We start from the raw sequence: 144,179 nt of genomic DNA on the forward strand, positions 1-144,179 counted from the left end.
ACATCTACATGGACCCTCTGCAAATCACATTTAAGTGTCTGGAAGAGGGTTCATCGAACCACCTGCACAATTCTCTTTTATTCGAATCTCGTATAGCGTGCGGAAAAAATGAACACCTGTATCTTTCCGTACGAGATCTGATTTCCTTTATTTTATCGTGGTGATCGTTCCGCCCTATGTAGGTCGGTGTCAACAAACGCATTCGGAGGGGAAAGTTGGTGATTGTAATTTCGTGAGAAGATTCCGTCGCAACGAAAAACGCCTTTCTTTTTAACGATTTCCAGCCCAAATCTTCTATCATTCCTCTGACCCCCCCCCCCCCCCCATATTTCGCGATACTACAAAACGTGCTGCCTTTCTTTGAAATTTTTCGATGTACTCCGTCAGTCCTATCTGGTAAGGAGCCCACACCGCGCAGCAGTATTCTAAAAGAGGACGGACAAGCGTAGTGTACGCTGTCTACGATCTGGCTTCCGTAGAATACTGCACCAGCGATGCTGCATCTGCAACTATCAACTACTGAGTTGGTAATTGACGGCTGCAGGCACAACATCGCTGTTACAGTACTCCAAGGAAGCCAATTCATAGACTCTGGCCACTCCCTCAGCGTCAATTAAGGTCTGAATATGGTCTACTGAGACATCGAAACTGGCTGCAATATAATAAAATAACATCCAAAGGACGGCTGCAGGTGTTTCATTTTATTACATAAGTGAATGGCAGACGTTCCGCAGACCATCAGTCAGAAACATGGAAAAAAAAGTTCTGCTCTTCTTAGTCCTTAGGTTGGTCAACAGCAATTCTCCGTCTCTATTTGTCCCTACTTTATGTGATTCTCTATAGTTTTGACAAAGAAGTTCAAATGGTTCAAATGGCTCTGAGCACTATGGGACTTAACATCTATGGTCATCAGTCCCTAGAACTTAGAACTACTTAAACCTAACTAACCTAAGGATATCACACAACACCCAGTCATCATGAGGAAGAGAAAATCCCTGACCCCGCCCGGAATCAAACCCGGGAACCCGGGCGTGGGAAGCGAGAACGCTACCGCACGACCACGAGCTGCGGACGACAAAGAAGTATTTGGTTCGAACGAAAATGTCTGTACAAATTTTGGTTACAGGATCATTACGTACTTAAGACGTTTTCCAACACATGGCAGAGATAGCACAGCAACCAGAGATATATGACGAAGAAACAGCCAGTCTTGATTGCAGGGTCGCATATATTACGTGTTTACCAATGACGCGTTTCGCTTGATTCAGGCAGCTCCAAATTGGCCTACACAAGAAATATACATTTCGTTACAAGTGGCATAACCAATTTTGGCACACTGAAGTAACTAGCAAGTTATTGTAACACTACTTACTGATCATTGGGTTGCGTCAGGAGAAGACGTCGAGCATACAGAATATACCAGCAAATAACTGCCCTCGTCAAATATGGAAACATTACGTGGTGCCCTATAAATAAACACAACTGAATATAGCCGAAAAAATCAGATCCGGTGATCATTTATGTGATAAGTAGATTGTTTTACACCATGAAATAGGAAGACAGATTATCTGGATGAGCATGCGACGTAGTCCAATGAATGCAAAACAGGATCAGGCCTACACAGATCAGTCACCATGCAGAGATGACCGTCGTATGATTCCTGATGTCCGGGCATGTCTGGGAACGGGAACAAGCTGAGGTGTGCGGCAAGTGTCCGCATCTCACAGCAGATGGCGTTCGTGATCAGGAAGCTACGGACTACCCTTCGACTGCCAATCATAGGCAATGGTTATATTGCCTGTGTTTGGCAGTTAAACAATAGACCGTAAGTCACAGCTCGCAAACGCCATCTGCTGTGAGATGCGAGCACTTGGCGCACAGTTGAGATTGTTCCTAAGCCCAACACTATGTTCATGGCCCAAATATGAGCAACTACACCTCCGATATCTTATGGATGGTGACAGATGTAAGTAGGCCTGATTCTGTTTTGCATTCGTTGGACTGCGTCACATGCCTCAACGAGGTAATCCGCTGTCTTCTCTTATCCTTCTCCTGTTTCATGCTGCGTAAAATAATCCTATACAAGTTTCTTTGGCACTTCGGTGCATAAATCTAATGAAAGGTACTAGGATGGAGCATCTCACACATAGATGTAAAATTTGAGCATAATATCTTCACTTTCGTCCATCTTAAACCTACGTCCTCGGTTCAAAACACCCGGTGCAGCTAGAACTAAGGTTATCTGTTCTGCAATTATCAAGTCAATATCAAGCACTTGCGGCCAAACAGACTTCATTCCTTGTTCCTGGAGATATTTGACTATATATGTTATACATGGATCATTGTCTGAAACGCAAGATTGCAATTTGAGCAATATATGACTGACATTTGTTTCTCTCAGTTGTAGGCACATTAACAATTACAGATAAGCCCTTGTCTGTGTACCGGTGGCTAATATTTATATTTCTTAATCACACACTTGGCGTCAACACTGTGTCAGTAATGTTGCAGTAACAATGGCCAGTGGTCAAAGTAGCTCTGAAAGGGAGAAATCTTTCACATAGCCTCAGAAATCGTAGTATACTGGTAATCGTAATATACCTGTGAACAAAAAACGAATCAGTGGTCTGTTTTAAGAATGAGTCAAGTAACATACATGAATAATTGAAAACACTGATGACTTTGCAGTTAAATGCTGGATTTTTCACAAACCGATTTTAAAACTTTTCGTACACAATTAGAAGTCGCAACAGGTTCACCAACTGGTGTGAAAAAAAACCGCGCTACATGGCGCCATCTGGAGTATATTGATGGAACTTTACCACTAAACAGTATATACTAAACACGCAACTGAGAGCCAGCACACAGCTGTAGAACTTTTGGTGTATGAGTGGTCAAAGTAACCACGGCGGTCAAAGTATACCCGGTTAACGGTACCTGAAGAAATATACGTTCAGAGGTTGTGCATATTTTAGAGTTTAGGTGGAGTGATTTTTAAAACTACATCGTTTCCTCCAGAGGCTTACCGTAGTACTTTTTCATCAGTACGTCCAGACCAGGAGTTAAAAAGTGCTAGTGACTAAGACGGCAAATGTGGATTCAAGTTTGACAGCAGATGTTCTTTCGTCATATTCCCGCTCACACTTGCTTCGATGATGTTTGGATGCACTGTCTTTTCTATTTCCAGTGACATACGGAATCCAAATTTTCGATTTCGTTCCGTCTGCCAATTGACCGTCACTGATAAAGCAAAATCGAGTCTGTAGCCGTGTATTGCACTGTTAAGTGACTTCCCCTTTCATGGGTAGCGTTCTGTCACAACCATTTACAGTAAAGATGTTCGTCATTATCATCAGGAGCATAATAGTTATGTGTTGGTGTTACAACAGCATCCATTTCTAACCAGTGATAGTATTTTTGTACTATGATAGATACCAGAATCATATGAATGACTGGTCTTCTATGCCAATACCATCTTCACGAAGAAGAGTTGGTCGTAATTTGATCTCAATCAGACGCAATAAATTTGGGGGTTGATGTGGTGGTGGTGGTTAGTGTTTAACGTACCGTCTTGGGAGTTGAGTACAAATCGCCGACCCATCCGACGCTACACTACACAGATATTTTCACAAAATGCAGCATTAGATACACACTGCATAGTCTCTTCTGGTCTCGACTCGCGTAGCGGAAGGGAAAGGTCGAATTCGGCGTGGCATACGCAGCGTGCTCTAATGGACGATTGCAGAGGTCTGCAGATAAACGAATATCATCTGTGTAATAAGGGAACTTTAAACGATTTCTTGCGGGAATGTGGTGTAAACGTGACTGTTCGAGTGCAAAAACTTTCCTTGTGAGTATGTTGTCGAATTCAGGCAGATTTGACTGAGAAAATTTCGGCAGTCGTGCAGCCACTGCATCAGAGAGATATCCTTCAGCGTGGCTAAAATTAGGGGAGAAAAGCCTTGTGTGCTTGAATTTTGGCAGCAAGCAGCACGCCGGCCGAAGTGGCCGAGTGGTTCTAGGCGCTACAGTCTGGAACCGCGCGCCCATTACGGTCGCAGGTTCGAATCCTGCCTCGGGCATGGATGTGTGAGCTGTCCTTAGGTTAGTTAGGTTTAAGTAGGTCTAAGTTCCAGGGGACTGATGACCTCAGAAGCTAAGTCCCATAGTGCTCAGAGCCATTTGAACCATTTTTTGAGGCAAGCAGCACAGTCATAAACTACCGATAATGACTCCCGCCTGGAACTGCTCGAACGATCTTTGCCCCAGCCGTCTATTCTTTGGACTGGATACCCTGGAATTGCCTGGGAGGTTTGCAGAGGCGAGAAATGACAGTGATGGTTGACTTCACCACGTTGTGATATCAAGAGATAGGGTGAAGACAACGAGAAAAGCAATTGTCAATGGCTTTTCTTCTTCCTAAACTTCCACTTACCAATTTTTCTGTAGTTCTTTTCCACGGAGGTGCTCCCCGTGGTAGGTGTTGTTTTGTGAACGCCGATCGTTAGTCAGTAATGAAAATTGTTAACGTGATGGATATTAATCTATTAATTAATTGGGATATAGCAGTGGTTTTTGCTAGAGAGCACTGCTCGCCCACTTCCTCGCAGTTAGGAACATCTACTGACTCCTTAAGGGGGCTCACTAAGAGGCGGGGATTTTATAATAAACGCTAGGGACATTGTAAATTTTTTTACACAAGAACACTGCATGTCTTTAATCAGACTAGAACTGTTCACGACAGCAGGATGAAAAGTAATGCCTCCGAATTTTTTGTATGGAAACTCTTAAATGTTATTATCATTCCGCCTCTGTTGCTACGGAGCCCCGAATTGCAGCGTGTAACGTGGCGGTGTGCAACGTAACCATCTCGGTGCGTGAGGAACACAGTTCTGAAATCGAGTTTCGACACAGAGCACCCTCTTCTTCAGCAAGACAATGTCAGACCACACACGAGCGGTGCGACATCCACAACAGTCCGACTGTCATCGATCATCCTCCATATAGTCCCGATGTGCCCCTGTCAGAATTTCATCATCTCGAAAAGTTAAAGAACAACTCCTAGAACTTCACTTTGATGGCGATGAAGCGGTGCAAGCCAAGATGAGCTTGTGCCTCCGTCAACAAAGGTAAACATTCTACAGTGATGTTGTCAACAAATTGGTCTCTCGTTGGTAGAAATGTGTTCGTCACCAAGGTGACTGTTGGGAAATAAACAGAACTTTTTTCTATTTAATATGCTTTAAGGGTTTTCACATAAAAAATTCGGAGGCATAACTTTTCCCCGCGGACTCAATCTCATCCAGCAGCCATAGCGGACGTAATCTAATGTGCAAAACATAACGACGAAACTAGCTTGATGTATCACTGCCAAGTAACATATCTATGTGAAACTTGGACCATCGTATTGTATTGCATAGAACTGGCGACCTAGAAATGACGGAGATGCTTCGTCCCAGCCGTAGCCCTCAGTGGTTCACAACCCCACAAAAGGCTACAGCAGTCCATTCACCCCACCGCTGCCGCTTGCGGTTCGGCCCCCAGTGCCCCCTCCCCACCCCCCACCCCCCCCACCCCCCCATCCCCCGGGAACGTCTTACACCGGACGAGTGTAACCCCAATGTTTGCGTGGTACAGTAATTATGGTTTACACGTACGTGGAGAAAGTGTTTGCGCAGCAATCGCCGACACATTGTAACTGAGGCGGAATAAGGGGAACCAGCCCGCATTCGCCGAGGCAGGTGGAACACCGCCTTAAAAACCATTCACACACTGGCCGGCACATCGGACCTCGACACTAATCAGCCGGGCGGATTCGTGCCGGGGACCGGCACGCCTTCCCGCCCGAAAAGCAGTGCGTTAGATCGCACGGCTAACCGGGCGGGGTTAACTTGGCATACATTATAATACAAATTTAACTGAAAGAGCCGTGCGGAGTGCCCGCGCGGTTAGAGGTGCTATGTCACGGATTGTGCGGCCCTCCCGCCGGAGGTTCGAGTTCTTCCTCGGGCATGGTTGTTTGTGTTGTTCGTAGCGTAAGTTAGTTTAAATAGCGTGTAAGTCTAGGGACCCATGACCTCAGCCGTTTGGTCCCTTAAGAATTCACACACGTTTGAACATTTTAACTGAAAGCATTACTCTGAAGTCACCGCGATTCATGATGGACCCTTCGACATTACAAAAGGCGGCGCATGGTTCTTAATAGGATGTGTGATCACGTTGGACGACAGTTCCAAAGATTGCTCTGAGCACTATGGGACTTAACTTCTGAGGTCATCAGTCCCCTAGAACTTAGAACTGCTTAAACCTAACCAACCTGAGGACATCACACACATCCATGCCCAAGGCAAGATTCGAACCTACGACCGTAGCGGTCGCGCGGTTCTGTAACGCCTAGAACCACTCGGCCGGCGGACGGCAGTTCATGGTCCGCCACGTGGCCTCATGCTGTCCACAAGGTTGGTAAGAAGATGTGGTAGGACGTTCCATTCCTCTGCCAGTGCTTTTCACAACTGCTGGATGGTCATTCGGTGCGTGCAGACGTGCTGCAATAAGTCTGTCCAACGCATCGCACACTTTCTCTGAATGATTGAAGTCCATAGAACAGGTAGGTCAGTCCATTCGCTGAATATCCTCTTGTTTCAAGAGCTCCCACAACTGCGCTCTTTGATTCGCTCGCTCATTGTCATCCATAAAAATGAAGTCTTGGTGGTGGTGGTAAGTTCCTATGGGACCAAACTGGTGAGGTCATCGGTCCCTAGGCTTACACACTGCTTAATCTACTTAAACTAACTTACGCTAAGGACAACACACACCCATGCCCGAGGGAGGACTCGAACCTCGGACGGGCGAGCCGTGAGAACCGTGGCAAGGCGCCTCGACTGCAAGGCTACGCCGCGTGGTTTGAAGTCTTGGCAGAGTGTACCCCATAAAAGAGGCACGTGGTGAAGGAGTACAGTGTCACAGTAGTGCTGCCTGTGAGTGCATTGTGTTTAAAGATCTGGAGGTCAGTACGCCTATGTAACCATATGGCTCCCCATACCACAACATCGGGGAAACCAAAAACATCATTTTCGACAATGCTGGACGTATCGTTTTATTCAGAGAGGTGGCAATACGCAGTGCATCCAAGAACATTGTCGAACCCGATAGTTTTTGTCATCTAAGTTCTATGGCGAGAGGAGCCATAATGCTGAATTGGCGTTTCGGACCTCCAAATATTTGAGCACGGTACACTCATTGGTTATCGTTATTCTGACACTGCACTCCTGTCCCATATGCGTCTTTTCAGGGGCGCATTCGGCCACGAGTTCATTTGTATGGAAGGCAACACACAAAGCATAGAACAGAGCATTTGGAGGAGCTCTTGGAACGAGAGGATATTGGGCGAATGGAGTGACCTTTCCGCTCCCCCAACTTAAATTCCATTGTAGGATGCGGTGGGGACACGTAGTGCATTACCTCCATCAGTTATCAACGGCGTCGGTGGAGAAACTCCTTCCCAACCTCGTGGCCAACATGCCAACATGTAGTAGAGCATGGATTGCCGTCGGTAATGATCACACTCTATTAATAACCACGTCCCGCCTTTTGTAATAAATCACGATGACTTCAATGTAGTTTTTGTTGTCGTTGTTCTGGTCTTCAGTCCTGAGACTGGTTTGATGCAGCTCTCCATGCTACTTGCTACTCTATCCTGTGCAAGCTTCTTCATCTCCCAGTACCTACTGCAGCCTACATCCTTCTGAATCTGCTTAGTGTATTCATCCCTCTACGATTTTTACCCTCCACGTTGCCCTCCATTACTAAATTGGTGCTCCCTTGATGCCTCAGAAAACGTCCTACCAACCGGCCCCTTCTTCTTGTCAAGTTGTGCCACAAACTCCTCTTCTCTCCAATTCTGTTCAATATCTCCTCATCAGTTATGTGATCTACCCATCTAATCTTCAGCATTCTTCTGTAGCACCACATTTCGAAAGCTTCTATTCTCTTCTTGTCTAAACTATTTATCGACCATGTTTCACTTCCATACATGGCGACACTCCATACAAATACTTTAAGAAACGAGTTCCTGACAAATCTATACTCGATGTTAACAAATTTCTCTTCTTCAGAAACGCTTTCTTTGCCATTGCAAGTCTACACTTTATATCCTCTCTATTTCGACCATCATCAGTTATTTTGCTCCCCAAATAGCAAAACTCATTTACTACTTTAAGTGTCTCATTTCCTATTCTAATACCCTCAGCATCACCCGACTTAATTCGACTACAATCCATTATCCTCGTTTTGCTTTTGTTGATGATCATCTTGTACCCTCCTTTCAAGACACTGTCCATTCCGTTCAACTGCTCTTGCAAGTCCGTTGCTGTCTCTGACAGAATTACAATGTCATCGGCGAACCTCAAAGTTTTTATTTCTTCTTCATGGATTTTAATGCCTTGTTACTGTCTTCAAATAAAACAGTCATCCTGTCTGTTTCATTGCGTATTTCTTTCAGTTATCTTCTGTGCTATACATTAGTAGTTATTTCTACGTTTGCTCCAAGTTTCGTTGAGCTACATTACTTCTCGTCCGCCGTTCGTGGTCTCGCTGTAGCGTTCTCGCTTCCCGAGCACGGGGTCCCAGGTTCGATTCCCGGTAGGGTCAGGGATTTTCACCTCCCCCAGTATGATTGGGCGTTTTTGTGTCGTCTTCATCATGATTATTCATCCTCATTAGGCAAAGCGCCTCCATTAGGACCTTGCCTAGTACGGCGGTGCGGGTCTCCCGCGTCGTTCTGTTACGCTCTGTCAATTTCCATTTCCATATTACTTGGCAGTGACACATCATGCGAAAACTACTTTGCACCAGCGTAATATCGAGGGGATGCCACACGAAACCTTTCCAATGCTCTCTTGGTAGTACTTCCATTTCCTAAATCGCAGTACTGATGGAGTGCACTGGTTCCACAGCAGTCACTCTCCTGCCTCACGTGTCGCCTCTCTCTTCAAAGCTCACGACGTTACCGGATAATAACGAGTAGGTCAACAGTTTAACAGATAGTGCCGACAAGCAGCTGATATCTTTCGCGGGCCATGTTATCAGCCAACGGACTCTTCTGTTTACTTGTAAAACTGGTGTGAACCGCACGGTTTGTTTGTTATGTACGTCTACCGTCCTTTGCTAGAGATCACACGCTGCCTTAACGTGACGCGACACCAACACATCCGAAACTGAATTCTGGCACGGTTTTATTATCGCCTCTCCTTCAACACAACACATCACCTTTGCTATACTATTCTCCACGGAATTCAATAGCGCTGATAACGAAAATGCTTCAGCAGACTCCTTTGCTTTTAACCCACTGTACGTTACACCACTCCACGGTCTTAACGTAGGGGTTGAAATACGTGTGTGAAGATACGCTGATGGAAAAAAAAATGCAATACGAGGAAGGAATTGTGCGACATAAACGGAAGGTGTTAGTCTACATCTGAAAAATGACGTCTAAAAATGGTTCAAATGGCGCTGAGCACTATAGGATTTAACTTCCGAGGTCATCAGTCCCCTAGAACTTAGAACTACTTAAACCTAACTAACCTAAGGACATCACACACATCCATGCCCGAAGCAGGATTCGAACCTGCACGGGCCTGCGAACAGCGAGCACTGTATCTCCTCCATCGACTCAGGGGATAAGTGTGGGGAGCCGTGTGAAGAAGTGTAGCGCCTAGAACTGCTCGGGCACACCGGCCGGCGGTAATGCCTATTCAGATTTCTCGCCCGTCACATAAAAGCGGCGTTAGTAGCGCGCCACTATGAGGATTCAGATCCATTCGTTACCTTTCAGATTGGACGTGGTGAACTGATGTTAGTCAATAATGCCTTAAAGGTAGCAAAGACGCAAGACGCCATTATCAACACTTCACTGAGTTTGAACGAGGGCTATGAGAAGCTGTAAGTTCCTTCTGCGATATTGCAGAAACACTTGGCAGGAATGTAGCCACTGTACGTGATTGCTGGCAGCGGTGGTCACGAGAATGTAAGGTGGAAGAAGATCAGGCTCCAGACGATCACGGGACACTATCGAGAACAAAGACCATCGCATTCGTCATATGCATCGTACTGCTCCTGAATCGGTTACTTCAAGGTTACTTCAAGAACAGCTCCAAGCCAGATGCCCTGTAGCGTGAATTCCACTATACCCACACCTCCACCATTTGCGAGTTCAGTTGTGTCAAGCGAGAAGTTACTGGAGGTCAGGGTAAAGTTGAGTTTTCTGATGAAAGCTGGTTCTGCTTTGGTGACAGTGGTGTCCGTGTGTTGGTTCGGAGGCCGGTTGAGGGCCTGCAACCAACCCGCCTGCATGCTGACATATTGGACCTACACCTAGAGTTATCGTCTGGGGTGTGATTTCGTATGACAACAGGATCTTTCTCGAGTTTACCTCACGCAGCGTGACTGCAATTTTGTACGTCAGTCTGGTGATTCGACCTGTTGCGCTGCCATACATGAACAACGTTCGATGGGGTGTTTTTCAACAGCATGACTGTCGCCCACACAGCTCTGTTGTAACCAAAGATGCTCTACAAAGCATCGACGTGTTGCGTTGGCCTGCTGGATCACCAGATCTGTCTGCAATCGAGCACATATGGAACATCATCGGACGATAACTCGGGGGTTATCCATGAACAGTATTAGCCCCCCCCTGTACTGACTGACCAAGTGCAACAGGCATGAAACTCCAGCCCACAAACTGACATCCGGCAGTTGTACAACTCAGCACATGGACGTTTGCGTTCTTGTGCTCAACATTCTGGCTGTTGCGCCGGTTATTAATGTACCACATTTAACATTTGCTATCGCTTATCTAGTACTTACATTAACTTTGAACTTGCAATGTTAATCACTTAAATATGTTAGCTAGACAAACGCATTCCCGAAATTTCATTACTCTATGTTAATTGTGTTTGGTGTCGCGACTTTTTTTCTAATTAGTGTACATTCATTACGCTAGGAACATGAATTACGACAAGTGATACAGTTTGGTGTTATTACAGTTACTGAAGAGGTGTATGTTCTGATCAAAGGGAGAAAGCGTAATACCATAAAACAATATTAGTACGTTGAAAGTAGGTTACTTCTGACCCGTAGCTGGTAACTGTAAGGTACCTTGGCATTTAAGATGAGACATTACATCCGAGAAAGATATAAGCAGGTCTTACAGTGAATAATATTAAGAGTATAACATGAACTATAGAAATGGGATTCTTTAGTGAAAGAATAAAGACGATTCATCTAGCAATTACATCAGGTCTTCGTAACGATTATTTTTACCATCCGTTGCTAGCTACAGGTTCAATAACCAGAAAACCAGCTTCACAATGTCATCTTAGATTACCGTTGACTGAATCAATAACTATATCAAATTTCAAGTACAAATGTCTTCGCTGAGACTGTTAGAAACACATAATTCAAGATTACATCTAGTAGCTTTCATTATTAATTAAAACAAGAGCTTACAACAACTAAGCAAGTACTTAATCATTTCATATTAACTTTACCTGTCGTAATACAACAGAAAACGCACAATTTGTTTAAATTTCCTATTCTCTGTTGTCCTTAAGGAATATACGAAATGTTGCGACTTTTATAATTGTAACTAATGGTAAATGAACAAGATTTTATTTCAGCCATAAACTATTACGGAATTAGAATAATGTATTAATACCTTCAGCTGCTGACGGGCGTTGATTTATAGCAACGGGGACAGATGGAAATGTGTGCAACAACCGGGACTCCAACTCGGGATATCCTGCTTACATGGCAGACGCTCTATCCATCTCAGCCACCGAAGGCGCAGAGGATAGTGCTACTGCAGGGACTATCTCGCGCAAGCCTCCCGCGCGACCCACATTCTCACCTTATATGTCCACAACCTACATTCGTAGTGTCCCTACCCAACATACTCCTTTCTCGTGGAAGACATTCTTACACATATTACCCGAACTCTTACGGGACTTGGTAAGTATGTCTTCCACGAGTAATGACTATGTTGGGTAGGGACACTACAAACGCAGTGTGTGGACATGTAAGGTGAGAATGTGGGTCTCGCGGGATGCGAGGGCGAGATAGTGCCTGCAGTCGCACTATCCTCTGTGCCCTCAGTGGCTCAGATGAATAGAGCGTCTGCTTTGTGAGCAGCCCCGGGTTCGAGTCCCGATCGGGGCACACACTTTCACCTGTCCCCGTTGACATATATCAATGGCCTTCAGCAGCTGAATGTTAATTCTAAATAATTCTAGTTGGCTGCAGGTCACCAATGGTGTCTGTTCTTTCGGACATTTGCGAAAGAACAGACACCATATCCATATAAGTATGTAAACTACTACTGTCTAAACTGAAACGACAAGTTTTGGCGGCAGGCCTTTGCTTCTAGTCAGAGAAGCTGGACTAACTACAGGGCGAAAGTCGTCAGCAAGTAGACGATCGACAATCCCAGACATGGTCAGTGTGAGACAAATTTGAATATTCAGCTCAGATAAGGAGCAGAAAGAGAATAATTCTTGATCATTCCCTACAAATCGCTGACGAGCGTAGCCGCTTATTTTTATAAGGTTTACAATGTGAATATGTAAAGGTTTTTTAAATTACCGCTATCAGTCACAAACTTTGTCAAATATAGTATTACTTTTTTATTTAGCGACACGCTTCGAGGGTTAAACCTCATCTTCAGGCTAAATGGCATTACAAAAACAACTTTACAATAAGGTCATACTGATATTACATAGACTTTTCCTAAATGCTGTGGTCATCCTGTGGAAGAAGAGAAAACTTAGTAAGAGGCAATGTCACTAGATTTTCTCTTCTTCCATAGGTTGACTACAGCATTTACGAAAAGACTATGTAATATCAGTATGACCTTATTGTAAAGTTGTTTTTGTAATGCCATTTAGCCTGAAGATGAGGTTTAACCCTCGAAACATGTCGCTAAATAAACAAGTAATACAATAGTTGACAAAGTTTGTGACTGGTAGCGGTAATTTAGAAAAACCCGTACACATTTCTTGAGACAGTCACAGTCGAAAAATAGTCAAAATGGCTTCAAATTCTCTTAACAATGCGAAACTCCTACGATCACTTCTTGATACCTGATGTCTTCTTCCGTACACCCGCGGGCTCCTCCTGAATGAGACGAACAATGCACTTCTAGACACGGTATTGATCTCTACAGCGACTCAAGTTCAAATGTTCAAACCTAAATTATCCTAAGAACAAACACACACACTCCATGCCCGAGAGAGGACTCGAACCTCCGCCGGGACCAGCTGCACAGTCCACGACTGCAGCGCCTGAGACCGCTCGGCTAATCCCGCGCCGTGCGACTCGAGTGAGCCCGACCATAACTTCTTGGACAATCGATGCACAGTTCACCAAGAAAGACAATTTGCTTCCATCAACGAACCACTGTTTTACTAAGGCGCCTACTGGAGTCCGACGTGTCCTTGGTATTCCACAAAGTCCAAAACATTCCCGCCAAACACTTAACTCAAGCACTAGGCCTCAAATCTTTTTTTCCTGGTTTTTATCACGCATCTTCACGTGGTCGGCATGGTAATTTGGATTTGGAAATGTCAGTAGTATAAGGTGACCACATGCCCTTCAAGTAACCACCCCTTTTCCCTACTTGACGACGTGACAGTCATTTCCAACAAACCAGGAATTTTCGGAATCGTCGCGCCAGTCATTTTTTCGACGATGTGAAAATCGTAGCGATGTTCGTGGCGTTTACTTTTTCGCTCCTGTTTTAATCCATACTTACTAATCTACTGCACTTCCCTTTTTCTTCTTTTTGTTTTACCTTTATCCCATATCTACATGGGGTCTGCATGTTTATTATAGGATTTGGCATCGTAATGTTAGAGGGTGGCCGAGTGGCTCCTCTGTCGCCACCCTTCATGCCCAGGGACGGAATTTGTGTACCGTGACTATCTGCATATAGCGTTATCTATGAGGAAGTATGTGAACGTTTTCTAAATGTCTGTGAATCGTGTAACTCGGGCAGGAAATGGGTACCAGCCCAGTGTTCACCAAGTAGGATGTGGGAAACCACCTAAAATTTTTTGCAAGCTGGCCGACACTCCGGCCTGCGTCATTAAATCGCCGCGCGGGTCCGATGCCGGAAGCGGCGTGCTAACACGCTCTTAGTAGGATAAAAGATAAGTCATGCTCTCTGTACATTAGCAAAAATTAAAACATGTGGGCTTAGATTTCATTATTAATAACATTTTACTCTATTTTCTTCTTGTGGGGCATCACCGTCGCATATTGGCTAAAGGACATTTTTAAGTAATGTACCTTGTCTGTTTTTTCACAAGTATTCAGTTCATTATATCTTGCAAGACTGGCCCTTTTCGGCCATACAGGCCATTTACAAAGCATAGTAGGTGCAGATGTGTCGCACTGTAACACTTATATCGATTAGAAGCAGGTTTACGTTATGTAACTGTGTATCTGCAAATATGGAGTGTGTATTGTTTGTTATTTAAAGTCCTTGATTTGTGACAGGAAAATAAGAGTTTTGTAATGTATATATGAAATCAGAATCACAGCTGAATCACAGCTGAATTGCGTTCCAGAGGTGAACCAACACGCTTTTAAGTAGGTGGTCATAATATTTTCGCTCATCATTGTAGTGTCTTATACCGCGAATAAATTGCTTAAACTGTTTCTCACATGGACAGAAGTGACAACTGGTTTTTGACAACAAAAGCGAGTATACATAGTGTCCTATAAAGTGACATGAGTTACAAATACGACTACTCACTGTACGCAACTACAGCTGTATGCAGTAATCTTTCTGGTGTTAATTCTAGCGCTTGCACGTTATGTGCCCGCTTTCAGTTCGGCTACATCGCTTTTATTAAAAGGTTAGTTGTACACTACATCGACATCTACTGTTCTTGAAACTGGCCAAATGGGCTAATTCTGCTTGATTTAATAAACCGTGAGAGGATGTGGACTACTTCAAAATGTCCTTCAACATTCTACTTTATGGTGCCACACGTCGATTATCTTATGCATGGCTGCTTGTGAGGCACAGCCTATTATCGCAACAAATTAATGGCATTACAGTAATTATAGCGTAGTCGATTTAATAGTCAGGCCTTAAGGTAAAGCTATCATCATCCCAAAGGTCGGTCTGAGCACCGCAGTTCTTTTGCTGTAGGCATGTTCCGGTCCTATTAGAGGTGGTACACCATTTTCCTTCCGCCGACCTTTGAAGCTGCTTACTCAGCCAGTTATAGGCGGACCTTCACTGATCACCAGAATATTAAAACTGACTACCTAATAGCCGATATGTCCACCTGTGGCACAGGAAACAGCAGGGCCGCGTAGTGGCCTTGGTAGGTCGCTGGAGGGAGTTGGCATCACATCTGCACACACAAGTCACCTGATTCCCGTAAATGAGCTCTGGCTCCAAGTTCAGTCACATCTCAGATGTGTTTGATTCGTTTCAAATCTGGCGAGTTGGAAGGCAGCGCATCCACTGGAACTCGCCACTGTGTTCCTTGAACTACTCTATCACACTCCTGTCCTTTTGAGTTCACGTGTTATCTTGCTGAAAAATGCCACTGCCTTCGGAAAACAAGACCGTCATGAATGGGTATACGTGGTCTGCAACCAGTGTATGATATTCCTTGGCCGTCATGGCTTCTTGCACGAGCTCTACTGGACCTATGGATGCCCAAGTAAATTTTCGCCATAGCATAAATGGAGCCACCACCAGCTTGTCTCCGTTCCGCAGTACAGGTGTCAAGCTGTTCCCTTGGAAGACGACGGATTTGCGCCCTCGTATAGGCATGAAGAAGACGATATCGGGATTCATCAGAGCCTGTAACGATCTGCCACTGTGCCAACGTACAGTGCTGATGGTCACTTGCTCATTTCAGTCGTAGTTGCCGATGTCGTGTTGTTAACTTTGGCATATGCGTGGGCCGTCGGCTGCGGAGGCCCATCGTGCGCTGTACACTGTGTGTTCAGAAACGCTTGTACTCTGTCCAGCATTAAAGTCTGATATTAGCTCCGCCACAGTTCGCGACATGTCCAGTTTTACCACACTGCCCAGCCCACGACGTCCGACGCGAGGGATGGCATTTCTGTCATTAACAAATATTACCAGAAATAACAACCTGTACTCTTTTGGGGCCGCTGCGTTGTAAAATATGTTTTTTGAGGGCTTTATGTAATTGCGATTCCAAAACCAGTTCTAAGTCATATCGTTTTATACGTTACAGTAGGTCTATTTCGGCAAACAGACGTAGTTGGGTTATCTGTAAGTTAAATGTTACATTACTGTGTTAGAATATCTCCAATATCACAGGTAACGATTAATTAGAAAAAAATATTATAAAATTTATTACATACGCCAGATTGGTTTGACAACCATACGTTATCGTGGTTCTGTTACTGTGTCTTTGTCTTAACTGCACTTCATTAATGTTCCTACAGTAATAACGGTTGGTTATCTGATATAATTTTCAAATTATCTTCCTTTGCTTTACATCATTAATTACGAGAGAGTTTATTAGACAAATGTACAGGCAATAATAAGTTTTGTTTATCATGCTGTAATCTGGGTAATTTTTGCTAGTGTTACCTTTGGCTGTCTTGTGCAATCTGTGGTTGTTTCGTAATACTTTATCTCTCTATCAGTTTCCTTGATTAATAAAGTTTCCTAAGTATTTTTTGTGTTTTAGGTCGATTTGTTCAAAGTATTTTTAGTGGGTAGTTGTCTGCATCAAATAGATTTCCATCTTTTCCAGAATGTTCATTTGGATAGTTTGCTCTAAATTATCTGCTTTGTGTTGTTCGGTTTGTAAGTGGTGGAAAAAAGTAAACGGATTGTTGTCGCTGTATCTAATGTGTTAGTGGTAACTCGTTGGTTGGTTGATTTGGGGGAAGGGACGAAACAGCGAGGTCATCGTCCCATCGGATTAGGAAAGGATCGGGAAGGAGGTAGGCCGGGCCGTTACAAAGGAACCACCCCGACATTTGCCGTAAATGATTTAGGGAAATCACGGAAAACCTACATCAGAATGGCTGAACATAGGTTGTAACCGTCGTCCTTACGAAAGCGAGTCCATGTGCTAACCATTGCACTACCTCGTTCGGTTCGTGGCAGTTAATACCGAAGTTTCTACCCGTCTGACCTGTATAGAAGTTTGCATGCAATTTTATGTATGCCTGAGGTCAAGGAAATTGGTAATTTCGTTTTACCCGATTCAGTTTGTGAACTAAGACTATGTCGTGTTTGGTAACCTTTTCTTACACCTGCATGTTTTAGATTTTTTCCTGGATATGTATTTGGAATGTATGTAAGTTTCTCTTTGACTGGTGTTTCTCTTGCAAGTGTTATTTCTTTTCGAATAGTAGGTTTGATTGGCTTGATATGTTTGTTGTACTGTTGACTGACTACTGTGGATTACTATCATTTTGCTGTTCCGCTTATTGGGGAATTTTAATTTCTTTTTGTATAGAGCAGTTTTCAATGGTACATTTTTTATTCTATTTATCATGGCGTGAAATTATCATTTGCTTACAGATAACCTGACGATGGCTGTCTGCTGAAATGGGCCTATAGCAACGAATAAAATGACCTGTTTCTGGAAGCATTTAACACGGCCATAGGAGATTACCCAGTAAAATTATCGTATAACGCAACGAGCCCTGGACAGGAATTAAGTGTAACTAGTTTTGACTGTTCAATTGAGCCCACTATCTACAGCTAATTCATTTGGTAATTGCGCCCTTTATCATAACGGTTTTAGGTGGGGCAAGTTAGTGTAAATGCACACAGTTTCACGCTCTTCTCTCTGATTGGATGTCGTTTTATGGACATACCTCCCCAACGGCTCTTTTCCCACCTGTGGCCATCTGGGAAATTTCGCTCGATCGAACGTCCCCTCCGCTGCTCTTACATTACTGCCGGGCTGTTTTTCTCCACGCTGCACACAGGGAGTCAATTTATGTGAGCTGGGTGAGGCGTGCTTCCGCGACCTAGCAAAAGGAGGGCACTTAAAGCGTGTAGCGGTCGCAGCGGGTCAGGGTGGCACCTATCGATCTTACGTAAATCACAGCCGCGCGCCATGCCGTGCTGAGATCGCGTCGACACACTTTTAGACTTCATAAACAGTGACGTAGTTTCTAAGCCAGAAAGATGCTGCGGGGTGAAACGTCCGCCAGAAACCGGCGAGAGAGTACCAGTAACTTCTTGCGTACTGTACGCCCCTGGCCTCCTACGCTCAGGTGTGGCGCAATGGCTGCCTTCACACCGCAGAAGCTGCAGTTTGCATCCCAAGGTGGCCATCGTCATTTGACTGTCTTGGAGACAGTCTAAAATATATGCGAATCTAGGCTTTTTCAGAAAACCCCGCTAACGAACTCCTCTCAGCAAATCAACCTAATATGTTCTTTTCGAAGTGAGGTTTCGCCATGTTTCTTATTTGTCATTTCGACAAAAAACATCCTTTTTTCAGTTGAATGCAGAAAACAACCAGAGTTGCGAAACTCAGTTTGTTCAACTGATGATTAGTTTCGAGCATCAGAACCCATTCTAAAATCATTCAAACAGAAAAAATGGTGTACTTCGTGATAGCACGCGAGCCATGTTAATGACGTACATACTTGTGTATAAGTCGAGTTTTTCAGTGATCATTGACAGGACAAACATAGCACGCTGGAAATCCAAGAACAACTTCTGTCGAAGATAGCAAGTAATAAAGCTAGCGAAACGTCGCTCCCAAACTTGGATAAGGCTTCGATTATGTGAGCCATGAGGTCCCATTACAAAAGTCAAAGTATGAGGGCGTCCTGAAAAGTAATGCTTCCGAATTTTTTATGTGGAAAACTCTTGAAGCTTTTTAAATAAAACGAAATTTATTAAAATTCTGTATCTTTATCCTTCAAGTCTGTACATTTATTTCTCAACATAGTCACCCTGGAGACGAACATATTTTTCCCTGAGAGAGACCAATTTGTTGATACCTTCACTGTAGATTGACTTTATTGACAGAGCCACAGTCTCATCCCTGCCTGCACAGCTTCATCGCTATCAAAGTGAAGTCCTCGACGGCGTTCTGTAAGCTCTTAAAACAGACGTAAACCGAATGAGGACAAGTTGGGCTGTGTGGAGGATGTTGCCGGGTGTCGCAGGGCACGTGTGGCATTGTTATGCTTAAGGAGAGGGTGCTCCATATGTGAACGAGCGATTCGAATTCGAAACTCAATTGCTGCACGTTGTTTCTAATCCACCGAATATTACACACCACCAAGTTACACGTTGCAATTCAGATTCCTCTAGAGGCAGCAGCTTGCATATATGTAGACATGAAGAATAAAGATGTAGACTGGTAATAACGTTTGTTTTATTTAGAAAGCTTTAAGAAGCATATTAGAGTTTTGAAATAAGTTCCAGTGTTTGCAGAAAATAACAATGAACTTTTTGCAAGTCTACATATTGTTTTATTTTTAATTTGTGTACTTGCAAAAAGCCGGACCCATCCTTAATTCATTATTAAGCTTTAAGATGTTTCACACAAAAAATTCGGAAGCATTACTTTCCAGCACGCCCTCCTATTGCGAAGAAGTAAGCACAGATGGTTCATAGTTTCTGTCTTATCTGAATGGCAGAAAGCAGAGTGCCATGTGAAGCATGTAAAGATAGTCACTCAGAATTTGAAGCAGTTACACACAGTGTACCACAAGGTTCGTTTTGGAGTCTTCTGTTGTTTTGATATTTATACATGATGTTCCACTTAAAGTTTCAGAAGATGCAAATTTGTTTTTGTGCAGACGACACAAGTATAGGGAATGAAAAATAGTATGTCTCCCCACTGAAAAGGCATCTAATGAAGTATTCGAAAACTTCAACGGGTGGTTCACGGAAAATGAATTATCATTAAGTTTTGATAATTTATTTTTCAAACTACATATAGACCACAAACTCAAACGGGCTCCCTAGAATGAATAAAGCTCCTTTGTGGAAGCATGTTTGCAGAATGCATGATTACTGCTATAGCCATTAAATATTAAGCAAATAATTTACCCTGCATATTTCCATACAATAGTGAGCTATGGATTCATTTTCTGCGCAAATTCAAGTTACAGCGACAATATTCTTAAATTACAGAAGCGTGTTATAAGAATTACATCTGGTATTAACTCCAGAACAACCTACACAGGTTTCTTGGAATAATTGTGTGTTCTGATATGTCATGCAGGTCCCAGCAGTGGAGTTCCAGACTGAGTTACATAACTTTCAGTTAGGCAAATCCTACTACATTAAGGGTACCTTCACAGAAACTCATAAATTTTATTTTCAGGTTAACATACAATTATGATTAGCTCTGTATTACAGTGCTGTTATGTCATTTTACTGTTTCACACTAAAATTAAATAAAATGTATGTCCCTGGCGTTTTTCCACATCCTAGAGATAACCCTCCGAGGGATTCACAGAATACGACTAATACAATCCATCGTAAACGAGCATATAACTTGGATGACTTCCCTAGAAGACTTTAAGATAGATAAATAAAACTCTCAACACTTTCTTTGTATTCAAAAGGACAAAGCTTCATAGTTTAACGCCTATGGTTCAAATGGCTCTGAGCACTATGGGACTTAACTGCTGAGGTCATCAGTCTCCTAGAACTTAGAACTACTTAAACCTAACTAGCCTAAGGACATCACACACATCCATGCCCGAGGCAGGGTTCGAACCTGCGACCGTAGCGGTCGCGCAGTTCCAGACTGAAGCGCTTAGAACCCCTCGGGCACACTGGCTGGCTAACGCCTATGATTCAGGTCGGTACACAAAATTAAAAAGCTATTTTCTTTCGTGTAATGAAGACGATGAAATGTGTTATCGCTAGCTGAGCTCCATCTGCTTTCAGGAGCAGACAGTATACTGTTTTTCAGGAGCAAACAGTATAGTGTTCAAATGGCTCTGTGCACTATGGGAGTTAACATCTATGGTCATCAGTCCCCTAGAATTTAGAACTACTTAAACATAACTAACCTACGGACATGACACAACACCCAGACATCACGAGGCAGAGAAAATCCCTGACCCCGAAGGGAATCGAACACGGGAACCCGGGCGTGCGAAGCGAGAACGCTACCGCACGACCACGAGATGCGAGCAAACAGTATAGTGTTTTCGTCTATTTATGTTCATTTGATTCGCTTATGCTGAGATGAAGGTGTAAGTGTTTGGAACAAAACTTGATTACTTTGGACGATTACCTAATGTTCATTAATACTCATTTTGAGGAAACATTCCTTTTGCTACAATACTCAAGATGCATTTTGCCTCTTACATGGTGACAATTATTGAACTACATGGAAACCACGGCGTGCACACACGTCATTCAACATGTAACGTCACTACAGAGATTCAGATTTAGGTTATGACACGTTCGATATGCCTGCCATCATTGGCGATCATGTGGCGCAGACAAATAGCGAAATTCTGCATGACCCGCTGAAGTATCGGAACATCGATGCTGTCGATGACCTCCTGATCGGCTGTTTCCAGCTCTGCAATGTTTTTGGGGCTATTGCTGTACACCTTGTCTTCAGTATAGACCCATAAAAAGGAGTCGCATGAGTGCATATCCAGAGAATAGGCGGCCAATCGAGGCCAATGCTAGTGGCCTCTGGGTACCCCTGAGCGAGAATGCGGTCCCCAAAGTGCTCCTCCAGGACATCAAACACTCTTCTGCTCCGATGGGATCGTGCTCCGTCTTGCATGAACCACATCTTGTAGAAATCAGGGTCACTTTGGGTAATGGGGAAGAAAACATCTTCCATAACCTTCAGGTGCCGTTCAGTAGTCACCGCACGATCAAGGGATATCGCACAGGTTATTCCGTGACTGCGCATTGCACGCCACACAGTCACCCGTTAAGGGTGAAGAGACTTCTCGAGCGCTAAATTCGTATTCTGAAATCCCCAAATGCGCCAATTTTGCTTGTTGACAGACCCATCCAAATGAAAGTGAGCTTTGTCGCTAAACCAAACCATACAGTGCGCAAATAATTCCCACCATGCTCCGCGGCAAACCGTGCAGTCTGAACGTCCTAACGAAAACCGTTCAGAAGTTATGTCGGTTTTATTTAGTGTAGTTCAATAATTGTCACCCTTTGTATAAAGTCATTTTCATATTTATAACACTTCGTAGTCAAATTTTATATAAAATTGCAAGGATACTTACCGTTAATTTCAAATGCTCCGACGGCTTTCGAGATTCATCTCCATGCTACAAGAAGTAGAAAGTCGCTCTTAAACTTCATTTGCGGACATTTCCGACATATTCGCTTCGTCAACAATCTTATTTTCTTTTCCGTTTGTTTGCGTGTACTGATTTCAATGAACTTCCTGATGATGCCTTGTATTCAACGCCATTGTCTACGTGCACCTCAGCTGAATATCGTGGCCAATGAAGAAAACACCTTGGAAATTCTTTGCTAAACGGTAATGACCGTTATACTGTTGAAGTACAGCGACAGTTATCTGTTAGAAGGGACGTAACAAATTTTGGAGCTACGTTGCACAGGTCACTCTTAAAATGTTTGTGTAGCGCGCACGTGAGGGGGGACGTGGGTATCAGTTGGGCATTCACCTAGTCGGGTGTGAGATACCGCCTAAAATTAACAACCCGGTTGGCTGGCACACCGGCTCTCGTCGTTAATCCATCAGGAGAATTTGAATGGGGGCTGGCGGGCATCCCCGTCCTCGAAGCGGGCTCTTTAACGCGCACGGCTGTCCATACCAGGCTGGTTTGATTTAACTCGTAGAACGCAGGATCGTTCGCGAGATATCCTGAACCATCGCGCCAAGATTTTATAAGGGGTCATGAAGGAAAATGATTATACTCTGGAAGATTGTGCTCTCTATACTCGTAATGTAGAGAGTAGCGCGTGACGAGGTAGCACAGCACCGGAGACTGAAGCAAAAGTCACATGAAATGATGTCGCTAATCGACACTACGCTGTGTTGACGGTATCACTGTATCGTGAGAACTCACTGGCTTCGTGTCGAGCGTATCATGGAAAACGGAATCTGGCGAGCAGTTAGTGCCGACTAACTTTTAACCCTCTCATGCTATCAGCTCTGAAGAAACGTATTATATGTATGGGGTGTTCTTAGATCCCATAGTAATTCTAGCGACTGACTATATGATGATAAAATGTAACATATTTCCAAAAAAAAAATAATAACGGCCTATTGTAGGCCCTTTTGGTAGCGGGGAGCAGGCGTGGTAATTACGGCGATAAATAATCACTCGCATTCCCGTCACTTACTACGAATACACTCTCGCAGCTTATACACAATGTTTGTAGCACAGAGCGCGTAATGCAGAGAACTGATCTGGTAAAGATACAGTTGCTCCTGCTGCGGTAGGGCAGCGATATTATTGGGGAATAGAGACAGTGGTTTTCTGTTCCCACAGACCCACGCAAATGGTTGAAATTACAACTCCAATGTCGTATGCCATAATTAAGTTGCAAAGTTTTAAGAAGTTTAACAGTGGTTAATGTTCCTACTATTTCCTCTGAAAGTGATCGACTAAATCACGCACCACTCGCTTCCGTTGATTTATTTCCCGTTCCTCAGCAGATTTCCTCGTATAGAATTGTGCATTCACGAGATAATTCGTCTCACAATCTACGGTAGTCCACACTTTTATCTAGTAATTTCCAGGGTTTGAAGGTTTTGAATGGACACCGTGCCCTGAAAGTACACAGGTACTTCAAAATCAAATGGCTCTGAGCACTATGGGTCATCAGTCCCCTGGAACTTAGAACTACTTAAACCTAACTAACCTAAGGACATCACACAAATCGATGCCCGAGGTAGGATTCGAACCTCCGACCGTAGCGGTCGCGCGGTTCCAGACTGCAGCGCCTAGAACCGCTCGGTCGCCCCAGCCGGCACACAGGCACTCATCAACTGTAGTATAAGGCCCAGGGACATATTCGTCTAATGAAATTCATGCATTAACGAAAACTTCAAACACAGCTCGTAAAGATTCAGCTTTCTGTCCACAAACTGCTTTTCTTTCCTGTCTTGTAAGTTTGTCATCGAATCAGAATATTACGAAATCTTAAAATGTTCATTGTGGCTCGAAAACAGGTAAGCCACACTCTTCTGACCAAAATTCTCTCGAAGATTTCCCACGTGCCATGTGTAAATTAGTAGACCAAAGAAGGCCTTTAATTCGTTCGAGTCAAGTTCAATCCAGCGTTTAAGGTACGGTGTAGAATTTTACTGTTTTCTGGGCGATTATTGGAATGCGTTACTATTACACTCTAGATAAGATTCGTGGTAAAAAGTCTGAGACAATCCGACCTTGCCTGTAATTATGGTCTAAGGTCACGTGGTGCTTGCGCACATCACGTGGTACTATCTCACTCTAGGTACAAGAGTAAACGCACTAGTTTCCTGAACACCATTATCATCACCTTCATTTTCATTCACATCCACCCCATCTGAGACCTGTGCATCTTCCTCTATCACATCTACATCAACATCACTCTCATCCGCATTTCCAGAAATTAAGTCATTGTCTCCATTACTCTTGTGTATATCTGCTAAAGCTTGCTCGAGATTGTAGCCCCTTCCCAAGCGTATATAACTCACTATGATTAAAATATAGTACCGCGCCTTGCTTCAACAAACCGCAGTTACTAACTGTGAATTTGCCCCAACAATGGACATGTATGTATCTACTACGAATTCGTTACAGCAATGGACATGTAAATGTATGCCTTACCATCCTTCGATACACAGTCAGAGTCACCCCGAAGTTTAATTACCTACAGGTTCTCGTAGAGTCTGAATCACGATGCAGATTCACATTTTTCACATTAAAAGCACTGCCAGATGACAAATAGGTGATACAGGTCAAAGAATTTACTTTTTTTATCCTTCCGTCCTGTTCTCTCTCATTACAATTTTCTTATTTCAGTATAGGATTTTGTACTTCTTTATGTCCTTAAGAAATTTGCATAATCTTTTTCTTCTTTGCTAATTTGTGATAGTCCGTCGTAAGATCTATCCATCGGTATATCTCAATTTTTTTCTTCACTTATGAAACCCCCGTGTTGAGAAAAATAATCTGTGTCGGAATTAACTGTGAGATAGATCGCCGGCTGGTGTGGCCGAACGTTTCTAGGCGCTTCAGTTTGGAACCGAGCTGCTGATACGGTCGCAGGTTCGAATCTTGCCTCGGGCATGGATGTGTGTGATGTCCTTAGGTTAGTTAGGTTTAAGTAGTTCTACGTTTTAGGGAACTGATGACCTCAGATGTTAAGTCTCATAGTGCTCAGAGCCATTTGAACCATTTTTTTGAGATAGATCCACCTCAAGAACTAAAGCTCGACTAAATGTGCACAGCAGATTAAATTGATCCTGTAGAAGATTGCGGCGTTGGCAGTGAAACCTAAGTTGGAGTATTCATAATTTTTCAAACATTTATCACGATAAAGGATTTGCTAACTACTTTAATAAAACCAAGATCTGCGTGAAATTTGAATTTACTACGAAAGTAGGAATGCACAAAAAATGAAGAAAAAAAACGTGTAACACGAAATTATTTGATGCAGACTTAAACACGGATCACGATGAAACTGATTCTTCTATTAACGATTTGGCAAAGTTAATTGCTGGGAAGTTGGAATTTGCTAAAGATAATCTTCCTTACCTAATGATTTTACCACAATCTGCCTGAGCATCAGTAACAGTGTATTGTGGGCTTGAAAGAGAAACTGATCCAAGCAACTGTGGGTGTACTGTCAGACTTGGGAAGGCTAAACGGGAAACGATGTCAAATCCCACCCTGCGCCCTGCTGTGTCGTTGCTGCAAGTTACTCTCCCCACACTCGTTGATGCAATGTGAGCAGACTGATGATGGCTGGCTGGCTGCCTTCAATTGAGACCCTGGAAGCGCTCTGCTCCGAAGTCCAACGTTGGACCCGCCAGTCTCTGCTGCAGAGGAGACCTCCTTTCGAAGTCTGTCATCCTGGTCGAGCGTGAAGCCAAGTCCCTACCGCCTCGTGCCTCCTTCGCAGCCCGAGTTCCGTCTCTACGAGAAATGAGCCTGTGTTTCGCTCCTAGAAAATTTCAGCTACCAAGCATCAATGAGTTACATTTTCACCGTTAATCGGTGAATAATTGGTACAGTAATTCTATTCTTAGTTATAGCAACTGCACTTCTAGGATACGTTTTACCTTGAAGTCAAATATCATTCTGAGGTGCAACAGTAATTACTAATTTATTATCAGCAATTCCGTACTTAAGAACAGATTTAGAGTTTTGTTATTAAAAAGCTCACAGCAGAGGCTGGCAAAGTGGTCAAACCCAATGAGCTCGCTTTCCACTCCTATATTCTCGAAAAAATCGACTTAAACGCTACGTAGGGCTGCATGCTCATATATGCGGTCCTTTTTTACCTGCTAGCGTTGTTTCCTCTAGCCATGAGAACAGAATTAAGAGTAAAATAAGAGTAAAAAAAGTAACTTCGTTCTTCGGCGACAGACTGCCGACCACCAGGAAAGATACATTTTTTTAAAGAGTCCTGTTTCCGTGTATTTTAGGTTGCCTAAGGGATATCTACCTTGCAGAACGTTCCATTGACACAGACCCGACTGCACCCCTTGCTTCGGCGAATTCCTCGCTGCAAAACTCAGTGCGTACGACCCCAGCCGCTTCTACCTGTGACGGCTAGCTGGTGCAATTCTCAGAATATCTCTTCTCTGCAGGGGTTCCGTTTAGTTTGCATCTCACTGTGAATGTAGTGCCTCACGAACTGCAGCACGTCGCACCTTAAAAGTTCAGCCAAAGAAATAATTTTAACCGTATGCACTATGTTACTGAACTACAATAAAGAAAAGGAAATGAAATCGCCCTAACAGTTTCTATTATAGATTTATCTAACACTAATAATCTGTTTGCACGACCTTCACAAATTGAATGAAGCTAAATCGAATCTAAATACCGTAATGAATGAAAAGTTACCAGTTGAAACGGCCGAAACTGCACTTTTCTTGGTGTGAGGGTATAATATTTCGTCTAGGTTTAGGATATCACATCGGTATACAGGGCTTGCAGTTCTTTCTGGAAATATTCCAAGTATATCCCACCGTTTCCACACGTGTCTGTGTTCCTCACTAAGGTTTAAAATGCAAGTGATTAAGATCTTCGTGAACCTATTAATTTATCCAGTTGGTTTTAGAATTTGTATGTATTTTTCTTTTCACTGCTATGTCGATTATGAACATTTTTTCTACGTTGCTCGCCAGTAGTTATAAGTCCATTTTAGGTCAACATCATTCATGTTACTGCTTATCATTAATTTTCCGTACACTTCTTTGGAGTTGGTCGTTTCTTTATCCGGAATTCTGAGCTGAATGTAACTACATTCAATAAGGAAATGTTTCAGTTTGACGTTTCATTACGTGTGTGCTGGACACTTACTGGACAATGAAAACACCTGGAATTATTTCACTTAACAAGTGTGACGTTGGCCTAAACGATGTCATTTACCATTGTCATATATACGCAAACGTATATAGCTTAGGAAATTTTGTAATATCAGTAAGGTTTAATCCTCCTTGGCAGTGCCAAGCGTTGGTGTGTCATATTTCGTTTTGAATATGTGATCTGGTATCACGAAGTATTCTGTCGCAGAATGATTTCTTTCGCCGTTGTTAGGCGTAGCTGCAGACCTTGTGACACGTAATTAATTTTGGGAATTTCATAGATATTGATGGCGATTGATATCTGGAACTTGTGCAGTTTCTATCTCTTCGTCCTTGTACAGACGCTCTTACATGTGTTAGTAGTTTTTGTTTGTGGTGATTGTGCGCCTTATGTTACTTCCAAATTCGATGCCAAGGCATTTGTTTCAAAGTTTGTTTAAGAGTCTCTTATTGCACAAATGCAGAAGGATACAGCGGGGTATTAACAAAGTAACATCCTATTTTAAAGACTGACTACCATCATCTAATGTAGAGAAATGTGATGTCGTGCACTTCATGAAACGTGAAAACGTAGTAAGATTTAACTGCAGTATTAATGAATTACTAATATAGTAAATTATGTCGTGCAAATGACAGCTAACAATAGCGCACAAGGATATCGAATGGAATGACTCAGACGCAAATTCAGGTAAGAAAACTGCATTTAATTATTTTTTATTTTTTTTATTACATGTATACGGCCCATAGTGATATTCTGTCCAAAAGTGTGACTTAAATATTAGGTCGGATTGAGAAAGAAACATATAAAGAAGGGCAGTGTGGAGAGTCATAGGCCTATTTATCTTGTGGGAACATGTAACAAAGGCGATGGGAAATCTCGAATGGCGTAGATTGGCTGTAGGGAGCCTCAGATCTCTCGAAAACCTGTCAAGAAAGCTTCATAATATATTTTTAGAATGCAGTGAGCAAATATTCTTCAGTCCACTATGTAACAGCCCTCTATAGATCATGCACATAAAATTAGACTAATAACAACACGACACATGGATAGAAGCCGTGTTTCTTCACAAGCTTCATGGGACATACAGAATTTCTAACTACCACCCTCTGTCATGCAGTTTGTAGTTATACACACAGTATAGATGTAGAGACAAACGTCCCTTTCGGACGTCATCAAGTCTATGTCAATAGAGTTGTGCTCGTTCATGCCTTATCTTAGGTCGGTGTATTTTATTCTTGAATGGTACATCGATTGTCTCTTTCGATTGGATTACTAAAACGAATGTCCTTCTATGGTCGTATCCTCTGAAGAGCCACTACACTTTAACCTTTTACGTACTATAGGTGTAGATGAAGACGAAATGGGATATACAGTACTGCGTGAAGAGTTTGACAGAGCACTGAAGGACCTGAGTCGAAACAAGGCCCCAGGAATAGACAACATTCCATTAGAACTACTGACGGCCTTCCAAAGAAAGCAGGTGTTGACAGATGTAAAAATTACAGAACAATCAGTTTAATAAGCCACAGCTGCAAAATACTAACAAGAATTCTGTACAGACGAATGGAAAAACTAGCAGAAGCCAACCTTGGGGTAAATCAGTTTGGATTGCGTAGAAATATTGGAACACGTGAGGCAATACTGACCTTACGACTTATCTTAGAAGAAAGATTAAGGAAAGACAAACCTACGTTTCTAGCATTTGTAGACTTAGAGAAAGCTTTTGACAATGTTCACTGGAATACTCTCTTTCAAATTCTAAAGGTGGCAGGGATAAAATACAGGGAGGAAAGGCTCTTTGCAATTTGTACAGAAACCAGATGGCAGTTATAAGAGTCGAGGGACATGAAAGGGAAACAGCAGTTGGAAAGGGACTGAAACAGGGTTGTAGCCTCTCCCCGATGTTATTCAATCTGTATATTGAGCAAGCAGTAAAGGAAACGAAAGAAAAATTGGGAGTAGGTATTAAAATCCATGGAGAAGAAATAAAAACTTTGAGGTTCGCCGATGACATTGTAATTCTGTCAGAGACAGCAAAGGACTTGCAAGAGCCGTTGAACTGAATGGACAGTGTCTTTGAAGGAGGACATAAGATCAACATCAACAAAAGCAAAACGAGGATAATGGAATGTGATGCTGAGGGAATTAGATTATGAAATGAGACACTTAGAGTAGTAAAGGGGTTTTGCTATTTGGGGAGCAAAATAACTGATGATGGTCGAAGTAGAGAGGATATAAAATGTAGAGTGGCAATGGCAAGAAAAGCGTTTCTGAACAAGAGAAAATTGTTAACATCGAGTATAGATTTAAGTGTCAGGAAGTCGTTTCTGAAAGTATTTGTACGGAGTGTAGCCAAGTATGGAAGTGAAACGTGGACGATAAATAGTTTAGACAAGAAGAGAATAGAGGCTTTCGAAATGTGGTGCTACAGAAGAATGCTGAAGATTAGATGGGTAGATCACATAACTAATTAGGAGGTACTGAATAGGATTGGGGAGAAGAGGAGTTTTCTGCACAACTTGACGAGAAGAAGGGATCGGTTGTTAGGACATGTTCTGAGGCATCAAGGGATCATAAATTTAGCATTGGAGGGCAGTGTGAAGGGTAAAAATCATGGAGAGAGACCAAGAGATGAATACACTAAGCAGATTCAGAAGGACGTAGGTTGTGGTAAGTACTGAGAGATGAAGAAGCTTGCACAGGATAGAGTAGCATGGAAAGCTGCATCAAACCAGTCTCAGGACTGAAAACAACAACAACAACAACATAAGGTCCATTTGCTCCATAAACATGCTCGTAGAGGACATCTCATAAATCTGCGTCAAACTTAATTCAAACCGCAAGACCTATTTAAATGTGTTATGACTTGTACAGCTGACAACGACCCTTAGCAGTAGAGCCCAAGGTAAGGGAAAGCGTTGTTGCGTTGACTAGTCAGAAATTTTAATGATATTAGAGAAGATTCAGCCTTTTATGGGTACGCAAAAGTAAATTTAATAACTGCCGCTTAGTAGAGTACGACAGTTCGTGATCGGTTTGTATGCCTTATGACTTTCTGTACACATGTTAGTAACACTATCACAAAGTATTAACTTTTAGACTACATCATCCTCTCAATAAGTTTTCTTACCGGGTTTATTACAGTTTCAATCAGACTCAGAAGAAGTAATTATGAGTTGCAGTTATTGGTTCCGCCACTAAGGCACAAAAAATATTTTATGCGAAATATACCAATGAGCTGTAAAAGTGAGTGGTTAATATTGCATATTCCCGCTGTGAATTCTATGCGCTTGTTGTATATTAATGTCGGACGGAGATATTTATAGCCTTGTTCTCAGCGTGTTGGTCTAACAGACTTTTAAAATTAGTACAGAATCCGTGAATGTCCTGTGGTGCTGGAGAACCTGCGTCCTTGAACAACTTATCAGTCATAAGTTAATGACGAATTCTTCGTCGTTTCTAATTTATTTTCTTTCTTTGTCAGCAGTTGGCAATTAAAACAGATTGCTCCAATGACGTTTTAAAAGTTGTTAACACATCTCCACAATGGGACACGACGTAGGTAAGAACTGCAGCAATGCGTACTCAAATTGACCATTGTGTCACAATATTTAATATTGAGAAATTGCGTAACTCTTCACTGACACGTGTACGAATTATCTGTACGCTTCGTGGTCATATGATACATTTTCGTACATCCTCCTTGTGAATCGATTTCCACACATTCTCGGCCAGCTCCAAGTAATAACCTCACTTGCCGTACTTGTGTCACGATAACAGTTTGTTTGCACAAGCAGCTACCATTAGAGAGTTTTTTATTTATTCATTTTTCTATTTTCGGTCATCAGTTTTTCAACTAGTAAGACTTGTTTTGAAAATGAAGACGTGGCCCAAGTAGGCTGTATTCTGTTTATTATCCGTGCAATTGGCCATTGGTTTATACATAATCTTTTGCAGTTCGGTTTTTGTATTATAATTTCTAATATTACACGTGGCATGACGTATGACCATTTTTCACGTATAAAGTTTCCTTAAAATGTAAGTAGGCTGTTTAGGTTTTCTTATTGGTAACGCCGCTTAGCGCTCGGTATGAAAAATCACTGGCTGTGCTGTGCACAGTGTGTGTTTAGTTTGCATTGTTGTCTGCCATTGTAGTGTTGAGCAGAGGCAGCTGGATGCTAACAGCGCGTAGCGTTGCGCAGTTGGAGGTGAGCCGCCAGCAGCGGTGGACGTGGGGAGAGAGATGGCGGGGTTTTGAAATTTGTAAGAATTGGTGTCATGAACTGATATACATATATATTATGACTATAAAGGTAAATACATTGTTTGTTCCCTATTAAAATCTTTCATTTGCTAACTGTGCCTATCAGTAGTTAGTGACTTTCGGAGTTTGAATCTTTTAGTTAGCTGGCAGTAGTGGCGCTTGCTGTATTGCAGTAGTTCGAGTAACGAAGATTTTTGTGAGGTAAGTGATTTGTGAAACGTATAGGTTAATGCTAGTCAGGGCCATTCTTTCGTAGGGATTTTTGGAAGTCAGATTGCGTTGCGCTAAAAACTATTGTGTGTCAGTTTAAGCACAGTCGTGTAAAATTTTTCTAAGGGGACGTTACAAAAATAACTTACAGTTGAAACTGACAATAAACAAAATACAGCCTACTTGAACGACGTTTTCATTCTCAAAACACCATGAGGCTGTGGATACCATAAAAATAAATTTTTTAGTGGTACGACCTAGCAGTCGATTCCTTTGTATCTGCAGCAACCCTTTTTTCTTTGAATACCTCTTGCACCCACCAGTCACTCTCTGCATCAAACCAGTCTCAGGACTGAAAACAACAACAACAACAACATAAGGTCCATTTGCTCCATAAACATGCTCGTAGAGGACATCTCATAAATCTGCGTCAAACTTAATTCAAACCGCAAGACCTATTTAAATGTGTTATGACTTGTACAGGTGACAACGACCCTTAGCAGTAGAGCCCAAGGTAAGGGAAAGCGTTGTTGCGTTGACTAGTCAGAAATTTTAATGATATTAGAGAAGATTCAGCCTTTTATGGGTACGCAAAAGTAAATTTAATAACTGCCGCTTAGTAGAGTACGACAGTTCGTGATCGGTTTGTATGCCTTACCACTTTCTGTACACATGTTAGTAACACTATCACAAAGTATTAACTTTTAGACTACATCATCCTCTCAGTAAGTTTTCTTACCGGGTTTATTACAGTTTCAATCAGACTCAGAAGAAGTAATTATTAGCAGTAGAGCCCAAGGTAAGGGAAAGCGTTGTTGCGTTGACTAGTCAGTCACTGTGATTTCTGTCGTTCTCAACAAATTTTGGTGTTATTGTTCCCCAACCACCCAGATTAAATGGTATTAAATGTCTCGGCACATGTTCCATCATCCTCTCCCTCCCGATAATTTTATTAAGTTCTTTTGTTTGCTCATTCTGTCACCCGCCAGGCTAACTGAGAGCGCTAATGCGCTGCTTCCTGGACTCGGGTAGGCGCGCAAGTCCCTGATCAAATCAAATGGTTCAAATGGCTCTGAGCACTATGGGACTTGACGTCTTAGGTCATCAGTCCCCTAGAACTTACAACTACTTAAACCTAACCAACCTAAGGACATCACACACATCCATGCCCGAGGCAGGATTCGAACCTGCGACCATAGCGGTCGCGCGGTTCCAAACTGAAGCGCCTAGAACCGCTCGACCACAGCGGCCGGCCAGGATCGGATTCGCACGGCGGAATAACAGCCTGGATGTGGTTTTTAGGCAGTTTTCCACATCCCCTAGGAGAATACCAGGCTGGTCCCCACGTCTCGCCTCAGTTCCACGCCTCGCAGACATCTGACGGCAGAAGGGCCACCCCTTAACATTAACCTTGCCAAATCCGATCCTAACCATGCCGACCCTGCGACACCACGGGATAAAGGCACAAGCAAAAGCAAGTTTTGTTTGCTTATTCTGTGTAATAACTCATCATTCATTCCTTAAATTGCTATTTTTTTTTTTTTTTTTTTTTTTTTTTTTTTACTGATCGCTCTGTGTAATGAGTAGAATGGCTATGAATCCAAATATTGGTTTACACATCAAGCTTCTTAATTGAGTCGTGCTGGCAGAAGTATATATCTTGCCTTCCTTCCACCGTTGAACTCACGTAACCTGGCTCTTACTGGGAGAATTTAATGTGGAATCTAGATCATGTGTATATGTCAGTCGGCTGTGTGGAGCTAGTGCAGTAAGATGGGTCAATGTAGAGAAAAGATGGAATGGCAGAAAGGAGCTGTACAGGCTGGGCGCACCCATCACTAAAGTTATCCGATCTCTTGGTATTCCGAGGCGACTGTTCAGCCTTTGTATATGGAACACTGTACAAATTGGAGCCACGTAGCACAGTACGAGAAGAATGCTCGTAAAAATGTACTGATTGCCAGTTCACACTCGTGTGTTCCAAAATTGTAAATGTGGAAACTGGGCCCTGTGTCTGACATATGTGAATTAATCGTCCTCCAAAATATTGTCTTAGGAATTAAACGAATGCTAAATGAAATAAGATACACAATTAATTCGGTTTATTCCGCTAAAGGAAACACTTGACAAACAATGATAAAATTATTCTAGTAAAACCTTGGCACATATGATAAAATGGTCCAAGGTAAGATCTTAATAATCGTGCGAATGAAACAACTGCAATCTGGAAATTGTACCGTAATTGTCATGATGTCAGTAGGTAAGACAGTATCGATGAAGGGAAATCGTGGAACCTGTAGTCAAAGTGGAAAGCAAGCTGGTTGATGAACTGAATGGAAGTCTTCAAAGTGAAGCCTTAAGTTATGAAATTCTGTAAAATGGTTTTAACAACCCTACGCAGCGTCGCACAGTTGCAGCTCGATCTCATCAAAGTAAGATGGAGGCTGAAGTGGCTACAAATCAGTAGTTGGTGGCACACCAACGACCCTCGCTAACAGCTAAGTCCGTATCGGGCCGAAATCTAAGTCCATCTGTACATATTCTCTGGTGATGGAACCTGGCGGTCAAGACTCCCGGATGTGAACCGACGACGGCTCTCTAGAAAGAAATAGTTTTCTACAGAATGTTCGCTAAAATGAAAAGCCATATTTCGGCGTTTTCGCTTTTTACTCTATTCGGTTTGGCTGGGCTATAGATCATCCGAGCACCGGCCGACAAAATGTTCATTTGAAAATGCTGTCCCCTTCCCCGGGCTATTCTTTGGGAGGTGAAAAAGTAGTGCATGAGCTACTATTTAACACTGAAAACAGGCATCTCACTCTCTTTTCATCTCTTTCTGTGTCCAGTGGCGTGGATCCTCACCGGCTTTGTCTCACAACTCCAAAGTGTCCCAGAACTGAGGACTCCCACAGCGTTTTCAAGAGAGCATCCATGGTAGCCGGCACATTCCACAAAAAACACAGCTTTCTACGTTCTGTGTGCAGTAGTGCCTTCTTGGGCTTCGCTAAAACAGTGTTCCTTCTGATTCCACTTCTAGGTCGTATAAACAGTCGCGGCTGGGGATCTTACGCCACAGGAGATCTTATCTGTGGGTCAGACGGCAGCACTACGAAAGGCTGTTCCGTGGCCTGCCAGCCTTTGATATGCATCCCTCCTGCTGCTAATGACAGTCACTAGTAATGTTATGTATCACATTTCTCACTGTCGGTTAATCATTTCAGTCAAAAGGATCTGATTATGATTTTACATATGCTACGGGACAACTTCAGAAAAAAAACCGTTGTGTAACATAATCCACAGGGACCGGAGATGACAATCTGTTCCAAATCCAAAAGGAATTGCTGCTGTCAGCAAACGCACGTCCGAAACTTCCTGGCAGATTAAAACTGTATGCCGGACCGAGACTCGAACGCGGCACCTTTGCCTTTCAGTTGCAAGTGCTCTACCATCTGAGCTACCCAAGCAAGACTCATGCCCCGTCCTCACAGCTTTACTTCCGCCAGTACCTAATGCAGGAGAGCTTCTGTGAAGTTTGGAAAATATGAGATGAGGTAGTGGCGAAGTAAAGCTGTGAGAACGGGGCGTGAGTCGTGCTTGGGTAGTTCAGATGGTAGAGCACTTGCCCTCGAAAGGCAAAGGTCCCGAAATCGAGTCTCGATCCGGCATACAGTTTTAATCTGCCAGGAAGTTTCATATCAGCGCACACTCTGCTGCAGAGTGAAAATTTCATTCAAGAAAAGCTCGTCCGTATCAACCAGTTACTGAGCGAACTCTGCAAAGGGAATTAATTGAATGCACTGCACATTTGGGGAAAAATACCAGAAGGCCTTTGCTCGCAGTGAGGAATAAATCAGCATGTCTTCCATGAATCAAACATCATATGAACCTGAGTGTGGCTGAGCGGGCTTCTGCCTCTTTTTTACATGATGTCTGGTGTCGAGTACAGCGACGGCCCAGCGAGGCGGTTAACGAGCATTCTGTGGAGGACGTGGTTCAGGCCGGAGATGCTTCTGCAATGATCTGAGGGCGTTTTGGTACCATGACTTTGGCCCACTAACTTAGGTTACCGTGAACATAGAATGGTGTCCGTTGATTCAGCCACCCTTCATTTCGATAACGTATTTTTGCATATCAGTTATGGGAGAGTTCAGTGGTATATTTTCCGACCGCTCGCTGGTCGATTTCGATATCCTTCGGTTACAGAGGAAATATTTAGATTTCACTGGCGCTCTCTGGAGTGAGTACATCAGACAATGAACGCCTAGGGCACAATAGTGCCACGTGAGCGCGTTTTATTTGAAGGAAAAGAGGCAGGTGAATATAGAATTTCTAAAGACTCTTTTTTCTGGAGAGGAGGGGGGTGGGGCACCTGTGGTTTAGGTGTAGCCTCTTTGTTAATCAAAACGTCTCAGTCCCAGATTCGAATCCCCCACAACTTATAAATAAATTTTAATAAAAATATTCAGCAATGGGGCCGAAGACTTCCGGCATAAGAAGTCACCCTCATTCTCCGAACGGTCTCGTCAAAGAAGGCGGAGGAGCGGACAGCAGTTCAGGGCATTCCATTGCCCTTGGTGTGGGAATCTGCCCCTAAAGGTGGAAGAATCAGCAATGATCAACGACATGAGGATGAAGAAGATAATGGAAATCACTGCGTTAAAGACACATAATGTGTTTCCACAGGATGTGTGGTCTGTATCTGAAATGTGTCTTGATGATCTCTCCAATAGCAGAAGATTCCAGACTAGTGCCACATTCGGATTTCCGAGAGGGACTTAGAAGTGGGAGATGACCATGAGAAAAAGGCTGAATAACCAACGGAAGGATAACGTTCTACGATTCAGGCCCTGTAATGTTTGAACGATGGATGCTAGGAAATTTGATAACGGAAATGCTAAGACTCTATCTAGACATAGTGAGAGTCAGGGAAGTGCAATGGAAAGAAGATAAGGATTTCGAGTCAGATGAGTATAAGGTAATATTAACAGCAGCTGAAGATGGTATAACGGGAGTAGGAGTCGTTATGAATAGTAAGGTAGGGCAGAGAGTGTGTTCCTATGTGAAGTTCAGTGATAGGGTTGTTCTCTTCAGAATCGACCAACACCGACAACGATGGCCGAACTTCGCAAGGCGAAGATGAAGAGAGAGAAAGTACATTATAATACGGAACAGTTAAGTCAGTACGTCAAGGGAAATGAAAATCTAATAGTCATGGGGAACTGAAATGCTTTGTAGGGGAAGGAGTAGAAGAAAGGGTTACGGGAGAAAATGGTGTTGGTTCTAGGAAAGAGAGAGGAAAAAGACTGAGTTCTGTAATTACTTTCAGCTAATTATAGCGAATACTTTGTCCAACAATCACAAAAAGAAGAGATATACTTGGAAAAGGCCAGAAGGTATGGGAATGTTTCATGTAGACTACATCACGGTCAGACAAAGTTTCCGAATTCAGATACTGAGCTGTAAGGCGTAGCAGGAGCAGATATAAATTCAGATCACAGTATGGTAGTGATGAAGAATTGGCTGAAGTCCAATAGACTAGTCAGGAAGAATCAATGAGCAGAGAAATAGGATACGGAATAAAGAGATACGCTTGAGTTTATCCGAAGCTGTAGATACTGCTCTAAGGAATAGCTCAGTAGGCCAGTAGGCAGTTGGGTTAAAGAGGTATGGACATATCTAAAAACGGCAGTCCAAGAAGTTAGAGAGAAAAACATAGGTACCTGCAAGTTAATGGCAAAGAAACCATGGGGAACAAAGGGAATTCTTCAGCTGACGACGAAAGAAGGAAATACAAAAATGTTCCGGGAAATTCGGGAATACAGACATACAAGTCACTTAGTAACAAAACAAATAGGAAGTGCAGGGAAGCAGAGGCGAAACGGCTGCATAAGAAACCTGAAGAAATCGAAAAAGAAATGATTATCGGAGGACAGGTTCAGAATACAGAAAAGTTAAGACAACCTTCGGTGAAATTAAAAGCAACAGTGGTAACATTAAGAGTACAAAGAGAACGCCAATTTTAAATGCAGAGGAGAGAGCAGACAGGTGGAAAAAGTACATTGAAAGGCGAAGACTTGTCTGATGACGTGACACAAGAAGGATTAGAGTCGATGGAGAAAAGATAGGGGATCCTTTATTAGATTAAGAATTTAGAAGAGTTCTGGAAGACGTAAGATCGAATAAGGCAGCTGGGATAGGAAATATTCCATTAGAGTTTCTAAAATCACTGGGAGAGGTATCAACAAAACAACTGTTCACGTTGGTGTATAGAATGTATGTCTCACGGCTATTTATGGATGTATGTATGGCTATGTACCATCTGAGTTTCGGAAAACCATCATCCACACAATTTAGAAGATTGCAAGAGCCGACAAGTGCGAGAACCTTCGCACAATCAGCTTAACAGCTCAGGCATCCAAGTTGCTGACAATGATAATACTCAGAAAATGAAAAAGAAAACAGGATGTGTTAGATCATGATCAGTTTCGCTTTAGGAAAGCGAAAGGCACCAGGAAGACAATTCTGGCATTTAGCTTAATTATGGAAGTAAGACTGAAGACAAATCAAGACACGTCCAAAGGATCTGTCGACCTAGAAAAAGCGTTCGACAATGTAAAATGATGCAATATGTTCGATATTCTGAGAACAGTAGGGGTAAGCTATAGGGATTGACGGGTAATATGCAATATCTCCAAGAACTAAGAGAGAACAAGCGTGGAAGACCAAGAACGAAGGCTCGGATTACAAACGGTGTCAGACAGGGATACAGTATTTCGTCCGAATTGTTTAATCTACACATCGAAGAAGTAGTGACGAAAGTAAAAGAAAGCTTCAAGAGTGGAATTAAAATATAAGGTGAAAGAATATCACAAGATTAGCTGGTAACACTGCTATCCTCAATGAAAGTGAAGAACGATTGCAGGATTTGCTATATGGAATGTACAGTCTAATGAGTATAGAATATGGATTGAGAGTAAATCGAAGAAAGACGAAAGTAATGAGAAGTAGCAGGAATTAGAACAGAGAGAAACTTAACATCAGGATTAGTGATTACGAGGTAGATGTAATTCAGGAATTTTGCTACTTAGGCAGCAAAGCCCCCCCATGAACCATGGACCTTGCCGTTGGTGGGGAGGCTTGCGTGCCTCAGCGATACAGATGACCGTACCGTAGGTGCAACCACAACGGAGGGGTATCTGTTGAGAGGCCAGACAAACGTGTGGTTCCTGAAGAGGGGCAGCAGCCTTTTCAGTAGTTGCACGGGCAGCAGTCTGGATGATTGACTGATCTGGCATTGCAACATTAACCAAAACGGCCTTGCTGTGCTGGTACTGCGAACGGCTGAAAGCAAGGGGAAACTACAGCCGTAATTTTTCCCGAGGACATGCAGCTTTACTGTATGATTAAAGGATGATGGCATCCTCTTGGGTAAAATATTCCGGAGGTAAAATAGTCCCCCATTCGGATCTCCGGGCGGGGACTACTCAGGAGGATGTCGTTATCAGGAGAAAGAAAACTGGCATTCTACGGATCGGAGCGTGGAATGTCAGATCCCTTAATCGGGCAGGTAGGTTAGAAAATTTAAAAATGGAAATGGATAGGTTAAAGTTAGATATAGTGGGAATTAGTGAAGTTCGGTGGCAGGAGGGACAAGACTTCTGGTCAGGTGACTACAGGGTTATAAACACAAAATCAAATAGGGGTAATGCAGGAGTAGGTTTAATAATGAATAGGAAAATAGGAATGCGGGTAAGCTACTACAAACAGCATAGTGAACGCATTATTGTGGCCACACCTACTACAGTAGTACAAGTTTATATGCCAACTAGCTCTGCAGATGATGAAGAAATTGAAGAAATGTACGATGAAATAAAAGAAATTGTTCAGATAGTGAAGGGAGACGAAAATTTAATAGTAATGGGTGACTGGAATTCGGCAGTAGGAAAAGGGAGAGAAGGAAACATAGTAGGTGAATATGGATTGGGGCTAAGAAATGAAAGAGGAAGCCGCCTAGTAGAATTTTGCACAGAGCACAACTTAATCATAGCTAACACTTGGTTTAAGAATCATGAAAGAAGGTTGTATACGTGGAAGAACCCTGGAGATACTAAAAGGTATCAAATAGATTATATAATGGTAAGACAGAGATTTAGGAACCAGGTTTTAAGTTGTAAGACATTTCCAGGGGCAGATGTGGACTCGAACCACAATCTATTGGTTATGACCTGTAGATTAAAACTGAAGAAACTGCAAAAATGTGGGAAATTAAGGAGATGGGACCTGGATAAACTGAAAGAACCAGAGGTTGTATAGAGTTTCAGGGAGAGCATAAGGGGACAATTGACAGGAATAGGGGAAAGAAATACAGTAGAAGAAGAATGGGTAGCTCTGAGGGATGAAGTAGTGAAGGCAGCAGAGGATAAAGTAGGTAAAAAGATGAGGGCTGCTAGAAATCCTTGGGTAACAGAAGAAATATTGAATTTAATTGATGAAAGGAGAACATATAAAAATGCAGTAAATGAAGCAGGCAAAAAGGAATACAGACGTCTCAAAAATGAGATCGACAGGAAGTGCAAAATGGCTAAACAGGGATGGCTAGAGGACAAATTTAAGGTTGTAGAAGCTTATCTCACTAGGGGTAAGATAGATACTGCCTACAGGAAAATTTAAGAGACCTTTGGAGAGAAGAGAACCACGTGTATGAATATCAAGAGCTCAGATGGCAACCCAGTTTTAAGCAAAGAAGGAAAGGCAGAAAGGTGGAAGGAGTATATAGAAGGTTTATACAAGGGTGATGTACTTGAGGACAATATTATGGAAATGGAAGAGGATGTAGATGAAGACGAAATGGGAGATGTGATACTGCGTGAAGAGTTTGACAGAGCACTGAAAGACCTGAGTCGAAACAAGGCCCCCGGAGTAGACAACATTCCATTAGAACTACTGACGGCCTTGGGAGAGCCAGTCATGACAAAACTCTACCAGCTGGTGAGCAAGATGTATGAGACAGGCGAAATACCCTCAGACTTCAAGAAGAATATAATAATTCCAATCCCAAAGAAAGCAGGTGCTGACAGATGTGAAAATTACCGAACTATCAGTTTAATAAGTCACAGCTGCAAAATACTAACGCGAATTCTTTACAGACGAATGGAAAAACTGGTAGATGCGGACCTCGGGGAGGATCAGTTTGGATTCCGTCGAAATGTTGGAAAACGCGAGGCAATACTGACCTTACGACTTATCTTAGAAGAAAGATTAAGAAAAGGCAAACCTACGTTTCTAGCATTTGTAGACTTAGAGAAAGCTTTTGACAATGTTGACTGGAATACTCTTTTTCAAATTCTAAAGGTGGCGGGGGTAAAATACAGGGAGCGAAAGGCTATTTACAAATTGTACAGAAACCAGATGGCAGTCATAAAAGTCGAGGGGCATGAAAGGGAAGCAGTGGTTGGGAAAGGAGTGAGACAGGGTTGTAGCCTCTCCCCGATGTTATTCAATCTGTATATTGAGCAAGCAGTAACGGAAACAAAAGAAAAATTCGGAGTAGGAATTAAAATCCACGGAGAAGAAATAACTACTTTGAGGTTCGACGATGACATTGAAATTCTGTCAGAGACAGCAAAGGACTTGGAAGAGCAGTTGAACGGAATGGACAGTGTTTTGAAAGGAGGATATAAGATAAACATTAACAAAAGCAAAACGAGGATAATGGAATGTAGTAGAATTAAGCCTGGTGATGCTGAGGGAATTAGATTAGGAAATGAGACACTTAAAGTAGTACTAGAGTTTTGCTATTTGGGGAGCAAAATAACTGATGATGGTCGAAGTAGAGAGGATATAAAATGTAGACTGGCGATGGCAAGGAAAGCGTTTCTGAAGAAGAGAAATTTGTTAACATCGAATATAGATTTATGTATCAGGAAGTCGTTTCTGAAAGTATTTGTTTGGAGTGTAGCCATGTATGGAAGTGAAACATGGACGATTACTAGTTTGGACAAGAAGAGTATAGAAGCTTTCGAAATGTGGTGCTACAGAAGAATACTGAAGATAAGGTGGATAGATCACGTACCTAATGAGGAGGTATTGAATAGGATTGGGGAGAAGAGAAGTTTGTGGCACAACTTGACTAGAAGAAGGGATCGGTTGGTAGGACATGTTTTGAGGCATCAAGGGATCACAAATTTAGCGTTGGAGGGCAGCGTGGAGGGTAAAAATCGTAGAGGGAGACAGAGAGATGAGTACACTAAGCAAATTCAAAAGGATGTAGGTTTCAGTAGGTACTGGGAGATGAAGCAGCTTGCACAGGATAGAGTAGCATGGAGAGCTGCATCAAACCAGTCTCAGGACTGAAGAGGACAACAACAACAGGCAGCAAAATAACCAATGACGGATGGAAACGGCGGGATATAAAAAGTAGACTGGCACTGGCAAACAGAGCATTCCTGGCCAAGAGAACTCTACTCGTATCAAACATTGGCTTAGTTTGAGGAAGAAATTTCTGAGAATTTGCGTTTGGAGCACAGAATTGTATGATAGTGAAACATGGACTGTGGGAAAACCGGAACAGAAGAGAATCGAAGCATTTGAGATGTGGTACTATAGATGAATGTTGAAAATTAGGTGGACTGATAAGGTATGGAACGAGGAGGTTCTGCGCAGATCGGAGAGGAAAGGAATATGCGGAAAGCACTAACAAGGAGAAGGGACGGATGTTACGACATACAGATATCAGAGAATGACTTCCACGTCTCTAGACGGAGCTGTAGAGGGCAAAAACTGCAGAGGCATACAGAGACTGGAATACATTCAGCGAGTAATTAAGGACGCAGATTGCAAGTGCTATCCTGAGATGAAGAGGTTGGCACAGGAGAGGAATCTGTGGTGGGCCACTTCAAAACAGTCAGGAGACTAATGACTCAAAAGAAAAGTCATTTCTATGGAAGCAGTTGTACTGAGACAGTCGCCTATTGTCAGTTCTACGCAGTTGTGAGTGGGCTTGCCGTGCAGTGCAGTGCATGTTATGAGTTTGTTGGCGCTGAGTAGTTTTGTGCGTGAACGGCATGTTTTAGTGAGTTGGTGCGAGCAAGCAGTGCTGAGCCGGAAGAGGCAGGTTGGAAGCTGTTTTAATTGGCGTTGCGGCACCTTCGACAACGTTTGGTGGCCTCGTTTGTTTGCGGGACTCCATGAACTTCAGATACCCGCAACACTGTCAATAGTCTCCTCGACTATTGTAAAAACGGCGTCGCACATGGGCAGCTTCGCCCCTACGCAGCAACGAAAGGGATTACAAAGGGACACCCCCAAGGCGCGATTTGCGGTTCCGTCTTCTGGGATGTCACATCGGAACCCCTGCTACACCTAATAGATGGGGATGAACTCGAAATCGTAGGCTTTAATGACGACCTGCTGGTACTGCTACCAGTAGAACAAACAAGCCAGTGGTACCCTTATTACAATACAACATTGGTGCAATACAAACAAATTAACAATTGCAACACACAAAACAGTTTATATACTAATGAAAGACGCACTGGGCACCCAGTGTTAAAAAATAAACAACTCAAACATCAAATGATAAAATGTGTGTGAAATCTTTTGGGACGTAACTTCTAAGGTCATCAGTCCCTAAGCTTATACACTACTTAACCTGAATTGTCCTAAGGACAAACACACACACTCATGCCCGAGGGAGGACTCGAACCTCCGCCGGGACCAGCCGCACAGTCCATGACTGCAGCGCCTCAGACCGCTCGGCTAATCCCGCGCTGCCAACTCAAACATCAAAAGAGAGAGAATCAGACGATACTTGAATGTACATGTTGATGACAAACATAACTTCAACCAGCACGCCAAATTAATTACAAATAAAACCGAAAATTTTTTACAGAAATTAGCACGTTTAAATGTCACACAATACACGCACACCGGAGCATACCACATGCTCTCTACGAGTCACTACTACGTTTCGCGTCCATGTGTGTGGACACGTAAACTCGTCCCTGTGTTGAACAGGAAAACACTGGTGCAAAAATGTGATTGTCATGGGCATTGAGCATCACTTCAACAGAAGCACTGTGTGTACTGTTGGGTGTTTCTCCAATATAAGTAACCATCAAATATCGACCTACATCCTCCTGGATGAAAAATAACCATCAAACATCGACCGGCATCCTTCTGGATGAAAAATAACCATTAAACATCGACCTACATCCTTCTGGCTGAAGAAGGCAAAAACTGATAAGGTCAGAAAAATTACAGGAGCAAATATGGAGCAGAAACGGCAATTATATTCCTGGCAGGTTGTCGTCTGGCAATGAGAGTGATAGAGTGATAAAGGTCGTAGGCCGTACACCTTTTTTCTCACAGCGTCAGGGAGCGGTTACGAGTGAAACATGCCAGTCTGAGCCGTGACATAGTTCACTTCCTAAATGGGTACAGCCCTTATTCATTGTATTTACAGCGCGTTTTGCTTGCTGACACTGGCTATTGCCAATGTGGGGAATATGTATCTCTGGAACATTTAGATTTGAATTGTGAGCGGATTCCTCTGACATTAACATCAACGCCGAGATGAATGAACAATGACATGTACGTGACACATACGCGACGTTAAATGATGAAACGGTAATACGCAAATTATACTGAGGTGACAAAAGTCATGGGATAGCGATGTGCATATACACAGATGGCGGTAATTCACGTGCACAACGTGTAAAAGGGCAGTGCATTGGCAGGGCTGTAATTTGTACTCAGTTGGTTAATGTGAAAATGTTACCGCCGTGATTATGACCGCACGACGGGAATTAAGACTTTGAACGCGAAACAGTAGTTGGAGATAGAAGTAATAGACAAATCATTTCTGTAATAGGTAGGAAATTCCATGTTCCGAGATCTACAGGCTCAAGAATGTGCCGAGAATATCAAACGCAGTGGCCGACGCCCCTCACTTAACGACTGAGAACAGCGGCATTTGCGTAGAATTTTCAGTCTTATAGATAGGAAACACTGCCTGAAATAACCACAGAAATCTATGCGGGATATACGACGAACGTATTCGTTACGACAGTCTTCGCCAACAGCGCAACATCGTCTGCGGCGCCTTTCGGGGCTCGTAACGGTATCGGTTTGACCCTAGACAACTGGAAAACCGTGCCCTGTCCAGATTAGCCTCGATTTAACTTGATAACAGTAAATGGCAGGGTTTGAGTGTGGTGCAGACCCAACGAAGCCATAGACCCAAGCTGTCAACAAGGCACTGTGCAAGCTTGTTGCGGCTCTACAACGGTGTGGGCTGCATTTACATGGAATGGACTGAGTCGTCTGAAGTATCCGAATCGATCGTTGACTGGAAATGGATATGTTCGGTTCCCTGGAGACCATTTCCAGCCATTCGTGGACTTCATGTTCTCAAACAACGATGGATTTTTTATGGATGATATTGCGCCATGTCATCGCCCCGCAATTGGTTTGAATAACGTTCTGGACAATTCGAGCGAAAGAACTGGCCACCCAGATCGTCCAACACGAATGTCATTGAACATTCATGACACGTAATCGAGAGGTCAGCTCGTGCACAAAATCCTGCACGGGTAACACTTTTGCAATAGTGGACGGCTATGAGAAAGCATGGCCCAGTATTTCTGCAGGGCACTTCAAACGACTTGAGTCCATGTCGCGTCGAGCTGCGGCACTACGCCGGGCAAGAGGAGGTCCGACACGATATTAGAAGGTATGCCAGCCACCTCAGTTTAGATCAGAAACCTGTTAATCTAGTAAAGGCGTGCCGGTATCCGGCACGAATCCGCCCGGTGGATTAGTGTCGAGGTCTGGTGTGCCGGCCAGTCTGTGGATGGTTTTTAAGGCGGTTTTCCATCTGCCTCGGCGAATGCGTGCTGGTTTCCCTATTTGCACCTCAGTTACACTATGTCGGCGATTGCTGCGCAAACACTTTCTCCACGTACGCGTACACCATAATGACTCCACTGGGGGCCGAACCGCACAATATCCGTGGGTACGATGTGGGGCGGCGGTGGGGTGGGTGGACTGCTGTGGGCTGTTAAAAGGTTGTGAACCACGGGGGGCTACGGCGAGACGAAGCCTCTCCATCGTTTCTAGTCCCTCAGTTCAATACACAATCCGACAACAGTTATGCGAGAGATGAATCGACTCGTGACATCCGAGACGAGATTCGTCTCATGTAATAAATTAGTAGGGCGCGCTGCCCAGGGATGTCGGGCGTGGGGACTCATTCCAACTCCCTGAGCAGCACCGGTGAAGGGACAATTATCTCCAACATTAATCGTTCCTATCTACTTATTTTGTCTTCTTAAAAATTACTACTTCATAATTTTCAGTCTTCAATTTAATGTATAATGTCAAGAAGTAATCACAGCTCTGTCTTAAACCAAAAAGGGCAAAATATCTCCACGCCACCCCATCTTCTAACAATAAGCGTATGTAGGCTTTATAATCATTAGTCTATACTGACCTGTTTCGTACTTTCTGTGCCTTCATTTCATCCTAATGACTACTAAACGTCACTGACGCCACTGTAAGACTCATTAAATATCCTTACAAGGCACGTACCGACCTTCTAAATATCAAAAACGTTTCCAACCAATGCACGAACAACGTTTACTCGTGCTGTGCCTCTGTACGTTTAGGAGAATTACTATTTATTATCTGTTCTGCGTAAAACTTGAGTCCAAATTCAAAACGAAAAACAACCGCCATCCCAAAGGAGGTAATAAGCATCAGCGCCTTATCAGTGACGCTGCCAACCATGCGGGACCGCCATGTAGCAGACCTTACAGAGTGCTAAAACATTAACAGCACATGATGAGAGACCTGCAGGATCGCAACCTCTGGAAGGTTTGAATGCTATCAGCGGTAGGCTCACGTGACGTTACGGTCATGCGCACAACTGCCTATGGGTGCTTCTTCACCGCTCCCATATCCACTCATACCAATATTCCAGACGGTAACAGAAAGCATTCACTCACGTGAAGAAGCTCACGTCCGTTTGCTAAATTCCGATTATTGGTGGTCTGCACTAAACAGCATGGTCGCAATGTAATTTATAAAAAGTGAAGAGACAATAGTATTGGTTAAAACTAGAAACTAGAAACAAAGTCCTAGAAACAAACATTTGTTGAGATAACGAGGTGGTGCTGATAAGTCTTTGGCTTCCCGTAGTTAAAATACTAAAGTTTGGGCATTAAACCTTGTTCTTTACGTGGTATGTGATAGTAACTGCGTAGAAGTAACATTGGTTTTTATCTTTTTGTGCAGGTTTGAAATCAACAATATTCAGGGTAAAAGAGGGTCATGCTACGATTAAGTAACTGCTTTGGAAAAGGGACACGGAGAAACAAATTTATGATGCTGTGTCTGGTACTTTGTGTGGTAACTACGCTTCCTACTCCACTATAAAAAATAGGGCATTTCAGCACTAAAGATAGAGAGGGTCCCGAAAGACCAACCCAAGTCACAGTTCCGGAAACCGTGTTCATTTCATAGTCATGTATGATTGGAGGATAACTGCTAAAAGGATAGTACAGACCCTGGGCATATCTCGAGAACGTATGGGTCATATTACTCATAAGATTTTGGACATGAGAAAGCTCTCACCCAAAAGGGTTCTCAAATAACTTAAAGCAAACCAAAAGCGTGAACTAGTGATTGTTTGACAGTCTTTTTTGGTCCAATTTCGACGGGATCCTGCGCAGTCTTTGGATCGTCCCATCACCATGGATGACACGTGGATGTACACTTACGACCCTGAGATCAAAAAAGGAGACACAATGGTTCTTCACATCCAAAGAAGTTCAAAACATAAATATTGAGAGACAAGTTAGTCGCATCAGACTTTTGTGGTGAAGATGGAGTCCTATATGCTGATTACTTACAACGTGGTAAAACCATCACGACAAAGTACTATACTGAACTTGAAAAACTTAAGCAACAGTTGGTCTCCAAACGTCGATGAAAGCTGACAAAAGATATATTGTTTCTGCAAGACAATCCCCCCTTACTTCGATATTCTCAAACATCCACCATATTCAACTGACTTAGCCTCCTCAGACCATTATCTGTTCCAGAACCTCAAGAAACATCTCAAGGGAAGGCGATTTCTGAATGCTGAGGAAGCCGGAAAAGCTGCAGATGAATGGTTTGCAGCACAATTGAAATTATTTTGGATGTGTTAAAGCAGCTAGAACAAAGTTGTTATAAATATGTTGGGCTCAAGGGCAAATATAGTGAGTAAATATTTTGTTTTCAAACCCTTAACTGCATTTTTTTTTCTTTGTAGTGCCAAGGACTTATCATCACCCGCTCGTATGGAGCAAACTGTCGTATCTGTCGGCACTACAGCAGAATCTTCATTTCCATACATACTCCAGCACTTTCTATCTAAGGACCACAAAGCAGTGCGACACACGCCTGGCTGCCTTCGTATTTGTTCAAATGCACGGAACACATGCGTCCTTAATGTGTGGGTATTGTCGATGGGTGTGGATTACATTAATATCTGTAAATGTTCCCTTTCGACCAGTTCATCGTTCGTTAAAAGCTTGTGTTAGGCACTGCCATACGAAGGGTACAAAATGGGGCGGTGCCCTGTCCTGCGTAAGTCACATCCATTATCCTTCTGCCAGGGCAACGCTCTCCAAAACTGCGGGTAAATTTTCGTGCAGAAATTGATGATAAACAGCATTTCATGATTTAACTGATGGTCCTATTGATTCTGACGAAGTTCCCCTGTAAGGATAAGAGAGGAAGTATGTAGGTAGCTTAAAAGGTGCTTCGGATTAGCTGAGAAAGGTTAACGTGATGTATTGGAACCAACAATGGGGGCAAGGAGACGCATTGTCCCTTTGGAATCTTGGGTATCTTGCATTCATGTCCTAATTCTGATGCACTTCTAGAAATGATTTTCCGTGGTTGTACGAAGCCACGGGTTTAGTACTGCCGATGGCGAGGGGATATACTGTGGATTTAACCGTCACTACACAACCTAAGTTTATTTGGTACTGATGCTGTTCGCGGGTAACATGCAATTTCCCTGGATTTCCGACCCAGCCGGATAGCCGTGCGCGTTAAAGCTCCTGCTTCCGGGACGGGAGAAGCGCCGGCGCCGGATCGAATCTGCCCGTCAGAGTAACGACGTATGTTGGTGAGCCGGCCAGCCTGGCTGCGGTTTTTAGGCGGTTTCCACAGCTCACGAGGTGAACAGCGGACTTGTACCCATTTTCCGCTTCGTTACGAGTACATTTCGAACAATTTCTCACACTTGCAAAAAACATTTACTCTGGACGCAGACAGATGGTGTACACTGACTCCGTCCTGGAGAGTGAATAGCAGACTTACGATCTTAAATGTTTAGTCTCCTTAAATCCAGAATCAGCAGCAGCGGTTTCGGCTCTGTCTTACAGAAAAAAAGAAAACGAACTTTATTAGAGCATTGCCGAAATAGTGCACTTCTGTCTGCAGCCTCCTCACACAGCCCTTACGTAGCTGAAAACGGCACCATCCTCCTCCTGTTACTAGGACACTCCATATCGTTCTCACCAATGACACGTAATACGGCTGTAATACGCCTGGCCGATTTCCATCCCAAAAATCTTCCCCCCTCCCCCTCCAATCACAAGTAAGACCCTTGACGGCTTACTGGCACCCTATTAAATTTTATACGTCAGAGAAATCATAGCAAAACCTGAGAAAAGATTTCGTATTACAATGCAGATCTGTTCATCAATGCTTCATCTGTGGGCACAATGAACAAAGTAACAGTCTCGAAGAGAAAATTCTATTTCCTGCAATAGAAAATAGAAACAACGCGTAAAATTTGCAGGTCAAAAAAATGTCCTCTGCAGAACTTGGCACCTTCTCAGTCTCTACAGAGTGCAACACAAGGATCATCTATATTACTGAACTACAAACCAGGGGGCGGTCGCATTTGCAGTTTATCTAACGGCTTCTAGGAGCAGCAAAAATTTTATTTTCAATGTTTCGTGTAATTATTAAACAGATTTAAAAATTTAACGATTCATTAAGAGAGACAATCGCATATTAAATATTTGACACGGTAAGGCAAGTATTACAGCTAGAAACTTATTTTGTATTGAGGCAGAGTAATTCATTGCACGCAAATTACGTAGACTATATTCATTCAGTGTTTGAGAAAAAGAGGACTTAGCGACATCCAAAAGTCTTTACGTCAAACCTTTTCGAAATTTTTCCTCGCTAACACCTCCCACAAAATAGTGAAAGGAAAAAAGTTTATCGTTTGATATATGTGCTGTTTACACAGCTTAACGTCAGCGTGAAGCTCTAATTTTACTTTTTCGCTACTAAAGTTATTTGCAGCGTATTTTGCAGACAGTGTCCACATATACCACTGAATGTATCTGCAAAATTGTGTCATTTTGTGACACATACTTAAGGAAATATGACGCCATTAACTGTGTCCGGAAGGCCATTATCTTGCTGAAATGTAAGCCCAGGATGGCTTGCCACGAAGGGCAATGAAGTGGGGAGTGGAATATCCTCGATGTATCGCTGTGCAGTGCGAGAGTCGCGAATGATGAGCAAAGCGGTCCTTCAATGAAATAAAATGGCATCTCAAAGCATTATTTCTAGTTGTCGGGCAGTTTGGTGGATGGTATCCCGTCCGGGACATCTACAAATACGACTTCGCTAGTCATCGAGGCTCAGTTCGATGCGACACTCGTCACTGAAGACAATACTACTCCAGTCGTTGAGATTCCACTGTATCGAAGATTTATAGCGCATAAGGGTAAAGCGGAAAAACATCATACGCTAAGTCACAGCGCGGACGAAAGTGCTTGTTAAGTGAATGTAACAGACGGTCACTGAAGAGGATTGCGACGAAAAATAAGAGAAGTACAGCAGCAAAAGTCATTGCAGAACTGAATGTCACTCTCGCGAACCCTGTCAGCACCAAAACAACACGAAGGGAGCTCCAGAAGCTGGGAATAACAGAGCGAGTTAGAATGCGAAAACCACTCATCAGTGATGCCAATGCCCATAATAGGAAAATCTGAACTATGGAGCAATGGAAGAATGTCATTTGGTCGGACTAGTTTTGTTTCACGCAGTTTCCACCTTCTGGCTGAGTTTACGTTCCAAGCGTAAGACATGGCTGGGGTCCGGTGATGAACTGATTAGAATATTGTGGTATTCCATGGGGCCCATGTTACTTTTCAGGGTCGAATTATTGCCAAGGATTATGTGATAACGATTGTGTGATTATGGTACGTTATTTGTCCCCTACTGCTGATGCAGTTTTCCAAGACGACCGGACACCCATTCACACATCTCACGTCTTATTGGACTCGTTTTGTGAGAAAGAGAATGAATTGCCGCTACTCCGTGGCCACCACAGTCACCAGACCGCATCATTACTGAGACTTTGTGGACTACTTTGAAGAAAAGATGCGTGATAGCTCCACCTCCATAATCGTTACCTGAGCTTTGTTATGTAGGAAGACTGGTGTATGATTCACTTCAAAACCATATAGGGACAGTACTTACCCACTCCCGAGGCGACTGGAAGCTATTTAAATATCAACGGTTTTCCTACTCCATATTACGCTTGATAATGTGTTTCCAAATTTTTGTCCATCCCCAGTACTTTTATGTATGTCTGCTAATATGAATACGAACGTGTCTCAAGCGTATAATGCCTTGGTATCTTAATTTCTTCCTGGTTTGAATTGTACACAAAGAAGCTCATTTCATTTTTTTCAATTTTCATTGATTATTTGTTTTCATTTAACATTAATTAATCGATTAATAGTGTCGGTTCAGTATGTGTTTTGTCCGCAGCTCGTGGTCGTGCGGTAGCGTTCTCGCTTCCCGTGCCCCGGTTCCCGGTTTAGATTCCCGGCGGGGTTAGGGATTTTCTCAGCCTCGTGATGACTGGGTGTTGTGTGATGTCCTTAGGTTAGTTAGGTTTAAATAGTTCTAAGTTCTAGGGGACTGGTGACCACAGATGTAAAGTCCCATAGTGCTCAGAGCCATTTGAACCATTTTTCAATATGTGTTTCTCACGAAATATTGTCAGTAACGTACGCAAACATACATCTGGAGAGTGGGCGGTAGAAATTCAAAAAATGGTTCAAATGGCTCTGAGCACTATGGGACTCAACTGCTGTGGTCAGTAGTCCCCTAGAACTTAGAACTACTTAAACCTAACTAACTTAAGGACATCACACACATCCATGCCCGAGGCAGGATTCGAACCTGCGACCGTAGCAGTCGCACGGTTCCGGACTGCGCGACTAGAACAGCGAGACCACCGCGGCCGGCGGTAGAAATTCATTTTGGAATATTTCAAAACTAAATTTCCCTCAATCTTCAGGCATAATGGCCCACGTATTTATGGAAAGACCAATACCAAGTTTGGGACGAGCAGCGAGCAGTGAGTTTTAAAAAAATTACAGTTTAGTCTTTTCCGTCAAATGCTCCAGTTTGAGGGTAAAAAAGAGTACATGGGATGATACGAATCCGTGAAATTAGAATAGAAGTACAGTCACGCTTCAAAGCTGCAGTGACTTATGTTCAGATAGTCACTTTGGTCAAGAAGCCGTAAAGGGCTCTAAAATGCCGACGCCTCCTGTTTAAATACAGGGAATAGTTAGCTCTAGAAAGAACAATTACCTGTGAGAAGTAACTGTAGACGGTAACAGAGTGAGTTCATGGCTTTCACGACAGATTTTGTGGCCAGAGCAAAAGTACACAACTGTGGAACAGTGAATCTCAGATGTTATAATCGTCAGCGACATGGATGCCAATGAGGAAGATGTGGTCTGCCTACTTACACAGTGAATGATGCAACTAGCGTGAAGCTATGCGCAGAACCAGCGCTGCCAAACTGCGTATACTTTCCAGGCCACCAGGTCATATCACGTGCCGTGACCCCACACACAGGCATACACTTTGCCGTCCGAAAACTGACCACATACGGTAAGCCCGAACCTAAAAACGCAGACAGCATGAGGTCGGCGAGTCCCTGTATACCACAGAAGACGACTGGCGCTGGCAGCTACTGCAGCAGGGAAGCTCCTGACACGTAAGTTATAGACAGAACCTGCTCAAAAATCCACTGCTAGCGGCCTGTTTTATAACGTAATTGACCCCGTTGATGAAGATTTTGGCACGTTATACGACCGACACCATTGCAGTTGGTTCAGGAGATGATTTCCAGCAAAAATTATATTCTTCCAATTTGCATCCATGCATCAGTTGTCGCTGCTGGCAGACGTATGCCCAAGATCACAGACTAGCAACATATGAATGCACTGTGTCCAGCAGAACATTTTGCGATGATTACCATGAAAGTGCCGGCATGTGGGAGTTTCCACTTTCAATTTCGAAAATGGAGTTAGTTTGCCTATGGGAAGTACATAGGCTGACTTTCGTGTTGCTCTGGATCTTGTCTATTGGACCAGACGTGGTTATGTTTTCAGATCTGTAACGGTTTGTGAGCTTAGTCTTCAAAATGTTCAAATGTGTGTGAGTTCTTAAGGGGCCCTACTGCACAGGACATCGGTCCCTAGACTTACACACTACTTAAACTAACTTAAACAAACTTATGCTAAGAACAACACACACGCCCATGCCCGAGGGCGGACTCGAACCTCCGGTGGGAGGGGCCGCGCAGTCCGTGACATGGCGCCTCTAACCGTGCGGCCACTCGGCGGCTGAGCTTAGTGCAAATAAATTTTGTTGTAGCAACAACACAGTAGATATGTGAACACAAAATAAGCAGTCTTGCATATGCGGATGACTTAGTTGTGATGGCAGATTCGATTGAAAGTTTGCAAAATAATATTTCAGAGCCAGATCAGAAATGTAAGGACTATGGTATGAAGATTTGCATCTCCAAAACGAAAGTAATGTCAGTGGGAAAGAAATATAAACGGAGTGAGTGCCAAATAGGAGGAATAAAGCTAGAACAGGTGGACGGACAAGCACTTAGGATGCATATTCTCACAGGATGGCAACATAGTGAAAGAACTGGAAGCGAGGTGTAGCAAAACTAATGCAGTGAGCGCTTAGCTACGATGTACTCTCTTCTGCAAGAAGGAAGTCAGTACCAAGACTAAGTTATCTGTGCACCGTTCAATTTTTCGACCAACTTTGTTGTATGGGAGCGTAAGCTGGGTGGATTCAGGTTACCTTATCAACAAGGTTGAGGTTACGGATATGAAAGTAGCTAGGATGATTGCAGGTACTAGTAGATGGGAACAATGGCAGGAGGGTGTCCACAATGAGGAAATCAAAGAAAAACTGGGAATGAACTGTATAGATGTAGCAGTCAGGGCGAACAGGCTTAGATGGTGGGGTCATGTTACACGCATGGGAGAAGCAAGGTTACTCAAGAGACATGGGTTCAGCAGTAGAGGGTAGGAGGAGTCGGGGCAGACCAAGGAGAAGGTACCTGGATTCGGTTAAGAATGATTTTGAAGTAACAGGTTTAACATCAGAAGAGGCACCAATGTTAGCACTGAATAGGGGATCGTGGAGGAATTTTATAAGGGGGCTATGCTCCAGACTGAAAGCTGAAAGGTATAATCAGTCTTAAATGATGATGATGATGATGAACAACACAATAGGATAGCTTCTATGAGAGTTTAGTAGGTTTAAAGGCTAAATGTGAGCAAAACTAGAGATGCAGTCGTGGCTTTTTGTCAAGGAGATGAACACTGCAGCTGTTTCCAGGTGATGGTGTGTGCCAAGATATGAACTAGCGCTTGCACAAGAACCAGCACTCCGTTATCAATGGGATGTCCAGGATTCCGTCTTCCAAGTTATCCCTTTCCGTGACAAATCACCAACTAATATTAGGCACCAGCAGTGGTGTCATGCCAGAAGTACAAACGGCGAAATAGACTTAAATCTCCAGAATGAGATTTTTACTCTGCAGCGGAGTGTGCGCTGATATGAAACTTTCTGGCAGATTAAAACTGTGTACCGAACCGAGACTCGAACTCGGGAGCTTTGCCTTTCGCGGGCAAGTGCTCTACCATTTGAGCTAATCGAGCACGACTCACGCCCCGTCCTCACAGCCTTACTTCTACCAGTACCTCGTCTCCTACCTTCCACACTTTACAGAAGCTCTCCTGCGTGTTGGTAGAGCACTTGCCCGCGAAAGGCAAAGCTCCTGAGTTCGACTCTGGGTCCGGCACACAGTTTTAATCTGCCAGGAAGTTTCATACGTAAATCTGTTTATTTTAAATGTATTCATGTTGTAAGAAGTGCATGATTAAGGAATTTGTTGTTAGCGCATTCGAGCAGACGTAATTTCGATGAAACTTCCTGGCAGATTAAAACTGTGTGCCCGACCGAGACTCGAACTCGGGACCTTTGCCTTTCGCGGGCAAGTGCTCTACCAACTGAGCTACCGAAGCACGACTCACGACCGGTACTCACAGCTTTACTTCTGCCAGTATCCGCCTCCTACCTTCCAAACTTTACAGAAGCTCTTCTGCGAACCATGCAGAACTAGCACTTCTGAAAGAAAGGATATTGCGGAGACATGGCTTAGCCACAGCCTAGGGGATGTTTCCAGAATGAGATTTCCACTCTGCAGCGGAGTTTCATATCAGCGCACACTCCGCTGCAGAGTGGAAATGTCATTCTGGTAATTTCGATGGATTGCTCACGCGCTTCCTGCATTATGTTAGCTATAAGAGAATCTCAGACCAAAGAGCAGTGTTGTATGCAGTAGGAACTGTGTAGTAGAAGTAGCTAGCAGTCGTGTGTGTCGAGTTGGCTGGGCCGGTCGTGGAGCGATGGCAGAGCCTGAGCGTTGTAGGATAAGGTAAAAGCAGCCTCGCGCATATGTAGTATTGTTATATCAAGTCCCATGTAAATGTTTAAAAAATCTCTTAATAAACTTTCTCATAAAAAGTAACTTCTGACAATCATTCATTTCAGTTTAAAGAATTTACTAATTTCTCCAGTCCATGGTCATCCCGATTATTGTAAAGAAAAATTCGGTTGTTCTTTTTATACATGAGAAATCTATCGGGTAGCATTGCACTGAGCTGCGCCAGAAAAAAATTATTATAGGAGCAGATATATACGCGTTATCCGGCGACCTAATTGAGGTAAGATTTTTCAATTTATTCAGAATGAATTTTCAGGGCCATGACGCAGCACTGCTGACGTCCAAAATTTACCTGTTTAAATTCACAGTCAATTTTTGAAAGGTTATAAGTGAGCGACAATTTTGTTATTGAGAGATTAGTCACATTTTATTACTGATAGGTTACGCAATTTTTCTGTTGGTAGGTTATACTGAATGTGAACGACATAATTATATTTTTTACTGTTAGCAGGTTTAGGAATTTTTCTGTTGAAAGGTTACACTAAAAGTGAATATTATTCATATTATTTTATATTGTGGGGAGGTTACAATATACTACAGAATAATAGTTCAGTCTACAATTCCTAGTGGCTATCCCTCCATACTTTTCAATAATTTTTATATCAATTTATTTGTAGCGCACTGTCGTTTGTCAACATTTGCTGTTATGATGATAAGATTTCGCAATGGTATAGTGCTTGCTACGTTAAATATACAAAGGAAAGCTGCTACTCACAATATAGCGGGGATGCTGAGTCACAGACAGTCACAACAAAAAGACTGTCACAATATAAGCTTTTGGCCAATAAGGCCTTTTTCGAAAATAGAACACAGACATACTCACACACACACGACAACGCAACTCACACACACATGAGTGCAATCACTGGCAGCTTCACCTGTGTAAGGAGTGGTCAGGATTGTTTGAAAAAAGGTGAACGATATTTAATATACCGTTGGCGTCGCGTATAATATTTTGCACGCTCGTAAATGCAGCTTACATATACGCCGACGATAATCAAAGTTACCACGCAGGCAAAAATATTAGTAAAAATTTGCACAGTTTTGCTTGCAATAGTTTAATTGCGCTATCCAAACTCGCAGCTAGCTAAAAAATAATCAGAAGTAACACGAAACTATTACCGTTATTGCCTGATAAATTACTTGTTGCGAAGTGAGAGGCGATATGACCACCTACGTATTTGTACTCACGGCAAATAACTTCATTTATATCATATTACCTTCTGTTTGGTTAAGCATTTAATTGACAGAAATAAATTTAACTGCAAACTGAAAGCTATCGTGAAGCAAACCTAAACCTTGTTATCTACAGTATGTAAATTTATCTATGTAATTCCTAAAAATTTTGATAAAATGAACTTTGCAAATATTAATGCTTAAAAATTATTATCAATATTCGAAGTATTCATGACGTTGACTTAAGGGTGAAGTCAGATATTTAATATTTTAATTAAATTCCATGTAATGGCCGCCTCTGCGTTATTATGACAAAAGAAAGCCAGATGGGTAATCTTCTACAAAATTCACTTTAAATAATTATTTTTACTTAAATATTTCCACAGGGAAGGAGAGATTCTGAACAAGAACACGAGAAATTCACTTTTTACCATATACTGTAATAGAAAATACGTACATTTAATACTTAGTCCGTCAGAACAGTTAAAGACTTAATTCTTCAACAGCAGACACAAAAATAGCATTAGATATTTGAACCAAGTCTTTTTCACATTAATGATATAGGATTTCCTTGGTTACAAAGAATTTTTTTACAATGTATAGTTTTTCTCTGACACTAAAATACGTATTTTATTAACGTTTGTAACACAAGAAATATCATACTAACGAGTTCTAGGTTTTATAATTACCTGTCGTATTAGCTACGCTTTTTATCGACAGAAATGAACTCAGTTTTTTACCGTCTTTGTACTTCAGATTTATGTCTTGTATAAATTTAGGTTAATTTTTATAGGGATTTCCAGGAGACTTCACAAACTAGAAAAAATTTCCGAATCTGAGACTATTAAGTAAGTGACTTCAGTCAATTGACGCCTCATTTGTATGTCTGTAGTTCCTTATATCCAGACTTCTTCGCAGTTTTCGTCGTGCTCAGATAAACATCTTTGGCACTTTGGCACCGTAACGGCAGATAGTGGACTTGCTTGCCATTCTCGCCCACGAGGCTGTTCATGCATATTAGCTTGGATACCAGTTTAACTGGAGATGCTTCCCCGTGGCGCTTGAGAAACAAATTTTTTTTTCAGCGGGGCTCAATAACTCTGCTGTATCTTCCGTCTGGCACAGTTTCTCTGGGGACCTGTAGGTTTAGTATTTAGTTTCTCTGGTTCTACCTAATTTGTGAAATGTCATATATACACGCGTGTGTGTGTGTGTGTGTGTGTGTGTGTGTGTGTGTGTGTGTGTGTGTGTGTGTGTGTGTGTGTGAAATGTTGCACTACAGTCGCCAAGTTACAATACTTTCATTGTCGTGATTAGTTTACAGTATCGCGACCTCACTCTAGAGTCAGCCTTCTGCTTGGGATCTAATGCGTAACCAATGAGACAATGCAGTAATACTAAAACAATCCTAGATACCCCATTGTGGCTGGTTATTGTGCCCCCACTGAAGAATTGTGGCCCTCATTCACCAACATCTCCAACCAAGTGCCCGTAAAGATGATGATGATGTTGATGATGATGATGATGATGATGTCCCACATTCCGAGGAGCGTAGGAGACGATGCGGGAGACCCTCACCGCCGTACTAGGCAAGGTGCTAGCGGAGGTGGTTTGCCATTGCTTTCCTCCAACCGTAATGAGGATGAATGATGATGACTCAGTCAAGATGGTATACTCAGTGATAAAACATAGCAGTAGGATTTTACTAGAAATATTGACCCGTCTAATAGTGTATTTTAAATACGACAGCATGCTATCTGAGGCACTGTATAACATTAAAACACTTGATAATGGCATTTTAAGCCGAAATCATGATCGTGTAAATGTAACACTGCAAATAAATTTAAAAACCAAACAGTCTAATGGCGGTACTGACTTTAAAGAAATATATTATGACTGTGGCCCTACATTATGAAAAAAATATATTTTTATGGTAGCTCGCAGATTCCTCAAGGCAATACAGTACATCTCTGTATTGATTGTGGTGTTGTGAGGCAGACAGTGAACGAGTAACACCCCCTGACACAGAGCTTCGCAGCAGCGTGCTCCGTGAGCAGGTGGTGAACGCAGGCCTGCGAACAAATTGGTTCAAATGGCTCTGAGCACTATGGGACTTAACATCTGAGGTCATCAGTCTCCTAGAACTTAGAACTACTTAAATCTAACGAACCTAAGGATATCACACACATCCATGCCTGAGGCAGGGTTCGAACCTGCGACCGTAGCGGTCGTACGGGCCTGCGAACAGCGAGCACTGTATCCCCTCCATCGACTCAGGGGATAAGTGTGGGGAGCCGTGTGAAGAAGTGTAAACGGGAAAATGCATGCAGAAATCTAGGTTGTCTTTATATTGCCTGTCACATTACTGATCAGGTTACTTCAACTTGCCGATCGTTCGAATTGGGTACTGGAAGGTTTTCTATTTTCCATTCAGCTGCGATACGAATCCTGACATTTTCCTAACATGAATGGTGCTCCGTCTGCAGGCACATTACCCAATAAATTCCACTACAAAACTACGTTTTCTGCACTTCCTCTAACGCTGCAAAGAATGTGGCATTCAGCTCTGTGCCTGCGATATCTGCATTTACGTAGAACGCTAAAGAATGTGCAACAAACTCTTTACAAAGCTGGCTCTTAGTGTCTTCTGTTACCTGTGAGGGACACATGATTGCCATATTCGATAAAAGCACCACGCGAAACTGTTCTACCTAACGTGGATACGAATATTCAACTGTTGCTACCAACTACTTGTCTCCTAAATCACCATCACTGAATGGGCGCAAGGACTTTGATAAAAATAGTGCACTTTATAGCTCATCCGAACAACACATTCACTTGATTTTTCTTGTTCTTGTTCTTCCTCTTCTTCTTCTTCTTCTTCTTCCTCCTCCTCCTCCTCCTCTTTCGCCGGCCGGTGTGGCCGTGCGGTTCTAGGCGCTTTAGTCTACGGTCGCAGGTTCGAATCCTTCCGCGGACATGGATGTTTGTGATGTCCTTAGGTTAGTTAGGTTTAAGTAGTTCTAAGTTCTAGGGGACTGATGACCTCAGCAGTCCCATAGTGCTCAGAGACATCTGAACCATTTGTTTGCTCTACTCTTGAGCAAGAGCGTCTCCTGGCGCGGTTCCTCATGCTCAAAATCACTGAGATGTTACGCCCTGCCCTGACAGTCCCGAAATTTGTTTCCGTAGCTTTTCTTAAGGAATGTGTGACCTTTGCCTTGTTTGGGGCACTTTCGCCAGGTTTGTCCCGCACCGTACTCTGACGTTTTATCTCAGAGGTCGAATGATGGACCCAGGTCTCATGCTAATTTAAATGCTCACACAGCCATCCTGATAGAGTGACTGCCGATGAGTATTGACAGCAGATAATAGTTTTGGTTCGAAAAAAGGACTGGCATAGTGCAACTCACAAGCGGACACACTTTGTATTGGTAACTGCATGCTAGCTGGCAGCGTACTGGCAACATAATTCGGCTTGCATCGGAAGCCGGTGTGAGCGTTGTCAACAGGTGTCCGTCGAACACGCCAGCCCCCACATGTCATGGACACAGTTTACTTTGCAGAGGAATAAAGTAGGGAAATTTACTTATTGGACGATCCTTTTTTTTTTTTTTTGGCTGGTGCTGCGACTCCCCCCACCCCCACCCCAACCCTCCTCCACACACACATATGCTCCCACCCCCACCCATCCCCCTCACATCTCCTCCCTCTTGGATAATGAAACTTTCAAAATAAATAGAATTTATTTTTACTTGATAAGTGCTTCTGTTCTATAGACGAATTTCTGAGTAAGCGTGTACCGTATTGAAGAAAACGGTTTTGGATAGTGTCTTGCCCGTTCGGCTGTTATGTGAGATTGCAGAAGCTTGTGCGGGGCTGAGGCTGCGGCGGCGCCACGTCACGTCACGTGACTTGGCCGGCTGCGCCAGTAACACAGTAACCTTCGGCGAGCGGCCTTGGGCGGCGTGTCGAGGGCGCCTGGCTGCACAGTCGGCATTGTTTCTCAGCAGAGCCACGCGGCCGGTGGCGGGTGGCGTCGGCCATATCGGCGCTTCTGCCGCGCGCAGCCCGGAAATGGACGCAGCTGGTTGGCGCCGAGCGACACATGACCCGGTGGCCGGCACAAAAGGCTGCTATTTAAAGAAATCTCTATACACTAAATCAGACAAATGCGGAAATGCACCCAGGTGCCTAGGCAAGTAAAAAGAATGATGAGGTGAGGAGCAGCGAAACAGTCCTTCCATTCGCTCCCTTCTGACCCACAGCTGTGTTAGTGGCTGTCGGAAGCTACTGCATTTTACAAGACTCGATTGTCAGCCTTGTTGTCCGTTGTTGTTATGGCCTTCAGTCCAATGAATCGTTCGATGCAGCTTTCCAAGCTACTGTAAGAGATGTTCAATAATCAATGCAATAATTTTTTTCTGAAAGCAGGTTGGCCTTATTAAGGATTCCAAAACACCATATTATTTCCCGCTCTTCTGGCTACAAAACCCTATTTTTCAACATAATCTCCGCTCAAACTGACGGCGTCATGTCATCTTAATGGGAGTGTCTGTATGCCCGGATGGTAACACACTATTGGTGACGTAGGAGCCAGTGTTGCAGCAGTAATCACCCAACATCCACATACTGCTTCCCGCAGAGTGCATCCTTCATTGTGGCAAACAGATGGAAGTCGGAAGGTGCAAGATGCTGGATGTTGAGTGAAGGAGGAAGAACAGTTGCGATATTGTCACACGCCTCCCCCAACGACTCACCGTTCTTTTGTTCACTGTCAAGTCTCCGCAGACAATTTGTAAGCACCTATGAATATATAAGACGCTCAGGTTTTTCGCCAGAAGTAATTCAATAACACCTCTTTGCTTGGAAAGCACGTCTGTTACAGATGCCATTTTAAAAGCTACGTATAACGCCGCCACCTATCGGAACTACATGAAACTATAGGGGCTGAAGCGTGAATATTCCACGATGTCCCCCAACAAATTCTGCATTTTTTCGACCGAAACTGGCTGCTAAAAAAAAGTATTACATTACTTATTCAAGGCCGCTCGTATGTTACGTGCAAGTCTTCTCATCTGCTAATAACCACTGCAGTCCGCATTCATTTGAACCTAGTTACAGCACTCATCCCCTGATCTGCCTCTACAGTTTTTATGTCCACACCTCCCTCTTAGCAAGTTAACTATTCCTTTAAGCCTCAGAACGTGTTCTACAGCCGTTCCTTTCTCGTAATCAAGTTGTGCCATAGATTTATTTTTGTACCAGTCCGATTCCGTACCTCCTTATTAGTGACTCTATAACCCATTCAGTCTTGAGCATTTCTCTGTAACACCACATTTCAAAAGCTTATGTTCTCGCTCTGTCAGAACTGCATATCGTCCACGTTTAATTTCCATACAAGAGTAAACCGCAACAAAACACCTTCGGAAAATTTATTTATTATCAAAGACAGTCTTGATCACAGTTTATTTATTACGGTGACCGGTGTTGACCACTGCTGTGGTCATCTTCAGACCTACAAGTCGTATACAAAGCTTTAATTAGAGGACTACATACATTAAAGAAAATATGTAAAGCTATAAAGCTATATCTAGTAAGGTCATCCGAAGACCAGTATCAGCTGCAAAGCGATTTAGAAAAGATTGCTGTATGGTGTGTCAGGTGGCAGTTGACGCTGAATAACGAAAAGTGTGAGATGATCCACATGAGTTCCAAAAGAAATCCGTTGGAATTCGATTACTCGATAAATAGTACAATTATCAAGGCTGTCAATTCAACTAAGTACCTGGGTGTTAAAATTACGAACAACTTCAGTTGGAAGGACCACATAGATAATATTGTCGGGAAGGCGAGCCAAAGGTTGCGTTTCATTGGCAGGACACTTAGCAGATGCAACAAGTCCACTAAAGAGACTGCTTACACTACACTCGTTCGTCCTCTGTTAGAATATTGCTGCGCGGTGTGGGATCCTTACCAGGTGGGATTGACGGAGGACATCGAAAGGGTGCAAAAAAGGGCAGCTCGTTTTGTATTATCGCGTTATAGGGGAGAGAGTGTGGCAGATATGATACACGAGTTGGGATGGAAGTCATTACAGCATAGACGTTTTTCGTCGCGGCGAGACCTTTTTACGAAATTTCAGTCACCAACTTTCTCTTCCGAATGCGAAAATATTTTGTTGAGCCCAACCTACATAGGTAAGAATGATCATCAAAATAAAATAAGAGAAATCAGAGCTCGAACAGAAAGGTTTAGGTGTTCGTTCTTCCCGCTCGCTGTTCGGGAGTGGAATAGTAGAGAGATAGTATGATTGTGGTTCGATAAACCCTCTGCCAAGCACTTAAATGTGAATTGCAGAGTAGTCATGTAGATGTAGATGTATAAAACGATGAATTACCAATGTGTATGTACCTCGTTCTGCTGGAGAATCACTACTGGAGAAACCAAAGCTCGTCTTACTTTATATAATGAAGGCTCCGCCCACTTCTGACGGAATGATGTCATTACTAACCAATGGGTTATAGGTCGAATAACAAAGTAAAATTTCATAGTTAAAAGAACAGTGTCAAGAAAAGAAAATAAACACACACTAAACTTAGCTTATTTAACAGCTATTGTCAATTAAGAAGCGTTAAAAATACATAAACATGTAGGATAAATGAACTTCGTTTTGACACTACATGGAATGCCCTCTCAAGGCAAGGAATGAAAGAGGAAGCCGTCTGGTAGAATTTTGCACAGAGCATAACTTAATCATAGCTAACACTTGGTTTAAGAATCATGACAGAAAGTTGTATACGTGGAAGAGGCCTGCAGACACTGGAAGATTTCAGATAGATTATACACTGGTTAGACAGAGATTTAGGATCCTAGTTTAAAATTGTAAGACATATCCAGGGGCAGATGTGGACTCTGACCACAATTTATTGGTTATGAACTGTAGATTAAAACTTAAGAAACTGTAAGGAAGTGGCATTTTAAGGAGACTGGACGCGGATGAACTGAACTAATCAGAGGTTGTAGAGAATTTCAAAGAAAGCGTTAAGGAACGATTGACAAGAAATACAGTAGACGAGAAGTGTGTAGCTTTGAGAGATGAAATAGTGAAGGAAGCAGAGGATCAAGTAGGTAAAAAGACGAGAGCTAGTAGAAATCCTTGGGTAGCAGAAGAGATATTGAATTTAATTGATGAGATAAGAAAATATAAAAATGCAGTAAATGAAGCAGGCGGGAAGGGATACAAACGTCTCTACAATGAAATCGATAGGAAGTGCTAAATGACTAAGCAAGGATAGCTAGAGGCATGGCTTGCACGTCAACACGTATGGTAAGGAGAGGCTGGAAAAGTTTATAGGTGACATTGTAGTGGGTGGTGATGGGATCACTCAAGGAAAAATTCCTGCAGTAGTTGGTGTTAGAGCTGCACCTATTTCAGATTGAAATCAGCTCATACCAATACCTCTTTAAAGGAAGTCCCTCTAACTAATGGCTCACCTTCAGAGGATGTCATGTTTCCAAGTGGAGAAGGAATTAGCACATTTCATCAAAATACAATAGGTATTAGCGATAAAGTTAGTGAACTGCTTATACATGTTGCCTCTGAAATTATCGGTACGTCGGAGCACCACTTGAATAATTTGCAATTAGGAGGCTTCCTTTACCAGAATACAAATTAGCTGCCTGTTTTCCAAGTATTTCCTTGCGGGGTGGGGGAGTGGCTTTGTATGTAAAAAACAGAATTCCATTTGAGTCCATAGACGTATTACGGCACTGCACTGAATAGATGTTTGAATGTTGTGAAGGGGCAGTTTAATTCAGTGAAACTAAACTTCTAATTGTCGTTGTTTATAGGTCCCCTAACTCTGACTTCAAAGCATTTCTGCTCAAGCTGGAGAGGATTCTTGATTCACTTTGTAGGATGTACCAAAAATTAGTTATATGTGGTGACCTCAGTATAAATTTTGTATATGATAGAGCAAGGAAAAGGATGTTGGTAGATCTCCTAAATTAATATGACCTGATGCAGACTGTTTTTTTTTTTTTTTTTTTTTTTTTCCTTCAACGAGGGTGCAGGGGAACAGTAGCACAGCCATAAACAATATTTTTATTCGTTCTTCATTACTGTTAGCACAAGGGTGAATGGCCTTTCAGGCCATAATGCAGAAATTTTAACACCAAAAGGCTTTTATACTCAAAAAAATGTCACATATAATTCAAAGCTATGTAGGAAAGTTAATCCAGCAGTAATAGAGGATCTTTTAAAACTTGTCAAGGAACAAAAGTGGCAGGATGTTTATAGTGCCGATAACATAGATGGCAAATACAATGCTGTCCTTAACACATTTATCATGCTCTTTGAGAGATGTTTTCCATTAGAACATTCTAAACGGGGGACTAGCAGTAAAAGGCACCTCGGGTGGCTCACTAGTGAGATAAGGATATCATGTAGAACAAAGCGGGAATTACATCAAAATTTTAGAAGTAGTCACAATCAAGCTGCAGTAGCCCATTACAAACAGTATTGTAAGGTGCTTAAAAATGTTATTAGGAAGGCAAAATGTATGTGGTATGCAAACAGAATAGCTAATTCACAGGCTACAGTTAAAATCACATGCGCAGTTGTGGAGGGAGTGTCTGGTAAGCAGCACAAGGTCGACGATATAAAGTCAGTTCGTAGTAAAAATATTTCTCTTACTGATAAATCAGACATACGTACAGTCTTTCACAATCGTCTTCTGAGCATTGAATTAAATAAAAATTTAGTTTATACAGGGAATCATATAACTTTATTGGCAAATGCCTTTCCTAGATTGATGTCTGAAATACTCCTCTGTGATAAAGACAGGGGGGAGTGAGTATAATTAAATTACTGAATATTAAAGTACTGTGCTGCACATGTCAACACTCTATTTAGCGATATTTGACAATTTCCTTTAGGAATGGTCAGTTTCCCTGAACGATTAAAGCCGCTTTATAAAACGGGAGAAAGGCATAATGTAGACAATATTAGAGCTATTCCTATGACATCAGTGTTTGCTTAAGTTGTTGAAAAGGCTGTATAGTAAGGATAATTCATCATTTTATATCACAACCATTTGCTGTCAAATGTACAGTTAGTTAGGCTTTAGAGGTGTTTTAACAACTGAAAATGCTATATTCTCTTTTCTTTGTGAGGTACTCGATGGATTAAACATAAGGTTTCGGCCGCAAGGCATATTTTTTGAATTAACTAAGGCGTTTGATTGTATTTATTGATCACAAAATATTGCTCCAGAAGTTCGACCATTACGGAATGCGGGTAGCAGCTCACAATTGGTTCACCTCTTACTTTAGCAACAGACAGCAAAAGGACATTATTCACAGTGCTGAGAACGGCTGTGATGTGGGGTCTGAGTGGGGTTCGGTCAAGTGGGGGGTGCCCCAGGGATCAGTGTCGAGGCCATTCCTCTCCCTTATTTATCTACATGATATGCCCTTTAGTATTAGGAGTAACTTTAAATATTTCTGTTTGCGGACGACACTAGCTGGGTAGTAAAGGATGTTGTGTGCAACATTGGCGCGGTTTCAAATAGTGCAGTTCATGACCTACGTTCATTGGTTCAAAAAAATGGTTCAAATGGCTCTGAGCACTATGGGACTTAACTGCTGTGGTTATCAGTCCCCTAGAACTTAGAACTACTTAAACCTAACTAACCTAAGGACAGCACACACATCCATGCCCGAGGCAGGATTCGAACCTGCGACCGTAGCAGTCCCGCGGTTCCGGACTGCGCGCCTAGAACCACTAGACCACCGCGGCCGGCGTTCATTGGTCAGATGGATAGTAAACTGTCGTGGAAAGCCCAAGTTCAGGATCTTGTTCAATGACTTAATGCTGCCATTTTTACTATTCGAACGGTATCTGAAGTGAGTGATCGTTCGACACGAAAATTAGTCTACTTTACTTATTTTCATTCGCGCATGTCATATGATATTATACTATACTCTTCGCATTCTAAAACTGTATTGTTGGCTTAGAAACGGGAGGTTCGGGCAATATGCGATGTGAGCTCATGAACCTCTTGTCGACCCCTGTTCACGGGCCTGGGTATTTTGACATTGGCCATTCCTTGCTGTCATTTCTTGTTAACAATAATAGCTTATTCCCCAGAATAAGCAGAGTTCACTCAGTTAATACTCGGAAGAAATCGAACCTGCATTTGGATCGGACTTCCTTAATTCTTGTGCAGAAAGGTGTGCAGTATACTGCTGCATCCATTTTCAATATGCTACCACTCGAATTCAAATATCTTAGCAGCAATCCAGGCGTTTTCAAATCGAAACTGAACACTTTTCTCATGGGTCACTCCTTCTATTCTGTCGAGGAGTTCCTTGAAACATTAAGCTTATTCTTGCTGTATTGTTGTTTGCGTTTACTTAAACTAATGAACTGCCTGTTTTAGATTCATAAAACATTTTATTTTTACCTGTTATTACTTTTATGTTTTAATTTCATGACTTTGGAGATTTGTTCCTCGATTTAGTCCTATGGAACTTAACATGTAAATAAATAAATAAATAAATAAAAATTAATACACAGATATAAGGATGTAGAGGCATATATCACTAGGGGTAATATAGATACAGCCTACAGGAAAATTAAAGAGACCTTTGGAGAAAGAGAACTAAATGTATGAATATCAAGATCTCATTTGGAAAACCGGTTCTAAGCAATAAAGGGAAATCAGAAAGGTGGAAGGAGTATATAGAGGGTCTATTCAAGGGCGATGCACTTGGGGGTAATATTATGGAAATCGAAACGCGGCCGTGGGGATAGACAACATTCCATTAAAACTACTGATAGCCTTGGGAGAGCCAGCCATGACAAAATTCTACCATCTGGAGAGTAAGATGTGTGACACAGGCGAAATACCCTCAGACTTCAATAAGAATATAGTAATTCCAATCCCAAAGAAAGCAGGTGTTGGCCGGCCGGAGTGGCCGTGCGGTTCTACGCACTACAGTCTGGACCCGAGCGGCCGCTACGGTCACAGGTTCGAATCCTGCCTCCGGCATGGATGTGTGTGATGTCCTTAGGTTAGTTAGGTTTAATTAGTTCTAAGTTCTAGGCGACTGATGACCTCAGAAGATAAGTCGCAAAGTGCTCAGAGCCATTTGAACCATTTTTTGAAAGCAGGTGTTGACCGGTGTGAAAATTACCAAACTATCAGTTTAATGAGCCACGGCTGCAAAATACTTACACGAATTCTGTACAGACGAATGGAAAAACTGGTAGGAGCCGATCTCGGGGAAGATTAGTTTGGATTCCGTCGAAATGTTGGAAAACGCGAGGCAATACTGACCCTACGACTTATCTTAGAAGAAAGATTAAGGAAAGGCAAACCTACTTTTCTAGCATTTGTATACTTAGAGAAAACTTTTGACAATGTTGATGGAAATACTCTCTTTCAAATTCTGATGGTGGCAGGGGTAAAATACAGGGAGCGAAAGGCTATTTACAATTTATACAGAAACCAGATGTCAGTTATAAGAGTCGAGGGACATGAAAGGGAAGCAGTGGTTGGGAAGGAAGTGAGACATGGGGTTGTAGCCTCTCCCCGTTGCTATTCAATCAGTATATTGAGCAAGCAGTAAAGGAAACAAAAGAAAAGTACGGAATAGGAGAAAAAATCTATGAAGAAGAAATAAAAACTTTGAAGTTTGCCTTTGACATTGTCATTCTGTCAGAGACAGCAAAGGACCTGGAAGAGCAGTTGAACGGAATGGAAAGTGTCTTGAAAGGAGGATATAAGATGAACATCTACAAAAACAAAACGAGGATAATGGAGTGTAGACGCATTAAATCTGGTGATGGGGAGGGAATTAGATCAGGATATGAGACACTTAAAGTAGTAGATGAGTTTTGCTATTTGGGAAGCAAAATAACTGATGATGCTCAAAGTAGAGAAGATATAAAATGTAGACTGGCAATGACAAGGAAAGCGTTTCTGAAGAAGAGAAATTTGTTAACATCGAGTATAGATTTATGTGTCAGGAAGTCCTTTCTGGAAGTATTTGTATGGAGTGTAGCCGTGGAAGTGAAACAAGGACCATAAATTGTTTAGACATGAAGAGAATAGAAGCTACACAAGAATTCTGATAGGTAGATAACGTAACTAATGAGGAGGCGCTGAAGGGAACTGGAGAGTAGAGGAATTTATGGCACAACTTGACTAGAAGAAAGGGTCGGTTGGTAGCACACGTTCTGAGGCATCAAGGGATCACCAGTTTAGTACTGGAGGGAAGCGTGGAGGGTAAAAATCGCAGAGAAAGACCCAGGGATGAACACACTAAGCCGACTCAGAAGGATATAGGTTGCAGTAGTTACTCATAAATGAAGGATAGGATAGAGTAGCATGGAGAGCTGCATCAAACCAGTCTCTCGACTGAAAACCATAACAACAACTACTACTACATACTTTTCTAGCGCTTTAATCTGTTGCAGTTGTAACACTTGATAATGCCTAAGGCCGAAATCTAGATTGTTGAATGAAACCTGTTGTACAGTCAAAAGGCTGTTATATCTTCCAACCTATATTTCTTGTTTCATAAATCACCTGTAAGAACACACAAGTTTTTTGTTGTTACATAATTAACTGCGTATTATTTCAATTAAGAACAGTTATTTTATTCAGCGTAAGGTTAGTTAAATGCTGAACATTCAGGGGTAGTGGTGTTAGAAATTTTGGAAACTACTTAGACGAATGACTGCAAGGACGCATGCAATTGCTTCCGCTTCTGTTGTCTAGAAAAGACGAACGCCTGCGGCTGCAATGGATACAAGAAGGCGATCGTCGATGTATGGACTGGAGAAAATGACGCATTTTTAGAAAATCGTACTTGAACTTGTCCTTCTACGATGATCAAGTAGCACACGCGTGAGCAGAGAAACGCCGTGAAGACTTGGGGCCAAAATGGATTCATCGCACGATACTAAGAACAAAATATGGTCTCACAATAAGCATGGCAAAAATCGTATATGTGAAGATTGGAGGCAGTACCATAGATAATCTGAAGGTTGGAACCAGTAAGATAAGGGGATGTAAATCCCGTAAGTTTCGGGTGTTTATGATGTCAAGAAATAGAAAAAGTGAAGATGACATTAATAATAAACTACGGCAGGGCAAGACAACTGAATTCGGTTCTTCGGAATAACAAAATACCAAAACGAATGAAATAGTTGATTTATCATTCAGCTGTTGAATGTATCACTACGAATGGAGCAGAAACGTGGGTAATATACAAAAGTCAGAGGAATAAATCGTTTGTACTAGACATGGCCTTTTGGAGACGACGTTGTGATAAGTCCAAGGTGGCCCGTGTACCAAATACCAACATAAGAGCGGCTATGAGTGTCGGTAAATCAACAGTAGATACCATAAAGATGAAACGTCTAAAACGGTATATACATCTATAAAGGACGGACGATAGCCGATGTCCAAAGAAAATGTGGCAATCTACCAAAGCAGAAAGAAGGAAGCATGGACGATCTAGAGGGAGCGGGAACCGATATTTTCGGGATGCGATGGATGCCAGAGGACTGTAAGAAGGAGATTAGCAGGATCGGATGAAGTGGAAAATGGGAAGCGAGGAACGGCACCAGCCAAAGAATATGAAGGTAGGTTTTAGAACTCTCGTTTAGAAAGCCCGATATAACAAAGTTAACAGGGCAATACTCGGTGACATAGGCCGAGGAATGTGCGTGCCTTCTTCGATGGACTGAACCGCTCTTTCCTACACTTTGACCGAAAATGTGCCCACCTTTCAACCCATACATGAATGTAATAGTCTGTGAGGATACGAAATGGAACGACCATATAGAAACGTAGCTAAAGCAGGAGCAGACTTCGTTTCATTGGTAGGGTATTGGTAAAATGTGAGCAGTCTGCGGAAGAGATTGCTTACAAAACTCTAGTGCAGCACAAGTATGTGGAGCTAACAAGGGATACGGAATACATACAAAGAGATTTGTTTGACTCACCGCAAAGCGTCACAAAAATACTGGAAAACGTGAACCGGTAAACACTTAAAGATAGATGCCAACCGTACTGTGAAAGTGATTTTACGAAGTTTCAAGAACCAGCATTAAGGGAGGAATCTAGGAATAAAACTCCGCTCCTGTAAGGACCACAAATACAAAATTAGACTAATTAAGGTGCGCAAAGAGACATTAAGCAATCGTTTTTCCAGAGTTCCAAGAGCAATGGAATCCTAACATGTGGTACAATGGGAAGTACCCTCTGTCATGCTCTTAGCAGTGGATTGCGGAGTACTGATGTAGATGTAGACATCTGCGATATGGTTAGTGGAACAACCTGGCCGTCTCGATCTTCTGGTAAGAACTGTCAATATTTTATGAAAAACATAGAAACAGTGCATACTGTTACGGTAATTTATACCTGTGTAGCTAGAATGCTCAAATAAAGTTGCTTTAAACCGTATTTAAAATCTAGGAGTTGAATTTTTAAGAAACTGTATTCTGAATTTTATGGAACGAAACTTTTAGGTACAGTCAATCAGTAGGCACAAAACGACTGCACGGATAAGCTTAACCGACATTTACTGGGGTAAAACTAAAATACAGTGCTGCTGGAGTACGGCATGTATTATATGAAACCTGTAAAATTTACAAGCTGCGAAACATCGTGTTACATCATGAATAAATATATTTTCCGCGAACTATTAAGAAACATGCAGAGGAAAAACATATAACCAGATGACCTAACGAAATTCTTCATTTTAGTTTTAAATCTAGACCACGATCTCATGTAGGATCGATAGCCAATATCAGGAAATAGGAAGGGCGCAACTGGATACGTAAAGCTGAAGATTGTAGTACATAGAGAGATGACATATTTTGCGCAGGGGATGCTCCACAAGTTGTCATTACTTGAGAAAATAAGCCATGACCGTATAAGTGTCCACGTCGTGTTCTGCCGACTCCACTGTAGCTCAACGTTCCTTTGTTGAACAGCGCGTCGTCAAAATAAGTATGAAATGCTAATGTCTTTGCAATACATAATGTCGACTATTGTGTTAAAGTTCGTACCTATTTTGCCATTTTATAAAAGAGAAACTTTAAGGGCTTCTGCTTCTATAGTCTCAGTATCAAATGTTCACTAATTTCAATTTACTTCCTACCTCAGTTCAGCATTTAACACAAATTATATATCAATGTCATTTCAGAGATATTACGTCGGTTCCACACTAACGGAATAACACGTAATTGTCATCTAAAATCACTTTTATTAATAATCCTTTTCCTTATGACATAAATGTTAATGAATGATCACTATCTAGGAGGAAAGAGGGATTGATCCTAATCATGAGATAATAGCTTTTAATTAGCCCGCAAACGTTAATTAAATAAAAAGTCACGTTCGAGGATGATATGCGAACAACTTTCGTTACACGTATCTGTCAAAACTAATCCTGTCACCCACAATTCAAATTAACACTGACGTTAACCCATTTTGTCGGAACATCTAATCATAACTATTATGTGAAAGTTTATTCTAGTCCCCGAATTAATTCCTTTCAGATACGCGCACGACCGAACAGCAGAACGGTACACAAACGACTTGTTTTAACAACCGAACAACGCAATGACGTTACATTACGACAATGTCCGCCCAATGAACATCTCTTTGACTTTATCTTCTCTACTCTGCTTAATTAATTATTCCTAATTACAATTTATTCAGCTATTTTACGAAAACATCTAACAAAAAAAATAAAATAAATTTGTCCCAACATAAAAGATCCGTTATAAATGGTTCAAATGGCTCTGAGCACTATGGGACTTAACATCTGTGGTCATCAGTCCCCTAGAACGTAGACTTACTTAAACCTAACTAACCTAACGACATCACACACATCCATGCCCGAGGCAGGATTCGAACCTGCGACAGTAGGAGTCGCGCGGTTGCGGACTGAGCGCCTAGAACCGTGAGACTACCGCGGCCGGCAGATCCGTTATAACCGCCAAGAAGCAGCAATATGACCTTTTATTCGACAACTCGTTTTGACAGTATTATCAGCTTCCAGTCCATGTAATTAACTCATACTGGCTTACAAGGTCGAGGTTTGTAATGACAACGACTCGCCTTCGCAAGCCACTAAGATCTAATTACGTTCCAACGATCAGAGTTAAGAATAATTTAGTGACCTCTCACCGATTTCCTACATACAGTGATATGCAATATGATTTGTCTGTGTCTTCTAAGGGCAGTGGAAGATGTGCTAGACGTGTAAACAAGCAGTTATTATTACTATATCCATCTTGATGATGATCGGGTGACACATGTTACTTATCTTTATGTAGAATTGATGACACTATCAGCTTACTTATAGATCTTATTTCATGTGTAATCTATTTTGGTGTTACTTTGCACCCACTGCATCAGCTTCAGGCACCTCTGTGATAGTAGATGTTCATGTGGACACTGGCATCTAATCTAGTTGATGTGTTGCCGTCTTTCATACTTAAGGGGGGAAGAAGATCCAGCATAGCGAACATCGATTTTTATTAACCTCTGTGGGTTGCACAGTATGTCCCACTGAAACTTCACTAATTTCAAGGACCCAGGAGAGAAAAACCACAGTAGATACGACAATGAAAAAATGCACCACATTGCAGAGCATCTCAAAGACTATATTCCCGCATCAGAAGTGCCAAGTAACGTCGCCAGAGTGCAGCATGGTCGCATGAAGTAAAAATGGCGACTCCACAGCAGTGTGTGCAAGCAGTAGTGTGGTTTGCAGAAACAAAATCGCCGATTACTGTGCAGAGAAATTACCGTCGTGTGTACATATACCCTACCGCGAATCGTTTCAGTGATACAACACATTTTACACTACTGGCCGTCAAAATTGTTACACCACGAAGATGACGTGCTACAGACGCGAAATTTAACCGACAGGAAGAATATGCTGTGGTATGCAAATGATTAGCTTTTCAAAGCATCCACACAAGGTTGGCGCCGGTGCCGACACCTACAACGTGCTGACATGAGAAAAGTTTGGAACCGGTTTCTCATACAAAAAACAGCAGTTGACCGGCGTTGCCTGGTGAAACGTTGTTGTGATGCCTCGTGTAAGGAGGCGAAATGAGTTCCATCACGTTTCCGACTTTGATAGAGGTCGGATTGTAACCTATCGCGATTGCGGTTTATCGCATCGCGACATTGCTGCTCGCCTTGTTCGAGCTCCAATGACTGTTAGCAGAATATGGAATCGGTGGGTTCAGGAGGGTAATACGGAACGCCGTGGTGGATCCCAACGGCCTTGTATCACTGGCTGTCGAGATGACAGACATCTCACCCTCATGGCTGTAACGGATCGTGCAGCCACATCTAAAAAAAAAAAAAAAAAAAGGTTCAAATGGCTCTGAGCACTATTGGATTTAACATCTTAGGTCATCAGTCCCCTAGAACTTAGAACTACTTAAACCTAACTAACCTAAGGACATCACACACTTCCATGCCCGCGGCAGAATTCGAACCTGCGACCTTAGCAATCCCGCGGTTTCGGACTGTAGCGCCTAGAACCGCAAGACCACCGCGGCCGGCAGCCACATCCTGATCCCTGAGTCAACAGATAAGGGACGTTTGCAAGACAACAACCATCTGCACGAACAGTTCGACGACGCTTGTAGCAGCATGGACTATCAGCTCGGGGACCATGGTTGCGGTTACCCTCGACGCTGCATCACAGACAAGAGCGCCTGCGATGGTGTACTCAACGACGAACCTGGGTGCACGAATGGCAAAACCTCATTTTTTTTTTATGAATCCAGGTTCTGTTTACAGCATCATGATGGTCGCATCCGAGTTTGGCGACATCGCGGTGAGCGCACATTGGAAGCGTGTATTCGTCATCGTCATACTGGAGTAACACCTGACGTGATAGTATGGGGTGCCATTGGTTACTCGTCTCGGTCACCTCTTGTTCACATTGACGGCACTTGGAACAGTCACCGTTACATTTCAGATGTGTTACGACCCGTGGCTCTACCCTTCATTCGATCCCTGCGAAACACTACAGTTCAGCAGGATAATGCACGACCGCATGTTGCAGGTCCTGTACGGGCCTTTCTGGGTACAGAAAATGTTCGACTGCTGCCCTGGCCAGCACATTCCCCAGATCTCTCACCAACTGAAAACGTCTGGTCAATGGTGGCCGAGCAACTGGCTCGTCACAATATGTCAGTCACTACTCTTGATGAACTGTGGTATCGTGTTCAAGTTGCATGGGCAGCTGTACTTGTACACGCCATCCAATCTCTGTTTTGACTCAATTCCCAGGCGTATCACGGCCGTTATTACGGCCAAAGGTGGTTGTTCTGGGCTCTCAGGATCTATGCACCCAAATTGCGTGAAAATGTAATCACATGTCAGTTCTTGTATAACATACTTGTCCTATGAATACCGGTTCATCATCGTCATTTCTTATTGGACGCTGTTGCCCGCAGAGGCACTACGGTAAGCAACACAAAGCAAGATTGAACGTGTGCAGTGCAGTGAACGGTTAGATATTCGAACATTTATTGTGAACTGTACTATAGGTGTTATGCGCCATGTATGATAATGCTTATTGGTGAATGTACTAAAAATATGTAGTATTCAATTGATACTTTGTAAAACGCATGTTTTAATATTTACAAACTGATTTACATGTGTACGTGAGTAAATGTGACAATGTGTTGAATAATACATAAAACAATAAAATGAAAAATATATTGAGAAATACTTAAAATAAATAGCAATGTACATAAAGTGTTTTATCACGGAAAACATTCTTAATATAGGATATTTCCGTATAAGGTTTTTTGCTTCAAATGATCGTTCATGCCATAACCCTGAATACTGGCCATTACTCTTGGGACAACCAGCATAAAAGTTAATTGACCCACTTGTGGCAGAAAAAATCTTTTTGTTAGTTCGTATTCCGCTTCAAGACATAGGTCCCTCTCATAACTTAAAATCCCTGTGATATCTGTGATGCAGGCAAGAACTGTCAGGATAAAGCTGCGAAAAGGTACATACCTACAGCTCTAGAATTAAGGCGGGAAGATACGGCTGCAATAGTACCAACTAAAATTGTTCGAGGTGAATAACTGCTATCGAGTGCTAAGCTGTCTACGAAAAGAGGTTGGTGGTGGACATATGTTAACAGCCCAGTCATGGTCAGTTTTATACTTCGACGTTCGTCACGAAACACTTAACTGTCTCTTGCACGGCTGTAACGTATAGACTGTGTGTGCGTTTCCTGTGATACACTGCGCGCTGAACACGACTCACGGTTTTAATATGCGCGGGCTTTCCATTGTGTAAAGTGTTAGTCACTGACTTTTTCAAAGCTATCCACCACTTTAGAGCATCATGCTCTGCTTGTCTACTCTGTTTTTAAAGCATACGAATACAGTGTGACAAGTGCGGATATATTTCTTGCATTTAGACTTAGTTCGACCAGATTGAATATTCTACTACCCAATTTACACGGAGGACATTTTAGCCCAGATTTCTGATTATTGCTCCAGTGTTGTTAACGAATACTAGCATTTGTCCTCGGTTTCGCTGAGCCTTGCTGCTGCATTTTATCCCGATCTTGAAGAGTTCTGGTGCTAGAAGAAGTTTAAAACTTTTCATCATCAGTATTTGCCTGTAGTTGAAGCTACGGTAGGATTAACTTCATGTTTGCCTTACCGAAGACTATGGGATAACGTCTTCCAGTAAATTCGAAATTCCACGCTGGGCTATGCGACGTTACGAATGGTGCATCGTCCGTCAGGTATGAACATCACGACACAGATAAACAGTTAACGCATTACAGTGAGGAAACAGTAACTTACTCTTTCAGTGAGTCCCTTCGATACCCCTGTAAATGGATCACCAGTGCTGGGTTCTAGTTAACAAGTAGGTAACATTTAAGAATTTCGAAGCAAAAATTGTGATCTACATACTAAAAACTTATTATCTCTGTGTATAGCAAGTATTCTCTCTCTCTCTCTCTCTCTCTCTCTCTCTCTCTCTCTCTCTCCCTCCCTCCCCCATTTTCTTCAACCGGCTTCCTCATTCTGAATGTTTCTGCTATTTCAGTATGTTTATTAACTTCATTAGGTCCTCTGTTGAATATGCTGCATCACTTCTGATTCTGATGTCCTCCTTCCATCCTTCCACTGCTTCTGCCTGTCGTGCAGATGAGTATATCACTTACGGCATATTTCAAGACACAAAGGAATTTAAGACATTATCAACGGGGCCAGTTGAAAATTTGTGTCGGACCAGGATACGAAACCGCGTCTTCTGGAAAGTCCGAATCCCTGTCCCGCACAAATTTTCAACCTGTCCCATTGATCTAAATCAATGATCACTGGCAGGTACTGTCTTTAATTCGTTCAAATGGCTCTGAGCACTATGGGACTTAACTGCTGAGGTTATCAGTCCCCTAGAACTTAGTACTACTTAAACCTATCTAACCTAAGGACATCACACGCATCCATGCCCGAGGCAGGATTCGAACCTGCGACCGTAGCGGTCGCGCGGTTCCACACTGTAGCGCCTAGAACCGCTCGGCCACTCCGGCCGGCTGTCTTTAATTCCTTTGTGTCTTGATTCGTCGTGGCTGCAGGATCAGAATTATGTCTGCGCTTACGAACACGTCTGAAGGAATAAACACCAAATATAAACGTGACACATTTATTTTTTATATCACAGTTAAGGAGTATGAATAATGTGAATTATTATCTCATGTGAAAGCAACATTTTTCGAATATTCGGTTTCTGGCATTAAAACTCACGTCCAAGAAGCAGGCAGATGGTTTTGGATGGAAGATTTGCTCCATTCATACAATTCCGGAGCAATATAGCAGCTCCGTTCTAATTTATGGTACTACAGCCGGGATCGTGCGGAATTGTTCGAATGCTGCGCAGTGGATCATTGACTCGAGACTCGAGACTCTGTTCGTACTGACTCTATATCCTGCACCACTTGCTCGCTTTAGAAGCATCTCACGTTTTGTGTGAAACTTCAAAGAAACATTAGTATGAAGCAATGAAGACTAATATGTCTGAATTAAATAATCATCTTCCATCATAGATCACAGCTACTACAGCAATGAACATAGTAGGATCACAATTTGGTTCTTCTTATCGAACTGGAGATGATGTTGCGTAGATCTGAGCACATATAAAGTTATTGTTAAGTCCTTTAATTCTATGTATTAGATCTGATAAGCTGTAATTTTTTGTGACAGCTAGTCCTTGCCTGTGACGGACTGACAGACGACACAATAATAGTGGAATAAATTTATTTTATTTTAACACACGTCACATTGGAACTAGTCGCTGAAATTCTCTTATTATATCGCCATTCTATCGATGGTATTTGTTTCTTCTACACAAGAATGCTTTGATATTTTGTTGGGTTTGCTAATCGGTAACTTCAGATTAATAGTAAAACTTTATTCTGCACACAGCACGAGCGAAAAATGCTTTGGCGAATCTAAACAGAACTGTTACACATACTAATAATCACATAATCCGTAGATCATTTACGTGTCTCATTTCAGAATGAAAACAGTCTTGGTTGCGAAATTATTTAATATCAATGACGCGTTTCGCCCTTTTGGGGCATCATCAGATGGTGAAAAAGTCGCCAGATATGTAACCCATCCGTCATAAAGGCATATAAAATGGAAAATGGACGCAAAAGTAACTCGATGTGTAATCCATACGTCATTTGCATGTCTTGATCGTAGTTACGGATCAGTTTAGAGGCTAATAATATACGACTTATTTGCGGGTGTGGCTATACTCTGGTAAATTTACGAGTTCCTAAATAACATCCAGTCTCTAATTTAAGAAGAATGAACTTCTTAGTGTTTGATACTACTCATGTAATAAGTAAAACCATTAATAATTATTTTTTCTGCAACGCGTACTATCAGATTTGAATAAATATTTCCCTACGGAACAATGAAACCTTATTTGTTAAGAGTTCTGACGTGGGAATGTACAGGGTGGACCTTAAGTCAGTTTCCAAAAATGCGTTCGTTTGCAATAACACTAAACAAATGAAAATACAAATTTATTATAAACACAAATATATATGTCGAATTCAATGAATATACCATTTCATAAATTACTGTAATTCCCCGGAACTTGCAGTGAGAATAATTGTACATGTGATCGGTGTGTTTAGCCTATATCTGAAATATCGTTATACATAAAAACGGAAACATTCTGAGTAAAACAGCAGCTGTACAAGATGATTTTATACGTGGCTCTCCTGCCCTATTTTGCGAGACTTTTACCGAAGGACCCTAATATTATTTGAAGAATTTGGATGAATAGTTCTGAAAAAACCGCTGTAAATCTTACAGGTCGGTGGCATATCACTCAAAGGGTAAAAAAACGTAAAACCATATTTCAAAGTCCAATTAATATTATAAACGGTGTGGTGTATTAGGTGGGTTGCCGTTCAATTTAAAGCCATACTGGCTGTTACTCTACCGAGACTGTTCGCCAAAATGTACCAACGTTGGTCAGAGAGAGCTGTGATGATAGTGTACCTCCAAACACTTGGCAAGATTAAATAAATCAAGCAAATTAACAAAAAATTATGATTTATAGCGGTCCCTGAAAACCTGTGTTTAAAGCATTAATGTTCGTGCATAGCTCTCGCAAATCACGATATACTCGTATCTAGAATTCCGGAAAGCATTTGACAAGGCGCTCCACTACAGACTATTAACAAAGGTACGAGCATATCGAATAAGTTCATGTGAATTGATGGAAGACTTCTTAAGTAATATAACTCAGTATGTTGTCCCTGACGGCGAATTTTCTTCAGAGACGAGGGTATCGTCAGGAGTGCCCTGGGGAAGCATGATGGAAACACTGTTGTTCTCTATATACATAAATGATTTGGCGGACAGGTTGGACAGCGATCTGCGGTTGTTTGCTAATGATGCTGTGGCGTACGGTAAGGGGTCGTTTGAGTGACTGTAGGAGGATACAAGATGACTTAAGCATATTTCTAGTTGGTGTGATGAACGGCAACTAGTTTTAAATGTGGAAAAATGTAAGTTAATGCGGATGAAGAGGTAGAACAAACCTGTAATCTTCGGTTACAGTATTACTAGTCGTTTAAATATCTGGGTTAACGTTGCAAAGCGATATGAAACGGAACGGTCGTGCGAGAGCTGTGGTAGGGAAGGCGAATGGTCGGTTTATTGGGAGAACTTTAGGAAGAGTGATTCACCTGTAAGGGAGATCGAATATGGGACGCTGGTGCGACTTATTCTCGAGCAATGCTCGAGTGTTTGGGATCCATACCAGGTCGGATTGAAGGAAGGCATCGAAGTAATTCAGAGACGGCCTGCTAGATTTGTTGCCGGTAGGTTCGAACAACACGCGAGAGTTACAGGGACACTTCGGGAACTAAAATGGGGATCCTTGGAGAGAAGTCGACTGTCTTTTCGAGAAACACTATTGAGAAAATTTGGAGAACCGACATTTGGAGTTGACAGTCCAACGATTTTACTGCCGCCAACATACATGGCGCTTAACGACCATGAAGATAAGATTCGAGAAATTATGGATTATACGAAGGCATACAGACGGTCGTTTTTCCCTCACTCTACTTTAGAGTGAAGCGGGAAAGGAAATGACTAGCAATGGCAAGAAGTTGACTTGCAGAGTATCTATGTAGATGTAGAATGTAGAGGGGAAACTTCAATCTCGTTCCCACGATCTGGTTAAGTTGGTTGATCTCGGGTGTCAGTGTGGGTCAGTATGTGCAGCTATACAACCACAGTTGCTTTTGATGTGCCATTGATAATTCTCATCGTGTTGTTCAACTGTGCGTCGAGCGTTTATTTGTGTGCACTATTGAGTCGTACAGGAGTACGATATTCCGCAGCAGACATGTCCATGGTGCACAGAGCTTCAGCAGCGGAGCTCCACGCTGTTCGGCACAGGTTATGTAGAATGCTGTTGCTATTTCGTGTCGTCGCAGCGTTGTTTTCCAGATGCTTCCTGATGGAGAGCGTCCGCTCCAATGTAGCCACTAGCCATTAAGTGTGAATGAGACTCCTTGCCAGTAAAAAGAGCTAGCGGATATAATAGTATACAAATTAGATAGACAGGAGCCAGGCAGAATGCAGAGTTGTTGTCACTCAATTCAGTTTTCTGTTGTAGCAATAAATCATCATTTTGGTACCTCTTCCATCAAATATACAAGGGTTGGAACTTCAATAGTGGAAACTATTTATTTACAGCTCGTACAAAACGTGTTTCAAAGTTTTACTGCCCTTCAAAGTAGTCACCAGCATTGTGTATCACCCGTTGGCAGCGATTTGAAAGTCGTAGTATATTCTTAGCGGTGCCATTTGTGTTGGCCGGCCGTGGTGGCCGAGCGGTTCTAAGCGCTACAGTCTGGCCCCGCGCGACCGCTACGGACGCAGGTTCGAATCCTGCCTCGGGCATGGATGTGTGTGGTGTCCTTAGGTTAGTTAGGTTTAAGTAGTTCTAAGTTCTAGGGGACTGATGACCTAAGATGTTAAGTCCCATAGTGCTCAGAGCCATTTTTTTAACTCATGAGGGTTAAGTCAGGGGAGTGCAGTAGGTGGTGTAGCACTTAGCAGCCCCATCAGTCACACAAATCAGTAACAGCTTGCTCTGTAAGTGCTTGAACATTGTCCTCCAAAATGATGGTCAGGTCCTGCAGGAAGTGTGATCACTTCTGACTCTAAGCTGGTCGTAGGCTGTGTTCCAAAAATGAACAGCATAGGGAAGCAAGTGGTGACACTTTCTGCAGGAGCTGAACATCATTTTACAGGACAGTGTGTGATTTGTTTGACTGATGGGGCTGCCAAGTGCTATACCGCCTGCTGCACTCACCTGAAATAAGCCCTCGTGAGTTCAACTCGATTTCTAAACTGAAGAAAACACTTCACGGCAAACGCTTCAGAACTGCTACAAATTCGTCGGCAACAGACCGCGCATCTCGAACTGTCAACACAATTGACACTGCTAACAGCATCCTTCGACTTCCACATCCCTGTCAACGGGTTATCCACAATGCTGGCGATTACTTTTAAGGTCAATAAAACTTTGAAACACGTATCTATTTTGTACGAGCTGTAAATAAATAGTTGCCACTATTGAAGATCCAACCTTCGTAAATATAATATTCCTCTTTACTTAAACAAATGAAACGGTTAAGCCAAGATAGATACGAAGCCCACACCTGCTACAGTAGTACAAGTTTATATGCCAACTAGCTCTGCAGATGATGAAGAAATTGAAGAAATGTACGATGAAATAAATGAAATTATTCAGATAGTGAAGGGAGACGAAAATTTAATAGTAATGGGTGACTGGAATTCGGCAGTAGGAAAAGGGAGAGAAGGAAACATAGTAGGTGAATATGGATTGGGGCTAAGAAATGAAAGAGGAAGCCGCCTAGTAGAATTTTGCACAGAGCACAACTTAATCATAGCTAACACTTGGTTTAAGAATCATGAAAGAAGGTTGTATACGTGGAAGAACCCTGGAGATACTAAAAGGTATCAGATAGATTATATAATGGTAAGACAGAGATTTAGGAACCAGGTTTTAAGTTGTAAGACATTTCCAGGGGCAGATGTGGACTCGAACCACAATCTATTGGTTATGACCTGTAGATTAAAACTAAAGAAATTGCAAAAATGTGGGAAATTAAGGAGATGGGACCTGGATAAACTGAAAGAACCAGAGGTTGTACAGAGTTTCAGAGAGAGCATAAGGGAACAATTGACAGGAATAGGGGAAAGAAATACAGTAGAAGAAGAATGGGTAGCTCTGAGGGATGTAGTAGTGAAGGCAGCAGAGGATAAAGTAGGTACAAAGACGAGGGCTGCTAGAAATCCTTGGGTAACAGAAGAAATATTGAATTTAATTGATGAAAGGAGAAAATATAAAAATGCAGTAAATGAAGCAGGCAAAAAGGAATACAAACGTCTCAAAAATGAGATCGACAGGAAGTGCAAAATGGCTAAACAGGGATGGCTAGAGGACAAATGTAAGGATGTAGAAGCTTATCTCACTAGGGGTAAGATAGATACAACCTACAGGAAAATTATAGAGACCTTTGGAGAGAAGAGAACCACGTGTATGAATATCAAGAGCTCAGATGGCAGCCCAGTTCTTTAGCAAAGAAGGGAAGGCAGAAAGGTGGAAGGAGTATACAGAAGGTTTATACAAGGGCGATGTACTTGAGGACAATATTATGGAAATAGAAGAGGATGTAGATGAAGACGAAATGGGAGATACGATACTGCGTGAAGAGTTTGACAGAGCACTGAAAGACCTGAGTCGAAACAAGGGCCCCGGAGTAGACAACATTCCATTAGAACTACTGACGGCCTTGGGAGAGCCAGTCATGACAAAACTCTACCAGCTGGTGAGCAAGATGTATGAGACAGGCGAAATACCCTCAGACTTCAAGAAGAATATAATAATTCCAATCCCAAAGAAAGCAGGTGCTGACAGATGTGAAAATTACCGAACTATCAGTTTCATAAGCCACGGCTGCAAAATACTAACGCGAATTCTTTACAGACGAATGGAAAAACTGGTAGATGCAGACCTCGGGGAGGATCAGTTTGGATTCCGTCGAAATGTTGGAACACGTGAGGCAATACTGACCTTACGACTTATCTTAGAAGAAAGATTAAGAAAAGGCAAACCTACATTTCTAGCATTTGTAGACTTAGAGAAAGCTTTTGACAATGTTGACTGGAATACTCTTTTTCAAATTCTAAAGGTGGCAGGGGTAAAATACAGGGAGCGAAACGCTATTTATAATTTGTACAGAAACCAGATGGCAGTAATAAGAGTCGAGGGGCATGAAAGGGAAGCAGTGGTTGGGAAAGGAGTGAGACAGGGTTGTAGCCTCTCCCCGATGTTATTCAATCTGTATATTGAGCAAGCAGTAAAGGAAACAAAAGAAAAATTTGGAGTAGGTATTAAAATTCATGGAGACGAAGTAAAAACTTTGAGGTTCGCCGATGACATTGTAATTCTGTCAGAGACGGCAAAGGACTTGGAAGAGCAGTTGAACGGAATGGACAGTGTCTTGAAAGGAGGATATAAGATGAACATTAACAAAAGCAAAACGAGGATAATGGAATGTAGTCAAATTAAATCGGGTGATGCTGAGGGAATTAGATTAGGAAATGAGACACTTAAAGTAGTAAAGGAGTTTTGCTATTTAGGAAGTAAAATAACTGATGATGGTCGAAGTAGAGACGATATAAAATGTAGACTGGCAATGGCAAGGAAAGCGTTTCTGAAGAAGAGAAATTTGTTAACATCGAATATAGATTTATGTATTAGGAAGTCGTTTCTGAAAGTATTTGTTTGGAGTGTAGGCATGTATGGAAGTGAAACATGGACGATAACTAGTTGGACAAGAAGAGAATAGAAGCTTTCGAAATGTGGTGCTACAGAAGAATACTGAAGATAAGGTGGATAGATCACGTAACTAATGAGGAGGTATTGAATAGGATTGGGGAGAAGAGAAGTTTGTGGCACAACTTGACTAGAAGAAGGGATCGGTTGGTAGGACATGTTTTGAGGCATCAAGGGATCACAAATTTAGCATTGGAGGGCAGCGTGGAGGGTAAAAATCGTAGAGGGAGACCGAGAGATGAGTACACTAAACAGATTCAGAAGGATGTAGGTTGCAGTAGGTACTGGGAGATGAAGCAGCTTGCACAGGATAGAGTAGCATGGAGAGCTGCATCAAACCAGTCTCAGGACTGAAGACAACAACAACAAGCTCCTGCTCAGTCGAATAATCATTTTCCTTCTCTCCACATTAAATTTCTTCGTCCACATTAACCAACCTTTTTAAAAGCATTTAAGAACCTGAGGACAAAATTCGATTCAAAAACTGTTGATCGTTCCAAGAGAGCGAATGACGATCGTAGCAGACGAAATCGGGCAGCTAGAACCGTATCCCGGAGTCGATATTAAGGTGTTTGCACGACCAACCGGAAGCGCTATTTGGAATTACTATACTGTTGTCGCGTTCGGTCCGTTTGTCCATTCACGGGCCGTGGCTTGCTGCGTGAAGATTTCGCTGCTACTGCTGCAGTCAGATTTGGCGCCTAGCGGCAGGCACGCACGCGTGCGTGTCCTTCGCACGTGGCGCACAGTCGGGGCGGCTGCGTGGCGTGGCGCGGTCTGGCTCTTTGTCCCACCCCAGCCGTCAGCCGACTACGGCCTGCGCACGCTTCTTGCAAGCTCTCGTTACCGCCGCGAGCACCAAGTGTACTCGCACTCCACTGCTGGTCCCGTGGGTAACGGTGTCCGAAAAAATTTGTACATCGAGGGAGAAAACCTAAACATACCCTTTTGACAAAAATGAGTTCGTCAGTTTCGCGACGTGTTATGCCACAAGAACTATTTTATAGGAGATACAAAAAACTTCGTATTTCAGAGCATTCTAGTAGTGTATGATGGAACGTACTTAATAATAGGTCTGTACTTCAGTTTCCAGGGAGGAGCGGACCACCTTTCTTCTCCTCCTCCCCCCCCCCCCCCCCCCCCAACCTCATCCTACCATGCCCGTGGTTGTAACACTTTGTAACACTTACGTCTCTTTCGAATCTACGGTAACAAATTTAATAGCCCGCATCTGATTTGCTTTGATGCCATCCTACAATCCGACCTGGTACGAAAGCCAAAAGACTCCAGCACTACTCAAGAATAGGTCACACCATCTTCCTGTATGCAGACTCCTTTACATGTGAATCACTCTTTCCTAATATTCCCCCATTTGCCTTCCGTACCACAGTTCTCAAAAGCTTGTTCCATTTCTTATCGCTTTGCAACGTTATCCCAGATATGTAAACGATTTGACTGTTACATTTTTCCACATTTAGAACTAGCTGCCATTCATCACACCAACTAGAACTTTTGCCTGAGTCATCTTGTATCCTCCGAAAGTCATTTAATGACGACACTACAGCGTCATCAGCAAACACCCGCAGATTGCTGTCGACCGTGGCTGCCATATCATTTATGTATAAGAGAACGACAGCGGTTCTGTACACTTCCCTAGGGCACCCCTGACGATATCCTCGCCTCTAATGAAAATTCTCCGTCGAGGACTTACTGGATTCTACAAATTAAGAAGTCTTCGATCACTCACATATCTGTGAACTTACTCGATACGCTCGTACCTTAGTTAACAGCCTGCAGTTGGCCACAGTGTCAAATGCTTTCCGGAAATCTAGAAATATGGAATCTGCCCGTTGCCCCTCATCCGTAGTTGGCAGTATACAATGCGAGAAAAAGGGGAAGCTGGGTTTCGCACGAGCAACGCTTCCTAAAACCATGGACATAAGTTTCTCAATTTCAAGAAAGTTTAGTGTATTCGAACTGAGAATATGTTCAAAAATTCTGCAACAAACCGAAGTCAGGGATATTGGTCTGTACATTTGCGGGTCCGTTCTTTTATCCTTCTCACATACTGGAGTGAGCTGGGCTTTTCTCCAGTCGCTTGGGACTATGTGCTGGGCGAGAGGTTCACGATAAATTCAAACCAGATGAGAGGCCAATGCCGTAGAGCACTTTTTTACCAGTCACACAGAACATGTACAACGTTTAACAGAATACGCACCAATTATGGCAGAAGCATGGACTCTCTTCATAGATCGGTTGGATTCCATGCAGACCTGGTGATTTATTTGTTTTTAAATCTTTCAGTTTTTTCTCTACGTTAGGGATCATTATTACTATGTCGTCCATCCGGGAGTCTGTCCGATGATCAAATGGCTGTACGTTTGTACGATTGTCCAGTGTGAACGATTCCTTGGACGTTAAATTTGTAAATTCGAATTTCGTTATCTTCAACTGCCACACCATATTGGCCAATAAGGGATCGAATGGAAGCCTTAGACCAGGTAACTGCCAGAACTTTTCATGAATAAGAAAGAAGCCTCCTGCATTAGACCAGTCACACAGAACATGTACAACGTTTAACAGAATACGCACCAATTATGGCAGAAGCATGGACTCTCTTCACAGATCTATTTCCAAAACGCGATACTTAAGAAGCCACTCAAACCGAACGTCACATAATTACAGAACGGAACTGTCGACGTTTTCCTGGTGGCGACGAACTACGCAATTGACTATTTTAATACTTAGATATCTCTTTGTAAATTAAGTGTGTAATTTAAGTATCGACATACGTGACTGTCTCTACAAGGACTGTCTGTATAGGGGCCTGAAGATGGCATTAATGAGATGCCGAAAGTGGTTGTCTAAATAAAGTAACTACTCAACATACGGCATTTTAACGATTTTCATTGGTAAAAAGGAATATTAAGTGTCATTAACTTATTCGGGAATTTTCTAGCCTTTACAGACCTCCGAGACGTTAAAGCTGAATAATCTTCCACCAGTGACCACTTCGAATTTTTTCCCCAAAGCGCGTAATTAAGGTTAGATAAGCGAACAGTTTCGAACGCACTGACTAGCATGGATAAGTTTTGAAACATCTCTTCTTGTACAATAATCTCCATTTCTTTCGTACGGTATCATTCTTCTCCTCCTCTTTACGAGTTCCTTGAAACTTTTAAGGAAATAGAATCCTCTCTTTATTAAAAATATTACTTAAGTACTAATAAAACTCACTCCTTCGCGCAGACGAAATCTAACGATTGATTAAAAAAATTTTTAAAATAAAAAAAATTGATCGGTATAGCAAATCCTGTTCGTGTGTAACATGTCAACACGACAGCGGGAAACGGTTTTCGAAATTCAGTTTTCATCCTCCAGAAATTTTGTAGCACGAGAATGTAGTGCATGCTATCTGAGCCAGAGATCAGCAACTTGTAGAACCCGCGGGCCATATATTTTTCCAGCTTCTCATCTGGCAAGGGCTAAAGAAAGAAAAAATTAAAATCTAACACGGTTATAAATTACCTTAAAAGTAACTTAGTAAAGCAAAGGTAATGCATGTTTTTAAAGTGTAGTTTTATCTAAGAACAAAAATTACGGGCAAGATATAAGAGAGCTCAGATGCAAACGAAACAGAGGGAAAAAGTACGTAAACTGTTTATTATTTCAAAAGTAATCGCCATTGTTGTTAATACCTGTGAGGCAGGGCCAGTGCCTTCATGGAAAACTGTTCGATGTTGCCTAGGGAACTATGATTTTCCCACGTGTGTACCTCTTCATCTAAAGCAAATCTACGGCCACGAATGTCTTTCTCCAGGGCTTCAAAAATATGGAAATCGCACGGGGACATCTCAGGACTGTATGGAGGATGTATAAGGGCTTCCCAGCGAAACGTCTACAGCGTAATCGAAACAACCTTGGCAACATGAGAACGGGCATTTTCCTGCAACAAAATGATGCCGTGCGCCAACGTTCCTGATCATCTGGACTCTGCGTGCTTCAATTTTTGCAATATGTCCACGTGGACACGCTGACAAATGAGGAATTCCCAGGTCTAAAGCGTGAATTACGCCTAACGGTTTTATTGTTCGGCTGAGTAGCAATCGGACGCTCCTCTGCTGTTCCACGATCTCTAAAAGTCTGTGCTAGTACTAGAAATGATGACCACTGGCTGGGGTGTTTCTGCTCCCTGTTCCCAGGTCTAATTAAGTGCTTCGTAGCATTCATAACGCAAATGTTTCTGTCTAAAAAGTCATTCTTTGGTCATTCAAATTTCTGGATACGATAATACAGTACTGGCTTCCAGGTCGTCTCTATTTTTCTGGCTCTACCTGATAGTGGAGCAAATATTCTAGAATTGATATGTTCTCAAACTCTTCACTGTTTTGATGTAACTATAAAAATAGTGGAAGGCTACACCTAGAGATCAATTTCTACCGCTCCTAAACAAGCACGCCACGGAACGCGGTTGGCTTTCGTTATTACGAGCCTTTCAGAATTTATTGTATTCTGCATAGCGCTTTTTTCTGTTGACACGTACATAATGACTAATCTCCGTGACTGTTTCGTGTTCTGTCAAATAAGTATGAAATTCAATGTACTTCTTCAAGTAGTCGGATTTCAGGAAGTGGCAGTGACTAATAGTTTCTGTTTGGAACATGGTTGTCTTGATACGGTAGGAGGTGGTCAGTTTGTGTACCGGACTTCTAGACGAACGTTTCTCTATATCCAGATACTCCAACGTTATACATGCCATGACCGACAGTACTGCAGCGTGTCTCAAAAGGTATGCTACAACGTCTGTATGTTATGGCACCCAAACTAATTGAGATATTCACACCATGTCCGGCTTATGTCACTGTTTCACAAAGTATTGTTTGTGTGTGTTCCAGCTTGTTGTGAGCGAAGCATATTGACAACCTTTCAAGAAAAATCACAATGTATGCAACGGTTTACTCAGACCAAATGGGACACGCAGGTTCAAAAGAGCTTCCAAGCATGCTAGAGGGAGTATACGCTCCCCCGCTGCGGCCGTCGATACGCCGATGGCACAGGAATTTAATACAGACAGGAACCGTTGATATGAAGACTAACTGGACGATATCGAACAAGTGAAGCCGACACAGAACGGATACGATTGGCTTTTCAACGTTCTCGGAAAAAGTCCGTTCGGAGGGCGTCGCTGGAGCTGCAAATTCCTAAGGCAAATGTGCGCTGGGTCCTTCGGAAACGTTTACAGATGCATCCATACCATTTGCAACTGTTGCAGGCATTAAAACCAGAAGGCAAGCCACATTATGCAATTCGCTGTGAACGTTCTTCAGCGTCTAGAGTAGGGTGAAAATTTTCTAAGCAACCTAGCATTTTGCGACGGAGCAACGTTCCACCTGTGTGGTAAGACAAACACAATGTTTGGATACTGCGACGGAAGAGATGCGTGGCAGCTCGAAAGTGAATTTGTGGTGTTGTTTGATGGTTGATCACATTGTGCGACAATTTTTTCTCAGAAAAAAATTCTAAGAGTTACCTTGATATGCTGGTGCTGTTTGCGTTACCACAACTGACTGACCTCCAATGCACAGTTGTTTTCCAACAAGATGATGCACCTCAACATCGGTCTCAAACTGTGCGATATGTTTTAGACCAGGTGTTTCCACTGGATTGGCAGAGGTGGTCCAGTTCTCTGGTCTCCTAGGTCGCCTGACATCCCACCGATGCACTTTTTTCTATAGGGGTGTGTCAAGGACAGGGTCTACCTAACGCCTGTCAACCACATCACTGATTTAAAGAATTGAATCGCTGCTGCTGTCGCCACAGTTGATGCGGACGTGTTGCGCTGAGTTTCGATAGAGCTTGAATACAGACTGGATGTTGTGAGTGCCACCAAAGGCGCATATGTTGAAATTAACTGAATGGCATAAAAACTTTGTGAGACAGTCTGTCACATACACCAAACATGGGGTGAATACCTGATTTAGTTTGGATGAAATAGTGCATTAAAGTTGTCCTGTACTTTTTGAGACACGCTGTAGCTTACTTTGATTACTTACTGGCTCCTCTAACCTTTTGCTGCTCGCTCTTTCCTTCACTAGAGCACACTTAGCAGGACAGCTGTTGATTTTAACGGCCTATCCGACGGCTGAATTACCAATATGAGTTACATACGCAGCGAAGAGATTTTGAAGTTAAATGGCTCTGAGCACTATGGGACTTAACTTCTGAGGCCATCAGTCCCCTAGAACTTAGAACTACTTAAAGCTAACAAACCTAAGCACATCACAAACATCCATGCCCGAGGCAGGATTCGAACCTGCGACCGTAGCGGTCACGCGGTTCCAGACTGTAGCGACTAGAACCGCTCGGCCACCTCGGCTGACGAATTTGAAGTTAACTAAGTACTTTGGCTCATAGTTTTATAATCAGGAACTTCAGTCTACCAATCCCCTACTTACCCACTAGATACTAGTTAAGATTTTCCTTTAACTACCAGGAATTTTGGTGTAGACCACCACTCTCCAACCATGGAGATCCCGGCTTCAATCCCAAATAGGAACGAGATATTTTCCTCATTCCACTCCCTCCAGAATGGCCACAGGTCAACTTAGCCTGCCATTAAATTAGTACCGGATATCTTTGCCGCGGATAAAAGGCGGCCGGGGTGATGGGCGCACCACCCTCCTATTCCTAGTCCAGCAGCGAACAAAGGCCCATAGCCGTTGTCACGGGATGTCGCTACAGGCGTCACTGCTATCAGGGATTTGGGCGGCTGCTTCCTGACTGACTGTAACATATTAAGATGTATTAGCTATCTCGGCTTCAGAGACCGGCAAATGCTGCATTGACAGGTCCCTTCCTCTGGTTTTCTTTATACTTTGTTTCTTCTTTATTGTTTTCGTCGGTTCTTCACTTCGTATCGTAGGAGCACACTTAATTTTTAAAGTCCTACTGTTGCACATTTCAGGCACCCCCGTTTCTTTACAGTCCACACTTCACTTCCATTCCATCCTGCGTCCATGACGCACGGTTGAAATTCCGCAATAAGTTCTTCGTTATTTTTTGCCTTTATTCGATTCAATAGATCTCTTTTGTCGGTTAATGTTCGTCTGCGCTGGTTTACTTCTGGTGCCTTCTTTTCTTCAACCATCACGATTGTGTAATCTTGTATCATTAACAGGAGAATTTCTTTTACTTGTTCTTCTGTAGCCTTCCTAATTCTGATCTCCATCAAGACATTATCATGCTATCGTTTACTTTCCATCACATTTGTCTTTGTTTGTGTTGAAACCAAATCACGTACTAAATATCTCGTCTAGGGCTCTTACATATCTCGTATAGGGCTTTTACACATGCCAATATTCGACATCCTAACCATAGTGTGTTAAGCCAGTCAGGTGTTAGACGAAACAATCATTTAACATCCTATTCTTCCGTCGAAAATGTGCTATAACAATCCCAACAGATCTCGGTATATGTGAAAATAAGTCAGATTTTCACCCCACCGGTACCTCGCGAAGTAAGTACGATTAGGAGACATGTTATAGTAGTGACAAAATATGATTGTTGGACAATCTTACCAAGAAGGATATGCTGCTTGAACGTCTAGTGATTTAACTACTTTGATGGCGGAAAGAGCAGCGAGATGTAGGAGCTCTAGCGAGACACACAAGGGGGAAATATATTGTATACATTATTGACAATACTGCTGACCGATACTGACAGAAAGGAAAATGATATGGATAGGTAAAAATGATTAAACACATCAGACGGGTGTAAAATTTATGTTTTACGTTAATGTTTCGATCTATGTGAAAGAGAGATTAATAAAACTCAATGAACTCCGTAGAGACGGCGCTAGATTAACGTGTCGTACTGCTCTTTTGAACAAATTAGACAACTTAAATAAAATAACTCAGCCTGGAAAATTTTCTTCTCTGGTTATATTTTGGATTTCTTGCTGCATTTCTAGCTCTACCTATACGACAACGGAAGCTATGTCGTTTCTCAGATCTAGTGTTCTGCCGTTACCTGTTTTACACGGTGGTGGTATGCTTAAGGTACTGCATCCCTCCATCACTCGGCCCGCAAGGTCGGAAAGTGGTCTGTGTTTCCTGCGTACTGACGGCTCTTAATTGTAGTTGGCTACTGAGAATGCGGAAATAGTTAGAGAATGAGTCAGATGGACAAGGCAGCCGCAGCTAGGCGAGCCGAGCCCGGCTGACACTCACCTTCCTGAAGATGCATCACGCTCACCCATCTGAAACATACGCCAGCTACTGACTGCGCAATTACTCTGCATGGCTCCTACTACGCGGATGGTCATCTCGGCGGGAAGATGACGCCATCAGCCTATTATGCACTGTATGACAGCGTAGTGTATTTGGGAATCTTTGTAAATGTATTGTAAAACTTTATTGAACATTCTCTCTATCATTTTTGTAGGAAAGATGTTATTGTGAAATATTTCGGTTCTGCCTTTGCTCTTGATGGATTTATTTTCCAAAGGTAAAGTGTAAGACTTTTGGTGGGTTGAGTTAAATGACACAAATAGTCTTCTCCCGAGCAAGAAAGCGTTACTCTGTAAACGCTTTTGAAATTGTACAATAAAACAGAAATACTGTTTCCCCAGAATAGCTGCGCCAGGAAGTCGTTTTCATCGCCAACCTAATGTAATCCTTCATAACATAATTACAAGGTAAGAAAGCAGCACAGAAAATGAAATGTTTTCCCGATTTAAGAATTTACAAGCCGAAAGATCTCTTAGAATGGGATGGGTAATGAAGAAATATTTTAGAAAGCACTATAATGACAAGAGATAAACAACAAACGAAATGATGTAAAACGGGACGCTAATGCGTTGTATATCAGAATTAATACTGTTGTGGCTTATTGAACGAAAGATATACTTATTTATTAGAAATACGCTTATTTCTAAAGATGAACGTGATAAAAAGGGCTGCGCTTCAAGACATGCTTCCAAAAATGAGAATAACTAGAAGGATTCGTAATGGTATGCCATCGCTTTAATAGCACTCAGGAAAATTCAGGAAGTATCTTCTAATAAAATTGTGTAAGATCCAAAACAGCAGGGGCGAGATATATGGAATAAACCAACGTGTCTGCAGAAATCATAGGTCACGAGGGGTTCAAGTAGGTGTATTTATCTGTTGCAATAGTTACGTACCATTTATACACTGAGGTATAAATGGAAACTGTATGTGTAATGATTCGTCTAATACAAAGTGTCTGCATCGTTTGTATGTGCTACAGTCAACCCCCAATAATTGCGGCATCTTGCAACAGATTGAAAAAAAATGCAATTCCATAAAAGAAGGAAGACGCGAAACTTTCTGTTAAACTCTTCTAAAAGTTATATCTGTTAACTACGGCTGGCCGCTGTGACCGAGCGGTTCTACGCGCTTCAGTCCGGAACCGCGCTACTGCTACGGTCGCAGGTTCGAATCCTGCCTCGGGCATGGATGTGTGTGATGTCCCTAGGTTAGTTAGGTTCCAGTAGTTTCTAAGTCTAGGGGACTGATGACCTCAGATGTTAAGTCCCACAGTGCTTAGAGTCATTTGAACCATTTTTGTTAACTACGTAGGGCAGATAGTGCTCTTATCTAGTCACGATGGAAGTCTGTTACTTTTATTGATCACGAAGACAGCTGTCATATCTTTGATCATTTCCACCAAGAATGGAATCGCGATCGTCATACAGCTGCAGCATCAGTTATAATCAACTTTCACAGGACTACACAATCTACAATTCAACATCAACTAAAAATACAGCCTGTCTTGCTTGATCTCCAAAAAGAAGCAGAGCCATTTCAATCCATGAGGAAGAGGAACTCTATGGCAAAATCGGCCGTATAGCTGATAAGTGAGACGAACTTTAGGCGTGTGTGTAGGACGTCAGATGTACACATTTTCGTGACTACACAGGTATTGAACTCACGGGATCGGAAATTGATAACTACATAATGAAAGTCAACATGTTAAATCATATTTCAAAAAGTTTTCTCACATAGAAAAATTACAGCTATTTTCCCCATTCAGTAACCGCACCATTGAGAAGCTTGGTGAGAAAGGCAGCAACAGTAATAATGAAGAAAAACTGCTGAAATTGAGTATTTGAATTTAAATTTACCAATAAAGAATAAACATAACACTCAAAACAGCACTTTTTATCAAATGCTAAAACTGTACAATAAATTGCTCAAGGAGTTTAAAAATGTTACTAAAACCAATTATTCAAAAACGCAGTTTAAAAGTACACGTTACGCGACACATTCTTTACAGTGAGGGTTACTTATTGTGAGATCACAAAGAGAAAGGGTTTGTGAAAAATATAATAATAATAACAATAATGAAGCCACTCTGTCATTGCACTTAAGACTTTCGCACTCCAATGCTTCTTCTTCTTTTTTCTTTTTTGGAAAACATGACTCATAACACACTCTCTCTCATATATATATATATATATATATATATATATATATATATATATATATATATATATACTCACTGTAGAGGGATGCAGACTCAATATTTGCCGCGAGGTATGGCCGCGCGGTATGAGACGCCATGTCACGAATTATGCTGCGCCTCCCGTCGGAGGTTCGAGTCCTCCCTCGTGTAATATGTGTGTTGTTCTTAGCGTATGTTAGTTTAAGAGACCTCAGCATTTTGGTCCCTTAGGAATTCACATACATTTGAATATTTGCCGCGCGGCATTAGCCGAGCGGTCTCAGGCGCTGCAGTCATGCACTGTGCGGCTGGTCCCGGCGGAGGTTCGAGTCCTCCCTCAGGCATGGGTGTGTGTGTTTGTTCGTAGGATAATTTAGGTTAGGTAGTATGTAAGCTTAGGGACTGATGACCTTAGCAGTTGAGTCCCTTAAGATTTCACACACACTTGAACTTTTTTTTTTAATATTTGAACTCAATATTTCAGGCAAGCAAATGGGAAGTTGTGGTACATAGGAACTAAATATCTTCGCCATGCTTCTGATGTCAGCTGATGCTATGTGTAGCATTACATCACGAACTAACCTACTCGTGTATACAGTGTGCGTAGAGTATGCAGTGACTGGTAGCAAGAGATGAAGGAACAGTCTAGCATTAGCTTTTTACGTCACTAAATAACTTCTTTGTGAAACATTATTGTACCTGAGGCATAAACCGAAAACGTGATGTTTTAAACAGCCTTGTATTCAGAAGGATGTAAACTACACGTTTCACCCGGCTAACCTGATTTACGTTCTCCATGGTTTCTCTAAATAACTTCGGACAAGCGTCGTCATGGATGCTTTGTAAGATCACGGATGACTATTCGTCCCACCCTTGACCAGTAATCATGTAGTCGCCTGTATATGTGAATTATTTTTTTTTCTCATGTTCTTAAACAGTAATATCAAGACATATCCAGTGTGAATGTAATATTGGTCCAAGAATGATTAAACTACTAGAGAGTTTCGAAATTTTAAAGAGCGTTAGCTCCCCTCTGAACCGTAATTTATAGCAGCTTTCTTAAGAGGAGAACAGTTCCCAGCTGTTAGAGAAGACAGAAAGAGCAGCAGAATTTCGCACAGAAGTAAGAGCTTCTATCACTCCCCTATACCGGAAGTCTGGGACTCATTCTGAGTTTAAACCACAGTGGCCATTCTCAAGTGATTTTCCTTCTAGGCAAACATGAAACTGTAACCTAACTCACATTTTTCATGAATGGTACACTATAGGCCGCTCGCTTTTTTCGTGAATGGTACGCAAGGATGTGCTGAAAAGTAATGTCTCCGAATTTTTTATCCGTTCTCAACATCGGTCGTGGTATTACAAGTACGTGTCATGCATATTACTCGGTCGACTTTTGCGCTTCGCTGAAGTAAGTTGGACGAGGCCTCCGAATTATAGCTGTGTGTAACGTAATTATATCGGTACGTGAGAAACAACGAGTTGCTTCAGCATTACAATGTCAGACGGTACGCGAGCGCTCTGAACCCTGCAACAATACGACGCCTTGGTTTCACTGTCACCCACCATCCTGCATACAGTCTCGACTTGGCTCCATCAGATTTTCATCCGTTTCCAAAATTTAAAAAAGTCCTTAAAGGACATCACTTTGATGGTGAAGTAGAGATGCAACCGGAAGTTATGGCCCCGCTAACAAAGTCAACCACTTTACAGTGACGGTACCAGCAAACAGGTCTCTTGTTGGGAGAAATATGTGGTGACTATGTCGAAAAACGAATACAAGAAGAATAAAGATGTAGAATATTAATGAAGTTTTGCATAAATTCGAAAGTATTACTTTACAGCACGCGCTCGTACTAAGAGCCGATAATAGATTTGGGTTTATAGATTCGATATTCTTTACATTGGAAATGGCTTTTTATTTAAGAAAGAGGGAAGATTAGCCTTAACGTTCCGTCGACGTCGTGGTCATTAGAAAAGGAGCACAAGCTGCAGCTGGTGAATGGTGGGGATGAAAAACTGCCATGTAATTTTCCGCTTTGGCCTTTGCGTGAAGTCATTTACGAAAACCACGGTGCACCCTCTCCCCGAATGTTATACAGCAGCTTACGATTATGTCATCACGCTCGGTGTTTTAATTCAGTATCGCACTGACATGTGTTACAGAATACACTGTTGTATGTCCTACATTAAAACTGAATTAAGAATTTTCGAAACTGTTAAAACAGCACGTTATCGTGAACAAAGACAATGGGATCTCGACATTGGGGTCTTTTGTGTCCAAAGGAGTTAATTTTAGACTTTCTTCAGCGTAATGTGGTACGATCGTAACCGTTCATGTTTTATTACTCACTTAACAGATAACTCTAGCAGGATCTCATTATTTTGGGTGACTGTGCAATTATCTATGAGAAATTGTTAGCCGAATGTAATGTACAAATATCGGCTCAATATTCGTAGTTGCAAAGACTGGCAACTAGCTCAAAATGTGTGTAAATGTTTGTATTTTACACTGTAAAGAGTCAAACACAAATAACCGGAAAAATGAATGCGTTCGTATATCAGGTAGAACTACTTCATTGGTTCTGACGTGCGTAGAGTAAATGGAGTGGTTAGATACACCGGGGAAGAGCAGTTAGCCTATGAAAGAAATTGCTTGCAAAACGTCTATGTGGCGTATGCTGGAATAGTGCTCATGGATGGTATCCATGTCAGGCCGCACTGACAGTGATACTGAAATGTTTAGGTCGACACATCATCCCGAATAGAGATTTAGAAAATTCTTCTAACTGATTTTCAGAGATGCACTTATTAATATTTTTAGTCTTATACAACACACTCTCAGAGTAAACGCAAATAGCACGCACAGATGAATAGACTGTTTGTCTTCCCAGACTCCATCTGTGAAGAGGAAGAAAACATAATATACGTCAGATCAAGGTCTACGTCACAAATTCTCGCACTGATTTGCAGCATTTAACTGTAAAAACAATGGATAGGCGCTCAAGGAGATGTACTGTACCAGTTTTTCCACAACACCACAAAATGTTGCTGAGTGATGTGTGCACGAACATACGCTGCTCCTAAGGAAATTCTTTTCGTCTTAAAATATACAAATGCAAATACAACAGTACAAATGGAGCACTTTTCCTCTACATCTGCCAATGCTAAATCAGGGAGAAATACGGAAAACTGGACCAGCACTGCCGCCCGCTGTGGCCGAGCGGTTCTAGGCGATTCAGTCCGTAACCGCGCTGCTGCTACTGTCGCAGGTTCGAATCCTGCCTCGGGCATAGATGTGCGTGATGTCATTAGGTTAGTTAGGTTTAAGTAGTTCTAAGTCTAGGGGACTGATGACCTCAGATGTTAAGTCCCATAGTGCTTAGAGCCATCTGAACCATTTTTGGACTAGCACTGTGGCGAGCCAAAAGCCGACACAACGCCTTAGCCATTCTGATATTTAAAAGTTTTATTAATTATGGTTCAAATGGCTCTGAGCACTATGGGACTTAACATCTGAGGTCATCAGTCCCCTAGAACTTAGATCTACTTCAACCTAACGACATCACACACATCCATGCCCGAGACAGGATTCTAACCTGCGACCGTAGCGATTGCGCGGTTCCAGACTGAAGCGCCTAGAACCGCTCGGCCACTGAGGCCAGCTTTCTTAATAATGCGCAAGTAGAAAGACAGTACCACTTGACTTTGGAGCTGGAGCCACTAGAACATTCACATGCTCCATCCATGGCGTGAAACTTTAACACATGGCGCAATAAAAAGCACCCTCTGGCAGGCATCTCATAATGATTCACAAAGTAGAGATGTAAATACGCTCTCCCTATGATTAGTGTGGAGTTATTATCCAATACGTTCTCAAACTGCAGCCAATACGTTTATTTCAGTACAAACAAGCAGACTTTATTTTCTCTGCGACGTACTGTGTGAATACTGGATCCTTAAAAAAAGACAACAAAACATCAAAACCGACTTCCGCGGTTATGCGGCATCACAACAGCTCACGTTCTTCCCGAATAAGATTTCTTTCAATTTCGAGACAAAGAGTAAATCTCCTACAAGAGGTAGACAAAGTTTTAATTAAAAGCTCGAAAATATGAAATTATGTAATTCTTTTTTATGTTTTGCTGCTCTGTTGCATATAGAAATTTCCGTGGCACAGTACCGTTGCCCGCCGCAAGAGGAGCCCAAACAAAAGAGTGCGACGCCCAGTTAAAGTAAGGATATCTAGTAGCGAGGAGTTTCACCTTTCCGCAGTAATACACTTAAGAAATCCTCAAAACTATTGACACATAATAACAAACGATACGATTTCTTCATGTGACAAAATGGATCGTATAAGTAGAGTAGCATACGATCTGTTGCTGTTGTGGTCTTCAGTCCAAAGACTTGTTTGATGCAGCTCTCCTTTCTACCCTATCCTGTGCAAGCCTCTACATCTTCAAATAACTACTGCAACCTACATGCGTCTAATATGCTTAATGTATTCATTTCTTGGTCTTCCTTTACGATTTACCCCCCGCCCCACTCTTTCCTCCAATACTAATATTCGTGATCCCCTGATGTCTCAGAATGCATCTCTCAGAATGCACCCTATCAATCGATCCCTTCTTCTAGTCAGGTTGTGCCACACATTTCTTTTCTCATCAGTTCTATTCAGTACCTTGTCATTAGTTACGTGATCTTCCCACCGAATCTTCAGCATTCTTCTGTAGCACCACATTTCAAAAGCTTCTATTCTCTTCTTGTCTAAACTGCTTATCGTCCACGTTTTACTTCCACAAATGACCAACTCCAGACAAATACCTCTAGAAAAGACTTCCTAACACTTAAATCTATTTTCGATGTTAGCACACTTCTTTTCTCCAGAGACTTTTTTCTTGCCTTTGCCGGTCTACATTTGATATTCTCTCAACATCGGCCTTCGTCAGTTATTTTGCTGCCCAAATAGAAAAACTCACCTACTACTTTAAGTGTCTCATTTCCTAATCTAATTCCCTCAGTATCACCTCATTTAATTTGACTACGTTCCATTATCTTTGTCTTGCTTTGTTGATGTTAATCTTATATCCTCCTTTCAAAACTCCGCCCATTCCGTTTAACTGCTCTTCCAAGTCCTCTGCTGTCTCAGACAGAATTACTCAACAGTTTTTATTTCTTCTCTCTGAACTTTAATTCCCACTACAAAATTTTATTTGATTTCCTTTTGTGCTTGTCCAGTGTACAGACTGAGTAACATGAGGGGAGGGGGGGGGGGGGTAGGCATCAATCCTGTCTCACTCTCTTCTCAACCACTGCTTCGCATGTTCCTACATTTCTCCGAAATCCAAACTGATCTGCTCAGAGGTCGGCTTCTACCAGTTTTCTTTCTATTCTACTGTAAAGAATTCATGTTAGTATTTTGCAGCCATGACTTATTAAATTGATAGTTTGATAATTGTCACACCTGTCAGCAGTTGCTTTCTCTTATTAGAAAGTGATCTGCAGGAGCAGGTGTTGTTTACAATTTTCGGACCGTCTCATACAAAGCCCAGAAAAACAATGGAGACAGGAAACAATCATAAGAAGAGTTTTCAATTTTCGAGGAACATTTTACTTAATGTTATAGCTTATGGTCCAGCTGGAATTCAGTTCAGATAACCGATGTTTGGGTAATAAATGCGTCTGCTAAATCTATAATAAAATCTCTTTGCGGTCTGTCAAAATGTTTCACCTACTTAAAACAACCATTTTAATATATAGGATGACTTGCAGAATTATCATTTACCCCAAGCAATGTAATAAAACTTCGCATATTCACTGGGTAATGACCTGAAACTATAGGAAAAATGTGTAAAGTATCGATACGGTATGTTACAGGTTTTGTGATACGTGATATCAATAGATTACCACTATTCCGCATTCCCTCCCCAATCTTTCCAAACTATCTCAAGCACCAAAGTTATTCATATAGCGATATTACGTCGGCTGACGTGTAGTAGCTCGTATGCCTACCACGCCCTAAATTTATGCATCTGCAATCAGAATGAGTAAGTGCTCCTACTGTGCATGACACGGCAAGAGAAACTGCCGCTGAGAGTGCATTGTGTAACGAATCCGTTGTCGCTCATACCCGTGTCATTGCCGTGTTCCTAATCCGACACCCGCACCGACTGAAGGTTTCAGCGCCACCGTAGATTGCTGCAACTACCACGTCTCACTTTTGGGGTGTTTCCCATTCTATTGCCAAAAACGCGATAATGCGTCATCCGTGGTGCCAACTTCACATAACCCAATAATTGGTTACACGCAATACTACAACTATTACGTGACTCCGCTCATCTTATAGGAGCATTAGAATCTTAAGTCCGTACAGATATGTCATGTACCGCCAATGTTAGTGATACGCATGAGTAAACGAACTACTCTCACACTTTCGGAGAAATTTTCTTTTCTACCCCTTAACTCACGAGGTGTGGTCTCTGTGACTGAGCGAAAATTTTGGAACTCGTTCTCTAAGGTTAGTTACGGCGGAATACTATTATAATCCCCCTACCCTCTTAAATTGCCCACTCTACAATATTTTGTTGTTGGTTGCATTATCGCTTTCTTTGTTTGTTACTATCATGTGTTACTAACATGTGTCGAGGTCTCCTAGACTGAACTATACTATGTGATCAAAAGTATACGGACACCTTGCTGAAAATGACTTACATGTTCGTGGCGCTCTCCATCAGTAGTGCTGGAATTCAATATGGTGTTGGCCCACCCTTAGCCTTGATGACAGCTTCTACTCTAGCAGGCATACGTTCAATCAGGCATTCTTGAGGAATGGCAGCCCATTCTTCACGGAATGCTGCATTAAGGAGAGGTATCGATGTCGGTCGGTGAGGCCTGGCACGAAGTCGGCGTTCCAAAACGTCCCAAAGGTGTTATATAGGATTCAGGATAGGACTCTGTGCAGGGCAGTCCATTACAGGGATATTATTGTCGTGTAACCACTCCGCCACGGGCCATGTATTATGAACAGATTCCCGATTGTGTTGAAAAATGCAACGCCATCCCCGAATTACTCTTCAACAGCGGGAAGAAGAAGGTGCTTAAAACATCATTGTATGCCTGTGCTGTGATAGTGCAACGCAAAACAACTAGGGGTGCCAGCCCACTCCATGAAAACACAACCACACCATAACACCACCGCCTACGTATTTTGCTGTTGACACTACACAACGCTGGCAGATGTCTTTCACCATACCTATGTCTTTCGCCATACCTACACCCTGCCATCGAATGGCCACATTGTGTACCGTGATTCGTCACTCCACGTAACGTTTTTCCGCTGTTCAATCGTCGAATGTTTACGCTCCTTACACCAATCGAGGCGTCGTTGGCATTACTCGGCGTGATGTGTGGCTTATGAGCAGCCGCCTGACCATGAAATCCTAGTTTTCTCACTTATGCGTAGCTGTCATAGTACTTTTTGTGGATCCTGATTGAAATTTGGAATTTCTGTGTGATGGTCTGGATAGATGTCTGCCTATTACACATTACGACCGTCTTGAACTATCGACGGTCAGTCAGTAAACGAGATCGGCCTGTAAGCTTTTGTACTGTACGTGTCCCTTCACGTTTCCACTTCACTATCACATCGGAAACAGTGAACCTAGGGATGTTTAGGAGCGTGGAAATGACACGTACAGACGTATGACACAAGTGACACCCAATCACCTGACCACGTTCGAAGTCCGTGAGTTCCGCGGAGCGCGCCATTCTGCGCTCTCGCGATGTCTAACGACTACTGAGGTCGTTAACATGGAGTAACTGGCAGTAGGTGGCAGCACAATGCACCTAATATGAAAACCGTGTTTTTTGGGGAGACCGGATACTTCTGATCACATATTGTATGTACCTGTTGTCTTTAGCAAAGTCCAAAATGAGTTCACAGGAACGTGTCACTTCTAACGATCCTAAGTTTGATTAAATTGTTAATCGGTGGATAGAGGTAGGTGTCAAGTCTTATAGCTCAAAAAATAGATGAAAAAGACAACGATTTTACGGAAGAGAATGATCACAGCTCTGTTAGTGGAGGATAATTCAGAGGAAGAAGTTCAGGACAACTGTGATGTAGACCTTTCTGTTTCTCCAATAAAATACTTAAAGTATTAGTTAAAATCAAATGTGATATGAGTGGTGACAAAGAAAAATATACATTTCAGAATTAAATGCCAATTTTACAGACTCCTTTTGTACATGTCGAGAGCAGTTTTTATATACAAGTTTCAACCATGGCATTTAGTTCTATGTGAAAGTTTACTTTCTAAAAGACATTATAATTTTTCATAATGTGAAATTCAGTTCTGTAACAGTTTGTTTATGTCTACTATTTAGAAAAAAGAACCGCACAAAGTATGTGATTTTGTGCGATATACAGAAAATTACTGCAAGCTTTATTTAGTGCAATAAAACCGACAAGGAGTAACTAAGAAACACTTTAATAGCTGTAAAAATTAATGTTAAATAGCTTGAAGTTTTCAAATGACTTGCACCTTAAATCTCGGTTTACATACAAGGGTCTCAGGGACTCCACCTCGTAGTAAACGTTACAGAAAACTCACGTCGTGAGTTACCGAGGGAGGCGGCGCATTGGTTAGTACACTCGACTAGCATTCGGGAGGACGAAGGTTCAAACCCGCGTCCGGCCACCCTCATTTAGGTTTTCTGAGATTTCCCTAAATCGCTTCATGAAAATGCCGCGATGGTTTCTCTGAAAGGACACAGTCGACTTCTTTCCCGTCCTTCCCTAACGTGATGGGACCGATGACGTGGCTGGTAACTTCCGCCAAATCAACCGATCAGCCAGCTTCCACCTCGTGAGTTAAGGGTTGCTACTGCGGATAATGGGTACCTAGTGTGGTGTGGGTGTTAACATCTCTGAGTGTCGGTATTCCAGAAAACGTTGAAATAGGTTTAAGTGTTAACATGAAAAATATTCACATCCATACTTGACAACAGTGTCAGTGACACTTCGAAATTCAAATAATACGGCGTGTGTTAGAACAAAAGTGTTGTTAACAACGAAGTAGTTCTTCAATGAGTTTATTTTGTTTTTATTGCTTTTTTAAGTTCTTTCAAGTCAGCTTTAACACTTCTTCCATAATCCACTCTCTCAGTAAAGATAATAGTGACTGCAGAGCTGAATACTGTCAGTACTTTCTGACCAAATGCGCAGAAAATAAATCCCAATAAAATTTTGTGGATGGAGAAAGAAGTACACATTTTGTTTAAATTTCAGATGCTTTAGATACAGTTGCACGTAACGACGTGAACGTTTTAAATGACCGGTCGTGAAAGCCCTAATTTTATTTCTACTGAAGGAGAGTTCGGTGATAGGAAACTCGTGAATGGGCTGCTAAGACCGCCGCATTCTCTGGAATAGTGCGCTAAATTCGTGAGATTCTTGAGAGTTTAAGACAGTCGATGGTACGTCGCTTACTCTCTGTCGTAATCTTAACTGTCACATTTTGAACAATACATGTAAGTGGACAGTTCTGCATCCGTTTTTTTTTTACGCTAACAGAACAGTCAGTACGAACATCAAAATACGGAGGAAATACCGTTCAATCTCTGCAGTTCAGTCGGTGTGTGAGGATCGTAATTTGCTCCATTCACAGTGCGAGTATAGTTTATTGGACACAATGTAAAGAAAATGATACCGTAAGATCGATAGAGTCGAAGAAATTTGGAGATTTCAATCCTGATAATCCCAAATAAAAAAATAAAAAGTGTGTCAATCAAATGTTGTTTAGCTACCAGGTTGACATGAAATAACATGTCTGCTCTTCTTGAACTTTGATTTTTACGAAGATACGAAAAGCAGTATGTCTTTTTTTTTTAGATAGCACCCTATGTTTTTTGTTCTGCAGTCCACTTCCGCTCCTCGAAGCATGTTCAAAAAAGTATCGCAGTGTGCCATTCATGGAGACATAACATTATTAAAAACGTAACACAAAACTGACTTTGAATTTCCAGTTCCAGCACACTGTGCACGTTCTAACGGTCTCCGTTTATTTTTATGTATGCATAAACGCTGGCACCAACAAAGATGCTCTTCGTTACCCGAAAGCTAGTACATTACAAACAAATTTATTAAAGGCAAGAGCATGCAGCACCGAAAATGGCGAGGAATTTTTTCTGCTGGAAGTAAAGCTCAGGTCGTCTTCACACAGTTGAACCCTTCACGTTCCGATATTAATACTAGTATATGTGGAACGACAACGATTAACGATATGTTGTTTACAGTAAAGGCAGTCATTGGTTTATGAATGGCATCATAATTCCTGATGATGGTTGACTGAATAACTGGTAACCATTTTCCTTGTTTCCATATGTTTATTTTCATATCCATGAAACATACTAATTATTTTACCCAAAGTACTTGCACTGCGTGCTAGAATAAAACAGTCACCGTCAACTTTGTGTTACGTTTTTATAAGAACATCCTAATGCATGAATGGTACACTGTAACACATTTTTAAACAGGTCGCGAGTAGAGGAAGTGTGCTGCCGAATAATAAAATGTGTTGCTATTAAAAAAAGACGTACTGTTGTCCACTTCGTACGAACTAAGATGGTTCAAATGGCTCTGAGCACTATGGGACTTAACATCTGTGGTCATCAGTCCCCTAGAACTTAGAACTACTTAAACCTAACTAACCTAAGGACATCACACACATCCATGTCCGAGGCAGAACTCGAACCTGCGACCGTAACAGTCACGCGGTTCCAGACTGAAGCGCCTAGAACCGCACGGCCACATCGGCCGGCACGAACTAAGACACAATAAAGGAGATCATGTTGGTTTTTGGCCCACTGGTAGCTAAAAAACATCTGCTTGATACATTTTTTGTTTTGCTTCTGCCAAAACGTTATCTGGCGTGGTTTTGATACATTTTTTTTTATTTTGCACAAAAGGTTATTTTGCATGCTCAACATAAATGGGACATTCTGTATAAGAAACTGTCGTTTCCTCCGGTTGTGTGTGCACTAATCCTTCACGTGCGGAACGGGTTGCGAAGGGTACAAGTAGGTGGAATGAAACAATTGCAGAGTGTAGATGCGGCTTCCTCTGCTGCGATCCACGAACACCTCCACTTGATATATATCTACACGTTGACATATGTCGATGACCGGCCAGCGAAGTGATGCGGGCCGCCTCCTGGATTGTCTTGCCCCGCGAGACCCTGTGTAAACCGGCGAGTTGCAGAGCTTTCCACGGGGCGCTGCGGCTGCGCCCCTGCAAACAAAGGCAGCGCGCCGGCTAGATCAATACCTGTCTATTCAGCTAATTACACATCGGGGTTAGCCGGGCCTCGAACGGCGGACCCCACCGGCTGCCGTCCTCCACACATCCCGCGCAGCTGCTCTCTGTTCACCGCGCCCTCCCGGCTAAAAACAGAACTGCCCCTCGCCACAGACCACCCTTGTTCGGAACCAGCGTACCGGTAACCCCTCGTTTCATGCTAGCTGAAAATGCACTGCAACTCTTCCCTCTTTTCACTGCACGCTATTTGAAACTTTATTTATTCCACAAACTGACCTACGTTCGAGTGCTAACTGGGAGTCGATTTTCATTCCCGCGCACGATGTACTGAACACTGCTCCTTATGTCACTGGTAAAATGCGAGAAATGGAAAAACTGTTTTAGCTCGACAATCTTTAAAATACCTGTTGTACCATGTAAAATGGACGCTCTTATTGCTTCAGAAAAGATTCCACACATGGAAGCCAGTTGCTGGGTAAAGAGATGATTTGAACCACGCAGGAAAATACTCAAAAATCTTTATTCACTTAGTTATTGAACGAAATAATATTTTCGTAAGCAGCAACTTTACTGAACGACGATCGATATCTCTTAAGAATAGTGACATGACGTTCAGTTGAAGTTAAACATTACTATTTTGAAATGTGAGGTTTAGCTAATGTTCTCTTCTTCTTTTTCATGAATCACTCCGTATCTTCACTGGGTCGGCATGTTAATTTCAGAATTTGGCAATGTTAATGGTGGAAGGTGGCCGGATGCACTTCCTCTCGCCCCCTCGCCCGCCCCCCCCCCCCCCCCCCCCCCCGGGATGGAATGTTTGTACTCCTTCTATCTGCATCTGATGTTATGAGTTTTGATGTGAAAGCTTGCGCATGTTTTCATAAATATTTTCGAATCGTGTAACTGAGGTAGGATGTGGGTACCAACCCGGTATTTACCTTCTCGGATATGGGGCAGAGCGGTTTCGGAAATTCTAGGATATTATCCGTTGATTGGTTTTGAAGCTCCATCAATAGCGGGGTTGGTGCACCAATTTAGAGAGGTTCAGACGTGCCTATTATCCAAACAACTATTGTTTATAAACGCTCTAATATGCAATATATATGTCTCTGGACGGGGTCCGCCTTTAGCAAAAAACAATTTTGTTTTATATCGCAAACATGTTTCACTGCAGTTGCAGCATCATCAATGGGTTTTTATTTTACGGCTTTTTACCACATGGTGTGGTTTTCCTGAGGTATTATGTTTTTATAGTGCCTGTTTTCTTTCACAGTTTGTCATGTTTTCTTTTTGCCTCATCTTATGCACTGTGAAGTTCTGTGTAATGAGCTGTCACTGTCACTGTTTACCAGCGGAAGTGATAACACACACACACACACACGTCAGTGGGTACTCTTCATTCCGTTCTGTAAAATGGAAATATGTTTTAAGTGCTACTTATTGCAACGAAATTAGACCTAATAATGGTTTATGTCTGTTGTGGTTCTTATTTTATTCTCTACACTGTTATGTTCTGTAGCTACCTTTGTGTAACAATGTAAATAGAGCCCTACACAGCTCTGCGATGTAGAAAGTCAAGTAATAACCATAACACGCATAAACGGTTTTAGGCCTAATTCTGTTAGAATACGAGGGCGTGCATAAAAGTAAAGTCCCCGAATTTTTTATTCTGTTCTCAATATCGTTTGATGCACCATACGCTACGCATATTACCCTGTCGACTTTCCCGCTTCGCTGGCACAAGTTGCAACCCTATGCCACTACAGGGCTCCGACTTGTAGCGTGTGACACTGCCATGTGTAATGTAAACTATGTCGATGCATGAGAAACCCTCAGAAAACTCAAAGCACGAACTCGAAGTGTTCGTCCACACATGTTACACCCTCTACCTCGGCAGGACAATGCCAGACGAGCGTTGTGACGTCTACCAACAATCCGACGTCTTGGGTTTACTACCGTCGATCATCTTCCATACAGACCCGACATGGCCCCATCCAATTTTGATCTGTTTCCAAAACATAACGAACAGCTTCGGGAACTTAACTTTGACTGCGATGAAGCGACCCAAGCGTAGGTGAGGCTGTGGCTCCATCGAAAAAGTCTAACAATTTACAGTGACGGTATCAACAAACTGGACCCTCGTTGGCAGAAATTTGTGTGTATACTAGGATTCGTGCCTTGAAAAATGACTATGTAGACACGAAAAATAAAGATGTAGAAAGCTAATAAATTTTGTTTTTAAATAAAAAGCTTTAACAGTTTTCATACAAAAAATTCGGAGGCACTTCTTTTCAGCCCGTCCTTGTAATTAGCACTTAAAACGTGTTTGCATTTTGCACAACTGAATAAAGGCACCCACTAATGATGGCACAAAGACGCTGAAATGTATTCGGGTACTTACAGAAAGTAGTAGCTTGCATAATGGGCTGACTTGAATTTCTGTAATAGGACACTTCTAGTGTAAGTATATTAGTCGTACATTTACGCCGTTCCTTTAAACTACAGTTTAGGCTTTCATCTATAACTCGAATATTTTTCAACTGAAAATTGTTTTTCGCTGTAGGGGATCATGGTGCAGTACTCAACCAACTAATTATTATTTCGCTGTTACTGCTACGCAGTCATGACAAGATGAACGAAATTTTAGAAAACGATAAAAGCTACGAACAACAACCTTTTTTAAAAAATATGTCGTTTTATAGAAGGGTTGGAGGCTATTAAAATAATAATTGCGCCTGACCAATAACCGAGTCCAAGTCTTTCAATTGGATGCCACTTTGGCGACTTGTGTGCCCCTAACCTACTCTGGTTACCAAAACGGGAAAGGAGACGTACAATTTAACTTGCAATCTGACCCACGTAGCGTCTGGCGACTCCTTACGCCGTTACAAAGTGGAGCTTAGGTTAAAGGCAGACTGAAAACTTCCATAGCCTGATTGATATTCCCCCATCAAGTCGCCGAAGAGGTGTCAAATCGAAAGACTTGCACCAAGCGAACGGTCTACCTGACTGGAGGCCCTCGTCACACGACATTTCATTTCTTCTAATTCATTGTGGGAATGATACCGTTGCGCAAGTGTGCAAAGGCTGATTTCCTATAAAATGCATCTTCTGTCGTATTTTTGAAACGACCACATCTTTGTTATTTTACATAGTAAATAATTTTTTTCTCAACGAGAAAGAAAGAACTACAGCTACTTACAGTTACATCTTCTCGGAAAATTCATCCCAGGCCTGCATCTCGATGCACTGTGTAAGGACCGTCTGAAATCAGAACAAATGAATAAATTACCAAAATAGTCTATAACCTGACCTCGTTTCACGAATACAGCTTTCTACTGCTTCTCATGGCGCTGCATTCCGTCACGTTACCCAAAGCGATAGCAGCGCGCCAAGCGGCCAACAAGTGATACTTCTGGATACAACATTGGATGAGTGAGCGCCAGTACTTTGTTAATGTGATTTGTAACATTATGAGGCGTATGTAGTGCAATCGAAATAGACAATAACTAAAAAATTACATCAAATTTGTCATTCTTTGGTTTCAGATTCTGGCTGGGGGGTGAGGAGGGGGGAGGTATGGAAAGGTACATTACACGACAGTTTATTTACGATTTTTTTAACATATAGATACTTACTGATGAATGCCACTTTTCTTCAATGACAAAACATTGCCAGTAAACACCAGAAGACCTGACCCTTCGCAGAAAGATGTCGTATATCTACCGAACAACACGAAGCTTCGTTCGCTACACTTCCAGCCATATCAATGAATATGGAACGAAAATAAAATTCAACATTTTTGAAGCAAAAGTTTACATTTAAGTAATATTTGTGTAGCAAAAAGTCGTATCAAGTGTAGGAATGGGCGATTCATTACACTCCACACAAAATTTTCATGTAGAGGAAAGTGCCTATCATAATAAGAACAGTCACCAACAGAAATTTATGCGTCTCATGCATGACATGTGTATTTATGTTCTCTTGCTCTCAGGAGAATAAGATGCAATTACACACATACTCGGAATTATTTCTTCACGGATAAGTTGTATTTTATGTCATTTAATAAGTAAGACTCGGCTGTTTTTACATTTATTTTAGGACAATTTATGTTTGTTCATAATTCACTGATTCGTATAGTGCAAAAATATAACCTATTTCATTAATTAAGTAGAAACATAATTATAAATCTACATTATTACCCTTACGACGCATACAACTGCTCTCTCACCGCTTGGAGCGCTTCTGTCGCCTCAGCTGTCAAACAACTTTCACACCGGGGCGTGCTGCGACCGTATACTGTGCTGACGCTGCCTGTACTAACGATTTCTGCAAATGCTATTATTTACTAAGTTTTCATGGGACTCTCAGATCTGTTTTACCAGCACCTGTTTTCCCATGCCTCTTCTTTTCTGCCACGTAGACATTATGGAAGTATGATTTTAGCTGCCGGATTTCAGATTCCACGACGTTCACCTTCATATAAACACTCAACCGTTAATGAAACGTACTTTGGTTGTCTATCTTGCGTTAAAAATTTCGGCTACTCTAGTTGGAGATACTTTTTATGCAGCGAAGGAGAAGTATTTGACTGATAAAGCAGTTATCCATCTCCTGTATGTAACTGGAGAGTAATAATCTTCAGAAATCGCAACATCTGATATCCAGTGGCCATTCTTGTACAGCAACTGACGATGGAAAAAATGATATTGGGCCGACCTAGGAAATTCGTTTCCTTCAGAAACATGTGGGTAAAATTAACAGTCAGCACTGTCAATCAGTGTAACTTTTTATCAGTCAGGGTATCTCTGTACCACTTACCACTTCTGCTTCAAACAGCTGTTGTTCAACCTAATTACGTTATTTTGTGGAAAAGTAACATTTTTATTACCTCTGTGATTTCTAGTTAGCATTTCAGTGTCGTACCAACTTCCTAAATGCTTTTAGGCTTGTGATTATTATCCTGTAATTGTGTAGCCTGTAAAGAGAGGTTTGCCGACAATGAATTAAGTTGGACAATGCCAGGTCGACACAAATACCTTGATATTTCAAAGTAAACCTGCGACACTGAACAAATACTCTTTGTTTTTACTTTTCGTTAACCCTTGATTTCCTACTGGCGTGATCTGTATTTATCGAGACCATTACTTACACGAGAAATTCTTTCTTTTTTTAAGACGGATCTAAAGTTATCGTGAATGATTGTCTAACTTTGTACCAGCATTAGAACTGAAACATTACTCTAACTGGGCATATCTAGTATACATTACCACTGTTCCAAGCACTTAATAATTATAGATGTAAATTGTCACTATGTGTGTCATGATCTGTTACTTATTTTGTGTCCAGTATTTTCAAAAAGTGGTAAAATAGTTACAAAGTTACCTCAACTGACTGTAGCACACGTAAAAATTAACATAGACAATTACGGCACAAACAGCTCCGTCCGTGACCATGTACCGAGTGGTAGAGTGAACTTACATTTACCAAGAAGAATAAATTTAAAACTCAAAACAACATTTTCCACCAAGAAATAACACTGTACAATAAATTACCCAATGAGATTACAAATATTACAAAAAAATTATTTAAAAGGGAAGTTAAAATTAATTTTAAAGATAATACATTCTATGCACTAGAAGATTACTTACATATCACAGAGCAAGGGTCTGGTAAAGAATGCACAAGCAGCAATTACAACGACAGCAAAACATATATTAATTCACCTAACACTTTCACGTTATGTTTTTCCTTATTTTTTTATTTTATAGAAAAACTTACTCTCAGAGTTCTACAGTGTATGATAGTAACACCTTATCGTCTTTCTCACTCGTTACAGAAGGACCGTGACCCAGTTTTTCAGGCTAGCTAATGGGAATTTGCGGTACGCGAAATGGAAACGAGGCGTTTTCGCTGTGATCACGACATCAGCTGACAGTGTGTGAAGTGTTACGTTATGAAACAATGTGAGTAATTTGTACAGTGACTGTGAGTGAGAAATCACAGTATGGGACTAGCATTTTACATTATTACATAACTTCGTAAAACAATATAGAACACCACGAATAAACCGAATGAGGTTCCATTATTTTAAACATACTGATATTGTATTCAGGAGGGTGGAGACTGCAGTCCTCATCCGGACACTCTAATTTAGATTTTCCGTTTTTTTCCCAAATTGCTTGAGGCAAATGGCAGGATGACTCATACTGCAAGAGCCCGACCACCTGTCCCATGCTTGTCAAACTAAACCTGCAACTACGTATAGACCTATATGAATTTCATTGTTTCTATTGTTATTGAATTGTTGTACCAAAGTCATCTACGGGTGAATTAAGCTGCTACTACTACTACTGTACTACTTCTACGTAAAACTATCTACGACAATCGATTTCCAACTATAGGTTTTCGTCTTCCGTTAGTTGTGTTACATGTAAACGTAGCAATCGCGCATGTTTCAGTCCCCACAAGAGAAACTCCCCATCGCATCCACCACAGATGTAGTGGATAGGCCGTAGAAAACTGAACACAGACCAGGCATGAAAACAGGAAGAAGGTTTGCTGAACTGTGAAAAAAGAAGAAAATTCGAACACGGTCTAAGTTCATGATGTGCTACATCGAGCGCGTCTGAGGAACACCGACGTCATGGTTACGTAGTCACGTTATTGGATTGAGGAGGGGGAGATCGGAGTTCAAATAAATCTTTCTCGTGTCCCCCCCCCTCCCCCACCATTTTTTTCACAAAATAATGAATTGTCCGTCCTGTCATTTACGTGTCTGTTCTCTTTCTGTAATCTTGGGAATTATCATACAGTACTTTGGTTACAGTATGTAAGTCATGCGGTAAGAGTAGATTACCTTCGCAAGTAAATTTGATGAATAATGAAACCAGGCGAGATGTTGTGCTATTGTAGAATAAATAGGAGGGGCGTACGTCTGGAGGTTCCTTACACCTCGCTGTTGCAAAAAGTCGTTACACCACGACACAGACGCAAATTTGAATACAGCAAACAGGCATGTCAATGCCCAGGCAGTTGTCATTTTGCGAAAAAAAATACATATGGAGCACGAGGGATATGTGAACACGGAATTCTCACTTTGTAATCCACCACCGTGACCACAGAACCAACAAGCCGTGATTTTGTAAGTGGTTAAAATTAAAAAAAGAACAGACTAATACAACATGATCTGGGTGGAAGCTTAACTACTCTTAAGTTACGATGCTCTAAATTTTTTGTATAGAATTTCAGCAAAAGCTGGACATGGACATGGAGACACGCGCGAACTATTTTTGCCGTATAGTTGATTATCACCATATACATTCAAATTTAGTTAATTATAGCAAAGTAGTTCCTATTGTTCCAGTATTCAAGATAGCGCATGTCAGTAGGAGAAATAGAGCTACATATATGAACGCAGAAGTTTCAATATATTGTCACACACTTATCTTTTATTAATCTATCGTTTTTTCTTATTCTTCAAAACCTAACATAAATCTAACATCGGTGGAATTAGTTACACTGTTAGAAGAGTATTGCCAAAGCCAGAAAAACTTGATAACATGAGAAAATATAGCTTATGACTCAACAGTCATCAGCAGTTCTGCTCTAACAAAAGATAGGTATATTGATATTGCACGTAAAATGCTTAATTAGGAATAATGGATATACTAATGGAGAACAATCGTAAAAGGAAGTAAGATTAAAGCTGCTCATGTCCTTATTATTTCATTCCCCATATGACCCTTTCCTCTGTAGTACTTGGTCTGATAGTGAGTCAAATGCTTTTCTGACTTCGACAAATACCTGACTACCTCGATGCAAAGCTACCTGAATGGCACGTAAAAAAAATCAAGGGTTTGTTTTACCATGAATGACGTTTTCGGAATGCAAGCTCGTTGGTAATAAGATAAGGTAATTCTATTCCAGATAAGTCATTACTTTTCAGCTTAGAATAACTTCTAAGATCCCACAATAAGTGTGCGCGTTGTTGCTGTTCTGTGACTGATTGATTTTCGGACAGGGTAGTCCTTTTGAAACCCTTTGGATTCTAAAGCGCTTTCACGCTTAGCATTGCTTGTGTCCTAAACGTATTGTCAGCGTCACTTCAGAGGCCTCCACAAACGTCCACACAAATGTTTCCAAGAAGAGGCAAAATTCTGAAATTCTCTATTTTGATATAGCTAGGTCGATTTGTCTGTCAACGTTTAATGCCACAGTAACCAAATTTGACAAGAAGTACACTGAACTTACATTACTTCAAACGGCTACTAGTTATCCACTTAGTATTTTAGGGTAGACTGCTTTGATAATTAAAACGTAAGAATATTTCAATCGTACATGCAAAATATATCTTTTTTTACGGATGCTACCTTTTTACCCAACGATCTCACATCACATCCTCATACGATTACATCCGGTGTATCCAAGAAGCTATGAAATAAATAGCTCAAAGAGACTTCACTAAAATTTCCAAATCTAAGGCTGAAACTAAATACTAAAAATCTACTATAGAAAAAAGTCAAACGCTTGAATAAATCATGTTAGATATCAAAAGAATAACCAATAGAAGTGACAATACTCTTCGACGTAGAGAACAGGAATAAACACTATAAAAGGCTTAATCAGATGTGATGACATCTACAACACTTAAAGTAAAGGAAACGAACTACCACAATCGTGTCATCAAAGAAATTTATTTCAAAGGACTAATTTCGGCGCAACACTTACCCATTCTTCAGGTACGCTTTAAACCAAAAGTGTACTTTCATTCCTTAGAGTATGTGTCTTAGAATCCACATAACACCAGTTGTCGTGAACTGTATGCATCAGGAGTCTATATTCGACGTGTTGTCACCACTGTCGTGGGACCTGAAGGCGAGATAAGTGTTGCGCTGAAACTAGTAGTTTGAAATGAATTTCTTCGATGATACGGACGTGATGATTTGGTTTCTTTACTTATATAATCAGCCGCTGTCCCATGTCCACGAGAAGGAAGTTCTACAAGGCTTAGTTTGCTTACAAAACTTTGCACCTTATTACAATGGATTTATTCTACTCCTTTCATGCTTTCTATTTTTTAATGTTAATTGGCTCAGCTAAAGTTGAATAAAATGTTTGGAGTACAGCGTTGTATGGTAATGAAACGTGGACTGTGGGAAAACCGGAGCAGAAGCGAATCGAGGCATCTGAGATGTGGTGTGCTACAGACGAATGTTGAAAATTAGCTGGCGGGTCAGGTAAGAAACCAGGAGATTCTCCACAGCATTGGAGAGGAAAGGAATATATGAAATGAAGAATGGGCAGCATGATACGACATCTGTTAAACCATCAAGCAATAACTTCCGTGGTAGTAGAGGGAGCTGTAGACGGAAAAACTGTAGACGAATACAGATATTGGAATACATCCAGCAAATAATTGAGGACGTAGGTTGCAAGTGGTACTCTGAGATGAAGAGATTGGCACAGGAGAGGAACTAACTTTGTCAGCTTTTTTCAGAGGTATCTGCCGTTTAGACTCCCTTGTGATCTGTACCCTATCTATTGAGTAGTTATCCCCCTACCTCTACCCCCACACAAAAAATGTTCAAATGTGTGTGAATTCCTAAGGGACCAAACTGCTGAAGTCATCGGTCCCTAGACGTACACACTACTTAAACTAACTCATGCTAAGAACAACACACACAAAAAAATGGTTCAAATGGGTCTGAGCAGTATGGGACTTAACATCTGAGGTCACCAGCCTCTAGAACTTAGAACTACTTAAAACTAACTCACCTAAGGACAACACACACATCCATGCCCGAGGCACGATTCGAACCTGCGGTCGCGCAGTTCCAGACTGAAGCGCCTAGAACCGCTCAGCTACTCCGCCCTGGCAACACACACACACACACACACACACACACACACACACATGCTCAAGGGAGGATTCGAACCTCCGGTGGCAAGGGCCGTGCAATCCGTGACATGGCGCCTCGAAGCGCTCGGCCACTCCGCGCTGTATCCCTACATATATACAGAATAATTTAATGGTAGTGACGCCTTTTCCTTTGAGTTGCGACAGGGGTGCGAACAGCGTAGGAGTGCTGCAGAGGCCACGGGTGATGAAGACGGGCAGCGGCTACCTAGCGATTTCGAAAGCAAATGGCGTTCCCAGTCTCGCTTCCTGCTCCGTGCCCGCGACGTGAGGTCAGCGGCGGCCGGCTATTTTCCGAGAACGTGGCGCCGACAAAGCGACAAACAGCGTCCGACATAGGCCAGGGCAGACCAGCGCGGAGCATTCCTATCCTGCTGCCGGGGACGGCGAAGGCGCTCCTCGCTTTTTGCCCAGGCCGCCGCGCAAAGTATTGCGTTTCCGATCGCGCCGCGCACTTCTGTAATTTATGTACTCGCTTCATTACGCAGGCTGACGGCTAGCCACGCACAGCATGCGTATAAAACGCGCTCGCATTCTATGTTTTGTGCCAGCGGCTCGGAGGAAACGGAGGGTGGCGGATGATACGAGCAGCTATGCTGCTCATTTCTTATTCGCTGAGACGGTGGGCACGGATCAGTTCGCGAGTGTGTAACGCAACAGCTTTCGCATCTAGCTGAGTTACTGGCGATTTTATAACAAACTAAAAAAAAAAAGATTAGAGTTGGTAGGCTTGTTCAAAAGTAAGTTATATCGCTGCACAGAAAGAAGCATATCAAGAGCCTTTCTTCCCATAAATCGTTACTGCAAAGACAATGATAGGCTTAACGTGGCAGATAAAATTTATCCTCAACCACACAGCTTACTGTGGTTTGAAGGACGAAGGAAGAAAGATTATGGTTAAACGATCTTTCGACACCATGTTCATTAGTAGGGCCCCGATTTTAATGACCTAAAAAACAACGAAATATGCAAGCATTTATGACCTTAAATTTGCATAATTATGACTTTAAAAATGAAATATGACTGTATACAGGGTGGTCAGGAACAGTCTTAAACGCTTGTAAGAGTATTGAAGGGTAAGTTGCGCTGACAAATAAGTCCTAAGAAAAACATTCGTTCCGTTGTCTCGTTGCGAGTTAATTAGCATTGAAGTCAGCCAATCTGAGCACTGCGCACGCAAATTCCAGCGGTCCGCCAGAGACGGTGCTAAAAAAAAAAAAAAAAGATTAGAGTCGGTAGGCTTGTTCTAAAGTAAGTTATATCGCTGCACCGAAGCTTATCAAGAGCCTTTCTTCCCCATAAATCATTACTGGAAAGACACTGAAACTGAAAAAGAGGGCGATCCAAAAATTGGACGTGCGACTGTCGCAAGGATCGGACTCGAGCTAAAGGCGAAAAGTCTTGTGTGCTATCATCCACGTCATCAGAACCACTGATACTAATTGTATCCGACGGGCCTCTTGAATGTGCGCGCACAACGGCTTGATTGGCTAACTTTAATGCTAATTCACTCGGAAATGGCACAACGTATCGAATTTTTATCTTAACAATTATTTCTCATCCTACACTGCAGCATCCTCGGAAGTATTTGACACTGTTTCTGACCGCCCTGTATAAGTTTATCAAAAAAACATTCTTGTTCATTTTTTGTACACACTTCTGAACAAATTGAGAGCATACTACTTATTATTTGCAGTGTTTGAAACTAACTAGCACTGATTTTGAAAATGTCTACATGTGTCCGAATAAACGCGATAAACACTGAAGACAGTAATACCCATCCAAATAATAAGGTCTTGTTTGTACTACTGCACACCACTTGTGTAAAGTGTTCCAATTTAGTTAACATGTCCTGTCAATCTTCAGTTTCTGCCGAGTTGCACTGGATTACAAGGAGCATTTTCAACTTTTTCATTTTCAAAGATCGACGGTTTTAGATAGTTCTGTACCTGGAAAAGCTCCTCTGCACATTACAGGAGCTCATTTGAAGGCGGCGAGGTAATTGTAGGCCAGCTTTAGTTCGTTGTCTTCAAACGTTATGGCATTCACAGAGAGACTATCATGCTCACAAAGGACTGTATTAATTTTGGTGCACTTAGTGTAGTAATACTCAGCAGCATTAAACCTGGGACACGCCGGCCGCGGTGGCCGTGCGGTTCTGGCGCTGCAGTCTGGAACCGCGGGACTGCTACGGTCACAGGTTAGAATCGTGCCTCGGGCATGGGTGTGTGTGATGTGTTTAGGTTGGTTACGTTTAAGTAGTTCTAAGTTCTAGGGGACTTATGACCTAACATGTTGAGACCCATAGTGCTCAGAGTCATTTGAACCAAACCTGGGACACCAAGCTAAAGAGGAGGGGGGGGGGGGGGGCGTATTGCTTGTTTCTTGAATTCCTACACCCGCAACGGAGTTTTCACATGGATTTTCTTTCACACAGGAAATTAATTTGTTGACATCAGGGTAACTTAATTGCATCTCTTCTGCAACTCTGTGTAACGCATTTGCAAGGCAAGTGAGCTGTTGTCTCTGTTCACACCGTACGACTACAGTTGTCAAACAAAATGACAATTGTCAAATTGTTTACACTCTCGAGAGCTTCACACGTTAGGAAGAACTTTTCTCCAGGCCCCTCACCTTCTAGAACACCACCAACAACATTTGCAACGTAATTCCTACCGGCGTCTGTGGTATCATCTATGCACACACAATCTTCTTGGACAGCAACACTAATTCGTATTTTGTTGAGCACACCACATAGGACACGGATAAATATTTATTTATCTAAGTGCCATAGATTCACCTGGAACTGCATGTGTTGTATACTTCTCCAAAAACTGTTTGAAGTGTGGTTCTTTTCCCCATGGGATGACACCATCATCTCATACAAGTTCGGTCATTTTCCGCGCTTCTCTTCATACAACTGCTGTGTTTGTCGGTGTTAAGAGTGTCGTTGCACATTTTACAGCGCTTTTCTGCACTAACTTCTACTTCTTATATTGTAGTTTTTAAGATAATGCTTCCCCATCAGGCCTAAATATCACTCTCCATAACAACAAACAATTTACATTCATATATTCAACCTACTAACCCAGACTCTGTTTGTATGTGACGCATCTTATGCCGGTAGTCTCCTTTGTTGGCTGCGAGAACGTTCTGTAGACACGCGCGCAACGATGTCCTAGGTCAGCGAACCTACTAGTGTTCAAAAAATCTTCAAATGTGTGTGAATTTCTATGGGACCAAACTACTGTGGTCATCATTCCCTAGACTTACACACTACGTAAACTAATGTATACTAAAAACAACACAAACACCCATGCCTGAGGGAGGATTCGAACCTCCAGCGGGAGGGGCCGAGCAATCCGTGACGTGGCCCCTCAAACCGCGTGGCCACTCCGCACGGCCCGACTAGTGTGTTAGGCTGCTTGTCTACTACAGTCCTGATAAGTAAAGCTTTGTAATAATTGTTATGTTTATTTGTGACATATCACCTGAAACAATGCAGTGAGCTAAATTGTTGCAAGATGCCCTCTAAAGTTCAGAAAAAAATGCCCCTTGTCGTTAAAGAAAATGGCTCAAATGGCTCTGACCACTATGGGACTTAACATCTGGGGTCATCAGTCCCCTAGAACTTAGAACTACTTAAAACTAACTAACCTAAGGACATGACACACATGCATGCCCGAGGCAGGATTCGAACCTGCGACCGTAGCAGTCGCGCCGTTCCGGACTGAAGCGCCTAGAACCCCTCGGCCACCACGGTCGGCTTTTTCGTTAAAATCCTGGCACTAATTGGGACTGTTTCCAGGATGGGGAAGGAATTCGAGCATGCCATTTCAAGGGAACCATCGAGACATTTGCCTGCAACGATTTTGGGAAATCGCGGAAAACCTAAATCGGGATCGCCGGACACGAATTTGTAGCGTCGTACTCCCGAATGCGAGTCCAGTGTGCTAACTATGAAGCCACTTGGCTCCCTGTCTCTACTTTCCAAGGGGCCCCATCATCACCATCATCTGATTAGTCATTTAACATCCTTCCTTCCTTTAGTGCTGACACGGTGGCCGTTACCAGTACTCTAGCTCGTAGTAGGTCGCTAATATTTCTGTCTTCTTCTTCATTTCTGTGAATACCATCCGTCCAAATGTTCTGAGACTGATTATGTTCCTGGCGTATAAGACAGGTACTTAAAGTGACTGCTTCAACTAACGGCTATAAACAACAGATGTGTTTTCGAACAGTCAGTTGCGAGCAAGAAGTGTTACGTAGTGGACGCGCAGCCCTTGTGTGTCATCGTTGAGTGACAAGCCGCAATGGACAACGAACACTTCAAAATCAAGCGTTCAAGACATTCTCCAGAATGTTTTTGGAAAAGAGAAAAATTTTTGCGAAGTTTGTCCCGCACGCCTTGACTCCCGAACAAAAACAACGACGCTTGAACCCCTGCCACTTCTTGATTGAAATGCAAAACGTGGACAATTCTTTTCTGGAAAAAGTCATCACAGGTGGGGAGACTTGCTGTTATCGATACAAAGCCATCGCAAAATGACGAAGTGTATAATGGGTCTTTGATGGCTTATCAAGACCGAGGAAGGTGGGATCGACAAGTCTGAATTTGAACTTTTCTGATAAGTTTCAGGTTGTATGAATATTGTGTACGTAGTACACAAGTGGAAGAAGACTGTGAAGAACAGAGAACTATTTGTTATTAATCCAGTCTCGAAACTTTATGCACCGACTTCTTTTAAAAAATTGATCCGTGTACTTCGGGCATGACATCCCCCTGGTTATTTTTCGATTAAGATATCCCTCCACTGTTGTTTTAAGAGCTCCTTATGTCTCAAGGGGTGACCACTAAGTTGCTCTCTTCTCTTTACAGTAGAGTTTCATAAACTCCTCCGGCGTCCCACTCCTTTAAGGATTTCGCCATTGCTACAGAAACTCTGTCCAGTCACATTAATGTGAGCGCCTGTCATAAGCATGGCTAACCACCTTTTGGAGTGTATACGTTGCGAGACGTGCGGAGACAGATCCAGTGGGGTTCTGGAAGGTATCGACAGGGCTGTGGAGCCAAGCCTACTGTGGCCAGCTGTGCTAGCTTCCTCGGTTGAGGATCCACGACGCGACAGGCCCTGTCGAGATGGTCTCATAGTTTCTTGTCTGGGTTTAAATCCGGGGAGTTCGGTGACCAGGCGAGTACAGTCAACTCATCCTGCTGCTCTTCGAATCTATCACGTACACTACAAGCCGTGTGACACGTTGCGTTTTCCTGCTGGTTGATGGCATCGTGCCAACGAACAACAAACAGCATGTAGGGATGGACATGGTCGCCAAGGATAGATACATACTTATGTTGATCCATTGTGACTTTTAGAATTACGAGCTCACACAGAGAATGCCACTAACACATTCCTCAGTCGTTACACGCCGTACACGCCAACGACCATCTGTTCGATGGAGCATAAAACGCGATTCATCTGAAAAAGGCCACCAGTCGGCCAGTCCATAGATATCCATTTGCGGTATTGGCGTCCAGACTTCGGCCCTCTTCGCCGACTAACAGCAGTGAAGGTGCATGAATGAGACACCTGAAGCGGAGGCCCACAGGCACCTAAGTTCGTTGAGCGATCGTTGAGGAGACACTGCTTATCTGGGCGAGCAGATGCCCAACAGTCGCGCGTCTACTCATCCCTGTCATATATGGCCCGAGGTGTAGCGTAGTTGCCTCGGCGTCAGTTTTGGCTAGCGCTACTTTGCCATGTACGGTGCACTTTCACCACAGAGGCACGCGAACAGTTTAACACACTTAAACGTTTCGGAAATGCTTCCACCCTTGGTTCGAAGGCCAATGATGACGCGCTTTTGGACGTTCGATTTCCGCATTACGACGACGACGGCACTCTTTCTCACGCCCCCCGATACCTTTTATATACCATCCACTATTAGCGCTGCCATCTGTGAGTAGTTATCGCACAGTGACACTGAACCTAGGTGATGGTCACACAGGGGAGTGTTGTGGCACCATTCCTTTTCACAATATATATAAATGACCTAGTAGATAGAGTCGGAAGTTCCATGCGGCTTTTCGCGGATGATGCTGTAGTATACAGAGAAGTTGCAGCATTACAAAATTGTAGCGAAATTCAGGAAGATCTGCAGCGGATAGGCACTTGGTGCAGGGAGTGGCAACTGACCCTTAACATAGATAAATGTAATGTATTGCGAATACATAGAAAGAAGGATCCTTTATTGCATGATTATATGATAGCGGAACAAACACTGTTAGCATTTACTTTTGTAAAATATCTGGGAGTATGCGTGCGGGACGATTTGAAGTGGAATGATCATATAAAATTAATTGTTGGTAAGGCGGGTACCAGGTTGAGATTCATTGGGAGAGTCCTTAGAAAATGTAGTCCATCAACAAAGGAGGTGGAATACAAAACACTCGTTCGACCTATACTTGAGTATTGCTCATCAGTGTGGAATCCGTACCAGATCGGGTTGACGGAGGAGATAGAGAAGATCCAAAGAAGAGCGGCGCGTTTCCTCACAGGGTTATTTGGTAACCCTGATAGCGTTACGGAGATGTTTAGCAAACTCAAGTGGCCGACTCTGCAAGAGAGGCGCTCTGCATCGCGGTGTAGCTTGCTCTCCAGGTTTCGAGAGGGTGCGTTTCTGGATGAGGTATCTAATATATTGCTTCCCCCTACTTATACCTCCCGGGGAGATCACGAATGGAAAATTAGATTCGAGCGCGCACGCAGGATTTCAGGCAGTCGTTTTTCCCTCGAACCATGTGCGACTGGAACAGAAAAGGGAGGTAATGACAGCTGCACGTAAAGTGCCCTCCGCCACACACCGTTGGGTGGCTTGCGGAGTATAAATGTAGATGTAGATGTAGAATGTGTACATTCTATCATAGTGATTCAAGCCAGTTTCCCTCATGTCTCAATGAGGAATGTCGTTCTGGCAGTACGGGCTATACGAAAGTCGGGTACTGTAGACCAAGTAAGTAATTTTTTGCTTTTTGTTTTTAGGGCACGGTGCCAAAATTGAAGAAGAAGCCAGCAGGTGAGAGTCGAGGGGAGTGTCCAAGCAGTGAAGTAAGCGGTTTCACGTGGCTTGATAGCCGCAATGACCAGAAGAACCGCTGCCGATTGTTTTAATGTTCTTAGAACTCACCTCAAAAGAGATTAATACCGGTTTTGTGAATCAGCTGACATCTATGACGCCTAATTTGAGATTTTTCCAACATTTAAAGAAAATCAACGAAGAAAGGCCTGTAGCGCACATGAGAGAATTAGATTCCAAATTAATGTCACTAGCTATGTTTGAGTTTTGCCGCGCGGGATTAACCGTGCGGTCTAGAGGCGCTGCAGTAATGGACTGTGTGGCTGGTCCTGGCAGAGGTTCGAGTCCTCCCTCGGGCATGGGTGTGTGTGTTTGTCCTTAGGATAATTTAGATTAAGTAGTGTGTAAGCTTAGGGACTGATGACCTTAGCAGTTAAGTCCCATAAGATTTCACACACACACACATTATTTTAGTTTTGAAAATTGTCTTACGATTTGGCGGAAAATTTAGAACTACCTCACAGCTTTAACAGATTTCTATCAAAACTGTAGGAAGAAGAATCCAGAAATATCTTACAGGAAACTCAGTCAGGTTCAGTCGACCCCAAGTTACAAGATTTTTTAACTAGCTGTTTCTTAATGTTCTTGTCCTTTTGACATATAAACAGATTAATCTGTTTGTGAACCAAAAAAACACCTTTTTTATTTAATACCCTTTATTTCCTTGTGTGGTCGACACTAGCCAACACTTTTCGTAAGAGCTCGAATTGTAGCTCTTAAAATCTTTTCTTGCTGTGTGGCGCTTTCGCTGGAAATATTTTTCCACCATTTACACCAAAATGTTCAAGCAAAGCTTTAATGCAGTTATACCTTATTTCAAAGCAATAATAAAAGTTTTACACCAAATTTAGTTAAAGTGGCCCACACTAGCCGCCGTTCCCACACAGTCTGAGCTTAACATTTGCTTCCTTTTATTGAAGGTACTTTTTGTTTTTACAGTTCTGCTTCTCACTTCTTCTTTGTTTCTTCCGTCTCTATTGACCTTCCTTCCTAAATAAGTAAATGAATCAACCTGTAGCAGTAATTGGTCACATGTGCTCGGGCGTTGACTTGCCCCATTTGTCCCAAACCATCACCTTTGTTTTCGACTCGTTTATTATCATGCTACGTCCTTTCCTCGTAACTTTATTTGTTTTATGTAACATACCTTCAAGATCTTTACTCTCAGTCAAAGCAGCAATGTCAATGGCGTGTCTCTCAGTCTACTCATTTTTCCCCCTTATTGCAATGTCTTACTGTTCTCCGACTTCTTATTTCACTGCCACCTCTAAGTTCTTGCTGGGCTCCTTTCCGTTTCTGTGCTGCTTCTTGTGTGGAGTTTTCCTCAATTGCAGCCGTGTAATTTCAAATTTCGATGTATGTTGTCGATCTGATACCTGTTTTCGATCTCTGTAGTCTATTCCTGCTTTCTTCCGGACATGCGGCACTTTTTTTGCGTTACTAAAGATTTGACGTTCAACGTCAGTTGCTGGATAAAGACCTCCTCCCACCTTCCCAGCCTTCAGGTGGCCCTGCACGCTGCTCCCGCATGTTTCCTAATGGCACCAACCCATCTTCTATTACGTCTTCGCTTCTCTCATTTCTTATCTCTTCGAATATACGAAAGAAATTCCTTAGCCCACCTCTCATCCAGCCTTCTTGCTCCATGTCTCACGTACCTCTATTTTTGTTCATTACAGTCGTAAGTTCTTATTCGACTCACTACAGTTCCCTCACACGTTTGCATGTTTTCCAGCCTCTCGTAGGAAATACCTAATACACATCTCTCCAACGCTCGCAGAGAAACTCCGAGGCTTTGAACAATTTTTCCTATTATAGGCCTATATGTCACTGTCTCAATGCCATAATTCAAAATTAGTGATATAGACGGATCTCAAGCTTTCCTTTGCACACAAATCCAAAGCCTGATTTTGTCAATCGTTTGTAGTTTACCAAAAGTACTGCAGACTGTTTTCGCTCTTCTGTTTCTTTTCCCGTCCCTCCAGTTTTTGCCTTCATTTGCTCTCGATACAAAGGCACATCTACTGGTTCTATGACTTCATTGTTAATTTGTACTATTTTCTTCTCTATGTATTATTTACAGTGTCCTGTATTCTTTTACAATTGATTTCAATACATAATTTCAAACCAGCTGTATTAATTTCCTCCTTCCGTACTTGCATTAGAGGAAGGAAGAACATTATCGAGTGTAAGTGTGGATGTACGCATGTTAATTTCTCTGTCTTTTTGTAGCTTAAACAAAATATTGATTTTGTATATAGATAAACTTTTCGTTCCAAAGTGTACTCGTTCCGTAATAATTTCGTACGTCAAAAGTTACTTCAAACTCAAAATCGTGCACATGGCTGCATGTTCAGAGACCGTTAATAGTTACAGCTGAAAGAAATAGTGACCGAGGGCTGATTTTCTTTCAACTGTTACTTCAAACCTCTAAAACGCAAGCAGGCGGTTAGAGACAGTCCAGTTGACTCGTGGTGCATGTGTAGTTCCTTTTATTGCAAATGCACAAATAAATGTCCATAACATTTTTCTTGGCGCTTTTAATGGATTGTATTATACTATCGGGATTTTCTTTTAATGTCGTGTTTCAGCTGCCCCGACGCAAAAGTTTTGCAACAAGAGCCCAGTTGTTGTTGCTCATGGTATACTAACGTGACACGCTGAACCATCGACGACCGACGAAAACGTACGTAATCACACTCCGTTCGCTCGAATAAAGACATGTGTGCCCATTTAGAGAAAATGATTCACTCTGGCACCGGTATAAGACACCAGCTTATGCATCGTTAGCCCGCATCTCGTGGTCGTGCGGTAGCGTTCTCGCTTCCCACGCCCGGGTTCCCGGCTTCGATTCCTGGCGGGGTCAGGGATATTCTCTGCCTCGTGATGGCTGGGTGTTGTGTGCTGTCCTTAGGTTAGTTAGGTTTAAGTAGCTCTAAGTTCTAGGGGACTGATGACCTAAGATGTTAAGTCCCATAGTGCTCAGAGCTAGTGCCACTGCAGTGACGCAGTGATGAGATTTTCTTTCTGTTTTCAGGGACTAAGGTAAAAAATAAAATTTTACATGTATTCTCATATTATTGGTTAACACAGTACTGGACACCCCTCACGATCTTTAAGGGCCTATATCAAAAACAAAGCTAGCTTTTCTGAGCAATCCCCAACGTTGGTCGAAAGATTTGACGTATCCTGTAAGGTTTACGACACAGTACGAGAACCAAAACTGAACGATAGCAATGAATTCAAACTTCTCCTCGTATTTTGTACGGCACCCTTTATGTCTCATAAGGGGAACTCAGATTTAGTGGTAAGATGTCCCAATGGATAGCCCGTCAAAAACTGAATACAAGTCAAGCATGGAAACAGGAGGAAGACGTACTGAACTGCGAAAAAAAAAAAGCAAATTGAGAACGGTCCAAAGACAATAAGCGCAATAAAGAGCAGTCTCAAACAGCAGCGGCGTCGTGGCTTAGTGGTGATGGTGTTACTGAACGGGCGCTGAAGACCTCGCTGTCGTGCGCCCAAAACCCCTCTGCTACTACTACTACTACTACTACTACCTAGTGGTGATGGTGTTGGACTGCCAAGCGAGCGAGTCGTGTTCAGTTCGGCTCGCGCAGCCGTGAGGCGCGGACGTTCGCTGCGCCTCGCCTGTTGTGGAGCTCTAGCGCGCGTTTGTTTACTTCTCGCCGCGGTTTCGTGTATAGAGTCCCTCTTACGAAAGAGCCATGGGACACTCCTAGCGGCGGACAACTATCGAGATCGCATTCCAAGCAGAATAAGCACGACCAAGACGTTACGAAACTGGGAACTTTATATGGGATGATTTTCACCTGTATCCGCAGGATGTCATTGACATTCACTTTTCCATCATTGCGAACGTTGTATATGTCAAGATGCGCACCGAGTAGGTTGTGTACCGAAATTGTGAGCCGCCACGCGGGAAACCTGAAGTTTAAGCACCCCAAGCACCCGACGGCCTCATAGGTGATACAATGATCGACCTCCGTACGATCAGGATTTTCGAACTCCCGTTCGAGGTCCCTCCGGAAGTCGTCATGCCGGCTTTTAAGCCGTATGGCAACGTACTCTGGTTGTCCATCGTCTGATTGCCATGTGGAAGAAACGTACTGGTTGCAAATTGGAAACCTTTGAGACCTACCCTGTACTCAACAGCGTCCGTCAAGTGAAAATTGAATTGGTGAAGCATGTGCCGCCTTACTTGGTTATACGAGGATGCAGGTCCATCATTATGTATGACAGACAGCCCTGTACCTGCACCGGCTGCGGCCAGGAAGGGCATGACCACTCAAACTGTCTCCAGTGTCGAATTGTAAAGACACCACACAACGACGTCACCTACACTGCGCCATCCATCAAATGCCGAACTTCCGCACGACCCACGAACCCGTCGCAGGTGGAACACCACAGTCGTGGAGACTAATCCGCCACTTTTCACGTCACTGCAACGAGAGACACTGTCGGGAGGAGACGCTCGTCGGCCTAGTACCGATGACCGCGACGCGGAGATGGATCTGACGCCTGGCGTTGTACCGAATTCTGCCTTTCTTCCACCTGGCAATGAGACGATGGACAACCGCTCCTATTCCGACAGCCGGAAACGGCACCGTACGCCCTCGCATCTTCAAAGAATGAGGCCACAAGATAACGACATCATGTCCAATGAGACGCACGTGCCGGACAATAGTGTCCCACCACCTCACCCTACGACGGCTTCACGTCGTTGTGACACGGCGGCTCCGAATCGTCCTGAAAGAGTCCCGGATGACGTTCCTCCCGCTGTGCCAACTCTACCTGCGTGCACAGCGGACGACCCGTGTTGGGACATCATATCTGTACTGACAGGCTCCTGGAGGATGACGCTGTGCTTCTCCCTGGTGCCGCGGAAGGATTTGCCTCGGTGGAGATGTCGGGACAGCTGCGACGCATTGGCTGAAAATACTAGAACATTCTGTGCAGCGGCTGGTCCGCCCCTAACGGCCGCCGCCGCAGCGGACGCCACCTTCCCGATGGACGTGGTGACCCAACAATACCGCCTGGCGACTTTCAACGTCAATAACACTCATGCGCGTCATAAACTGGCGCCGTTATACTACACGCCGAATGCGGAGGATATAGACATTGTTGTCCTCCAGGGGATCTTTGTCGAGGATCTCGTTCGACCTTTCGGATACACTGATCACGTCTTACAAGCGTTTGCCACTGACAGAGGCGTGGCAATCCTTCTCCGTGATGTCCTAATTGCTCAAATGGCTCTGAGCACTATGGGACATAACTTCTTAGGTCATTAGTCCCCTAGAACTTAGAACTACTTAAACCTAACTAACCTAAGGACATCACACTCATCCATGCCCGAGGCAGGATTCGAACCTGCGACCGCAACGGACGCGCGGTTCCAGACTGTAGCGCCTAGAACCGCTCGGCCACTCTGGTCGGCGCCTAATGGCTCTTACTGTGCATGACGTCAGAATCGTTCATACCAATGCGCCCTCCGGATCGGTACGATGCCGTGAACAGTGCGCTGTTTTCGCAGATGCCATCGCGCCCCTCTTTATGGGACCCAAGGATGCCCTAACGTTCGGTGAGGATTGTAACTTCACCCAGGCGCCAAAGGACCAACTGCCACACTACGTACCATATCTGGCCCTCTCCACAGTCATAACCAATCTTCGCCTCGTGCTCACGTGGGAGTACGTGCATGGCGACAGGACGGCTTTCACACACTATACCAACCACTCCTTCGGCGGTATAGACCGTGTCTATCTCTCGTGACCGTCCTGGTACAAAGATCGGTGCGGCAAGGATGCCCTCTTTCTGAGATCCTGCACGATCTCGCCACAGCACCGTTACTTTGCGGCCTCCGCCAACGCCTCACCGAGATGACTCTTGGCGGACGTACTTTTTGCTACACGGCCTACGCGGACGATGTGGTCCTCCTCCTGCGCAACGGCTACGATGTTCAGGCAGCGTTAGAGTGGGTCAGCCCTACGGCGCTGCTTCGGCGTTCTTAATGTTCGCAAATCTCGCTCGTTGCCTTTAGGCCGTGGACTGCCCGGTGAATGCGTCGCTACCCTACGGATCCCTGCGACGTGGTACGATGTCTGGGTATTGATTTTACAACCGACTTGCGGCGATCAGTGGCCCTTAACAGTAGACGCTTATTACGTCTGATCGGAGCAGAGCTCTGTGACCATCGACTTCGAACCCTGGACATGCTGCAAAGGACGCGTTTGGAAATTTTTATGCCGCGTCACGAATCTCGCACGTGGCTGAAACATTCCCCATACCGCCGTCAATGGCCAGACGTATGTTAGCTACAATGGGTTCTTTTGTGAGTCAAGGCTGGACTGGATTTGTGATTTGCTGTCAGAGAGGTCACACTTCGTAGTAATTGATGGAAAGTCATCGAGTAAAACAGAAGGGATTTCTGGCGTTCCCCAAGGTAGTGTTATAGGCCCTTTGCTGTTCCTTATCTATATAAACGATTTGGGAGACAATCTGAGCAGCCGTCGTAAGTTGTTTGCTGATGACACGCCGGCCGGTGTGGCCGAGCAGTTCTAGGCGTTTCAGTCTGGAACTGCGCGACCGCTACGGTCGCAGGTTCGAATCCTGCCTCGGGCATGGATGTGTGTGATGTCCTTAGGTTAGTTAGGTTTAAGTAGTTGTATGTTCTAGGGCACTGATGACCTCAGATGTTTAAGGTGATTTGTGAAACGTATAGGTTAATGTTATCAGGGCCATTCTTTTGTAGGGATTATTGAAAGTCAGATTGCGTTGCGCTAAAAATATTGTGTGTCAGTTTAGGCACAGTCCTGTATAATTTTTCAAAGGGGACGTTTCAAACTTTTTCGATGTACTCCGTGACTCCTGTCTGGTACTTTTCGATGTACTCCGTGACTCCTGTCTGGTAAAGATCCCACACCGCGCAGCAGTATTCTAAAAGAGGACAGAGAAGCGTAGTGTAGGCAGGCCCTTAGTAGATCTGTTACATTTTCTAAGTGTCCTGCCAATAAAAATCAGTCTTTGGTTAGCCTTCCCCACTATATTTTCTATATGTCCCTTCCAATTTAAGTTGTTTGTAATACCAAGGTATTATGTACAGCTTTTGGATCAGACTGATTTATCGTGTAGCCGAAGTTTAGCGAATTCCTTTTAGCTCTCATGTGGGTGACCTCACACTTTTCGTTATTTAGAGTCAACTGTCAATTTTCGCACCATTCAGATACCTTACCTAAATCGTTTTGCAATTTGTTTCGGTCTTCTGATGACTTCATTAGTCGATAAACGACGGCGTCACCTGCTCAAATGGTTCAAATGGCTCTGAGCACTATGGGACTTAAACATCTGAGGTCATCAGTGCCCTAGAACATACAACTACTTAAACCTAACTTCCGAAGATTATGTTCCATTGTGTCCAACTGTTGCTGTGTTTGTCTCTGATTTTGTTCCATTGTATCTAACTTCTGAAGCTTTTGCTGTGTTTGTCTCTTATTTTGTTCCATTTGTTGCATTAATTGCAATAATAATGTATTAGTGTCTGGAATCTGTTTTTCTATGCTTTTTGGCAGTGCATTTTCACCGGCGACATTTACATTTTGACAGGCAGAAAATGTGTCTTGACTCATTTGAGAAAACGGTGAGGACCCATAACCTGAATCTACAGTATTTGCAAGAATGTGTCCTGTCATTTCGGAATCCTGAGGCGAGCTGTTGCCAACCGATCGATCGATAATGCTTCCCTGATCACTAATTGTTTCACTGTGTAAACCATTGTTTGCAGCCTGCTCCATTTCCCTATGTACAATTACCAAATTACTACTTCGAATGTCTGTTAATTCACTACACAGTGGTGCTGATAAGCGACGCTCGTCGTCACTATTATTTCTAAGTTTACTTTGGAGCCTAGTGTTACGTTTTTCACACGCCATTATTGTCACAATATTTCACATGATAACACATAAAAGCACAATTTGAAGAGCAAAATAAGAAAACACATTAACATAGCACTGAAAATAATAACTAGTTAATTGCAAGCGCAGCTGCGAAATACTTCGTGCATAACTACATGCATGCCAAAACTGTTTTACTGTACAAAAATGAAAGACTGCAACTACAAACGAAATTCTCTCTATGATTACGCCCTAGCAATAAACAAAAGCTACACTAATTACACAAACTACAAGAAAAATTAGAAGATTCCAGTGAGGTATCCTTGGCTAAGGGTCGACATATGAAACGTCCCCCTTGAAAAATTATACAGGACTGTGCTTAAACTGACACACAACATTTTTAGCGCAACGCAATCTGACTTTCAATAATCCCTACAAAAGAATGGCCCTGACTAACATTAACCTATACCTTTCACTAATCACTTACCTCACAAAAAATCCTCGTTACTCGAACTACTGCAATACAGCGAGCACCACTACTGCCAGCTAAATAAAAGATTCAAACTACTGAAGGCACTAACTACTGATAGGTATAGTTAGCAAATGAAAGATTTTAATAGAGAACAAACAGTGTATTTACCTTAATAGTCAAAATATATATGATAGTTCATGACATCCAGTCTTAGAAATGACAAAACTCCGCCATCTCTCTCCCCACGTCCACCACTGCTGGCGGCTCACCTCCAACTGCGCAACGCAACGCGCTGTTAACATCCAGCTGCCGCTGCCCAACACTACAATGGCAGACAACAATGCAAACCAGCCACTGACTGCACACGGCACAGCCAGTGATTTTCATACAGAGCGCTACATGGCGGCGGCGTTACCAATAAAAAAACCTAAACAGCCTGCTTACAAGTTCAAAGAAAGGCAGCACGTTTTGTATTATCGCGAAATATGAGAGAGAGTGTCACAGAAATGATAAGGGATTTGGGCTGGACATCATTAAATGAAATGCGTTTTTCGTTGCGACGGAATCTTGTCACGAAAATCCAATCACCAACTTTCTCCTCCGAGTGCGAAAATGTTTTGTTGACACCGACCTACATAGGGAGAAACGGTCACCACGATAAAATAAGGGAAATCGTAGCTCGTACGGAAATATACAGGTGTTCGATCTTTCCACGCGCTATATGAGTTTGGAATAATTGAGAATTGTGAAGGTGGTTCGATGAAATCTCTGCCAGGCACTTAAATGTGATTTGCACAGTATCTATGTAGATGTAGATGTAGATGTAGATATAGAAGGCCTGCTATTTGAAGTCAGTTATGAGTCCCTTCCGAAGCACAAAAGAAGCCTCAATTTCTGTTACGTCCACCAGAGAGTAACAGCCTTTTATGAATTCTTCTCGGGTTGCCAGCCGAATGGTGGCGTCAACTTGTCGCAACGTTTCAGTGAGTTTTGTTCCCATCATCTTCGCCAGAAGGTGATGGATACGAAACTCATTGATACGTTGCGACAAGACGACGCCACCACTCGGCTGGTAATCCGAGAAGAATTCATCAGCGGAATACGCAGAGAAGGACTGAAATCGCAAGTAACAGCCTTCTTTGCAAGCACGCACGTCAAGATATGGCGACGCACTTCGACATGCTTCCCCAGCCTACTGACGAGGACCCTTAACCTGAGCTCCCTTAATGTCCCAGCGCCGCTCACATACGTCCCAGTGCCCTTCTTCTACTGGAACTATTTCTTTCTTGAATATAGCTAGATCAGGACCGTGCTTGTCCCTCCACGTCTACCGAAGGCCAAGATAGTGTATGGCTCGCTGCAGTCGTGGCTTCCGCCGAATGTGACTCGGGAAAAACATTAATGGAAAGCAGGTCTGCCAGTCGCGTCTCCATCGGATCCACCTGGCGCCGTCAGCACTATGAACCACGTGTGACGTGCAAGAAGACGATGCCCATCCAAGTTTGGCGTTTGGCCCGCCAGATGCTGGGGTTCACCACACGCACGACTCCTCACAGCATCACACCACAAATGATTCTCTCCCGGACATGGGCTATTTCCTGCGTGCAAAAACCTACTCAGTGACTTGGATTAGCGGGAGCGAAATCCACTACCTGTTTAGTGGTGGTGACAAATCGGTCCTCGATTTCTGGCAATACTTTAACGACCGACATTGCGCAGTAGTCAAGGCCCAAGGGTACCAAGAATATTTCTCGAACTTCTCCGGGCCGGCCGCTGTGGCCGAGCTGTTCCAGGCGCTTCAGTGCGGAACCACGCAGCTGCTTCGGTCGCAGGTTCGAATCGTGCCTTGGGTATGGATGTGTGTGATGTCCTTAGGTTAGTTAGGTTTACGTAGTTCTAAATCTGGGGGACTGATGACATCAGAAGTCCCATTGTGCTTAGAGGCATTTGAACCATTTGAATTTCTCCGGAGCGCTACCACGATTCCCCTCACAGCTAGGTCATCCAAGAAAAGAACAGCGGACATATGACTCTTCTTCCATTTTACAGATACGATTCCCTCAACGCTTATTCATACACTCTTCCGAGAAAACGTGCATCGATGAACTACTGATGGGTCGCCACTTTCTTTCCCGCTGATGTTGAAGGCGATCGACAGTCTCTGCGAGGACGTGCTTCTGCGACGCAGATGGATTCATTTATGATATAAAAAAATGAATAAATACATACATAAATTTAATAAAAAATGGTTCAAATGGCTCTGAGCGCTATGGGACTTAACTTCTGAGGTCATCAGTCCCCTAGAACTTCGAACTACTTAAACCTAACTAACCTAAAGACATCACACACATCCATGCCTGAGACAGGATTCGAACCTGAGACCGCAGCGGTTGCGTGGTTCCAGACTGTGGCGCCTCGAATCGCTCGGGCACCCCGGCCGGCAAATTTTATAAAATTAAGAAAATAAAAAAGTACCTTCCATGTATGCTCCTTTCCTGTGGGTTTTTTTTTTTTTTTTTTTTTTTTTTGTACAAGTTATTGGGGGTCTTTCGTGATCGCCCAAAGTGGTGGAGCTTTTCTTTAGGGGCTTCATCTTTAATATTTAGGGCAAGAGTGGCGATGACATTGGCTTTCCTTTTTTTGTAATTTTAAGTAACTTCAGGAATGCGAGGACAAAAAAACAACCATGTGAAAACTGCTTCGTACCATTAATCTTTAATTTTTTTCAGAGCGTTATGAACTATCTGTCTGTTCATGAAATGTTTGCTCTGTTCCTGTGGTTTTGCCAGCTGTCGTACAATACATTGGTTACGTCATGTGGTATGAATACGTTACCGTCGCAAGTAAGTGTGATGAGTAATGAAAGTAGGCGAGATACCGGATAGACGTCTGAACAAATAAACGGGTATGAAATACGTTATAACAAAATAATTCAAGAGTCAAGACTTCAAAAGGAACGTAACTTCAAAAACCTTAAAAATATATCTTTTGACAGAGCACAGAGAAACTGTGTGACTGTGAAACTGTAGCGTTCAATTGTTGCAGCTTATGTGACGACATATTATGTTTTCATAGTTTCCGTGGAAGTGGTCATATTCACATTCATACGAACACCTACATCGGACAAGGAGGCATATCTCATTCACTTACCAGTCGTACAGATTAGGCACATGGATAAAAGAATCCTATCGAATGACACACGTACTGCCACTGATGACGTGTATGACACACCAGACGTGTTTTTCGGTGGAGGATTCGGTTTACTTGTCGCCTTGTCATCAAATGTTTGCGGTCCCCATTCGAACACCATTTCCTTCGGCTGCTAATAGAGTAGTTGTGTAGAATCAACTGCCGTTATAGGTCCCTACCTTACGGACGCTGCACCACGACACAGACACAAATTTGAATAAAGCTAACGAGGGAAGTTTGAACATGGCTCCACCGCTTGGCAGTCCAACACTTTAACTATTTAACCACGACGTCATGTCTTTTTCCAACTGCTCTATATTGCACTTCTTCTGCCTGGACCGTTCACTGTTTCTATTTTGCTTTTTTTTTTCACGGCTCAGTACGTCTTCTTCCTGTCTTCATGCTTGATCTGTCTTCAGTTTTTGATGGGCTCTTGGTTGGACCCTCTTACCACTAAATCCGAGGGATATGCGATGGGAAGTTTCCCTTGTCAGTTATAAACACACACATAAACGCAACAACGATTTTTCTCTGGCGGTATAACGATGTACCGGTCACCACAACGTCCCGTTAGATTGTGCTACTCCAGTCAATGATTTTGACAGCACACTCTCCTTGTCTTTAGTCAGCTCTGCACAATCCGGGCAATGGCCTGACACACACTGTTCCGCCAGTGGATCCGCCACTCGCACGTCCGCAGTTTATTTTATTTTTTCCCTCCAACCACTGCCTCTGTAATTTTCCTGCCCGTGTCATGTGGAGAGTTTGTGTCTAATTACGCCCCTTTCACGACTCGTTTACCTGTCGTTGCCGTCCACAAACCTGACTGAGCCATCAGAAAGAGACGACACACTCGTAAACTAGGAAGCGACTCACAACAGCGTCCTGTGAGTCTGTGGCAATCTTCCAACTCCCAAGGACGGACGCATTTTATTCGGATGGCGATTCTCTTACAACACCTTCAGTAACTGAGAAAAAAAGTTGAACTGCAGTATTCGATACACCAACCGTTAGTGAGAATATCTTTAACTAAATTCACAAAAATCGATAGCATATTTAAATATTAGCAGATTATTCACAGTCAACACACAGGTCGTATGAGCAGTAAGCTAAATCGTTATACTTACAGAATTCTCAAAATTCGATGTGACGATAGTTAGAACGATTCATGTAAAAGGATATCTGACTCTTTGCTCACATCGCAGAGACCCTATGGGATATAAAAAACTGGCCAGGTGCGGGTAGGCCTAGCGTGTTGAGGGTTCCGTACAAAAGAATTATGTATACAGACTGATAAACCATTCAGAAATCGAGGTTATCGACCGTTTTTGCCTGCTATCGTGATTGAAACTGGCAAGATATCGGTCCCAGTGATTCCGATACTTTCGAGAATACTTTAATTTCGAATTTGAAGTCGAGTAACAAATAAAAAAATAAAAATATTTTTTCCTGTGTTATAATTACAAATTTACAATTTTCCGTTTTTTCCCTTTACCTGGGCTGTGAAATCTTCCTTCTTGCCAAATTGAATGATTCTGCGTCAAGTAGAAGTACCCTAGAGGTTTTAAGAAGCGAATTTGTGCGGCTCAGCACATGTGACAGAAAAGGCCGTATCTTTTGAATGCATCGACTTAGATGCTAACATTTATTATAGCGCCAGGGGACCATATTCCTTAGTAAGTGAAATAAATTTCAAATTGACATGTCCACGCGTTCCTGAGAAAGAGGAGTATTAGACTGGCAGTCAGACAACAAATGACAAAAAAAATTGTTTTTTCGTGTGATGTAACTAAAAATTAACAATTTTCAAATTTACCTTCACTTGTAGTGTTAAACTTTGCTTTTTGGCATGTTCCATGATTCTAAGTCGACAGGAAGTAACCTGAGGGTTTCTGTGTCTGAGTTCGCGAGAATCAAAATATGTGACGTAAATTGCCGCATCTTTTGATTGCATTGACTTAGAAACTTCACTTTTATACATCTCAGAGGGACTCTAGACCACAATATGTCACATAAATTTCAAGTTGACACGTCCGCCCTTTCCTGAGAGAAAGGGTTTTGAACAGTCGGACAGGCAGGTGGACAACGAATTTACCCTATAAGAATTCCAACCTTTGCAGAACACTTGAGAGAAAATAACCTCAAACCTACTACAAGATAAAATGAAGAAAACAATTAGAATAAATAATGAAAGACATCTCCTAACATTGCAGGAAAATTATCATATATACAAAACAAACGTCGAAAAGGAACAACTACTAAATGACCAAGTAAATATGACTAACAACCCACTGATTGATCATGTAATAGACAGAAATCCCAACAAATGATTACACATCTGATTCCTCTCATAAGTATATACAGGAAAATATAATAATAATAATTAGTATTATTTGTAAGAACAAATAGTAATAAAAATAAAATAGATAATTTTTATTTTATTAAAAAAAGAAGAAATCTCTCTCCCTCTCTAACACACACACACACATATTCACAAAACAGTTGAATGCAGAAAACTGAGAATCTTGGTAACACTTAGAAAAACAAATGAAACTCTGTGTTAAAAAGATGGCAGTTAAAGTAATGTGTAACGTAAACAGTGAACTGTATGTGAACTGTAAGATGTCCACCTGGTAGCCAGATGAGAAAAAGTAGTTTACTCAGATGCAATGAATTAGAAGTTGCCTGTAAGTACCGTTCCATTTCATAAAAAAAACGTTAAGGAACTGTTTTTAAACCTATAACCTAGATGTGAAACCATAACCTATATGTAAAAATGCACAAATCATGTAATATTTCAGTACACCCATTGAAGATGCCATGTAAAAAAAGGCGAAACGAGTCTGGGTGCATAAATAAAAAAAAAAATTCGATGTGCAGCATGCGAAATAGGCATTTTCTTGGAAACAACGGCAAGGATTCCTTTTTTATCGATTGAGGTACGGAACTGTAAAAAACAGTTTCACTAGCAGACTGACGTTGAAGAGCCAACCAGACATAAAGAATTACATTCTCGAACACTGATACGTTCGTCAGGGTTCGCGTTGGTCGAGATTTCACGATTGTCAAGCGAATTTGGAATCGATGGGTGCATGAGGGCCATACTGAATATCATTCAGGATCTCAATGGTACCACGCGACTAGCGCCCAAGAGGAGAGACATATTGTTCATCGCTCGGTCGTGCAGAATCGTACAGCCACGTAGCGTAACGTAAGTTAAGAAATGAGACTGTTACAAGCAAGATACGTATCCAGACGGACAGTCCGATACATCTGCAGTAGCCCAGACTGTAACCACGACATCCATTGTTGTCAGTAGCGAGGCGCGCCGACAGTGAAGCGCCCAAAGACAGCACTGGACACCGGAGCGTCACCACGTTCTTTCGCTATTAATCCCGAGTCTGCCTACAGCATCCCGATGAACATACACGTGTGCGGAGGCTCCGAGGAGAACGAAAGTTCCCAGTTTCCTATCATACTGTGCGCTAAGAGCCTCACACTATGGTGTCGACTGCTATGGCGTGCGAAACACGTTCTGATTCGCGTAGCCATCACATTTCTGGCGTGTTAAGACCAGTAGCTGAGCCATATCTTCGAGGCCTCCTTGACTTTGTCTTTCAGCAAGATAACAAAAGACCGATTGTTGCCCGTGCTGACCTGACGTATTTTGAGAGGGAAGGTAGTCGCTGCCGCTCTGGCCAGGACGTATCTCTCACCTATCGAAATCAGCTGGCTGTAGGTTGGTGAGAGACTGGCACGCCGTCACTCGCCATCCACAGCGATTGATGAACCCTGACATAGAGATGAAGCAGCATGTAACTAATTACTCGTATCTGTCATCCAAGCTCATTACGGCTTGATATCCAATTAGATTAAATAGTGACAAAATTCATGGGACAGCGACTGCACGTATACAAATGACAGTAGTATCGCATACACTAGGTATAAAAGAGCAGTGCAATGACGGGTCAGTTGTACTTAGGGTATTCATGTGAAAAGGTTTCCGATGTGTTTATGGCCGCCCAATGCGAGTTAACAGACTTTGAGTGCGGAATGGTAGTTGGGACTAGACGCATGGGACGCTCCATTTCGAAGAATCATTAGGCAGTTCAATATCCTGGGATCCACACTGCCGAGAGTGTGCAGAGAATATCATATTTCACGCAGTATCTCTCACCACTGGCAACAAAGTAGCCGATGGCCTTCACTTCACGACCGAGAGCAGTAGCATATACGTAGAGTTGGCGCTGCTAACAATAAAGCAACACTGCGTGAAATAACATCAGAAATCAATGTGGGACGTACTACGATCGTATCCTGTAGCACAGTGCGGCTAAAATGGACTATGGACTATGGAAGCATACGACCGACGCTAGTGCCTCTGCTAAAAGGACGATGTCGCCTGCAGCGCCTGTCCCGGGGTTCGTGACCATCACGGTTAGACACTAGATGACTGGAGAACAGTGGTTCAAATGGTTCAAATGGCTCTGAGCACTACGCGACTTAACTTCTGAGGTCATCAGTCGCCTAGAACTTAGAACTAATTAAACCTATCTAACCTAATGACATCACACACATCCATGCCCGAGGTAGGGTTCGAACCTGCGACCGTAGCGGTCGCCCGGCTTCAGACGTAGCGCCTAGAACCGCACGGCCACTCCGGCCGGCGGAGAACAGTGGCCTGGTTAGATGAATCCGGATTTCTATTGGTAAGAGCAGATGGTAGGATTCAAGTGTGGTGCAGACCCCACGTAGCCATGGATCCAGGTTGACAACAAGACACCGTGCAAGCTGGTGGTAGCTCCATAATCGATGGAATGTACTGGGTCCTCTGGTCCAAATGAACCGATCATTGGCCATTTGCAGCCATTCATGGACTTTAAGTTCTCAAACAACGGTGGAATTTAATGGATGATAGTGCGTCGTGCTACTGGGCAACAGCTAGTCCCGACTGGTTTGAAGAACATCTTGGACAGTTCGAGCGAATAATTTTGTCACCCAGATCACCCGACATGAATCCCAAAGAACGTTTGTGGGACGCAATCGAGAGGTCAGTTCGTGCACAAAATGCTTCACCAACAACACTCGCATTTATGAAAAACTTTAAAGGCAGGATGGCTCAATATTTCAGCAGGGGACTTCCAACGACTTTTTGAGTCCGTGCCACGTCGAGTTGCTCCACTAGCCGGGCAATAGGAGGTCCGACACGATATTGGGAGGTATCCCATGACTGTCGTCTCAGTGTAGAGCTATACGTATGTACGTATCTTCCATATTTGTTCTAAATCACTGGGCCGAATTCAACTAGACTGGTACACACAACACCTGCTGCCTGGAAAGTATCACTGCGGGGGTAAGAACCACCCACCCGTCAAAGTGACTTTGATAGGGGGTGTAATAGTAGCGTAACTTACAACGGGCATTTAGCGAACTATGATCATCTAGTATTTGAGAATGAGAGCAGTTGGTCACTTGCAACAGACTTTACACATCTAACTTCAAACCTTTCTGAAACCTTTTCTCTTTGACAACTCACACAGATTCAGGAAAGGAAAAAAAGTTTATCGCTTAGTACAATTACGCTGTGCATGCAGTAAAACTGCCGCATCAAGCATGCTGTTTTAATGTGTTAGGTCTTTACTACCAACTGTATTCGCTATACATTTATCAGGCAGCATTCACGTCTACCATTATATCATTGTGCGACACATAGATAATACATCGTAAACACTGAGAAGCGTGAAAAACTTCCGCATTATGCATAACCTTTAACACTACTGGCCATTAAAATTGCTACACCAAGAAGAAATGCAGAAGACAAACGGATATTCATTGGACAAATATATTATACTAGAACTGACATGTGTTTACATTTTCAAGCAATTTGTGTGCATAGATCCTGAGAAATCAGTACCCAGAACAACCACCTCTGGCCGTAATAACGGCCTTGATACGCCTGGGCATTGAGTCAAACAGAGCTCGGATGGCGTGTTACAGCTACAGCTACCCATGCAGCTTCAAAACGATACCACAGTTCATCAAGAGTAGTGACTGGCATATTGTGACGAGCCAGTTGCGCGGCCGCCATTGGCCAGATGTTTTCAATTGGTGAGAGATCTGGAGAATGTTCTGGCCAGGGCAGCAGTCGAACAAATTCTGTGCCCAGAAAGGCCCGTACACGACTTGCAACATGCGGTTGTGCATTATCCTGCTGAAATGTAAGGTTTCGCAGGGATCGTATGAAGGGTAGAGCCACTGGTCGTAACACAACTGAAATGTAACGTCCACTGGTCAAAATGCCGTCAGTGCGGACAAGAGTCGACCGAGACGTGTAACCAATGGCACCCCATACCAATATACCGGGTGATACGCCAGTACGGTGATGAGGAATACACGCTTCAAATATGCGTTCACCGCGATGTCGCCAAACACGGACGCGACCATCATGATACTGTAAACAGAACCTCGATTCATCGGAAAAAATGACGTTTTGCCATTCATGCACCCAGGTTCGTCATTGAATACACCATCGCAAGCGCACCTGTCTGTGATGCAGCATCAAGGGTAACCGCAACCATGGTCTCTGAGCTGATAGTCAATGCTGCTGCAAACGCCGTCGATCTGTTCGTGCAGATAGTTGTTGTCCTGCAAACGTCCCAATCTGTTGACTCAGGGATCGAGACGTGGTTCAAGATCCGTTACAGCCATGCGCCTAATATGCCTGTCATCTCGACTGCCAGTGATACGAGGCCGTTGGGATCAAGCACGGCGTTCCGTATTACCCTCCTGAACCCACCGATTCCATATTCTGCTAACAGTCATTGGATCTCGACCAACACGAGCAGCAATGTCACGATACGATAAACTGCAATCGCGATAGGCTACAATCCGACCTTCATCAAAGTCGGAAACGAGATGGTACGCATTTCTCCTCCTTACACGAGGCATCACAACAACGTTTCACCAGGCAACGCCGGTCAACTGCTGTTTGTGTATGAGAAATCGGTTGGGAACTTTCCTCAGTCAGCGCGTTGTAGGTGTCGCCGCCGGCGCCAACCTTGTGTGAATGCTCTGAAAAGCTAATCATTTGCATATCACAGCATCTTCTTCCTGTCGGTTAAATTTCGCGTCTGTAGCACGTCATCTTCATGGTGTAGCAATTTTAATGGCCAATCGTATATTTTATCACTATTTTACTTTCTACTCTACTCGCAACACATGTCGCAGATACTATCCTCATATGCCATTGGATGTACTTGCTAAACCATGTTGTTGTACGACACAAGGGTCAGGAGATATGACGTCATAACATGTAGCTCCGTGGAAACGAAACTGCCGGGCACATTTCGATATAGATACAGGTGAAACATGTGTACAAATATATATGAAATACGTTAAATGCATGTGAAATGTGTGTGACATGTGCGTTCGCAGGCAAGGCCACGGGTATAAAGCTCGTCATAAACGCGTTGGTCGATATCGACCAAATTTGGTACACGTACACTCCTGGAAATTGAAATAAGAACACCGTGAATTCATTGTCCCAGGAAGGGGAAACTTTATTGACACATTCCTGGGGTCAGATACATCACATGATCACACTGACAGAACCACAGGCACATAGACACAGGCAACAGAGCATGCACAATGTCGGCACTAGTACAGTGTATATCCACCTTTCGCAGCAATGCAGGCTGCTGTTCTCCCATGGAGACGATCGTAGAGATGCTGGATGTAGTCCTGTGGAACGGCTTGCCATGCTATTTCCACCTGGCGCCTCAGTTGGACCAGCGTTCGTGTTGGACGTGCAGACCGCGTGAGACGACGCTTCATCCAGTCCCCAACATGCTCAATGGGGGACAGATCCGGAGATCTTGCTGGCCAGGGTAGTTGACTTACACCTTCTAGAGCACGTTGGGTGGCACGTGATACATGCGGACGTGCATTGTCCTGTTGGAACAGCAAGTTCCCTTGCCGGTCTAGGAATGGTAGAACGATGGGTTCGATGACGGTTTGGATGTACCGTGCACTATTCAGTGTCCCCTCGACGATCACCAGAGGTGTACGGCCAGTGTAGGAGATTGCTCCCCACACCATGATGCCGGGTGTTGGCCCTGTGTGCCTCGGTCGTATGCAGTCCTGATTGTGGCGCTCACCTGCACGGCGCCAAACACGCATACGACCATCATTGGCACCAAGGCAGAAGCGACTCTCATCGCTGAAGACGACACGTCTCCATTCGTCCCTCCATTCACGCCTGTCGCGACACCACTGGAGGCGGGCTGCACGATGTTGGGGCGTGAGCGGAAGACGGAGACCTCACGCCCCACGTGTTGAGCAATTCGGCGGTACGTCCACCCGGCCTCCCGCATGCCCACTATACGCCCTCGCTCAAAGTCCGTCAACTGCACATACGGTTCACGTCCACGCTGTCGCGGCATGCTACCAGTGTTAAAGACTGCGATGGAGCTCCGTATGCCGCGGCAAACTGGCTGACACTGACGGCGGCGGTGTACAAATGCTGCGCAGCTAGCGCCATTCGACGGCCAACACCGCGGTTCCTGGTGTGTCCACTGTGCCGTGCATGTGATCATTGCTTGTACAGCCCTCTCGCAGTGTCCGGAGCAAGTATGGTGGGTCTGACACACCGGTGTCAATGTGTTCTTTTTTCCATTTCCAGGAGTGTATTACTTACTGTCTGGAAAGAAATACTGTGAACTACCAAATTCCTGTTGTGGTGAGGGTGATATCTTGGAGAGAGAAGGGGGGAGGAGGAGATGGGCAGACAGAGAGGGGAAGCAGGAGATAGATCAATATAGGGGGCAGGAGGAGATGGACAGCGAGAGGGAGAGGAGAAGATGGCACAGAGGAGGATATGGACAGAGAGGAGGAGGAGATGCACAGATAAAGGAAAGAAGAAGAGATGAACAGCGGGAAGGTGGAGGAGGGAAGGAGGAGGTGAACAGAGAAAGGAAACGGACAGGGAGGAGGAGGAAAGGAACAAAGCGTGAGGGGATGTGGAGATGGACATAAATGGGAAGAAGAGAAGATAGACGAGGAGGAAGGAGCAGATGGACAGAGAGAGAGAGGCTGGAGGAGATAGACAGAAAAAGGAAAGAGTGCGAGTTGGACAGAGAGGGGATGTCCAGTTGGAGGGGGGAGGAGCC

The 144,179-nt window shown here is 42.8% G+C and overlaps 1 long non-coding RNA gene across 1 annotated transcript; it reads right to left on the bottom strand.

Annotated features, from left to right (window-relative positions):
- Positions 1–1,236: 1,236 nt before the first annotated feature.
- On the bottom strand, positions 1,237–109,678 carry LOC126355164 (uncharacterized). The gene is made up of 3 exons (XR_007565469.1): positions 109,591–109,678; positions 1,373–1,466; positions 1,237–1,284 (listed from the first exon to the last, which is right to left on the bottom strand). It is a non-coding gene; the product is annotated as an uncharacterized LOC126355164 (long non-coding RNA).
- Positions 109,679–144,179: the final 34,501 nt, after the last annotated feature.

This window comes from Schistocerca gregaria, chromosome 3, assembly GCF_023897955.1.
Source record: "Schistocerca gregaria isolate iqSchGreg1 chromosome 3, iqSchGreg1.2, whole genome shotgun sequence".
Taxonomy (NCBI): Eukaryota; Metazoa; Arthropoda; class Insecta; order Orthoptera; family Acrididae; genus Schistocerca; species Schistocerca gregaria.